A 140767-nucleotide genomic window follows, 5' to 3' on the forward strand; every position below is an offset into this window, starting at 1 on the left:
CAGAGAGAGAGAGATAGATAGAGAGAGAGAATTACATTAAAAGATAGTGAGATGCAGAAAACATTTGACCTTCAAAGACTTTTCAGTTGGAAGAGAAAACAAGATGAGGCACCCTGTTCTGATTCCATACATGGGTTATACATGTTATCCATGTGAAGGAATTCATCCAGTCCATTTACAATGCACCCTATTCTCTCATACTAATTGTCTCATTCCTGTTTTTATCCACGAGGAGAATGATAATGGGATGAATACTGGCACAGTACTGACACAGTACAGGTTAAGGGTAAATATGGACAGTCATGACCCATTACTAAATGGAACAAAAATGTGTCATTGACATTTATGTATCTGGACTGCTTTGTTTTATAAGGTCCATTGATGGTTTTGTTCTGTCTTGCTCTTGGGTGAGAAACTGGGTATGTTCTCACCCGAATGTTGGTAGATCATATTACTGAAGTTGTACTGACCAAGGGAATAGTTGTTGGTTATTGACAAACCAGAAGGATTTATGTAAGCCAAAGAACATATCCACAAATAGACTCCTTATAAATCAACTCTATCAAAATAAATATTGTGTTTAGATTTCTGGTTTAAGATTATTATGTCATAATTTTTGGATTGCTTGGTGATAATTGCTATGTTACAATGTGACTTTGTCTTGTCGCGAGATTAAATACTATCTGTTTGCACAGAAAAAGACTGCACCTTCAAACTACTCATTTACCATGCTAGCAATATGGAAAAACATGCTTGTGCAATAGACTAAAAAATATATATATTTAATTAATCAAGACTTTGATGACATTCTGAGTACATTTATAGAGCAACTTTATGTAAATTCATACAGTCATGTGTTTATGCACAATGTGACATGCCGTAATTGATATAATTAACTACAATTTAAGATGATTATTAAAAATGTGTGCTATACAAAACCTGGGAACTAAAGCTATCCTTCAGATTAATGACAGCCATCTGAAGCAAGTTCAGAGTGTAACGTTTTATTCATTTAGGCCTGGCTATGGCTCCCACTGTGTAACCAGCCAGGCAGACACACTTCACAACAAGACAGTCGTTCTTTCAGATAGCAACTACGGGGGAGATGCCTTTTACAAGTGCTCCCTCGTTTGAAGAGTTTTAGGCCTTACACCGTTCTCAAAGTTATATAAAGCCTTCTTAAAATTAATAACATTTTACGAAATCTCTATAATATTTGTGTAATGTAGGATTCAGTGATTGACTGCATGTGCTATTTTATATAGGTTGGAGTGCAGGTAGCCTATATGCACACATGTGTAGGTTATAATATTGCATTAACTCAAGTGCCAGGCACTCAAATTTCCCTTAAATTGTATAACACCATAAAAAAAATAAAAAAATAAAGAGCTTTAGAAAGACTACCACTTGAAAACTGGCATTGACAATCTATCTAGGCCACTCTAGAGGAAAAGCAGAACAGGCCAGTCAGAGTGGTAGGCAGCAGCATATTCCTCGCCTGTAGAGTTTTAATTTTTTTTTCAATTATATTTAAATGACGACCTCAGAAATGGATAGTCTTGAATGTTCTCTTGCATCCCACAACGTTTTGGAAGAGCGGGTTAAAATACTCCTCAAGTCATGACTGCATTACTATTTCACTATTCCTGTAGTAAATGTTGCTGTCATGTCCTCAATTGTATATAAAATTACAAAAATTAACGTTTCGTAGTGCATTAGCCTATCTTTACTCAAGCACGAGAAACGACCCGCGGTTAAAAAGTGTGAGAAGTTTGGACTAAGTGATGATCCTACCTGAACGAACTCTCGGGTTTCATTCAAGACACACCATGCGTCAGCAACAGCTGTCCTGCAGCGTGGACGGTCTCTGAGAAGGAGGAAAGGTTATCAGCGAAGGCTTGAAAGAAGACGTACCACCGGGTTACTTGGCTTTTGTGGGAATACATTTTTTGTTGTTGTTGTTGACAGGACAAGGTAAACCAGGTTGGGTAAACAAAAACACCGAGTTGTCCGTAATCTTTTAGCGCCGCTGTGGGGCACTTGAGCGGTTCGTTTGCGTTGGACTTTTTGAAGTCAGTCTGTCAGTTGGGGCTTTGAACTTCACATAATCTTCTTGCTATGTTTACAGTGTGGTGCGATCATGACAACATGGCCGGTGGCTTTACAAGATTGAATTTATTCCTGCCAAGTAAATAATTGAATCACTGACATCTTGGAAGTTATTTTTATAGCCTATCTATAGAAACAAGTGTAGTGCCTTGGCTATTGCCGGTTTCCTGCATAGCCAAGCCTACACCTGTCTCACCCAAGAAAGGCTACAGTCGATTAGTTTACTCGTCTTGTGATCCAGTTCTATGATATCATGATTTAAATTACTGACACATTGGTCATTTATATTCAACATGTATATTATTAAGCTTCCTAAAGACGTTAGGAGTCATCCACGGGTCATTACTTCCCCAGTGCTTCATAGCCTAACCATGTTGCTGCAGTTGCTGGTTAATTATGGGATATCGTGAACACAAGTTTATAAGCATGGGGTGAAACCATATTGGACTTTACGGAGTATAAGTTTGCTCTGTGATGTAATTTCATAGCCTTCTGATGTGTTTCATGGTATTTCAGCTGTCATCAGGAGGTCCTCCCAACACTGTTTTGTACACTGGATATATGGACATTTTTGGTCTGACCCCACTTGCGTGGATATCAACAAAGATTAAGACTATGATATATCCTTGATCGTGTTTTTTTTCTCTCAACATGCGTCATAGTTGACTGTGTTATCGAAAATACAACACAAGGTTCTCTCTTATAAGCCAAATGGCACAACGTTCAGAGGTTTTTGGATTTAGCCAAGCATTTCCAGCAATAGCCTACAATTGCTGGTAATTGCATGAACGAACCATCTTTCTCTGTCCGTTCCGTTAAGTCATCCGTCATTTGAGATTCTGTTGCAGTTTCTCTCATTTACCAGGAAGACAAATCTCCCTTTGGATGTAAACATACAGCAACACACACACACACACACACACACACACACACACACACACACACACACACACACATGGGGGACGTCTTAACTTGGATCAAAGTATCGATACCATAACACAAGTACTGTACTGGCTGCTGTGAGATGTGATTTGTAGAAATGGCATGCTCAGCAGGTTAACATGCCATGGACATAGCACGGCGTTTACGCAATATCCACTGCTGTGACACAGGGGACAACTGTGTATGTCCCTTACAGAAAATGAATTAGGCGTTTACTACTGGTATGTGTGTGAAAAGCATCTAGATTGGCGTCAGTGAATAACCAGAACGTTCCCTTTAACGTGAGGTAGAGCAGGCAATGGTGGAAACGTTGTCTGGCCAGCTGTGCTCAATGTAGAGTGCATCTTAACTTGCATATGGTGAGCGCGTACCGTTTGTTAGGTTTTCACCTTTGTTTTACAGAGTATGTCATAGATGATGGATGAGTGCATGCCACATTGTGATTCGGAACTTCCAGTATAGTATAGATCCCTCAAACTCAACTCTGGACCTCGAAGCCAGTTCCAACAAATTTTTGTCATTGTTCCCCTCTAATCAGGGACAGATTTAGACTTGGGACGCCAGGTGGGTGCAATTAATTATCAGCAGAAAACTAGCAGGCTCCGGGCCTCATAGGGTATACCCCTGGTATAGATCATCAAAATGGATTTAAAATGTCTACTTCCTTTTCAATCTCCTCTACTTGAATTCAATGACACATACATTTACATTTACATTTAAGTCATTTAGCAGACGCTCTTATCCAGAACTTACAAATTGGTGCATACACCTTATGACAACCAGTGGAACAGCCACTTGCATCTAAATCTTGTTGGGGGGGAGAAGGATTACCACCCTTACTTACCCTATCCTAGGTATTCCTTGAAGAGGTGGGGTTTCAGGTGTCTCCGGAAGGTGGTGATTGACTCCGCTGTCCTGGCGTCGTGAGGGAGTTTGTTCCACCATTGGGGGGCCAGAGCAGCGAACAGTTTTGACTGGGCTGAGCGGGAACTGTACCAACGCAGTGCCCTTGTTTGGGTGTAGGGCCTGATCAGAGCCTGGAGGTACTGAGGTGCCGTTCCCCTCACAGCTCCGTAGGCGAGCACCATGGTCTTGTAGCGGATGCGAGCTTCAACTGGAAGCCAGTGGAGAGAGCGGAGGAGCGGGGTGACGTGAGAGAACTTGGGAAGGTTGAACACCAGACGGGCTGCGGCGTTCTGGATGAGTTGTAGGGGTTTAATGGCACAGGCAGGGAGCCCAGCCAACAGCGAGTTGCAGTAATCAAGACGGGAGATGACAAGTGCCTGGATTAGGACCTGCGCCGCTTCCTGTGTGAGGCAGGGTGTACTCTGCGGATGTTGTAGAGCATGAACCTACAGGAACGGGACACCGCCTTGATGTTAGTTGAGAACGTCAGGGTGTTGTCCAGGATCACGCCAAGGTTCTTAGCGCTCTGGGAGGAGGACACAATGGAGTTGTCAACCGTGATGGCGAGATCATGGAACGGGCAGTCCTTCCCCGGGAGGAAGAGGAGCTCCGTCTTGCTGAGTTCAGCTTGAGGTGGTGATCCGTCATCCACACTGATATGTCTGCCAGACATGCAGAGATGTTCGCCACCTGGTCATCAGAAGGGGGAAAGGAGAAGATTAATTGTGTGTCGTCTGCATAGCAATGATAGGAGAGACCATGTGAGGTTATGACAGAGCCAAGTGACTTGGTGTATAGCGAGAATAAGAGAGGGCCTAGAACAGAGCCCTGGGGGACACCAGTGGTGAGAGCGCGTGGTGAGGAGACAGATTCTCGCCACGCCACCTGGTAGGAGCGACCTGTCAGGTAGCCCAGCGTGGCCGCGCCGGAGATGCCCAACTCGGAGAGGGTGGAGAGGAGGATCTGATGGTTCACAGTATCGAAGGCAGCCGATAGGTCTAGAAGGATGAGAGCAGAGGAGAGAGAGTTAGCTTTAGCAGTGCGGAATCAGAGAAGAGCAGTCTCAGTTGAATGACTAGTCTTGAAACCTGACTGATTTGGATCACACATCCCAGGCTGGGAGCCTCTATCAAAACAATCAAGGCCTTATCAAATTCACAGGTCAGGAGTCAAAGGACACAGCATAATCCCAATTTGTCACATGCGCGTTTCTTTCTGCAATGTGAAAGATGGAAGCAGAAGCTGAACATTAGAACACAGTGTCCGTCTTTAACGCCTCATCGTATTGCAGTAGGCAGCTAGCTGGGCTTTATTTGCGTAGGCGCTCCATCAGATTTATTATTATTTATTTTTTTATCTCAGACTGGAGGAGAAGGAGACATGTCTGTCTGTCTGTCTGTCTGTCTGTCTGTCTGTCTGTCTGTCTGTCTGTCTGTCTGTCTGTCTGTGTTCTCAGATTAGAAGGGAGAGGAGCGCACTAAAAGCACAGGACACTATCTCATCTCGCTGGAGGATCTCACTGTGTGTGTGTGTGTGGTTGGAGGGGAATTCCCTTTGATAATGATACCATTATATCCTGACAACCCTGTATCCAATCTCTGTCCATATCAGTGGTGCTATTTGCATCAGGGGAAATGCCTCTCAGCTGGCTTTGTTTGCCGGGCATTCTGTGGTTTGGTTTTGTGTTGCGGCCCACCGTGCTGCCGTGCTGGTGCATCGCATCGGTGTCAGAGGGAGGCACATATTAGACTGTGTTTGTGTGTTAGTGCTGTGCAGTACTTCTGTTACAGGCGAAAGATATGTGTGGGGGTTTGAGTGATTTTGACAGCAATGGCTTAGAGTGATAACAGCAAGTGAAATTGAGAGTGATTCTTTGCCAGTGCTACAGGTTAAAAGAGTTAGATGTGAAAGTTAAGCGTATGGGGCTAGAGTCTCTCTGTCTGTCTGTGTGTGTGTGTGTGCGTGTGCGTGTGTGTGTGTGTGTGTGTGTGCACGAGCGTGTGTGCATGCACGAGCGCGTGTGCATGCACGAGCGCGTGTGTGTCTGTCTGACAGAGTTATTCAAAGATGAAAACGCACAAAATGTCTGCGTGCGGTATGAGTGAGTATGACAGTGTCAGAAGTTGGTATGGGTGAGTAAGATCTTCTCAGAAGTCTCTGGTGTTTGGCGGGATGCCCCCACAAACAGGTACATGTGATGGAGAGGAGGAGGTGTTGAGGGGGTTGGGGGGGCCTAGAGGACACCTGCACCTGTCTCCCCCAGCTTGGCTCCTGTCTCACCTGCCCCTCTAGGCCCAGTTGTCTTATTTATAGAGATGATGGCTTAATTTCCAGCCACAAGGGGAGGGGGGTGAAGAGATGCTGCATATGTGTGTCTAAGCTTTGACCGCTGCTCCTCCAGCCCTCTATGCCAAACCATGCAAATCGGAGCCTCTGGCGTCCAAGACAGACGGAGGAGGCACGTCTCCGGGGGCCTTGCGCCGCTCCTCGATTGCCCTCATTAGACATGTACAGTAGATCAGGTTGTAACTCTTTTTCTGTATTATTAACTGTCAGCACTGTCCCCTCCGTTGAAGTCACATTGCTGGTGGAGAGGCCTTGGGCCTTGTCCTACGGCCTTGCCTCTTGTGTTGCGCCATCCTCCTGTTCGCCTTCCCTCCAGGGGACGATGTTGGCAAAAACACGTTGTTTTGTCATTTGGTGGCTTTCCTGTTGGTGGTCACTGACGGAGGCAAGAGGATCCTGTGGGGATCCATGGAGTTTTTGGTCAGTTTGTAAGGGAAAACAATTTGGCACTTGTGGAGTCGAGGAGGGCCAAGGGGGACTTTTTGTTGTGTGACAGTTAAAGAAGGCCATCTGACTTGTGCTGGTATGGGGTACTTGGGTTTTGGGGATAACCTGATGTGTTTCTAAGGTTCCTATAGCTGTTGGTCTCTGTTGTGGGATAGAGTAGAAAAATTACTTACGCAATTCGTGCTTTCATGGCAATCCAAACCAATACTGTGCTGGCTTGATTATATTTTCTTTCACATTGTCCTTTCCAGCATGGTTCCAGCAACTATGGTAGATGCATAACCAGGGTTGTGCAGTACAGCTTGGTTTGGCTCAGCTCAGTAGTGGGAACAGGGTGTGTCCCCTGGGTGGAGGATGAGGGTCAGAGGGGGTAACGGGAGAGGCAGGCAGGCGCCATGGAGAGTGGCAGATGCCTCATGTACACTTGGACCCAGAGTGTGTGAGAGTTTGTTAGGGAATCAGTTTTCTCTTCTGGTCAGCTCCCCATAGAAAAAGGGGAATCTGAGAATTGGTTTACCAACTGAAGACGAGGTCTAAACCTCACACTTACTGTACCTATTTATGCATGGCTCCTCCTTCAGCATAATGTGCACTACACACACATCATGGCTCTACTTTGCAAACTCAACCATGTGCTATTCTCGTTATTCTTTTTGATGTGTGTATGTTCTGTTTATGACTGTGATACCTGTTTGGGGGTTATGTTATTACACATTTTTACATGCGTCAGATTGGCTGGAAACAGGCTGGAAAGGCAAATGTGAAAAGATCATGTCTGAACCAGCACAGAACAGTTCAGGTATTACTATACAGTACAGTACAGAATTATTAAAGAGGCCAGAAGGGACTTAAAATCCCTGGTGGGCAAGGGCTTGGAGAACAGCACGCAGCTGCCTCAGTGTCCTCTGGCCTGAGTGTGCTGTAGCTGGTCGTTCAGCTACATCTAGTCTAGATGAACACATTCTGCTGGGTGAGGAGGCTGAGTGGGGTTGACTAGTGGGTGACAGGGCGTTGAAGAGAGGGACGAGAGGTATGAGATATGGCTCCCCATGAGAGCAGGAGAAAAGAAAGAGAAACTCACAGGCGGGGGGGGGATCAGGAAACGCCACCCCTGTGCTGTGTACCCTCTGGGGGGAGTACTGCCAGCCAGCCATGGGGACAGAGAGAAGGAACATAGTTCCCAGTGTTTGTGTCCTTTACAGCCTGGGCCGACACGACACGCTCCCCGGCATGGTGTGTGGCGTCCCTTATCGCAGCGATAAGTGTATTTCTGACATGTCGGTGACGAGTGGCCCCCTGTGAGATGACGGTCCTGCTGTATTTCATATCACGCGGTGGAACAACGGGGACGACATGATCTCATGGAGTTCACATGCGTTATCTGGCGTGGCGAGGGCTCGTGGGTCTGGAGTGGGTGCCATGAGATGACTTGGTGCTTGACAGTTAGGAAGGACAGACAAAAGCTAGGAGAGTGTCTTCTGCATTTGGTCCAATCAAACGTTAACAAAAGGTTTTCTTGGTATTAAAGGGGTAAAGGGGTCAGTTGCTGCTCCTGAGGAAAACATCAAACTTTTTCGGCTGGTGGATGATATTTCTGGACGTGGTTGAAGTTGACCCTGATTCCCGTGCCTCAGAAACATGGATATGTACCCAGTCCTTCCAAAGCGCCTCCCCCACTCTCCCCCACCCATGTCGCTCTTGCGTGTCAGCGCCGGCAGCCTTTAATGTCTACCAAATTATCTTTGCGCAGGAGCCAGAAGCCTAAAGCTGTGTAACTTAGTTTCCGGATAGGAATACCATCACTCTGCATTCCCTGGCTGGCTAGTGTAACACACATCGGGTCTCTGTATCCTCTCTTCCACCCGCTTCTATCCCTCTGGTATGTCTCTTGTCAGAATAGTCCTGTAGACCGCGGCATGTTGACATGCACAACGTATAGTGCACTTCCGTGCTTACTGCTTACCCCCATGCTTGAGATAAAGTTTATATAATAGCTTAGGCAAACTTCCGTGCTTAGCCCATGCTTGAGATGACGTTTAGGGTGTAGAATATCTTAAAGGGGTGATATTCAAATGACACATTTACGTACATTTTCTTAGGTTGAAAGTAGTATATAGGCCACATTGTATGCAGCTAGGGTTGCAAAGGGAGGGTATATTACTGGAAACCGTTGACGTTTACCAGTAAACTACCAACACTATTGCGTTATACAGCAAACGTGCCCACTTTGGTCTTGCCACATGTGCTCTAGCCAACAGCTCGCAGATACAGTGCGAGTAGGCTATGTACATTATGAGATTATTATGGATAAAAGCAATATTATTTTTATTTGTCAAATGGCAGCCAAGCGTCCATCGTCATGTCAGCAGAATAAGACCCTCGATATTTATTGGAAAGGAGCATTAAGCTCATCACTTTGCACATTCACCACCCTATGAAGCGCATCATTTCATCTGTATCCTAATAAACTGCATGGTTTCCCGAGCCGTAGTGGGAGGACCACACAACATATCATCGCGTGACTCTGATGGTTATTATATCAATATTTGCGTATAAAGGTGTTTCCACGCCATTTCTCGCGTAATACATTTTACCGACACAAAAAGATCCCACCATGTCGAACAAATTGTCAATCAGCATTTATAAAATTGTTTCTTCGGCACCGTCATGACTTTTTTCATGCGTCAGGTAATTCAATCGCATGAAATAGTTGGATGGAAAATTGGTTTCTGTAATCTTGAGTCTATTTGAGGGACTATATGGAGAGCATGCAAGTGTTTGGCTAACGGTGTAAACATCTCCCTTAATTTATTGTATTTTATTTAGTTAACCTTTATTTAACTAGGCAAGTCAGTTAAGAACAAATTCTTATTTACAATGACGACCAACCAAAAGGCAAAAGGCCTCCAGCGGGGACGGGGCCTGGCATTTAAAAAAAAAAAATATATATTTAAAAAAAATATATATATATATATATAGGACAAAACACTCCTCACAACAAGAGAGACACAACACTTCATACAAGCGCATCTCTAGACTACTGGGCTGACTCAAGCATAAATACCACCCTGTAGAACACAAAGTCTAAGCTCTCTGCAAGGTGCCTGTTCTTCCTGTTATAGCATATGCTGACGGCCCCAGATAACTGATGCTGAGTGGCAGAGACGTTTTTGCACTGTTTGTCTTATTGCCTGTTGCTCGGCTGTTACATACAGTATCAAATGTTGTGGTATCAAATAGTTCCCAGTTTGGATGACTTCAGTTTTGTCTACGGCCCCCCACCCCTCCCCCTTGCAGCCGCAAGTCACACATTGGGGCCCAGGGCTTTACAACTAAAGGGTAGTTACACATGTTAACAACTCCGTGAAGGAGGCCTCCTGACACAGAAAGGGCTCATAGGGCTCTGGTCAAAAGTAATACTATGTAGTAGGGGTTGGAACCAAAATTATATATATTTTTTGTTTCAATGTTCCGACCAGTAAAAATAAGTTCTGAACTGGTTCAAACTAAAAAAAAAGTTATGGTTTATATCGTTCCTCTCTGTTCCTTTTAAAACGTTTTCTTTGTTTTACATTTAGCTTGACATTGAATTACTTCGAGCAGCTTGCTATGGAGCTTGCGAGCTATAGATGTTTACATGCTGTGGAAAGACAAGTGCAGGGCGCAGATGCGGCTGAACTTTGGTGGGTGGGAAGAGAGCGAGAGAGGTTGGGAGGTGCAGGTAGCCTACACAATCACACATGCTGGAAAGGATTTTTCAGCTGGCAGGCAGACACTGGAATACATATCTGAGTGACAAGAGTGAGGGCTTTGCATAGGTGCATCGTTGCGGTTTTCGTGGGACTGGGAAAAAATTCACACGATTTACATCAGTACTGCTCGTTCTCAGATGAACAGACGGACAGACAGACAGACAGGCAGGTGGACAGACAGACCTCTGTATGAAAACGGAATTTGAATTATTTAAAGTTCTGGTTGGGTGCAGAGTGTGTGTTGTAGGCTCCATAGAATGACAGACAGAAAGGAAGAAGGACAGACAGCGGTAGACAGACAGACAGACAGACAGACAGACAGACAGACAGACAGACAGACAGACAGACAGACAGGCAGACAGACAGACAGACAGACAGAAAGAAAGAAAGACAGAATCAAACAGAGACAGACAGGGTGGCAAGCAGACAGACAGAACCACAGACCGATAGGACTCTTTTAGAAAGCATGTTTGATTTGATTATGTTAAATGTCTTGTTGCTGTGCTGGGTGCGTGCTGCAGACTTCACAGGAGTGAATGATCTGGAAGTGGCCTGTTTCATAGCAGTAGACCAGGACCAGAATGGAGCCTAATATTTGTGGGAAACCAGAGGCAGCCATCCATCTCTGCCAGGATAAACGCAAGACAAATTGGGAGCGACATGTTGGAAGGAGGAGGGGAGAGGAGGATAGAGGGGTTGTCACAGGCCAGGCACATGCATTAAGGAGGGAGGGGTTGGCATGTGTGTGTGTTGAAGGAAGCAGTCAAGTGCTAGGAGAGGGGCAGGGGTAAATGGGGGGTGGAGGGGGCTAGAACGTGTAAACAGAGTGGATAGGATTTTAACCCCATGCGAAATAGAATGTGGCAGAGTTCTGAGCTGTCAGAAAGCTCTGAGCCGGAATGCCAACGGCCTGTTTATCGGCACGATGTAAGGCAGGGAGGGAGCGGAGGGCTAGCGGGTGAGGAGCTAGGAATGAGCAGAGTCATCGCCGGTACTGTAACCCGACGCCTTACCATGATTGTCTGTAGCAGCTGGGCAGCCACCATGTAGAGAGGGGTACTGGTAGAAGAACCACGCTCCCCTGGAACCATTTACTTTCCTAGGCCAGCCATGATATGATCCAGGCAGGCCCACTCCATCCTCTAACGTGAGGTCCCTACATTGACCTCAGGGGTAAAAAATCATGCAAATCTGGATAGTCACTCACCCTCATCATGACAACATCCCAACCATTGGTGGTCGGTGCTGTTTCTATTACAGCATATTGGATGACTGTCATTCATATTCCATTCACCCAGCTCAATGCAACAACCTAGCCCACAAATGAAAGTTTACAACATACACTACCGGTCAAACATTTTAGAATGCCTACTCATTCAATGTTTTTTCTTTATTTTTACTATTTTAACATTGTAGAATAATAGTGAAGACATCAAAACTATGAAATAACACATGGAATCATGTAGTAGCCAAAAAAGTGTTAAACAAAACAAAATATGTTTTATATTTGAGATACTTCAAAAACAACCCTTTGCCTTGATGACAGCTTTGCACACTCTTGGCATTCTCTCAACCAGCTTCACCTGGAATGCTATTCCAACAGTCTTGAGGGATTGAGGAGGCCAGGTCATCTGATGCAGCACTCCATAACTATCATTCTTGGTCAAATAGCCCATACACAGCCTAGAGGTGTGTTTGGTTATTGTCCTGTTGAAAAACAAATGATGGTCCCACTAAGCCCAAACCAGATGGGATGGCGTATCACTGCAGAATGCTGTGGTAGCCATGCTGGTTAAGTTTAATTTGAATTCTAAAAAAATCACAGACTGTCACCAGCAAAGCACCCCCGCCCCATAACACCTCCTCCTCCATGCTTTACGGTGTGAAATAGACATGCTGAGATCATCCATTCACCCATACCGCGTCTCACAAAGACACAGCGGTTGGAACCAAAAATCTCCAATATGGACTCCAGACCAAATGACAAATTTACACAGGTCTAATGTCCATTGCTCATGTTTTTTATTCCAAGCAAGTCTCTTCTACTTATTGGTGTCCTTTAGTAGTGGTTTCTTTGCTGCAATTCGACCATGAAGGCATGATTTACACAGTCTCCTCTGAACAGTTGATGTTGAGATGTGTCTGTTACTTGAACTTTGTGAAGCATTTATTTGGGCTGCAATTTCTGTGGCTGGTAACTCTAATGAACTTATCCTCTGCAGCAGAGGTAATTCTGGGTCTTCCTTTCCTGTGGTGTTCCTCATGAGAACCAGTTTTATCATCTCGCTTGATGGTTCTTGCGACTACACTTGAAGAAACTTTCAAAGTTCTTGAAATGTTCCGTATTGACTGACCTTCATCTCTTAAAGTAATGATGGACTGTCGTTTCTCTTTGCTTAATTTAGCCTTTCTTGCCATAATATGGACTTGGTATTTTACCAAATAGGACTACCTTCTGTATCACCTCCACCTTGTCACAACACAACTAATTGGCTGAAACGCATTAAGAAGGAAAGAAAATCTACAAATGTACTTTTAAGAAGGCACACCTGTTAATTGAAATGCATTCCAGGTGAAGCTGGTTGAGAGAATGCCAAGTGTAAGCAAAGTTGTCATCAAGGCAAAGGCTAGCTATTTGAAGAACCTCAAATAAAAAATATATTTATATTTGTTTAGCACTTTTTTGGTTACTGCGTGATTCCATGTGTGTTATTTCATAGTTTTGAGGTCTTCACTATTATTCTACAATGTAGAAGAAAAACCTTTGAATGAGTAGGTGTTCTAAAACTTTTGACCGGTAGTGTATATATACTACGAAATATAGCTAGCTCTCTATCTCTCTCTCTCTTGCTTCACCTTAATTTTGGAAGAAATTAATTTGTTCAAAACTATTGTCCTTCTCTCTGTTTGAGTCAACTACTCACCACATGTTATGCATTGCAGTGCTAGCTAGCTTTATCTTATGCTGTCAGTACTAGACATTCTCTGATCCTTTGATTGGGTGGATAACGCGTCAGTTCATCCTGTAAAAGCTCTGATAGGTTGCTGGACGTCCTCCGGGAATGTTTTAATAATTACTGTGTAAGTCGATGGAAGGGGGGGGAGAACCACGAGCCTCTCTGTTGCAGAGGGACAGAATCTTATTATTGAGGTTTTCTGCAAAGACTTGGGGCTTTGGATTTAACCTCACACAATTGTTATCTTCCTAACATGCTTACTGGTAAATAGATTTGGGGAGATAATCAAATGATCAGTCTGTAGTCTAAAGATTATACATAAAACAACTATTAGAATAATGATGTAGAACAAGCTCATCATCCGTCATTATAGCTATGCAAACTGCATAAAATAATTAGTTGACTGATTTAACTCATCGAGGCAATCCCTCATGTCCAATAGTGTTGCAATTCTGATCTCTGATCCTCCTGTGATCCAAATCTGAGCTTGGCGCAGAGCAGGCTTTTACACTGAGCACAGCCCTTGTGTGGATAGAATCACGTACTTGTGAAGTCGATAGGAAGTATTAGGGACAGTCCAAGTAAGGACAAAATCACTGTCCTCGAGTTGTGGACAATATGGGACAGTCTGACAGCTCTGTAATTACTTCTCATACAGTCACCTCGAAGTGCTGCGATCGTGAACATGTAGTTTCCCTTGAACTAGATAATATTGAGATTTTATACACATTTTGTTGCCATGTCCAATAAGTCTTGCAGCTGCAATTAACATAAATAGTAATTGCAGTAATAAACATCAAAGACAACTTAACTAGCCATAATATAGGAAGTTTTCTGCAACAATTCACTCTTTACATTCCAGACTGTGTCTGTTCAGTGACTTGACTGTAACCCAGTGATCCACTGGCCTTGATTTCTCTAAGAACTACCCATCATGAAGTGGCTCCATTCAGTAGAACAATGTCCCTGTGCCCCCTGCTACGACACATCCACACGGCTAGAGAAGTCAGAATATGGGGGCGGGTGTGCAACTAGAATGTGAACTTTTTTTCCGACCTGTATGGGGCTGGAGGTGGAACTTTTGTCTTAATCCAGCAAAATGTCCAGCAGTCTAAAAAGGGGTTCCTTCAGAACCGGTCTATGTGTAAAGAAAGGCACAACCATAGAGTGAATGTATAGCGGAGGGCTCTGCAGTCATGCTGACCCGAAAGGTATCACTACTGGAAGCCTGGGAGAGGCACAAGACCTTTCTGAGGAAGAAAGCTAAAGACCTGAAAAGATGCCCTTGTGGATATTCACATTTAAGGAGGAGGGTGGTGATTGGGGTTCCACAGTCTCAATGTTAGGTTGCGAGTTAGAAGTTCTCTGTTTGTCCTTAAAGATGTGATGGTAGTCAGTGCTCGATTATCGCCATGGTTGGTACACTCAGAAAATAACTTTAATAAAATAAAACAATTCAATTGCCAATAATGTCCTAAATTGAATGGACCACATTGGTGGTTGTATGCAAGAGGAAATGGGTTTGATTGTCTCAGCCAAAGTCGACAGGTTTTGTTGTGCTAAGTAACATTTTATCTACATATATTCTATTGTGATGATTTTATCCTGGATTTTGTCAATATTTTGTGATGAGTACAGCAAAGCAGATATTCAACACATTATTTTACAATCTTTAACACATTATTTTACAATCTTTAACACATTATTTTACAATCTTTAACACATTATTTTACCATCTTTAACACATTATTTTACAATCTTTAACACATTATTTTACCATCTTTAACATTATTTTACAATCTTTAACACATTAGTTTACAATCTTTAACACATTATTTTACAATTATTGCAACTGGAAGTTTTGAGAAATGATATGATACACATTTGTATTTCCTTGATTAATCAACTGGAACATAACTTACATTTTTTGTTGTTGTTGTTCAGTAACCTAGCGTGACGTCTGTGTGTGTGCGTGCATCAGTGGAGATTTTAGCACGTACAGTTGAAGTCGGAAGTTTGGAGTCATTAAAACTAGTTTTTAAACCACTCCACAAATGTATTGTTTAACAAACTATAGTTTTGACAAGTCGGTTAGGACATCTACTTTCTGCATGACACAAGTCATTTTTTCCAACAATTGTTTACAGACAGATTATTTCACTTATAATTCAATGTATCACAATTCCAGTGGGTCAGAAATTCACATACACTAAGTTGACTGTGCCTTTAAACAGCTTGGAAAATTGCAGAAAATTATGTCATGGCTTTAGAAGCTTCTGATAGAATAATTGACATCCTTTGAGTCAATTGGAGCTGTAGCTGTGGATGTATTTCAAGGCCTACCTTCACAGTCAGTGCATCTTTGATTAACATCAACACTGCTCAGGAAGGAGACGCGTTCTTTCTTCTAGAGGTGAGTGTACTTTGGTGCGAAAAGTCAATCCCAGAACAACAACAACTGAGAAACTTATCCTTATTTTAGATTTGTGTTTTATCTTTAAAAACTAAACATAGTATGGCATATGTTTTTGGTTTTCTTAGACCTGGTAAAAAATGATTTTATGACTACTGCGAGTTGCAACAGAATACCATCCAGGATACCATGTTTGTCTTGTGAAGATGCTGGAGGAAACAGGTACAAACGTATCTATATTCACAGTAAAAACTAGTCCTATATTGACATAACCTGAAAGGCCTCTCGGCCAAGAAGAAGCCACTGATCCAAAAAAAGAGTAGACTGCGGTTTGCAACCGCACGTGGGGACAAAGATCGTACTTTTTTGAGAAATGTCCTCTGGTCTGATGAAACAAAAATATAACTGTTTGGCCATAATGAACATCTTTGTGTTTGGAGGAAAAAGGGGGAGGCTTGCAATCCGAAGAACACCATCTCAACTCTGAAGCATGATGGGGGTGGCAGCATCATGTTGTGGGGTTGCTTTGCTGCAGGAGGGACTAGTGCACAAAATAGGAAAAGTATGTGGATATATTGAAGCAACATCTCAAGACATCAGTCAAGAAGTTAAAGCTTGGTCACAAATGGGTCTTCCAAAGGGACAATGACTCCAAGCATACTTCCAAAGTTGTGGCAAAATGGTTTAAGGACAACAAAGTCAAGGTATTGGAGTGGCCATCACAAAGCCCTGACCTCAAACCCATTGAAACTGAAAAAGTGTGTGCGAGCAAGGAGGCCTACAAACCTGACTCAGTTACACCAGCTCTGTCAGGAGGAACTTACCTCCAACTTATTGTGGGAAGCTTGTGGAAGGCTACCCGAAACGTTTGACCCAAGTCAAACAATTTAAAAGCAATGCTACCAAATAGTAATTGAGTGTATTTAAACTTCTGACCCACTGGGAATGTGATGAAATAATTAATAGCTGAAATAAATAATTCTCTCTACTATTATTCTGACATTTCACATTCTTAAAATAAAGTGGTGATCCTAACTGAACCAAAGACTGAATTTTTACTAGGATTAAATGTCAGGAATTGTGACAAACTGAGTTTAAATGTATTTGGCTAAGGTGTATGTAAACTTCCGACTTCAACTGTAAATCTTGGTGGAGCAAATAATACAAATAAAAGTGGGATGCATGCCAGCAAAGCCACAACACAAGACTAATCAATACATTAATTGCACTATAACAGTGACAAACAATATCCACAAACTGCTAGGGCCTACATAAAGTCCCAACATCTCACTACTGCTACACCTGGCTATCAGCGTAGCCTTGTCTGGCAGCGAAACACTTCATTCAGCCACATTTACTGCCTTTAAAAAAAACATTGCAGATATGGCTGACTTGTTTAAACGAATGTGGTTTCTAATGACAATTGAGATGTACAAACTATGGCATAACGTGACGACAAGCGAATAAGAGGAAATCCGTCATTTCGATTAAGACATTCATTTGCGAACTAGGATGGACAATATATAACTATTTGTTTAGCACTTTTGAAATGTACAGCGACAGAATTCAGAACATGGGCTGTTCTTACAGTGTTCTCCCTGTACAAGTCAGAACCGTAGGATAAATAAAGGGGGCATATAAACAGACTATGAAAGCTCTTACAATATTCAATGATTACATTTCTCTAAAACAGGTTATAGGCTACATGTGCACCACCAAGTCAAAACAGTAGGCAAAATTAAAAGGTGAAAATAGACCAAATTATTAGGGTGAGGCACATGGGCTGCTAACAGCGTACTACACATACACCTAGCATTACTTTCTTGGCTACAGTATACATATCTCCCTTGTATATTACATCATTTATTCAGCAGCATACAATACATTTTTGGAGTCACCTTCTTGTGCTGTGCTCACTTGATCAGGAAGGTGACGCAGCGGTCCTTCGTGGGCAAATTTTGTCATCGAAGTCTATCATTCTCTGGATTTACGGTGGTTTCAAAACAACTGGGAACTCTGAAAAAACAAGGTCCAATCATGATGACGTCATTGATCTTCAGGTCGTAGCTCTAGAAAGATGCTAGATTTACAATTTCGAGTTGGATGACCGTTCAAAACGTATTTTCCCAGTCGGAGCTTCTTTATTCCTACAATGTGATTTTCTGGATTGTTTTCCCTCATTTTGTCTGTCATAGTTGAAGTGTATCTATGATGAAAATTACAGGCCTCTCTCATCTTTTTAAGTGGGAGAACTTGCACAATTGGTGGCTGACTAAATACTTTTATGCCCCACTGTATATATCTTCTACATTGTTTGCAAATTGATATTTGACACGGATGAATGCTAAAATAACATGCAAAACAGGCAAGCCCCCCCCCCCCCCATCCCAAAAGAATGTCTATATTTTTTGGGGGGGGAAACATTTGGCAAAAAATGTGGGACTCAAAGCCCGGCCTGCCCTGAATGACTGGTTACCGCTGGCATGCATGCCTGTGGAGCCACCAGCCACACTGCCTTGGTACGGTCAAAATAATATTATTTCGAAGTTGTCTTGTCATTGTAAAGGAGTTTCCGTTGACGAAAGGGAAGAGGATTCTGTAAAGTGGTTTCAAGGCTACGGATTGTTGTAAAAAGTGCAGATGAAGGCTTGGCTGCTCAAAAACACAGAAAAGGACCCACATGTCTGAGTTCATATTTCAGCTGAAGCTGCCACACAGTGTCCTCACCCAGTCTTTTCTCTTTGTACCTGTCCCTCTCCATGAAATACCCTAATGAAACAATATGCCAAAACATGTTTTAAATAATGCATTTTAAAGATATATTGTATATGTATTTTTTCAACTTCCATTTTCATGCCTAATATCTTTTCATCTTCCTGATCCATCCCTCCAACTCACAGCACACTAGTTAAATAAAGGTTACAATTAATAAAAAAAACACCTGCTGAGAGACCCCGGTGTGGTTGCATTTCTCGCCCAGCAGAATGCCAAGATGGTCGCCCTGCTCCCTCCCACAGGCACCGAAGTGTTTCGCCGCTTCACCCTTGAGTCGCTGGCGGAGATCGAGAGGCGGATGGCCGAGGAAGCAGAGGAGCAGGAGAGAAAAAAGGCCCTGAACATTGAGGTACATTTAACATTTCAGTCATTTTGCAGACACTTATCCAGATTCCAGAGTGACTTCACAATCAGTGGATTTAAGTGAGGTAATTCAAATGTCCATATATCACAGTCAAGCCATTGCAAGTTAAACTTGCCTTCAAAATAGCAGCTATCTGCAAAATCAGTGCTCGTAAGAAATGGTAAAGTGTTTGTAATCATGTTTTTTTCAAACCTTTCCGGAGGTGGCAGAGGAGGACCTGCCAAAGCCAGCCGTCGACCTGGAGGCCGGAAAGGCCCTGCCATTCATCTACGGAGACCCGCCACCTGAGCTGTTCAACACGCCTCTGGAGGAACTGGATCCTTTCTACAAATCACACAAAGTGAGCACTGCAGCCCATGTCCCTTAGTGGCCTGAGGGCTGAGTGTCCACATAACCAGACATCATCACAAAGTCATTTCCTTTACACTGAGCTCAAATCAGAGGTGGATTTACACATTCCAAATAATATTATTATATTGTTATTATTCGGAGGATAAATGCCCTCTGATTTACAACAATTACTACACACTCTATGTTGCTTATATCCTTGAGACAAACATCAATACATTCAATTAAAGTACAGATAACATTGGACTTCAAATATTTCTTCACTGATCTTTACTTCTTGTTTTTCAGACCTTTATTGTCATCACCAAAGGGAATACAATCTTCAGGTTCAATGCTGAGCCTGCCTGCTATATTCTAACACCCTTCAGTATTCTCAGGAGAGGATCCATCAAAATTCTCATACATTCATATCCTTTCCATATGAATATCTCACTGATCTACATTATACATAAATATAACTTAGAGTCTTGCTGAATGTTCAGAGTCCAAGAAATGTGCTACGGTGTGCGTGTGTGTGTGTGTGTGTGTGTGTGTGTGTGTGTGTGTGTGTGTGTGTGTGTGTGTGTGTGTGTGTGTGTGTGTGTGTGTGTGTGTGTGTGTGTGTGTGTGTGTGTGTGTGTGTGTGTGTGTGTGTGTGTGTGTGTGCAAAGGTGTGGAGAGTCAGAGCAGGTGGTTAGTCCAGTTCAGCAGTGTTCAGCAGTCTGATGTCCTGTAGATAGAAACTGTCTCTGAGCCTGTTGTTATCAGACCTCATGATCCGAAACCATTTGCCCGACAGTAAGGGAGTGAACAGCTCGAGGCTGGGGTGTGTGGGGTCCTTGATGATGCTGCTGACCTCTTCACCATTTTGAGTAGATGTCCTGGATGGGTGGGGGCACTGAGCCATCTTCACTACACACTGGAGGGCCTTGCAGTCATGGATGGAGCAATTCCTGTATCAGGCCTTGATGCAACTAGTCAGGATGCTCTCGATGGTGTAGCAGTAGTATATGAAGAGGACCCGGGTGGCATTGTGAATTTCTTCAGACACCTTAGGAAGTAGAGAGACTGTTGCGCCCTCTTGACAAGAGTGGTGGGGTTGTTGGTCCATGTCATGTCTTTGGTGATATGAACACTGAGGAACTGAAAACTGCTGAGTCTCTCTACTGCATTCCTGTTGATGTGGATCGGACATGTTCACTCCTCTGCTTCCTGAAGTCAATAATCAACTCTTTTGTTTTGCTGACTTTGAGGGAGCGGTTGTTGTCCTGGCACCGCAATGCCAGTTCACTTACCTCCTCCCTATATGCTGACTTGTCGTTGTTGGTTCAGGCTTACAACCTTGATGATGGAGTTGGTGTCGTACACAGGGAGCAGAACAGGGAGTACAGCAGAGGGCTGAGGACACACCCCTGGGGGGCCCCTGTGTTAAGAGTCAGTGTGGAGGAGGTGTTGTCGCCAATCCTCACAGTCTGTGGTCTGCTCGTCAGGAAGTCCAGAATCCAGTGCAGAGAGTGGTATCCAGACGCAGAGTTTTGAGCTTGGTGTTAAGTTTGGAGGGAACAACAGTGTTGAATGCTGAACTGTAGTCAATGAACAGCATCCTCGCATAGGTGTTCCTTTTGTTCAGATGTGTTAAGGCCGTGTGAATAGCAATGGAAATGGCATCTTCTGTCGATCTGTTGGAACGGTAGGCAAATTGGAGTGGGCCCACTGTGCCTAGCATGCTGGCCTTGATACGTCAGATAAGACACCCGTCAACTGGTCAGCACACACTCCCAGGAATGCCATCTGGGCCAGAATATACACTCTTTTGAGAGTTTTCCTCACGTCAGCCTCGGAGAGCAAAAGCACCTGGTCGTTCGGAGCAGCTAGATTCTTCCTGGATGGATCGGTATTGTCTGTCTCAAAGCAAGCATAGAATGTGTCAATCTCATCCGTGCTTCTACACCTGCATTGCTTGCTGTTTGGGGTTTTAGGCTGGGTTTCTGTACAGCACTTTGAGATATCAGCTGATGTACGAAGGGCTATATAAATAAATACATTTGATTTGATTTGGAGGAAGGCTTCGGGGGGCACCACACTGCTGGATTTGCCTTTGTAGTCCGTGATAGTCTAGTCCTTGTCACATGTGAGTTGTCAAGCATCAATTCCATTTTGATTCTGCATTGTCTATTTGTCTATTTCCCTAATGGATTTGCGGAGCTCTTATCTTCTTGCCTTGTACGTGTCGCAAGCCACCAAGTTATCTGCGTTTGTTCTGCTGACATTGAATTCTGCAGTATGGACACTCAGCATGGTACAGATATCTCTGTTCATCCAGGGTTTTTGGTTTGGGTATGTCCGGATTGTTACTGTGGGTACAACATCATCAACACATTTCCAAATGAAGCCTGTGACTGACGATGTACACTACCGGTCAAAAGTTTTAGAACACCTACTCATTCAATGGTTTTTCTTTATTTGTACTATTTTCTACATTGTAGAATAATACTGACGACATCAAAACTATTTGAGATTCTTCAAATAGCCACCCTTTGCCTTGATGACAGCTTTGCACAATCTTGGCATTCTCTCAACCAGCTTCACCTGGAATGCTTTTCCAACAGTCTTGAAGGAGTTCCCACATATGCTGAGCACTTTTTGGCTGCTTTTCCTTCAATCTGAGGGCGGGGGATTGAGGAGGCTAGGTCATCTGATGCAGCACTCCATCACTCTCCTTCTTGATAAAATAGCCCTTTAGAAGGAAAGAAATTCCTCAAATTAACTTTTAAGAAGGCACACCTGTTAATTGAAATGCATTCCAGGTGACTATCTCATAAAGCTGGTTGAGAGAATTTCAAGAGTGTGCAAAGTTGTCATCAAGGCAAAGGGTGGCTATTTGAAGAATCTCAAATATAAAATATATTTTGATTTGTTTAACACTTTTTTGGTTACTACATGATTCCATATGTGTTATTTAATAGTTTTGATATCTTCACTATTATTCTACAATGTAGAAAATAGTAAAAATAAAGAAAAACCCTTGAATGAGTAGGCAGTGTATATTCCTCAATGTCAGTGGATGAGTCCTGAGTGGATGAATCTTTGAATATATTCTAATCAGAATTCTCAAAACAGTCCTGCAGCATTGAGTCTGCCTCCGCTGCCCAGCGCCCCACTATTCTCTGTGTTGGTATCTCCCTCTTGAGTTTCTGCTTGTAGGTCAGGGAGTAGGAACAGAGAGACGTGATCTAATTGGCTGAAGTGGGGAAGGGGGATGGCTTTGTACTTATTATAGATATTTCTTATTTACATCCCAGTTTACAATACTAGGGAGAAAGACCGTATTTTAAATGTTACCCTTAATGTTCCCATAGTGTTTGAGTTTCCAGTTTTCTGAGGGTTGGGAGAATTTTCCATCAATGTCCCACAAAACATATTCCACGGAGTTACATTATTTTCTAGACAATGCATTAAGCCACGAGTTGATTATCCCTTTTATACCCTGGCTATATTTGAACAGATTTGCCACTAGAAATGTGTTCAACATTCACTGAAGTAGCTAGCAAGTCAACTAGATAGCTGCAATTGTTGCGTGGTAACCGAACAGACTTGCTAGTTTAGCTAACCAAACAATCAGTCCTAGCTTATTATTATGAAGATCTAATTCAACAATACCAATACAGTTTCCAGTTCGACTTTTGCTTTCAAAAGCAGCTCAAACATACAACATGTAAGAATGAACTATAGCCATTGAATTCTACCGTGCAAATATACAGTGCGTTATAGGGAAATAATAAATGTTCTAGAATGTCCTTCAAGCCAACCAGAAAGGAGTATTGAACAATGCCATGGTATATACAATATTCATGTTTTAGACACGTTTCATGGGAATGCCCCTTTGCCCTCAGAACAGCCTCAATTCATCAGGGCATGGGCTCTACAGGGTGTCCAAAGCATTCAACATCGATGCTGGCCCATGTTGACTCCAATGCTTCCCACAGTTGTCCCAGTGTCAAGTTGGCTGGATGTATGTTGGGTGCTGGACCATTCTTGATACACACAGGAAACTGTTGAGTGTGAAAAACCCAGCAGTGTTGCAGTTCTTGACACAAGCTGGTGTGCCTGGCACCTACTACCATATCCTGTTCAGAGTCACTTAAATATTTTGTCTTGCCCATTCACTGTCTGAATGGCACACATACACAATCCATGTCGCAATTGTCAAGGCATAAAACTCCTTTAACCTGTCTCCTCCACTTAATCTACACTGATTGAAGGGGATTTAACTAGTGACATCAATAAGTGATCATAGCTTTCACCTGGACAGACTATGTCATGGAAAGAGCAGGTGTCCATAATGTTTTGTGCACTCAGTGTATACTGTAATTATTATTCAACACCTGGAATTTGAACTCACAACCTCATGGTTCACGGCATTCAGATATTCCTGCTACACCATCATGTCTGTGTCAGTTATCAGTTAATTTGACTATTCTCTTATTATTGATTTGATTGACTCATTCAAAATGTAAGGGTTTTCTGCATAGCTGTCTGATGTTGGTGGGGCATATTGACCTGTTTTAAGGATACTCTGGAATTACTAGGATCAATGAAAGTTTGTCTTGGGTGTACTTTTAAAAGAGATGAGATTTACTTCAAAGTGCATTCACCTTATTATTTATGCATATTAATTGATTTCAGATCTACGTAGGGAGGAGGAGTTATGGTTTGTTCTGGACAGGGCCTAACTATGCTGGCCCAATAAGCACATGCCTTAGAGATATCCCTTCTTGGGACAGTGGTTAGGGTGTTCGTCATTGGCGCTGGTGGCTCAGGTTTGAGACCTAGGCGAGTCACCCTACTCACACGTCCTTAGCAATATATGTCAATGTCATTATTTGGCAACAGTTGCAACAAACCTAATTGATCTAATTAGAGTGAGTTTTAGCATCAGAAACTACCGGTCCGGTGAACAGGAGCTCGAGATGCTTTCAATTTCGGGAACACCGTGAATTGTTGATGAGGAAACATACCTCTCCTCCTACTCGTATCAGAAGCTGCCATTCGATGGGAAATGGTAGTGATTTTATAATGTGATTTTAGTAATATTAAAGATTTTTACAATCCAGTATGTCACCCATGAGCGACTACCGATTACTATATTCATATGAATCAAAGATGTAAATAAAATAAAAATTGTTATTAAAAAATGAACTAAATAAATTGGTCCAAAGAATTAGATTTGAATACTATGTTATTTCCTTAATATGGGTACATTATTTAGCATGTTCATCATGTTAACAATCATGTCCAACTGTGTGTTCATGACGATGAGTGACCCTCCGGCATGGAGTAAAACTGTTGAGTAAGTTTCAAACCTACGTAGGAGATTATTAATGTTTTGGGGTGGGGGCACATAAAAAAACATGTAAATGTTCATATAAATATCAGTGATTTTTTGTATTTATTTAAAAGGTTGGTCATAATATTATTGAGAATCATTTTGACCACTACAAAGTTTCACCAAAAGCTATTTTATAAAGCTTCTCTCTCTTCACCTTTTTTTTGCATTACAGATATGTTTTCACTGGTATCTATACCTTTGAGGCAACAATTAAAGTGTTGTCCAGAGGCTTCTGTGTTGGAGATTTCACATTCCTTCGAGATCCATGGAACTGGCTGGATTTTATGGTGATCAGCATGGCGTGAGTATTTGGAGAGTGATTGCCGTCAGTCGTCAGCGCAGTACCATTAGACACGGGGACAGGTGTTAGAGTGTGTGTGTATTTGTGTTTCTTTGTGTGCCTGTGTGCATGAGTGAAGGAGTAAGGTCAAAGGTCAGGAAGGTCAAAGGACATCTCCAATGGCTTAATGAGTTTGACCCTGGCCTTGTCTGCTTCCTTATCTCTCCTCCCCCCAGGCCCCAGCACCCCATGTACTCTTTCTCTCTCCCCATTCACTCCCTCTCTAAACCCTCTGTCTACCACATCAAATACGACAATGATGACTTCCACGTCCACGACCTGGTCAAAACCACCTAGAATACAACTTTATTCGCTCAAAACCACCTAGAAAGTGCTAGTCCCCCCTGCCTCCGATCCTCACACCTGTGCACTCACCTTAGGTCGAGTCCTATTTCAACTCAGTCAATTCAGAATGTGAGGTGAAATTCATTATTCACCAAAGTTGAAATATTGGGAAACGTTTAATTCATGACGGGAATGTCAATCCATTTCCTGAATTGACTGGACTGAAATGGAACTCTCTGCCACCATGACACTGCCCTGTCATTATTGTGGACATGTTCCCTGCCCCGTGTCTCGTCCAGGGTCAGAAGTTTGCTAACAGTGTGAACTCTGTGACTCAGATCGACTAGTCTTTTGTAAACAGTAAAAAGCTTGCATGTATTTCCTTTTCTTTAAAGCAGCTAAGTTTTAATTTTTGTTTGGCTATAAGGAGTTCTTATTGTAAATCGCTCTGGATAAGACCGTCTGCAAAATGACTCAAATATAAATATAAAATATATCTCTCCATCCCTTTCTCTCTCCATAATGCCCTTCTACACCACTTGCCTCGCTTTATCATGGAGCCCCAAATGAATGAAAATATTTGTCCACTTGCAAAGGACGGTCACACACCACACTCTGGGTCTATTTATAGGTGCTCACCTCCTTCCCGGGCTTTGTTTGTCCCAGTACCAAATGGCTGAAGTTCTGTGGCGGTCCAAAATGCTGCACTGTGACTGTACTATATATGGCCTTGGAGCCCCGATGAAAAGTAACACCATACAGTTCATCCAGCTAGTTTCAATCATGTAAATAAAATATTACAAATATTTGAGTTACCGTACATAGAAGTGGGTTAAGGATCCTGCTATCAAAATCTGAAACAGACCTTGTTTCTGTGGAGCCCAATGTGATCTAGTTTCTTTCAAATGTATTTTTGTAAGTGTCATCCTCCTTCAAACATTGAAACTTTTGCTGGTGAGTCCCAGCCACATCATGACGTATACCACTTCATAAATACATCTCCATATGGTGTCTTACTGGTCTAGTCGCACGCCTGCCTTCTGCAGTCAGTTTACAGATAACACTGCCATTTGGCTCTAGAGAGCTAAACATATCCTCCGCTAAACCATATCTTTTACCATAGCAACCCTCTGATCCTCTATGTTAGAATAACAACTGAGCCAATGGTATTGAATTAAATGTACATTTAAAGTCCATGAATCTGAACAGATTTTTTTGTTCAACTGACACATCAACTGTCAACTCCTCTATTCTAATGTGCTGGTTGTGTTGTCATGTTTTGTGCTCGGCAGGTACCTCACAGAGTTCGTTGACCTGGGCAACGTGTCTGCCCTCAGGACGTTCCGTGTGCTCCGAGCTCTTAAAACAATCACTGTAATTCCCGGTACGTGTCACATAAGAAGGTCCAAAATCCCACTGGGGTGTGTTTGTTTACTGCACCACCTGCTTTTGAACACCTGCTTTGGGTCCTGTGTAGCTCAGTTGGTAAGTGTGTGGTGCTAGCAACCCTAGGGTTGTTTTGGGTTGTATTCCCACACTGTTTTGTACTGTAAGTCACCTTGAAAAAAGGCATGTGCTAAATTGCATCTGTTATTATTATATTATAAGCACAATGCTCCGCAAGCTACACAATAAAAAATGGGTTATTAATGACACCATACAGAGAACAAGGATATCAAGCACAATCAAATATTCTCAACGATATGTTATTCATTGTTCGACAAATAGTTTTCAGATCACAGATTATTTTAATGCTTTTTTGGGGTTATTTTAAGGTCTGAAAACCATTGTGGGCGCTTTGATCCAGTCAGTGAAGAAGCTGGCTGATGTGATGATCCTAACAGTGTTCTGCCTGGCTGTGTTCGCTCTGGTCGGCCTTCAACTGTTCATGGGAAACCTGAAGCAGAAGTGTGTTTACTGGCCCCCTGTGGAATGGCGTTTAAACTCTACCAACATGGACAACATCACTATGGCCTTCAACGACACCAGTGGTTTTAATGACGTTATGGACTACAATGGCACAAACAGCAGCAACAGTACGTGGGACTTCAAGGCATACATCGACGATAAAGGTATTGACAGGTTTTTGATGGCACATTGATGTGTGGAAGGGGAGTTGATAGTGGCCTAATGAACCATTACATTATATTAATTGGGAATTTATCATGGCACTTACTGTATGATAGTTTTAAATAAGTATGTAAATCTGTATAAGTATATATATTTCTATAAGTAGTATACACATTTGAATAAGAAATACAGTATGGGGATGAGGTAATTGGATGGGCTATTTACAGATGGGCTATGTACAGGTCCAGTGATCTGTGAGCTGCTCTGATGATTTGATTACATGATTACATGATTTGGAAAGTCACACACCTGTCTATATAAGGTCCCACAGTTGACAGTGCATGTCAGAGCAAAAACCAAGCCATGAGGTCGAAGGAATTGTGTGTAGAGCTCCGAGACAGGATTGTGCCGAGGCACAGATCTGGGGAAGGGTACCAAAACCTTTATGCTGTATTCAAGGTCCCCAAGAACACAGTGGCCTCCATCATTCTTAAATGGAAGAAGTTTGTAATCACCAAGACTCTTGCTTTAGCTGGCCGCCCGGCCAAACTGAGCAATTGGGGGAGAAGAGCTATGGTCAGGGAGGTGATCAAGAACCCGATGATCACTCTGACAGAGCTCCAGAGTTCCTATGTGGAGATGGGAGAAACTTTAAGAAGGACAACCATCTCTGCAGCACTCCACCAATCAGGCCTTTATGCTAGAGTAGCCAGACGGAAGCCACTCCTCAGTAGAAGACACATGACAGCCCGCTTGGAGTTTGCCAAAGGGCACCTAAAGACTGTCAGACCATGAGAAACAAGATTCTCTGGTCTGATGAAACCAAGATTAAACTCTTTGGCCTGAATGCCAAGCATCATGTCTGGAGTAAACTTGGCACCATCCCTACGGTGAAACATGGTGGTGGCAGCATCATACTTTGGGGGTGTTTTTCAACGGCAGGGACTGGGAGATTAGTCAGAATCGAGGCAGAGATGAACTGAGCAAAGTACAGAGAGATCCTTGATGAAAACCTGCTCCAGAGTGCTCAGAACCTCAGACTGGAGCGAAGGTTCACCTTCCAACAGAACAACGACCCTAAGCACACAGCCAAGACAACGCAGGAGTGGCTTCGGGACTAGTCTCTGAATGTCCTTGAGTGGCCCAGCCAGAGCCCGGACTTGAACCCGATCGAACATCTCTGGAGAGACCTGAAAATAGCTCTGCATTAATGCTGCCCATCCAACCTGACAGAGCTTGAGAGGATCTGCAGAGAAGAATGGGAGAAACTCCCCAAATACTGGTGTGCCAAGCTTGTAGCATCATACCCAAGTAGACTCAGGGCTGTGATTACTGCTAAAGGGCCTTCAACAAAGTAAAGGGTCTGAATACTTATGTAAATGTGATATATATATATTTTTTTATAAATTAGCAAAAAAATATAAAAACCTGTTTTTGCTTCATCTTTATGGGATATTGTGTGTAGATTGATGAGGGAAAAAAACAATTTAATCAATTTTAAAATAAGGCTGTAAGTTAATTAACAAAATGTGGAAAAAGTCAAAGAGGCTGAATACTTTCCGAATGCGCTGTATATCAACTTGGTGCACTTTCTAATGGAGGTCCCTTCTCTGTTTTACCCCAGTGAACCATTACTTCCTTCCTGGAATGTTAGACCCTCTTCTTTGTGGGAACGCTTCTGACGCTGGGTAGGTTTTTTGGGATATCAGAGTTGAGCATATGGGTAGCTTTATAGTCTTGCCTTGTCTCTGTTGATAATGCAATATATGGTGCAAATTATTTCAACATAGTTCAAATATAACATATCTTTGAATGCTGAAGATCACAAGTCCCATTCAATTTGTTGTGCCACTTCATTGGCATTTTGACAGAAATTGCCCTGAAGGATACACGTGTATGAAGGCCGGAGGGAATCCCAACTATGGATACACAAGCTACGACAGTTTTGGATGGGCCTACCTTGCCCTATTTCGGCTCATGACACAGGACTTCTGGGAAAATCTATTCCAGCTGGTGTGTATACGTCATGTGCTTCGATGACAACGACATATTTGCTCCTGACATTTCCTGAAATTTACATCTGTAACATCAGCCGGTAGACCAGGATTGAATTTGAGAGATTGCAATCTTATGTGTCATCAGGGATATTGATACAGAAAGAGTACTCACTCGTTTTCCTGGTGAGTTAACTGGCCTTTCCCCCTCTCCTTACCCATAGACTCTTCGCTCAGCAGGGAAAACCTATATGATTTTCTTTGTGGTGGTGATCTTCCTGGGCTCGTTCTACCTGATCAACCTGATCCTGGCTGTGGTGGCCATGGCGTATGCCGAGCAGAACGAGGCCACCATGGCCGAGGCCAAGGAGAAGGAGGAGGAGTATGCCATGATCATGGTGCAGCTGAAGGAAAGGAGAGAAGCAGAGGTCAAAGAGGTGTGATCAACTTACTATGTATGTAAAGTGCTTTGAGCATCTGGGAAAAAAAGGCCCTATATATAAATCCAATCAACAAACAATAAATTGCACTCTTTGATCAGATGATGGTTGATAGAGAAAGATTTCGTTAGTCAATTCAAATGTCTGACGAACTTGATGAATTCAGAAAATACCTAGTAATCATACTAAGTGTTAATTTGCAGATTATTGCTCATGTTGGTCATTCTCGTCCTTGGTTTGTTTGATTCTGGTTATTTGACTGACAGAGACATGACAGGCATCATGAACACCATGAACACTCTGAAATTGCTGGCAGTCAGACGTCACTGTCCGGTAGAACATCTAAGAAAGAGAAAGGTGAAAAGACAGATGAAGAGGTTGCTGATGATGAGGCGTGTACGTCCTCCAGCCTTTATAGCAAGGCTATAAAGGACTCCAATGGAGGCCTCATGATCAGTGCCAACGCCAACAAGGTCCTGACAGGCCAGGAGGTGAGCTGCATGGCTCAGATGGGTTGCTGTGCTCTTGATGTTATGACCTTTTTCACACTAATGTGCCGACCTGAACCAAACTGCGCTGGCTCGGATATTGTTTATTCACATTTTCCTTTTCAGGGCGGTTTCAGGAACAATGATGAATGCATAATCAATGAATGCGTAACCAACTCAGTACAGTTTGGTTTGGTGAGGTTCGGTTTGGCTCTGAAAAAATGGGTTGCTGGCCTCCCGAGTGGCGCAGCAGTGTCTAAGGCACTGTATCGTGTTCGATCCCGGGCTGTATCACAACCGGCCGTGATCGGGAGTCCCATAGGGCGGCGCACAATTGGCCCAGCGTCATCCGGGTTAGGGGAGGGTTTGGCCGGGGGGGCTTTCTTGGCTCATTGCGCTCTAACGACTCCTTGGGGCAGGCCGGGTGCCTGCAAGCTGACCTCGGTCGTCAGGTCCTCCGACACATTTGTGCGGCCGGCTTCCGGGTTAAGCGGGCGAGTGTTAAGAAGCGTGGTTTGGCGTGTCATGTTTCGGAGGACGCATGACGCGACCTTCGCCTCCCAAGCCCGTTGAGGAGTTGCAGCGATGAGACAAGGTCGAAATTGGGGAGAAGAAAAAGGGGGTAAAACACAGATTTTTTTTTTAAGTGTGTTGCTATGCACCTGATGGATAAGTGTGTCTTGTTTCTCTTTGTTCTACAGTCTGCTGTTGTGTTGAAGAGGGCCAGTGGACCCAAGGGGAGTAAGGACCAGCTGGAAGTAGTAGGCCTGCAAAAGAAGACACCCAGTTCATCCAGTGTCTACAGCCAAGATGACATGGATGGTAACTGTCACAAATCGCAGTGGATCTGTATACGAGAAATGAAATGTCCTAAGGAATCCTTCCACCAATACCCGTGTTCCAATTGGCCACTGTGTTAGAGCAAGGGCTTCTTTTATATTATTTTATGAGTTATGCAGAGTTTCAGCATCAAAGTTTCCCATCTAATGCACTGATGGCGTATTGTGTCAGCTTCTTCAGCTATAAGACCTACAACCCAAGGCCTTACACGTTACAAGACCTACATAGACTTTAATAATATTTTTGAACTTTAGGTGCTGCAAACAATAAATAAAGGTTGAAAACAAATCATGAACCCATTTTAAAAATCCTTATCGTGAAGGGTTGTGTACAAAATAACTAACACCCTCATCCTTTACCCTCATTCCAACAGATTTGGAGGAGGAACTGAGACCTTGTCCGCCTTGCTGGTACAAGTGTTCAGACATCTTCCTGAAATGGAACTGCTGTGTGCCCTGGGTGACTTTCAAGAAGTGGATGTACTTCATAGTGATGGACCCATTCGTGGACTTGGGTATCACCATCTGCATTGTACTCAACACCATGTTCATGGCCATGGAGCACTACCCCATGACGCCAGAGTTTGAAGAAGTGCTGAGTGTGGGGAACTTGGTGAGTTACCTTCCTTAATGATGCTCTTCCACGTCACCTCTTCTGAAGCCATGACAGGGATACCTTAGAAATCTCTCGCTCAAAATGATCATGTTAAAAATGCAGGTTCACAGTGCAGAATCTGCATATCTACACATGGCACAGTTTTCAATATAAGTCACGAGGCTCCCCTCTCTCATCTCTTGTACAGGTCTTCACAGGAATCTTCACAGCAGAGATGGTGCTGAAGCTCATCGCCATGGATCCGTACTACTACTTCCAGGTCGGGTGGAACATCTTTGACAGCATCATTGTGACAATGAGTCTGGTGGAGCTGGGGCTGGCCAACGTCGAAGGTCTATCCGTGCTACGTTCCTTCCGTCTGGTGAGAGTAACTCCACCTAAAGTTTAGAACATACTCTCTCAGTGTAACTGTGCAGTGAGAATGGATCCCGATAGATCAAACCATTTTCATAAAATAGTTGCAAGAGTAGGGTTGCAAACTGCTGGGTAATTTACCAAAGTTACGGGAATCTTCTGTAATTTGGGTAATTAGCAGGTCATCTATGGCAATCTGTGGTAACTTTGGTCATTTATACTTGAATAGCATGTATATTATGTATTCATATGACTCATTTTGTATATCTGTGTCCATACTGTCCATTAATGTATAGTGGATAGACTATATGGTTGAATAGAAAAGAGCCTAATTAATGATAGAAGCATCTAATAAACAACGGCATTATTTTTAGTCAACTCTGCAACACTTCCAACTATTGACCTTTTTTTCACAACTGCCATGAGTTTGACGCTACAACATTTACAATAAAGACATAGTAAAACACTATGTATTGACATAGTCAAATAGGTGTGAAAATCTTTTGTAAACATATTGACACCCTCATATCAAACACCAATTGCATTCACTAAATTGATGGTTTATATTTAGGATAATGTCTTGCAGCTTTGTGGTTACATTTTTTTATTTTAAAAAGCATCTTATTTATTATTTTATATATACTAAAAAATATATAAACGGGCTGGTGACCTTGGCGGTTGGGAGCTTGGGCTGGTTGCTGATGGATCGCTGGTTCGGGTGCCCGTTTTTGACCTTTTGGGAGATCTGTCAACGTGCACTTGAGCAGGGAGTTGAGCCTGGTTGCTTCTGTGTGTCGCTCTGGATGTGACTCTGTTAGATTACTAATGTGATGTAGTTGTTGAGAGGCTTCATTGCAGGTATATTGCATGTTTTAAATCTTCTGTAAAAAAAAATATATATATATATATAAATGCAACATGCAACAATTTCAATGATTTTACTGAATTACAGTTCATATAAGGAAATCAATGAGGCCCTAATCTATGGATTTCACATTGACTGGGCAGGGGCGCAGCCATGGGTGGGCCTGGAAGGCCATAGGCCTACCCACTGGGGAGCCAGGCCAGCCAATCAGAATGAGGTTTTACCCACAAAAGGGCTTTATTACATACAGACAGAAATACTTCTCAGTTTAATCAGCTCTCCAGGTAGTTGGTCTCAGACCATCTCACAGAGGAAGAATGAAGGATGTTGAGCTCCTGGGCTGGCATGGTTACACGTGGTCTGCGGTTGTGAGGCTGGTTGGACGTACTGACAAATTCTCTAAAACGACATCGGAGGTGGTTTATGGTAGAGAAATTCTTTGGCAACAGCTCTGGTGGACTTTCCTGCAGTCAGCATGCCAATTGCATGCTCCGTCAAAACTTGAGACATCTGTGACGTTGTGTTGTGTAACAAAACTGCACATTTTAGAGTGGCTTTTTATTGTCCTCAGCACAAGGTGCACCTGTGTAATGATCATGCTGTTTTATCAGCTTCTTGATATGCCACACCTGCCAGGTGGATGGATTATCTTGGCAAAGGAGTAACGCTCTCTAAAAGGAATGTAAACAAGTTTGTGCACAAAATCTGTGCTTATGGAACATTTCTGGGACCTTTTATATCATCTTATGAAACATGGGACCAGCACTACATGTTGCGTTTATATTTTTGTTCAGTAAATAGTTTACATGTGATAAAGCCACACAGAGGGCCATAGATAATTCCAGACATCTGTGATAATCTGAAGTACCCAAAAAGATCACTAGATGTCATGTGATTTTTTAAAAACTTTTTAAAAACTAGAAAGTTACAAAAAACGTTGGTCGTTTACTGGTAAACTTTAAAAGTGACCCGTAATATGCCCTCCCTTTGCAACCCTATGCAAGATTAACATCACATTAGGCAGTGATACTAACTCTACAAACCTAATTATTGGCCAGTTTTCTGGACACAGCTCAATGGAAAATCAAGTTTCTGGGAAACCAGCCCGATGTAACCTAATAATGTCTCTGATTGTTTTGGGGGCAGATGCGTGTTTTCAAGCTGGCCAAATCCTGGCCCACACTCAACATGCTAATCAAGATCATCGGTAATTCAGTGGGCGCACTAGGTAACCTCACCCTGGTTCTGGCCATCATCGTCTTCATCTTCGCCGTGGTGGGCATGCAGCTCTTCGGCAAGAGCTACAAAGAGTGTGTCTGCAAGATCTCCTTGGACTGCGAGCTGCCCCGCTGGCACATGCATGACTTCTTTCACGCTTTTCTCATCATCTTCCGGGTGCTGTGCGGAGAGTGGATCGAGACCATGTGGGAGTGCATGGAGGTGGCCGGACAGGGCATGTGTCTCGTTGTCTTCATGATGGTCATGGTCATCGGTAACCTAGTGGTGAGTGATGCATTGAACCATTGGATGTGGGCACTGGAGGTTGGGCTTTGAACTATTTTGGTGTTTAGTTAATTAATGGATTTCTCAAAAGGTGTCATATACACACAATGAGAGTGTACAGTGCACATACCACAGATGCAGCGCTTATGTTGCTGTGAGATGTTGAGTCGATTATGCCAGCTCCATTCTTTTGATGGATACCAGGCGGTACTTCACTGTAAACGAAACTGGTTGTGTTTCCTCTTTGGTTATTCATAGGACGAAGAGAGGAAATAGCTATGTCAGTTGAGGTAGCGAAAGCCTGACAACAAACGATGTGCCAAAGACAAACAGGGCTTTCTGTCTGAACTCCCGGGAGAATCCCATAGACTAACAGGGGCATCGAATAGGATACACACCATTCACTCAATGGAGGGGCTATTATTAGCTCCATGATATTCGCCAGCAGTTCTGACCTTGGGGTGTTTGGGGATCCACTGGGGCAGGTGGCATAGAGAAAATAGCAGAGGGCTTACAGGAATCATGGAGGGGGCAGCCTTAAGTCTACTGATGATGTAACAGGCGTTTGAGGTCAGTCCAATACCACTGTTAGATACTATTGAGAGGTAAAGTTACACAGTCATTGTCTGACTGACCTCTGGAAAACATTTTAGAAAACCTTTAACAATATTGACCAGAAAATTATTTGGTAAATTATCATTTCACTACCCTGGTTCAAGAGCATGGGGGACAATAATAAGAAATACTGTGTGCTAACAAATCCAGTTGTTCTAACTATCCATCCAGGTGTTGAACCTCTTCTTGGCCTTGCTGCTGAGCTCGTTCAGCGGTGACAACCTGGCGGCTCCAGAGGAGGACGGGGAGATGAACAACCTGCAGATCGCCACCGGCAGGATCACCAGAGGCATCGACTGGGCCAAGGCCTACGTCATCCAGCAGTTCTGCATTATCATAGGGAAGCAGCCTAAGGAGGATGGAGATGGGGCTGACGGTAATGGGGGTAGTAATGGGGATGTGGACGGCCTCCCAAAGGGCAGCTTGGCTTTGAAAAATATAATCTCCAGTGACAACCCAAAGGCTGATTTGGAGCTCACAATGCTTGACGTTTGGATAGATGATGTTAACCCAAGTGGATTTCTTACAAATGACAATTTGACCCTGGATGTACCTATTGCCAAAATGGAGTCGGATGATGATGAGGATGACATCTCTGAAGAGGAAGAAGGAGAAGGTGCAAATGGAGATGCTAAAGAGGATACTGAGGTAAGACCTTTTGCATTATTGATGAGTAAAACATGACACAGACATCCGTTCCCACTGGACACACACTGGTTGAATCGACATTGTTTCCATGTCCGTTCAATGAAATTCCGTTGATCCAACGTGGAATAGATGTTGAATTGATGTCGGTGCCCAGTGGGTTATATTTTGAGCGTTTATTACAAGCAATATAGAGAGTTATCAAGACTAAGGCTTCATACTGACAAGAGAAATAACCAATATACAAGCACATGCACATCATATATTGTTATCAATTGCCAATTTTTTTAGTACTAGTATTATTCTATTCAGTATCAGTATTATTGTAATGTGGATAAGATAAAGAACATTTTCCTTTTGGTACATTTTATGGGGTCTTTGGTTTCTTATAGCCAAATCACTGAAGCAAACTACAGTATTTTTGTTCTGCTGTGACAATCAAAATAATTCTGTCTGCTGCTGACATGCAGTGTAGACTACCCACATAAAAAATCCTACAGTTTACTATATAATACTACAGTACTTACTATAGAATTATGTAGTAATATGTATTATACTGTTGAATACTGTACTGCTGTAACTGCGTTCTTCGTTTGTCGAAAGAGAGTCGGACCGAAATGCAGCATGGTAGTTACTCATGACTTTATTGGAAAAAGCGACACATGAAATAACTATTACAAAATACAAAACAACAAACGGAACGTGAAACCTATTACAGCCTATCTGGTGAAACTACACAGAGACAGGAACAATCACCCACGAAATACAAAGCTAAACTCAGGCTACCTAAATACGGTTCCCAATCAGAGACAACGAGAATCACCTGACTCTGATTGAGAACCGCCTCAGGCAGCCAAGCCTATACAACACCCCTAATCAGCCGCGATCCCAAATACTACAAACCCCAATACGAAAATACAATAACATAAACCCATGTCACACCCTGGCCTGACCAAATATATAACGAAAACACAAAATACAATGACCAAGGCGTGACAGAACCCCCCCCCCCTAAGGTGCGGACTCCCGGACGCACCTCAAAACCATAGGGAGGGTCCGGGTGGGCGTCTGTCCATGGTGGCGGTTCCGGCTCGGGACGTGGACCCACTCCATTAAAGTCATAGTTCCTCCCCTTCGCGTCCTGGGATAATCCACCCTCGCCGCCGACCATGGCCTAATAGTCCTCACCCAGAACCCCACTGAACTGAGGAGCAGCTCGTGACTGAGGGGCAGCTCGGGACTGAGGGGCAGCTCGGGACTGAGGGACAGCTCGGGACTGAGGGACAGCTCGGGACTGAGGGGCAGCTCGGAACTGAGGCAGCTCGGGACTGAGGGGCAACTCGGGACTGAGGGGCAGCTCGGGACTGAGGGGCAGCCCGGAACTGAGGGGCAGCCCGGAACTGAGAGAAAGCCCAGTACTGAGAGGAAGCCCAGTACTGAGATGAAGCTCAGGTCGGTAGTAGGCTCCGGTAGATCCTGGCTGGCTGGCGGATCTGGAAGATTCAGGTTGACTGGCAGATCTAGAAGATCATGGCTGACTGGCAGATCTAGCTGCTCTATGCAGACTGGCAGATCTGGAAGAGACTGGTTGACTGGCAGATCTGGAAGAATCTGGTTGACTGGCAGATCTAGAAGATCATGGCTGACTGGCGGATCTAGAAGATCATGGCTGACTGGCGGATCTAGAAGATCATGGCTGACTGGCGGATCTAGCTGCTCTATGCAGGCTGACAGCTCCTTGCAGACTGACAGCTCTTTGCAGACTGGCAGCTCTGGCTGCTTTATGCAGACTGACAGCTCTGGCTGCTTCATGCAGACTGACAGCTCTGACTGCTCCATGCAGGCTGACAGCACCCTGCAGACTGACAGCTCCTTGCAGACTGACAGCTCCTTGCAGACTGGCAGCTCCCTGCAGACTGGCAGCTCAGGCTGCTCCGAACAGGCAGGAGGCTCCGGCAGCGCTGTAGAGGAGGAAGGCTCTGATAGCGCTGAACAGGCGGGAGACTCCGACAGCGCAGGAGGGAAGGAAGGCTCTGGCTGTGCTGAACAGGCGGGAGACTCCGACAGCGCAGGAGGGAAGGAAGGCTCTGGCTGTGCTGAACAGGCGAGGCGCACAGAAGGCCTGGTGCGTGGTGCTGGAACTGGTGCTACAGGATCGAGGACACGCACAGGAAGCCTGGTGCGGGGAGCTGCTACCGGAGGACTGGTGTGTGGAGGTGGCTCTGGATAGACCGGACCGTGCAGGCGCATTGGAGCTCTTGAGCACCGAGCCTGCCCAAGCTTACCTGGCTCGATGCCCACTCTAGCCCGGCCAATACGAAGGGCTGGTATGTGCTGCACCTGGCTATGCACCCGCACTGGAAACACCGTGCGCTCCATAGCATAACACGGTGTCTGCCCGGTCTCTCTAGCCCACCGGTAAGCACAGGGAGTTTGCGCAGGTCTCCTACCTGGCATAGCCATACTCCCATTAAGCCCCCCCCCAATAATTATTTGGGGCTGCTTTTCGGGCTTCCAACCGCGTCGCCGTGCTGCCTCCTCATGCCAGCGCCTCTCCGCTTTAGCCACCTCTATTTCTACCTTGGGACGGCGATATTCTCCAGGCTGAGCCCGGTCTCCTTTTCCGTCTAATATCATCTCCCAAGACCAGAAGTCCTTATGTCGCTGCTCCTCACAATTAACAGGGAGAGTAGGCTCAGGTCTGACTCCTGACTCAGCCACTCTCTCTCTGAGCCCTCCCCCAATAAATATTTGGGGGTGACTTTCGGTTTTCGCTCTGCGCCGCCGTGTCTTTCTTTTCGACTCCATTCGCCTATAGCCCTCTTCGCACTGCTCCAGCGAATCCCAGGCGGGCTCCTGCACTCTCTCTGGGTCGGCCACCCACCTGTCGATTTCTTCCCACGTCGTATACTCCATTCCTCTGCTATCCATAACGTCCTCCCTTCGCTGCTCCAGCTGCCTGTTACCACGCCACTCGGTCTGGGGTGATTCTATAACGGCGTTCTTCGTTTGTCGAAAGAGAGTCGGACCGAAATGCAGCGTGGTAGTTACTCATGACTTTATTGGAAAAAGCGACACATGAAATAACTATTACAAAATACAAAACAACAAACGGAACGTGAAACCTATTACAGCCTATCTGGTGAAACTACACAGAGACAGGAACAATCACCCACGAAATACAAAGCGAAACTCAGGCTACCTAAATACGGTTCCCAATCAGAGACAACGAGAATCACCTGACTCTGATTGAGAACCGCCTCAGGCAGCCAAGCCTATACAACACCCCTAACCAGCCGCGATCCCAAATACTACAAACCCCAATACGAAAATACAATAACATAAACCCATGTCACACCCTGGCCTGACCAAATATATAACGAAAACACAAAATACAATGACCAAGGCATGACAACTGCACACTGTAGTATCCCTCGATCATGTGTAGTACTTACTACAGAATGTTGTAGCACTGTATACTGTAGAATACTATAGTAAATACTACAATATTGCACCGATATGACATGTTTGTCCGATACCGAAATCCAATATTTTCCTTGCCAAAAAAAAAGAATTACGATTAAGATAACCGATATTTTACATTTTTGCGGCCTTTTAAGCATTCTAGTACAGTGAAATAGTTAACACACACATGGACGCAGCGGTATAAGGCTCTGCATCTCAGTGCAAGAGGCGTCACTACAGACCCTGGTTCGAATCCAGGCTGTTTCACATTCGGCTGTAAAGGTCACACACACATACACACACACACCACATGACCAAGAAGTTATTTTTGAGGCATTTGCGTGTTTCCCCATTAGCAGTAAAACATAATCAAAACCAATTTCTTTCACTTACTTGCTGTGCTGCATCGTTGTTCATTTGTTCAGTCTTTTCATTCTCAACCAGGATTTCTATGGAACGCGGTTTGGGTCTTTCCGTGTCAAAAAAGATACACGTCAAATAACAGTTTTTGACTTGTCAAATGACACGGCATCTGTTTCAGTAGCTATAGTTAGCTAGCTAACTATATAGCTAGGTGTCATCATCTAAAATAACCCTAATTTATAAGACAGTTCTTATTTGATTAATGGTGGTCGGACCCATCTATTAGCCTTCAAAATAAAAGTATGGCATAATTCTACTATTTGTATTTATTTGCATCACTGTCAATGACATTATTTTATTTTGAAGGCAAACCGCAAATTCCACTACTGTTCCTAATCATTATTGCGGCTAGCTTCACAACACATAACCCTGTCTGGTTGAGCCTCACTAGCCAGATGAAGCTAGCTGGCTGCTTATAATGTTAGCTCCGGGCAACAGGGTTAAGTAGCTGGCTGGCGATTTATTTTCATGAACTGAAGTTCAATTTCAATAGGCGAACAACAAGTGGCAACCTAGCTAATATGACTCACAAAGATTCCTAAATCATTGCTAAGAATAATCAAAATGACTGCAGTTTCTACTGGTCATTGTTTTCAGGCTGGTTGTATTAGTGCTAGCTAGGTACCAAGCTAAAGCTAGGTACCCCAGAAGTTGCGTTCGAACAAATGATGCTTTATTACCAAAGCGGTATTGTAAACACATCGTTCGTGGACGGTGTTTGCTTGTTTGCAGACTTTTTTGTACAGCTTTGACAGTGCTACTGTATTTTGTTTAACATGCAAAGACCCAAACGGCATTCCATAGTATGTATGTCGTGAAGCTAATAGCAGTGACACTATTATTGTGAAACTCCAATAGGGCATTTCTCCAGTAGGTTTCCTCAAGGAGAAGGCCTTCACTTCTATGTTAAAGATAAAAGTAAAACACTACAGTGAATATTACAGTATACTACAGTCATCAAAAACACTACGGTAAATACTACAGTATACTACAATCCGCAAAAACACTACATTAAATTACTATACTATATACTACAGTTTTCTTTAACTACATTAATTATACTATAGTTAACTGCATACACTACAGTATTCACTGTATAGTTTCAGCAGACTTTGCTCCACAAAAACACTTCAGTGAATACTGCTGTAAAGACTGCAAAACAATTTACTGGGATCAGTGTCATCAGACCCAGATAGAAGCTCATAAAGATCACATACTGCCTCTGCTACAGAGAGAACATCCATCTATCTCTGATCGTCTGGTTGCAAAGAGAGGAGAGGCCATGTGACTGTAAGACGGAGCGTGGGAAAGAAGACCAGCGCAGCATGTTTAGCAAACCTGACACACACACAGCTACCTGCATACTCACACACACACTCCTAAAGGAAACACTTCACCCCACTCATACTCTTACTCTGTCGGGGTACAAATAAAAATCTGTGAAAGCTAGATATTTTTATGCTGTATATACAGTACCAGTCAAAAGTTTGGACACACCTACTCATTCCAGGGTTTTTCTTTATTTTTTCTACATTGTAGAATAGTAGTGAAGATATCCAAACTATGAAATAACACATATGGTAGTAACCAAAAAAGTGTTGAACAAATCAAAATACACTGCTCAAAAAAATAAAAGGAACACTAAAATAACACATCCTAGATCTGTATGAATGAAATATTATTATAAAAAATTCAAAACTTTTTTCTTTACGTAGTTGAATGTGCTAACAACAAAATCACACAAAAATGATCAATGGAAATCAAATGTATCAACCCATGAAGGTCTGGATTTGGAGTCACACTCAAAATTAAAGTGGAAAACCACACTACAGGCTGATCCAACTTTGATGTAATGTCCTTAAAACAAGTCAAAATGAGGCTCAGTAGTGTGTGTGGCCTCCACGTGCCTGTATGTCCTCCCTACAACGCCTGGGCATGCTTCTGATGAGGTGGCGGATGGTCTCCTGAGGGATCTCCTCCCAGACCTGGACTAAAGCATCCACCAACTCCTGGACAGTCTGTGGTGCAACGTGGCGTTGGTGGATGGAGTGAGACATGATGTCCCAGATGTGCTCAATTGGATTCAGGTCTGGGGAACGGGCGGGCCAGTAAATAGCATCAATGCCTTCCTCTTGCAGGAACTGCTGACACACTCCAGCCACATGAGGTCTAGCATGGTCTTGCATTATAGGAGGAACCCAGGGCCAACCGCATATGGTCTCACAAGGGGTCTGAGGATCTCATCTTGGTACCTAATGGCAGTCAGGCTACCTCTGGCGAGCACATGGAGGGCTGTGCGGACCCCCAAAGAAATGCCACCCCACACCATGACTGACCCACCGCCAAACCGGTCATGCTGGAGGATGTTGCAGGCAGCAGAACGTTCTCCACGGCGTTTCCAGACTCTGTCACGTCTGTCACATGCTCAGTGTGAACCTGCTTTCATCTGTGAGGAAGCACAGGGCGCCAGTGGCGAATTTGCCAATCTTGGTGTTCTCTGGCAAATGCCAAACGTCATGCTAACACTAGAATGAAAGCACCGCCAGCATTCAAAAGTGACCAAAACATCAGTCAAGAAGCATAGGAACTGAGAAGTAGTCTGTGGTCACCACCTGCAGAACCACTCCTTTATTGGGGGTGTCTTGCTAATTGCCTATAATTTCCACCTGTTGTCTATTCCATTTGCACAACAGCATGTGAAATGTATTGTCAATCAGTGTTGCTTCCTAAGTGGACAGTTTGATTTCACAGAAGTGTGATTGACTTGGAGTTACATTGTGTTGTTTTAAGTGTTTTTTGAGCAGTGTATATTTGAGATTTGAGATTCTTCATAGTAGCTTTGATGACAGCTTTGCACACTTTTGGCATTCTCTCAACTAGCTTCATGAGGTAGTCACCTTGAATGCATTTCAATTAACAGGTGTGCCCTGTTAAAAGTTAATTTGTGGAATTTCATTCCTTCTTAATGTGTTTAAACCAATCAGTTGTGTTGTGACAAGATAGCGGTGGTATACAGAAGATAGCCCTATTTGGTAAAATACCAAGTCCATATTATGGCAAGAACAGCTCAAATCAAATCAAATGTTATTGGTCACATACACATGGTTAGCAAATGTTAATGCGAGTGTAGCTTAATGCACGTGCTTCTGGTACTGACAGTGCAGTAATATCTAACAAGTAATCTAACAATTCCCCAAGAACTACATAATACACACACATCTAAAAGGGGTGAATGAGAACATGTACCGTAATTTCCGGACTATAAGCCGCTACTTTATTCCCACACTTTGAACCTTGCGGTTTATACAATGACGCGGCTAATTTATGGATTTTTCCCGCTTTCACAAGATTCATGCCGCCAAAAAACTGAGCACCGTCACATAATGTGACGTAAATCGAGCGCGCTCAAACTTCCCATCATTCTGATTACGGTAGTAATTTTGTCACCCTCATCATGGCAAAGACACGGAGAAATGCATATGATGCAGCTTTCAAGTTGAAGGCGATCGATATGGCTGTTGGAAAAGAAATAGAGCTGCTGCATGGGAGCTTGGCCTTAATGAGTCGATTATAAACAGCATCGTGAGGAACTGACTCAGTGCAAAAAGACAACAAACCTTTCAGAGGGAAGAAAAGCAGATGGCCCAAAGTATTTGCAGCCACTCGACATCAGTGTAAATCGTGCATTTAAGGTGCCGCTCCGTGTTCAGTGGGAGGCTTGGATGACAAGTTGGGAGAAATCCTTCACTAAAACGGGCCGCATGCGAAGAGCAACTTATGGTCAAGTCTGCCACTATCATCAACGGGTTTCGAAAGGCTGGACTGCTGCGTGTTGAAGGGGCAGCATGAGCTCAGCGGGGTATTTGCCTCCGGATGAAAGTGACGAGAGCGACAATGAAAACGATCCAACATCGGATGAAGCAATTCTGAGGCTATTCAACTCCGACACCGAAGGATATGACTTCAGTGGTTTCAGTGCACAGGAGGAGGAAGATAGTGACCAATGACTTTACTGGTAGGCCACTGTTTAATTTTTGTTACAAGCCGTGTTTCGTTAAAGCCTATTTATTTTTGTTACAAGCCGTGTTTCGATAAAGCCTATTTATTTTCGTTACAAGCCGTGTTTCGTTTAAAGGCTGTGTAAAGTTCATTTGTTTCAATGTACCGGTAGGCACCTGCGGCTTATAGACATGTGCGGCTTATTTATGTACAAAATACATATTTTTTAATAATTCAGTGGGTGCGGTTTATATTCGGGTGCGCTTAATGGTCCAGCAATTACGGTACATAGTAATATATGGATGAGCGATAACTGAGCGGCATAGGCAAGGTGCAATAGATGGTAGAAAATACGGTATTGTAACGGTTGTCGTTGGTGGAAGAAGGTGAGGACCAAGGTGCAGCGTGGTACTTTTAATAGAATTTTAATAGAACACTGAAAAATACAAAAACAACAATGCGAACAAACAAAACTGAAACAGTTCTGTCTGGTACAGATACGAAACAGAAAACAACTACCCACAACTCAAGGGCGAAAACAGGCTGCCTAAGTATGGTTCTCAATCAGAGACAACGATAGACAGCTGCCTCTGATTGGGAACCATACCAGGCCAAACACATAGAAACACAAGATAAACACAAGAACAAAACATAGAATGCCCACCCCAACTCACGCCCTTACCAATCTAAAATAGAGACATAAAAAAAGGAACTAAGGTCAGGACGTGACAGGTATATACTGTACATATGATATGAGTAATATAAGATATGTAAACATTATTAAAGTGGCATTATTTAAAGTGATGTTATTTAAAGTGACTAGTGATCCATTTGTTAAAGTGGCCAGTGATTTGTTGTCCATATAGGCAGCAGCCTCTCTAGTTAGTGATGGCTGTTTAGCAGTCTGATGGCCTTGAGATAGAAGCTGTTCTTCTTCCCAGCTTTGATGCACCTGTACTGACCTCGCCTTCTGGATGGTAGCGGTGTGAACAATCAGGGGCTCGGGTGGTTGTTGTCTTTCATTACCCCTTTTTGCATGCCTCTGACATTGGGTGAGGTAGGTGTCATGGAGGGCAGGACGTTTGCCCCCGGTGATGCGTTGTGCAGACCGCACCACCCTCTGGAGAGCCTTGCGGTTGAGGGCGGAGGAGTTGCCATACCAGGCTGTGATACAGCCCGACATGATGCTCTCGATTGTGGATCTGTAAAAGTTAGTCAGGATTTTGAGTGACAAGCCACATTTCTTCAGCCTCCTGAGATTGAAGAGGCACTGTTGCGCCTTCTTCACCACACTGTCTGTATGGGTGGACCATTTCAGTTTGTTGTTGATGTTAACGCCGAGGAACTTAGAACTTTCCACTTTCTCCACTGCTGTCCCTTCAATGTAGATAGGGATGTGTTCTCTCTGCTGTTTCATGAAGTCCACGATCATTCTCCTTTGTTTTCTTGACGTTGAGTGAGAGGTTGTTTTGAGGACACAACACTCCGAGTGCCCTCACCTCCTCCCTGTAGGCTGTCTTGTCGTTGGTAATCAAGCCCACTACTGTTGTGTCGTCTGCAAACTTGATGATTGAGTTGGAGCGTGCATGGCCACTCAGTCGTGGGTGAACAGGGAGTACAGGAGGGGGCTGAACACGCACCCTTGTGGGGCCCCAGTGTTAAGGCTCAGCGAGGGGGAGATGTTGTTTCCTACCTGGGGGCGGACCATCAGGAAGTCTAGGAACTAATTGCACAGGGCGGGGTTGATGCCCAGGGCCTCCAGTTTGATGATGAGCTTGGAGGGTACTGTGGTGATATGCAACTTTTCAGGGAAGTTAGGAACAAATACACAGGCAGTTAGAAAAGCTAAGGCTAGCATTTTCAAACAGAAATTTGCATCGTGTAGTACTAACTCAAAAAAAGTTCTGGTAAAGTGTAAAGTCCATGGAGAATAAGAACACCTCCTCCCAGCTGCCCACTACTCTGAGGCTAGGAAACACTGTTAACACTGATAAATCCACTATAATTGAGAATTTTAATAAGCATTTCTCTACGGCTGTCCATGCTTTCCACCTGGCTACCCCTACTGCCCTGCACCCTCCACAGCAACCTGTCCAAGCCCCCACCATTTCTCCTTCACCCAAATCCAGATACCTGATGCTCTGAAAGAGCTAAATCTGGACCCATACAAATCAGCCTGGCGAGACAATCTGGACCCTCTCTTTCTAAAATGATCAACCAAAATTGTTTCAACCCCTATTACTAAATTCTCTTTTGCATCGTCTGAGATTCCCAAAGATTGGAAAGCTGCCGTGGCATCCCCCTCTTCAAAAGGGGTGACACTCTAGACCCAAACTGCTACATACCTATATATATCCTACTCTGTCTTTCTAAGGTCTTCGAAAGCCAAGTTAACAAACAGATTACTGACCATTTCGAATCCCACCGTACCTTCTCCGCTATACAATCTGCTTTCAGGGCTGGTCATGGGTGCACCTCAGCCACGCTCAAGGTCCTAAACGTCATCATAACCGCCATCGATAAGAGACATTACTGTGCAGCCATATTCATCGACCTGGCCAAGGCTTTCGACTCTGTCAATCACCACATTCTTATTGGCAGACTCGACAGCCTTGGTTTCTCAAATGATTGCCTCGTCTGGTTTACCAACTACTTCTCTGATAGAGTTCAGTGTGTCAAATCGGAGGGCCTGTTGTCCGGACCTCTGACAGTCTCTATGGGTGTGCCACAGGGTTCAATTCTCGGGCCGACTCTCTTCTCTGTATACATCAATGATGTCGCTCTTGCTGCTGGTGATTCGCTGATCCACCTCTATGCAGACGACACCATTCTGTATACTTCTGGCCCCTCTTTGGACACTGTTAACTAACCTCCAGACGAGCTTCAATGCCATACAACTCTCCTTCCGTGGCCTCCAACTGCTCTTAAATGCAAGTAAAACTAAATGCATGCTATTCAATCGATCACTGCCCGCACCTACTCGCCCGTCCAGCATCACTACTCTGGAAGGCTCTGACTTAGAATATGTGGACAACTACCTGGGTGTCTGGTTAGACTGTAAACTCTCCTTCCAGACTCACATTAAGCAGCTCCAATCCAAAATTAAATCTAGAATCGGCTTCTTATATATCGCAACAAAGCATCCTTCACTCATGCTGCCAAACATACCTTCGTAAAACTGATCATCCTACCGATCCTCGACTTTGGTGACGGCATCTATAAAATAGCCTCCAACACTCTACTCAACAAACTGGATGCAGTCTATCACAGTGCCATCTGTTTTGTCACCAAAGCCCCATACAGTACCCACCACTGCGACCTGTACGCTCTCGTTGGTTGGCCCTCGCTTCATACTCTTCACCAATCCCACTGGCTACAGGTTATCTACAAGTCTCTGCTAGGTAGAGCCCCGCCTTATCTCAGCTCACTGCTCACCATAGCAGCAGACACTTGTAGCACACACTCCAGCAGGTATATGTCACTGGTCACCCCCAAAGCCAATTCCTCCTTTGGTCATCTTTCCTTACAGTTCTCTGCTGCCAATACCTGGAACGAACTGCAAAAATCTCTGAAGCTGGAGACTCAAATCTCCCTCACTAGCTTTAAGCACCAGCTGTCAGAGCAGCTCACAGATCACTGCACCTGTACATAGCCCATCTGTAAACAGCCCATCTATCTACCTACCTCATCCCCATACTGTATTTATTTATTTATCTTGCTCCTTTGCACCCCAGTATCTCTACTTGCACATTCATCTTCTGCACATCTACAATTCCAGTGTTTAATTGCTATATTATAATGGCCTATGTTTTGCCTTAACTTACCTCATTTGCACTCACTGTATATAGACTTTTATAGACGTTTTCTTTTGTTTTATTGTATTATTGACTGTATGTTTTGTTTATTCCATGTGTAACTCTGTGTTGTTGTATGTGTCGAATTGCTACGCTTTATCTTGGCCAAGTCACAGTTGCAAATGAGAACTTGTTCTCAACTAGCCTACCTGGTTAAATAAAGGTGAAAAAATAAAAAATAAAATGCTGAGCTATAGTCAATGAACAGCATTATTACATAGGTATTCCTCTTGTACAGATAGGATAGGGCAGTGTGCAGTGTGATGGCGATTGCATCGTCTGTGGACCTGTTTGGGCAGCATGCAAATTGAAGTGGGTCTAGGGTGGCCGGTCAGGTGGAGGTGATATGATGTAAGGTGGAGGTGATATGACTTAAGCAAAGAGAAATGACAGTCCATCATTACTTTAAGACATTTCAAGAACTTTGAACGTTTCTTCAAGTGCAGTCGCAAAAACCATCAAGCGCTATGGTGAAACTGTTTCTCATGAAGACCGCCACAGGAATGGAAGACCCTGAGTTACCTCTGCTGCAGAGGATACGTTAATTGGAGTTTACTGTACCTAAGATTGCAGCCCAAATAAATGCTTCACAGAGTTCAAGTAACAGACACATCTCAATATCAACTGTTCAGAGGAGACTCAACTGTTCAGAATCAGGCCTTCATGGTCTAATTGCTGCAAAGAAACCTAAAGGACACCAATAAGTAGAAGAGACTTCCTGGGGTCAAGAAACACGAGCAATGTACAGTAGCCCGGTGAAAATCTGTCCTTTAGTCGGATGAGTCCAAATCTGAGATTTTTTGTTCCAACCGTCGTGTCTTTGTGAGACACAGAGTAGGTGAACGGATGATCTCCGCATGTGTGGTTCCCACCGTATAGCATGGAGGAGGAGGTGTGAGGGTGCTTTGCTGGTGACACTGTCTGTGATTTATTTTGAATTCAAGGCACACTTAACCAGCATGGCTACCACAGCATTCTGCAGTGATACCTCATTCCATCTGGTTTGGGCTTAGTGGGATTATCATTTGTTTTTCAACAGGACAATAACCCAAATCACACCTCCAGCCTGTGTAAGGGCTATTTGACCAAGGAGAGTGATGGAGTGCTGGCCTCCACAATCACATGATCGCAATCCAATTGAGATGGTTTGGGATGAGTTGGACCGCAGAGTGAAGGAAAAGCAGCCAACAAGTGCTCAGCATATGTGGGAACTCCTTCAAGACTGTTGGAAAAGCATTCCTCATGAAGTTTGTTGAGAGAATGCCAAGAGTGTGCAAAGCTGTCATCAAGGCAAAGGGTGGCTAATTTGAAAAATCTCAAATGTATAATGTACTGTATTTGATTCCAAATGTGTTATTTCATAGTTTTGATTTCTTCACTATAATTCCTAGAATGTAGAAAATAGTAAAAATAAAGAAAAACCCTTGAATGAGTAGGTGTGTCCAAACTTTTGACTGGTACTGTATATAATTATAAGAGGTAAATATATATATATATATATATATATATATATATGTATATATATACATATATGTATATATATACCTCGTATATTTGTTTTAGTGTCTTGTAAATACAGAGCATGCCTTTGTCAGTTCCTAAGCAGGCCAAATCATATAACATTTGTTTCATTCAGGAGCTAAAGCCTGAACGATTGAGTAATGCATACCTTTGGCGTGCCTCTAAAATGGATCAAATGACATGTTTCACATGACAGCTCCGCTTACGGCTAAACCCATGGCATTTCAACTCTGACCTCTGCTTTAGCTACCCCAGCTGAGACCCATTTCTCAGAATATGGTGTAAATAAATGATAAAAGGGTAAATAAATAGTTTGATCACATAAACAAAACATGAAATAAGACACCACATCTTGTCAAATTATCAGACAGTGCATATTGACGCACGGTATAAATAAACAAAGCCAGTCTTTTTTCCGTTTTGAGTTACATTTTATGTTCTCAAGTGCAGGGGTTGAATAATTCTTTGGAGCTGACATGTTTACAAACTTTAAAGAGACTGTAGGGCGACAGTTGCTATGTCCTACTTCTTTCCCACAGTGTGTTTACTCATTAGTCTAATGTGACAAGCGGCACTGTATGTGAAAGAGAGATACCATATGAATCTGTGACTGGGCAAAGAGTTATAGACACATAGGTAACTTAAGTCATTCCTCCTCTTACTAAACCAAATCATTTTGTACTGTGTCTCAGCAAAAGTGTCTAGATCTTTATACAATCTGCTCAAAACAGTGAGTAAATAAAGGTCATAAAGGTCACTTACTAAGTTGATGATATAGAAATACATTTAATGTCCAACCCAGTGGGCATGATTAACCTTGGATTTCAAGATACAATTTATTTAAAGTGATTGTTCACATTTTATGTTTTTTATTTATTTTTTGCTATAAGATTAGCTACATATGGGATATCGCATATTATCTAATACAGATGTCTCTCCCACTACAGTTAAAGAAACCTATTGCACCAGACAATGCCTCTTCAATATGCAGCACAGTGGACAATCCCCCTGAAGTGGAAGAAGAGGAGGAAGAAGAGGCAGACACCACCAACCCTGAGAACTGCTGGACCGAGAGTAAGAGGATCTCCCTCTTACAGGCTTGATGCTGCCATGGGAGTCAATATCCACTGAACAAAAATATAAACGAAACATGTAAAGTGTTGTTCCCATATTCCATGAGCTGAAATAAAAGATCCCAGAAATGTTCCATATGCACAAAAAACACATTTCTCTAAAATGTGTTCCATGTTACGTTTATATTTTTGTTCAGTATACTGTAGTTCAGCTACATCAGCCTCCAATGATTTACTTAGTTATCCAGGGGGAAGGAGGGAGAGAGAGCAGGGCTCGCTTACTTAGAGTAGATTTGTTTGAGTCATGTTGCGTTTCCCTGGTTGATATGACAGTGGCTATACTGCCTATTTAAATGGAGGTTCCCTGTATGGTTCAAATGGTAGAAAACACTTTAAGTGAATATGAATTAATTAGCACCCCACTCATCTCCTTTAATTAAATGTGTTTTTTTCACCTGCACTGATTGTAGTTCTGAAATCCCTGATTTGACCAATGTGGATAGTACTGGTAGATGGGGTGCGAGGATTGTTTTGCCTATTCTTACTAATATGTTCTCCTTCCTCAAATCTCTGGTAGAATGCATTGGACGATGCCCGTGCCTTGATTTTGACATCACCGCGGGCAAAGGAAAGACTTGGTGGAACTTCAGGAAGACATGCTTCCTCATTGTGGAGCACAACTACTTTGAGACCTTCATCATCTTCATGATCCTGATGAGCAGCGGCGCTTTGGTGAGATCGAGTGATGCCTTCTTTCAGTGCAACGCAACTAACCGACATACGGTATTTTGAAACAGCTGTCCATAATATTTTGCTCCATTCTTCACAGGCCTTTGAAGACATATACATTGAGCAGCGCAGGACCATAAAAATCATCCTGGAATATGCTGATCAAGTCTTCACCTACGTGTTCATTATTGAGATGCTCCTGAAGTGGGTGGCTTACGGATTCCAGGCCTACTTCACAAACGCATGGTGCTGGCTGGACTTCCTCATTGTGGATGTAAGTCAAAGTATTAACCCCAGCCCATCTGTGTAGTGCATCCTCGTCATAATAAGCTATATTTTATTTTTATCAACATTTATATGTCATATTTAATCAATATAAATTAGCAATATTTCAGTTAATTTGAGAAAGCTTATCTTCACATGTTGTTGTCACGTCCCAAATCTCCTAGGTGTCTTTGATTAGCTTAACGGCTAACATCCTGGGCTATGCTGAACTTGGACCAATCAAATCTCTTCGAACTTTAAGGGCCTTGCGGCCCCTCCGCGCCCTGTCCAGATTTGAGGGAATGAGGGTGAGTGAGTAGTCTTTCATAAGTCGAGAAAACCGAAACAGGAGAGCTGGTGTATTTGAGTCCAAAACATGTAAATCTGTGGCCCTAGAAATGAAATGCATTTGCTGATACATTTTCGAGAATGGATCAACAATCCAAAGAGGATTTCACTCCAATGGGTCTCAGCTGTTCAACATGAATCCCTTTTCACATACTGTACAAGCTCTTCTTTTACTAGGGATTTGACTTGTAGGTTTCCTCAAATGTGTAGGTTTTCTAAAAATGAACCCTAAACCTTTCCACAGGTGGTGGTGAATGCTCTGGTAGGGGCTATTCCTTCCATCTTCAACGTGCTTCTAGTGTGCCTCATCTTCTGGCTCATCTTCAGCATCATGGGTGTAAACCTGTTTGCTGGGAAGTACTACTACTGCTTCAACACCACGTCTGAGGAGAGGTTCTCTGCTGACGTTGTGAATAACAAGACCGAATGCTATCAACTAATGGAGAGTAATGATGACGTGCGCTGGATGAATGCAAAGGTCAACTATGACAACGTGGGCATGGGCTACCTCTCCCTCCTGCAAATAGTGAGTTTCAAAACAGGTTGCTACCATTCTATAGTTGAAATTGTTTAAAGTGGTAATATGGGTGTTGGCCTGTGTTACATGTACAGTGAGGGAAAAAAGTATTTGATCCCCTGCTGATTTTGTACATTTGCCCACTGACAAAGAAATTATCAGTCTATAATTTTAATGGTAGGTTTATTTGAACAGTGAGAGACAGAATAACAACAACAAAAATCCAGAAAAACATGCATGTCAAAATGTGTATAAATGTATTTGTATTTTAATGAGGGAAATAAGTATTTGACCCTCTCTCAATCAGAAAGATTTCTGGCTCCCAGGTGTCTTTCATACAGGTAACGAGCTGAGATTAGGGACACACTCTTAAAGGGAATGCTCCTAATCTCAGTTTGTTACCTGTATAAAAGACACCTGTCCACAGAAGCAATCAGTCAATCAGATTCCAAACTCTCCACCATGGCCAAGACCAAAGAGCTCTCCAAGGATGTCAGGGACAAGATTGTAGACCTACACAAGGCTGGAATGGGCTACAAGACCATCGCCAAGCAGCTTGGTGAGAATGTGACAACAGTTGGTGCGATTATTCGCAAATGGAAGAAACACAAAATAACTGTCAATCTCCCTCGGCCTGGGGCTCCATGCAAGATCTCACCTTGTGGAGTTACAATGATCATGAGAACGGTGAGGAATAAGCCCAGAACTACACGGGAGGATCTTGCCAATGATCTCAAGGCAGCTGTCACGTCTTCTAGGAGAAGTGGGTTGGAGTTAGGCGCAGAGAGCAGAGGGTTCGGACAATCGTATTTTATTCTGGTACAAATGGTCACGCCAAAACACTAGGCACATAAAACTGACCGGCCCAAACAGTCAGGAGAAAATATATGACAAAATGCACATCCACAAACTAACAGAGGAACAATACCGCACAAACATAGGCAACCCTAACAGGTTTAAATAGACATAAATCCAGAAACAAAATAAGAGACAGGCACAACCAATAAGACCAAACGAACAGAAAAGGAAAAAGGGATGGGTGGCGGCTAGTAGACCAGCGACGACGAGCGCCGAGCAACACCCGAACAGGCAGGAGCCTTCCTGCAGGGGACCAGCCACCACCGGCCTGAGGAGAGACACATGAAACGAGGGGTTAATACGATAGTAAGGAGGAAGCTGTAACCTATAACACACCTTGTTTATTCTCCTCAGGACTTTAAATGGCCCCACACACTGAGGCCCCAGCATCCGGCAGGGCAGGCGGAGGGGCAGGTTTCGGGTCGAAAGCCAGACCCAGTCCCCCGGTGCGAACACGGGGGCCTCACTGCGGTGCTGGTCAACGCTCCTCTTCTGCCTTCCACTAGCTTGTTTTAATGATTCCTGGACGGCTCTCCAGGTGTCCTTCGAGCGCTGCACACATTCCTCCACCTCAGGAGCCTCGGTCTGGCTCTGATGCCACATGCACTGGAACGGTGACATGTTAGTAGAGGAGTGGCGGAGGGAATTCTGAGCCACCTCCGCCCATGGGATGTACCTCGCCTATTCACCAGGCCGGTCCCGGCAATAGGACCGCAGAAACCTACCAACATCCTGGTTCACTCTCTCCGCCTGCCCATTACTCTCGGGGTGGAAACCCGAGGTCAAGCTGACCGAGACCCCCAGCCATTCCATGAACGCCCTCCAAACTCTGGACGTGAACTGGGGACACCGATCAGAAACAATGTCCTCAGGCACTCCGTAGTGCTGGAAGACATGGGTAAACAGAGCCTCCGCAGTCTGTAGGGCCGTAGGGAGACCGGGCAATGGGATGAGACGGCAGAAAACCGATCCACAACAACCAGGATCGGTGGTGTTTCCCTGAGACGGGGGAAGATCGGTGAGAAAATCCACCGACAAATGCGACCACGGCTGTTGTGGAGCGGGGAAGGGCTGTAACTTCCCTCTAGGCAGGTGTCGAGGAGCCTTGCTCTGAGCGCACACCGAGCAGGAGGAGACATCAAACCTCACGTCCTTGACCAAAGTGGGCCACCAGTACCTCCCCCTAAGACTCCGCACTGTCCTCTCGATACCAGGATGACCCTAAGAGGGTAGTGTATGGGCCCATCGAATCAACCGATCACGGACACCAAACGGCACGTACTGAACACCTGGACACGTAACGCCCGCTCGATCTCCGCGTTTAACGATTTTCCTCCTCTTCTGACGAGGATCGGACCAATGCGCAGCGTGGTAAGTGCTCATGTTATTTATTAGTAACAGAAACAATAAAAAAACTAAACAGTCCTGTAAGGTGCAGCAACACAAAACAGAAAACAACTACCCACCAAACCCATGTGGGCAAGAGCTACCTAAGTATGGTTCTCAATCAGAGACAACGACAGACAGCTGTCCCTGATTGAGAACCATACCTGGCCAAAAACAAAGAAATACAAAAACATAGAAAAAAGAACATAGAACGCCCACCCTCGTCACACCTTGGCCTAACCAAAAAAAGAGAATAAAAAGCCTCTCTATGGCCAGGGTGTGACACCGCGTCCACCTCCCATACCACCGGTGCTACCAGACATGAAGCTGGGAGGATGGGAGTCGGATCGAAGGGCCGCTCCTCGGTGTCATATAGGCGGGACAGCGCGTCGGCCTTCGTATTGAGGAAGCCTGGTTGATAGGAAATCGTAAAACGCCAAAGAGGGGTCCGGATGAGCCAGCACGGGAGCGTCGGTGAACAGCTCCTTCAGGCGACTGAAAGCTCTGTCCGCCTCTGCAGACCAGCGCATGCTCGCCAGCCCCCCCTTCAGCAGTGAGGTAATGGGAGCAGCCACCTTACCAAAACCCTGGATAAACCTCCGGTAGTAATTGGCAAACCCTAAAAACCGCTGCACCTCCTTTACTGTGGTCGGAGTCGGCCAATTACACACGGCTGTAATGCACGGCTGATAACCCAGGAAGGAAACGGCTTGTTTGGAGAACATACATTTCTCAACCTTGACGTACAGTTCATGCTCCTGCAGTCGGCCCCAGTACCCTATGCACCAGAGACCCGTGCGCAGCGCGTGTGGCAGTTTAATCAGTATATACACTACCACACCCTGCCCGTGCAGGTCTCTGAGAATCTTGTCTAAGAAAGATTGGAAAATGGCTGGAACATTCTTCAACCCATATGGCATGACAAGGTACTCATAATGGCCAGATGTGGGACCAAACGCAGTCTTCCACTCATTTCCCTCCCGGATACGCACCAAATTATACACACTTCTAAGGTCCAGTTTTGCAAAGAAACGCGCCCCGTGAAATGATTCCACCGCCGTGGCGATGAGAGGTAGCGAGAAACTAAACCCCACTGTGATGGAATTTAGACCTCTATAATCAATGCACGGACGCAGACCTCCCTCCTTTTTCTTCACAAAAAAGAAGCTTGAAGAGACGGGTGACGTGGAGGGCCGAATGTACCCCTGTCCCAGAGATTCAGTGACGTATGTCTCCATAGCCACTGTCTCCTCATGGGACAACGGGTACACGTGACTCCTGGGAACTGCAGCGTTTACCAGGAGGTTTATCTCGCAATCCCCTCGTTGATGAGGTGGTAATTGGGTTGCCCTCTTCTTACAGAAGGTGATAGCCAAATCGGCATATTCAGAGGGAATGTGCACAGTGGAAACCTGGTCTGGACTCTCCACCGTCGTCGCACCGATGGAAACTCCTATGCACCTGCCTGAACACTCCTCTGACCACCCTCGGAGAGCCAATGAAATCTCAGGATTGGGATTAGCCAGCCAGGGAATCCAAAGCACCACTGGAAACGCAGGTGAATCAATAAGGAAGAGACTAATCCGCTCCTTATGACCCCCCTGCGTTACCATGTCCAGTGGAACTGTGGCCTCCCCGACCAGCCCTGACCCTAATGGTCAGCTATCTAAGGAGTGCACGGGGAAAGGTTGGTCTACCGACACCAGGGGAATCCCTAGCCTTAACGCGAGCCCACGATCCATAAAGTTCCCAGCTGCGCCTGAATCGACTAGCGCCTTATGCTGTAGAGAGGGAGAAAACTCAGAAAAATAAATTAGTAAGAACATATGACCAACAGGGAGCTCTGGGTGAGTCTGGTGCTGACTCACCTGGGGTGAACGAGGAGTGCTCTGCCTACCATCCCGATTCCCAGATGAGCTCCTCCAGCACCGATCGGCAGTGTCCTCTCTGACCACACCTGGTGCAGGAGGAGCCTCCTCCTCAGGTCCCCCTTGATGCGGCCCCCCCTAACTCCATGGGGATTGGAGCGGGAGGGCCTGGATGTGGAACCAACAGGGCCCGTTCTGGATGCCCGCGGGCAGCCAGCAGGTTGTCCAGTCGGATGGACATGTCAATACGTTCGTCGAAGGAGAGGGTGGTGTCCCAACAAGCTAGCTCCCTGCAGACATCCTCCCTGAGGCTACAGCGATAGTGGTCCATCAGGGCCCTGTCGTTCCAACCCGCCCCAGCGGCCAAGGTCCGGAACTCCAGCGCAAAGTCCTGTGCGCTCCTCGTCTCCTGTCGCAGGTGAAACAGCCGTTCACCCGCCGCTCGGCCCTCCGGTGGGTGGTCGAACGCGGCCTGGAACCGGCGGGTAAACTCTGGGCCATTCCACACTGCGTTGGCCCACTCCAGGGCTCGACCCGTCAGACAGGAGACGAGGACGCTCACGCTCTCCTCCCCCGAGGGAGTCGGACAACCGGTAGCCAGGTACAGCTCCAGCTGTAGTAGGAACCCCTGGCACCCAGCCGTCGTTCCATCGTATTGTATTCCGATACAAACAGTCACGCCAATACACCAGGCGCATAAAACTGACCGGCCCAAACACAGAACCCAAACAGTCCGGAGAAAATAAATTACAAAATGCACATCCACAAACTAACAGAGGAACAATCCCCCACAAACATAGGTGGGCCTAACAGGCTTAACTAGACATAAATCAAGAAATAAGAGACAGGTGCAACCAACAAGACCAAAACAAACAGAAAAGGAAAAAGGGGATCGGTGGGTCGGCTAGTAGACCGGTGACGACGACCGCTGAGCGCCACCCGAACAGGCAGGGAAGGCACATTCGGTGGGAGTCGTGACAGCAGCTGGGACCATAGTCACCAAGAAAACAATTGGTAACACACTACGCCGTGAAGGACTGAAATCCTGCAGCGCCCGCAAGGTTCCCCTGCTCAAGAAAGCACATATTACATGCCCGTCTGAAGTTTGCCAATGAACATCTGAATGATTCAGAGGACAACTGGGTGAAAGTGTTGTGGTCAGATGAGACCAAAATGGAGCTCTTTGGCATCAACTCAACTCGCCGTGTTTGGAGGAGGAGGAATGCTGCCTATGACCCCAAGAACACCATCCCCACCGTCATACATGGAGGTGGAAACATTATGCTTTTGGGGGTGTTTTTCTGCTAAGGGGACAGGACAACTTCACCGCATCAAAGGGACGATGGACGGGACCATGTGCCGTCAGATCTTGGGTGAGAACCTCCTTCCCTCAGCCAGGGCATTGAAAATGGGTTGTGGATGGGTATTTCAGCATGACAATGACCCAAAAAACACGGCAACAAAGGAGAGGCTCGAGAAGAAGCACATTAAGGTCCTGGAGTGGCCTAGCCAGTCTCCAGACCATAATCCCATAGAAAATCTGTGGAGGGAGCTGAAGGTTCGAGTTGCCAAACATCAGCCTCGAAACCCTAATGACTTGGAGAAGATCTGCAAAGAGGAGTGGGACAAAATCCCTCCTGAGATGTGTGCAAACCTGGTGGCCAACTACAAGAAACGTCTGACCTCTGTGATTGCCAACAAGGGTTTTGCCACCAAGACTAAGTCATGTTTTGCAGAGGGGTCAAATACTTATTTCCTTCATTAAAATGCAAATGGATTTATAACATTTTTGACGTGCGTTTTTTTTTTGTTGTTGTTGGTATTCTGTCTCTCACTGTTCAAATAAACCTACCATTAAAATTATAGACGGATAATTTCTTTGTCAGTGGGCAAACGTACAAAATCAGCAGGGGATCAAATACTTTTTTTCCCTCACTGTACATAACCTACTGTTTCTCAGTGGTGGAAAAGGTACCCAATTCTCATACTTGAGTAAAAGTATAGATGCCTTACAGTTTTTCTCATTCGCTTTGGTGCATTTTTCACATCATCCCTAACATGTGCAAAATAACAAGTGCATTTCTCAGAACAATTTGTACAAACTGCAATATACAATAGATATGTTTCTAAAGCTAGTCAGCCACTAAAAATCCTTAGTACATCTCTCAAAAGTAAATATTCATGCCAATGATCATGTCAGTGTCATCAGAATGATAAGTGATTGAGTCATTGTTCACGAACAAGGTCGTCAAAATGTTTAGGCATGTTGTCAATGTAACTGTGTACTTTGACAGTATTACCTGATGTAAACTTAGGTTACAGTTTGGATGACAGTTACTGTATTGAAAATGCACAAGGCTGCACTTCTATGGCATATATCAATTTCAACAGTAATATTTACATATTACTGTATGTGGGTTATTGATTGAAAGAGACTGGGGCACAACCCAAGGGGCACAAAGGAAAAACAACTAAATTAGAAAGAAACACAGAAAACCACCCCAAAGGCACAACTTTTCCCTGAGTCTCATGGCATTGTTTAATCGGACCATGGTGCAAATAGCCTCCTCCTGTTGAGGTGTGAAAAGGCCTCTGCCACCGGTTTGAGGTAATCTTGCAGTCAGTCCTATGTGGGGAAATGCAGTGATGCATCGCATACTTTCACATAGACAAAAACTATGTGAACACACATTTTACTGTAAAACATACAGGTGGGTGCATGTAAGGTGCAGTATGTATCTGTATAGAGTATATTTCTGTATGCTGTGAAATTCAAGTGGACTACTGTAATATGAAGCATTGTAGGAAGTATACAGTATACAGTATACAGTATAGTAACAGTGCACTGTACATTGGTGGACATACCTGTTCTCTCTTCGAAACGTTTGAACTATTGAGGACACGGTTGATCTCCCAATATTCGGCTGCACCCTTCGACCCGTCTCAGCCATTGTAAGGCCATGATTGACAACATGGTCTACAATAGTGGCCCCTATGTCCTCTTCTGCCTCTTCCTCTGTTTTGCCTTCCACCACGCATCCTTGCTCCTCTTCTTCCTCCTCTTGGCTGTTGACCCTGTTCGTTTCCTGGTCCATCCATTATTGGAAAATTGCAACTCTGTGTTGTGGTCTGTCTATATATGCTTGCCAATTGATTCTTCATGAGATGCAACTTTGAGCAATTTAGACAACTGGTTGAACTAACATTTTACATTCCTTCATGAGTGAGGGTCAATTTCACCTGCACGATTCATCAATTCACGTTTTTGTACAAAAGGTCTAATAGAAATGTGTAAAACTATGCTTGACAGTTTATGACAAATAGTTCAACAATTTTGCATGTAATGGCTTATGCAAGGAACTAATGCCTAGATGTTTTGAGGGGTAAGACTATTGAACAGAGAACCATCTACGATATTTTGATCAACATGACATGAGCAATTGATAATGTGGAAAAAAGCTGACACTTGTACATTATCAATTGCAATTTGTTCAAAAGGAATAAGAAATTGCTTTAATGATGTGCACAAGTGACTAGATGATTTGGAATTTGTACAAGTAGTATCAAGAATTGCACTTTTGATCTAAGAAATGCACCAAAGCGACTGAGAAAAACTGTAATAGAATGTTACCCAAGTAAAAGCTGCTGTCACCCAGTAAAATACTACTTGAGTAAAAGTCTAAAAGTATTTGGTTCTAAATATACTGAAGTATCAAAAGTCAAAGTATAAATCATTTCAAATTCCTTATATTAAGCAAAGAAGTCTGCACCATTTTCTTGTTTTTTAAAAGTACAGATAGCCAGGGGCACACTCTAACACTCAGACATCATTTATAAAAGATGCATTTGTGTTTAGTGAGTCCGCCAGATCAGAGGCGGTAGGGATGACCAGGGATGTTCTCTGTTTAGTGAGTCCGCCAGATCAGAGGCGGTAGGGATGACCAGGGATGTTCTCTGTTTAGTGAGTCCTCCAGATCAGAGGCGGTAGGGATGACCAGGGATGTGCTCTTGATAAGTGCACAAATTGAACCGTTGTCCTGTCCTGCTAAGTATTCAAAATGTAACGAGTACTTTTGGGTGTCATGGAAAATGTATGGAGTAAAAAGTACATACTTTTCTTTAGGAATGTAGTGAAGTAGAAGTAAAAGTTTGCAAAAATATAAATAGTAAAGTAAAGTACAGATACCCCAAAAAATGACTTAAGTAGTACTTTCAAGTATTTTTACTAAAGTACTTTACACCACTGCGGTTTCTTACGGCATACATTTTTTTCCCATGTCCAGGCAACGTTTAAAGGATGGATGGATATAATGTATGGCGCTGTGGATTCACGTTTTGTAAGACACTTCCTTCTTAATCCTGTAATAATAATTATACACTTTGAAAGGAGTATGAAAACCAACTAATTTATTATGATTGTATACTCTCTGTTCCAACAAGGTGGAAGACCAGCCCATATATGAGGATAATGTTTACATGTACATCTACTTTGTCATATTCATCATCTTTGGGTCCTTCTTCACCCTGAATCTCTTCATTGGTGTCATTATCGACAACTTCAACCAACAAAAAAAAAAGATAAGTAGCTGTCCTACAGCCTAATATCACTAAATACCAAACGCAGCATGAAATACATTTCTAAAACACATTACCACAACAATATGATGCACGTATAAATCACTAATATTTTAGGTCAATAACATGCACATGAAAATAACTGTATGTCTCTATACTTTGGAGGGAAAGACATTTTCATGACAGAGGAACAGAAGAAATACTACAATGCCATGAAAAAGCTTGGTTCCAAGAAGCCACAGAAACCCATTCCTAGACCCCAGGTAAGCATCGTGGTCCTTCTGTAGCTCAGTTGGTAGAGCATGGCGCTTGTAACGCCAGGGTAGTGGGTTCGATCCCAGGGACCACCCATACGTAGAATGTATGCACACATGACTGTAAGTCGCTTTGGATAAAAGCGTCTGCTAAATGGCATATATTATTATTATTATTATTATCTTCTTGGGCTACTGGCTAATTGCCTTAAGAACAAAATCATGTATATTCCATAGCATCTACAGTACTACTGTACGTGACCCACCCCTACACGTCATTTCATTGACAGTATTCTTAGTCCAAATACAAGTGTATCATCACCAATGTTGAAGAGGACAACATTCAGCTAAATACCACTCAATGAGAAGGTATTGCCCAGACTTTATCACTATCTGCTCTAGTCCGCTTCTGTTCCTCCCCCATGACAATATCTTTCCTTCCAAAGTATAGAGACATACTGTTATTTTCATGTGCATGTCATTGACCTAACATACCTCTAATTCAGTATGTTTTACCCTCTCCTTCTCTTGGTCTCTATTGATTGGTGGTTGAAGAACAAATTTGCAGGCCTTATTTTCGACCTAATCACCCAACAATTCTTCGACATCTTCATCATGGTGCTGATCTGCCTCAACATGGTAACGATGATGGTGGAGACGGACGGCCAGAGCAAGGAGAAGGAGGATATACTCTTCCTCATCAACCTGGTGTTTATCATCGTCTTCACCACAGAGTGTATCCTCAAGTTGATCGGACTGCGGCAATATTTTTTTTCCGTCGGATGGAATATTTTTGATTTTGTCGTCGTCATTCTCTCCATCGTTGGTAAATATGAAGAAATTATTGTATTCATTAGTCATGTAGCTACAGAATTCTTTATTTTTTTCTGAAACGAAACATGATTGAAGAACATAGTAATTACAGTGAAAACTAAAACGTTGTTATTTCCTTTCCATTCCAGGTTTACTGCTGGCGGACCTCATAGAGAAGTATTTTGTCTCACCTACCCTTTTCCGTGTCATAAGACTGGCCAGGATTGGTCGAGTTCTGAGACTCATCCGAGGAGCTAAAGGCATCCGGACACTGTTGTTTGCCCTGATGATGTCACTTCCTGCTCTCTTCAACATTGGGCTCCTGCTCTTCCTTATCATGTTTATCTTCTCCATTTTCGGAATGTCCAACTTTGCGTATGTCAAGAAGGAGTCCGGGATAGACGATATGTTCAATTTTGAAACTTTTGGCAACAGTATAATTTGTCTGTTCATGATCACAACCTCAGCCGGTTGGGATGGTCTCCTCTCACCCATTCTAAATAGTAGAGCTCCGGACTGTGACCCGGACGTGGAAAATCCCGGCACAGATGTAAGAGGCAACTGCGGCAGCCCTGGTTTGGGAATTTGTTTTTTCTGCAGCTACATCATCATGTGTTTCCTTGTTGTGGTCAACATGTACATTGCCATTATCCTCGAGAACTTCAATGTGGCCACAGAGGAGAGTGGCGACCCTCTGTGTGAGGAAGACTTCGAGATGTTCTACGAGACCTGGGAGAAGTTTGACCCTGACGCGTCACAATTCATCGCCTATGACATTTTGTCGGAGTTCTGTGACACTCTTAAAGACCCGCTCAGGATCCCCAAACCCAACGCAATCAAGCTGATCACCATGGATCTTCCCATTGTCCCTGGGGATAAGATCCACTGTCTGGACATCCTGCTGGCGCTGACCACAGAGGTGCTGGGAGAGTCAGCGGAGATGGATGCCATGAAAGAAAGCATGGAGGAGAAATTCATGGCCAACAACCCCTCTAAAGTGTCATACGAGCCAATCACCACCACCCTGAGGCGAAAGCAGGAGGAGGTAGCAGCTGTTGTTATTCAGAGAGCCTATCGTAAGCATCTGCTGAGACGTTCATTGAAACTCGCTTCCTACAAGTACCGCGAGAAGAAAGCGTTAACCAAGGAGGACGAAGCGCCGCCAGAGACGGAGGGAATGATTGCCATCAGGATGAACAAACTGTATGGAAGCCAACAATCACTCGGAGTGGATGAAACAGTTGTAGATATGGATTCTCATGAAAAACGGGAGAGCAAAGAACTGACAGAGACACAACCTCCTGTGGAGACTACTGAAGAGCCGCTGCCTGTGGAGCTTCAGAACGAGATCATCTTGCACTCTGCCCCCTTTGTCATCCCGGCCTCAATCCGTATCTCACAGCTGAAAGAGTCCGATGTTTGAAAAGCTAGTGCAACCAATGGATAAACACTGCATCATCATGGTCTTCTGTCTTTGACGATGAGACTGCTTGTTCATCTCCAAAGTCCAACTTTGGTATGTTTGGTTTGGGTCAGAGACAGGGTTCTCGCTAACTAAGACTCTGAGGGACACATTGAGCCCAGCCCACTTAATCAAAGAGATGATGATAGAACGAATATAGCAGTCAATTTAATTGATGTTGATGATGATAACCTGGAATGTATTGACTGAGAAATCATAGCTATTGTTGGCAAGACAATCACCAAAGCCTGAGCTGAAAGTTTTGGGCCCATTTATGGATGTAAGCCCAGTTGTGGAAGCAGACCCCTTGTAATATATAGTTGAGATCAATCGAGAATGAAATAGCCTAAGAGATAGGTAGCAATGTGTAAGATAACAATAAGTCTAGAAAACTCCGTCTCGCAAAAATATACCTTTCAGTCCCCTGAAAGTAATTTAATAAATATGTTCCTTTTCGTATTTTTATGCCTTTTTTTATTCAAGATGTATTCTTCCAATCAAATCTGCACTTTGCAGTGTTCAATTGCAACAAAAAAGGCGAACAATGTTCTCAGCTGTATCTTCAAAGTTGAAATATGACTCCAAAAACAGGATTCTCAAAATGTATTGTAGTTTTTTCATATGAAATTATGACTTTTGGTACCTCTGTCATTTTAACCAAAACTTTTATTTCTGCCCTATCATTTCCCAAATACCTGTATAAGAATGTCAAATGTTCAATATATTTTTCAGTGAATACAATTGTATTTTGAAAAGTTATTATTTGTTTGGTTTGACGTATTTGGCCAACACTTTTGTCTGTTAATTTTAAGGTATTAAAGCAAATACTCACAGTGGGATGTACAGTATATACAAAGGATTTTACGAATTTCTTAATTTTCTGTATATTTCCTTTGATTTGATTTTTAAGGTAATTTACGTTATTTTTTCTCATTGTAGTAACACAAGTAACCTAACACAAGTACTACTAACAGTGTTCGGTTTTTAATCTGCAATTATTTATGGTATTAAGCAGTATGATGATAGAAATGAATAATTACATATATTCACAATAGGTGCACATGCTGAAAATGTACTGGTCTGTTTATTGGAACATGGGGCTTTGTAACACCAGAGTTGTTGTTTTGATTTTCACAAGGGGCACATACTATATGTGTTAACTGTGTCGCTCCGGATAAAAGCTTCAGCTAAAATGACCATACAAGTCTTAACACAGAAATGTCTTAATCATGGGAATGCAGTAGGACAGCACCTTGCAACATCATTTGTACTATAGAATGAAGCCTTGTTAGGAATGCAGTTTATTCATTAAAAAGTGTCATGTTAACTACTTTTTAATGATACTTTAACATCAATCTCACCTAAATGTGTGTACAATATCTTACACAATCTCTGTTTGGAGAGGCACATTTGACTATTGATACTAATACACTCCGATTAGCGCAATCAAGCACACTGCGATTTCTTTGGAGACTTGTATGAGAAACACATGGATTAATTACACATGCATGGAACCAGCTTGAGTTAGTACTACAATTCCTAACTGCACCATCAAATGTGTGTCCGTTTGCGTTTTGAAAACAGCGTGTGGAGGACAATTTAGATCACATATATACATGTTCTATTTATTTCAGTGATCCAATCATTCTAACCAATTAGCACTTCATTACAAGGGGATCTTGAGTTTGAATTAAGGACACATACTAAGTTAGCAACTGCTTAACATTTTGTACAAGCTCTTCCATGTTTGTTAAACCAAGTGTGCCTATATGTCAGTGCTACCTACAACAGCAGTTCATCCACAGGTGAGAGGGGTTTGCCTCTAAATCAGGATCTATGCACAGTGTGAACATTCAAGCAGAGGACCTTGGAATTGTGAAATGTAAATGACATATATATCATGCACCATTGTTTACAAAAACTAATACTGTGTGAAAGAAATAGAGAAGGATGTCATATTGTATTTTTTTCTTCCTGAGGCTGAATGCAATATGCTGTCAGCGTTGCCTGTAAATATTGTATGTTCAATGCTCAATTGTGGAGTTTTTTTGTAGATTGTATTATCGACATAAAGAGCATTTCATTCATGTAATGATAAACTATAAATGCAAATACACAGCGGTACATATTGTGCTTTAAAGCTTTACTTTCTAACAATTCTAATACATTTCAAATAAAAAAAGAAATATGGGTTTGGGTGCTCTGCCAGTTGCATTGTATTTCTAAAATATTTTGGGAGGGATCTTTATGATGTCTTTGTTCACAGGCACACGGTATATGCCATCTGCTGGAGAGCTGTGCATGTCACAACTTGACTGCCTGACACGAGTAGCTTTCAGTTATCTCACTTTTACGAGTCACGACGTCTTTGTTCCCGGTTACGATCAGTAGCAATTTCCAGATGTGACGTTTTTCCTCTGGAGTACAAGAATATATGTAATCCCTTAGGCATTTGTGATTTTGTAGATTTAGTTCATTTCTCTATTTCCTGTGGGCAGTGCTTAACCAGCAGTCAGATATCTATTTAAACCTATAGTGTTAGGACTTAGTTTACAGTCCATAAATACTCTCACCTTATTATCGTGCCTCAAAGACATTGATTAGATAGTTCTCACAGCCATACCATAGCTTTATCTGTCATTGTAAATGACTTATACGGGATGCACTAAATGTTGTAAAAATCACTTATGCATATGAGAGAAACATCATTTATAATTAAACAGTGGTAGAACATTTAGTTGGTTTCCTGCCAACACTATCAATGCAGCATTACGTTTCAAAAACCAAATAGAACGCTGTGTTCCAAGTGCTAATCTCTGGTTGTGTTCACTTCACATGAAAAACATTAAGCTGTGCCTTCAGGACGTCTCACCCAGCAGGCATATGACTGCAGCAGCAGCAGTACTGTAATCAGAACCCGTTGGGTTTGGAGCAGTTGCCCTCCCCTCTTCCCCAGACACATGTACAAGCGCACAAACACACACACTCTCTCTTTTGGTCTCTCTCTCTCTCTAACCAGGCCCTTCCTTTAGGAGACTGGCGGGGGCAATGGGGCCTCTGGCTGGAAGTGTCTGCCGGACTATTCCTCTCCGAGTTCCAAGCATACAGCACAAGTCAGGGGTCATCGGTGCGTAACGACCTTAAGACAGCGAGGGTCTGTGTGTTCCGCATGTCTCTCTTTAAGTTTGCAAGACCAGGAGTGGGACCACGACTATAATGTTACACCCATTCACTCCTCACACTGACTGACCAATCCCTGGTACACATGCCGAGCTTGGCCCTATGACCAGGAGGTCAAGGAGATTAGCTACAGATGTTATCTACATGCTTGTGATGACTGGAGGGAAGGGGCTTGGGTGTGGTGACCATAATGAGCAAAATAGAGGCTCACTCAAATTCTATCACATCACACCTGCCAGCTAACATAACTTACTAGTCTAACTATCTGATAGTGTCATAAATGTGTTTCAAAATACAAACAAATGGTGCCATTATCATGTTATCATTTAATTCAAAGAATCAATTGCAAGATGTGTCATGTATAAGTGCTCTATAAAGGGTTAGAGAAAGCAATTTCAGTGTAACTTTTGTTTGTGTAGTCTATATGTTTTCACTTCAGTCGCTGAGCTGTGAGACTTTTCCTTACACTCACTTAGGACAAGGTTTCGTTTCAAGTTTTATTAGTGGGTTGTGCAGAATAAACATGGCATACACCATCCAACGAAATGCTTATGGCCAGGTTCCTTCTCGACAATGTAACAAGAATAAGAAATAACAAAAGACAAAGAATACGAACATAAAGTAAATGGCTCAGTAGAATATAATAACTATTTTAGCATAAGTATAATACAGGAATGCACAATTTACAGTACAACATTTACACATGTATGAGAGAAGGAAGGGATTTGGGGGGAATGTTTAAATTGTGCAGTATTAAATCTGAGTCTGTGCGATAGAAGAGGTTGGTAACCACAATTGTGATGCGTGTGCGAGTGATTGCATTGTGTGCTAAGGGTGTGGAGAGTGAGTACAGATGGTCAGTTCAAGTGTTCAACAGTCTGATGGCTTGTGGATAAAACTGTCTCTGAGCCTGTCGGTATCAGACCTCATGCTCTGATACCATCTCCCCGAGGATAAGGGAGGGAACAGCTTGTGGTTGGGGTGTGTGGGGTCCTTGATGATGCTGACATCCTATGGCACTGTTTTAGTAGATCTCCTGGATGGGTGGGAGCACGGCCCCACCGATGTACTTTACGTTTTTATAGCGTTACGCTGGCGTGTAAGTGTGTGTGTGTGTAAGTGTGTAAGTGTGTATACATGCTTGTGTGTGTGTGATTCGGGGGGAATAGCATAGCCAGAGAGTGCCGTGGATTTCGCCCAATGTAGTGAGACTAGTGAAGCACTGGCAGGGCTTGTCCTGTCAACACGTGGAATCTTCTCCAAACCAGAGTCCCAGCAGCTTCCTGGGAGTCGCAACATGAGAGGAGACAGGTGTTCTGATGTAAGACTGAGGGGGAGGGAACGAGGAAGGAGGGCAGACCAGTGGGAGGAAGGTTAGCGTGTGGAGAGGGAAAGCGAAAGGGATCAAGCGTTCTAATGTGAGTTATAGTCAGGAGGGGTAGAGAGAGAGGGTGGGGGGAGGGGGGTGTTAGTGAGGAGGGGTGAGAGGATCAGAGGAGAGGGTACAAGGGTATGTCCCCTCTGGAACCAGCTGGTGCCCAGTCCTAGATCTCCGATGGCAATTAGGGTCAGAAGTCAACCAGCTAGTGCATGGTACACACTGTAGGTACCATTCCGCCGCTCTGATGAGACGTAAAAATGGCAGCCATAAAACATGACACCATTTAAAACCCAACCACATGTCTACTACGAATTAAGGGCAAATATAAAAAAATATATAGAAAGTATAAAATACTTACAGTGCAGTAACAATTGACTTTGTGGAGTGAAGCTATGAAATACCTTACACTCACTCGTAGAAGTAAAAGTGCCTGGAAGAAACCTTTGGGTTTAGTGAAGGGAGGAGTAAAAATGTTTTCCTTTTTAATCATTTATTGTAGAGGTGGCCTCTTATCAGATTGGAGGCGGGCTTTCAGATAATTATTTATCATCGCCCACGTAAATGTCATTCCTGTTCATCATATTAAGTTTGTACACTGCAAATGTAAATGTTCCTTGAATATATATCCATGTTACATAGTGATATAACATGAATAATATTAACATTGATGATTGCATACAGTAATAAAGTAGTAACTATTACAACTTTGGGATTTGCATAGGCTCTTGAGGAACTTATTGAAGCTACAAAGTTGTCAGTGTTCAACCTTTAACATGTGATGACAATACAACTGAACAGGAATGACATTTACTCAAACGGGTGCTCCCCCCCAAAAATCCACACCCTTACTAAGCCACTCCCCCACTCCAGGGTTCCTCCAGAAACCCATTGTTACATTGAACCATTAAAGCTTCCTCCCAAGAACCCCTCAACTAAACAAAGGCGCAAATATGAACCATTTACTAACAATGGTTCCTTTATGAACTCCAGAGGTTCCTTGAGGATCTCCAGGGTTTCTCGAGTCACAACTTGTTCTAGTGTAGGGGACAGATGTTGCAAATGTAGCAAAAATGTAAGCTACTTCAAAATGTTTTAGCTTAAAACCTCTACGGGTCTGTGTCCCTCTACCGGTCCGGTTGAGCTAATGTGCACTAATGTGATTAGCATGACGTTGTAAGTATCAGCAAACTTTCCAGGACATAGACATGTCTTATATTGGCAAAAAACTCAAATTCTTGTTAATCTAACTGCACTGTCCAATTTACAGTAGCTATTACAGTGAAAAAATGCCAGGCTATTGTTTGAGGAGACAACAACAAAACACGTTTATCATGGCAACTGGTTTGATACATTCACCTCTGAGATAATGTACTTACATTCAGTAATCTTGCTCTGACTTGTCATCCTGAGGGTCCCAGAGATAAAATGTAGCATAGTTTTGTTTGAGAAAATCTATTTTTATTTACAAATGTAGGAACTGGGATCTACAGTTTGAACCCCTGCTGTCTCTGGCTCCACACCCACCCTGCCCGGCCATCTAGATGTGTGAAAGTTAGTGTATAAGCTAATGATCCATCATATATGACATTCCTGGGAGTGTGTAAACTTAAATGTTGTATTACCATATAAAAGGAGTGCAATTAACAGTCTCAAATGTTAATAGGAGAGATACTTGATAGTTGTCTAAAATAGTTATTGGAGTCACTTCTAAAAGGGACAAGACATGGCACTATACATTAACTTTGCACTTTCAGGAGAAGGTGGGCAGATGGGTGGGTGATGGTGCATGTAATAGAGACAACTGGAATCGGGATCATTCAACTCTACCCCTCCCCACGCCCCCCTTTCCTATTCATAGAATGAGTTAGAAAAACGCACACCTGTGGCGTGGTAAGGGAAACATAACCACTCATTAACATGGATTGACACTGAACTCTTCCCGCTGCTTTGCAATCCCCATTAGTTGTTAAGGAAATGCCTGGGTGATTATCTCGCTAGCTTCCTACTCTACCACGTGACTGACTCACTCCCAGCTCCACCAACAGTGGCGTCAGAGTTTCATAACATTCGGGGCTCAGTCCTTGCATTGCATATCATTGTATTTGCAGGTTCGAGAAAAATGGCATTTTGTAAAATAATTTCATGCAATTCTACATAATTTTACATGACATGGAGACATTACAAGTGTGTTTTTAAATAGGCCACTCAGACATACAGAGATCAATAAATAAAAAAAGTATAAAACGAACAGCCCTGTCTTAAATGCAACCAATAGCATATAGGCTAAGGGAAAATAGAGGCACAGATTGTACAATATGAGGAAATTATAGTCCACCAACTTTCCAGTGGCACTCACTCATAGACCGTTTTTTGCATTTTGAAATATTGTGAAAGACCTTTTAACTGCTGCCCTCTGTTCATTGACAGTCACATTGACAGCCACAAATCAACAATCAGGTGTTTGATATTTCCCGCAGGCTGCCCAATTGCCGGATTCCCAACTGTAGGCTTTTATGAGCTTATGATGAAACAAAACACAATCAACAGCATTTGAAAAAATAAGTTATTGATCATCTGTGGCTAAATTATGCTCTTTGGTGTAGTGTTTTCAATGATTTCATTTATTTCTGTACAGACAGGAGTAATTATATAATTAGGAACATTTATAATGTATCTGCAGCACTTCTAGAACCCCTTACCACAGTTATGTTTTCTTCCATGCGTTGTTCTCTACCTGTTACGAAGTGCGAAGCAGGTGAACCCAAGAGCAGACTCAGACAAGGAGACTGGGATAAGGTAACCACGGTATTTGTTGAAAAACAGGGGGAAGATGGGGTGCAGGCCAGGGAAAGCTTGGGCGGGTTACAGGGAGCCAGGTGCTGAGGCTGAAGTGAGGGGAGTTGGGGCTGGGAAAGCAGGTCTGGAGAGGAATCCAAGGAAGCAGTAGAGTGGTGGGTCCAGGACAGGGTAGCAGGACTGACGAGACGTGGGACTGGAGATAGGGACCAGTGTCAGAGCAGACATAACTGTAACGGAGAGGAAAACAGCGTCAGGCAAGGGAAAACAGGCACACCAAGAAAACCGAATCTATGCAGGAGCAAATGGCTAAAACCGGAGACTGACTGAGCAGAGGTTACGATCTGGCTGTGTGGAATTGGCAGGGCTGAGTATTTGTAGAGGTCTTGATTATAGAACAGGTTGCAGCTGGTGGGGATCTGCTCTGCCTCCAGCACTCCTGTCTCCACCCACACAATCACACACACACACACACAAAATGGGGGAGTGGCAGCAGGTTAGGGAGACACAGGATGAGCAGTAGAGGGCGTGGCAGGCGCAGATGTAACACTACCCAATGCAAAATACTCAGCACTTGGTATTAATTCAATGGATTGTGGTCAGTAACGAAATATGAGGTTATTGCATTCTAAATGTAATGAGTACTTTTGTGTCTCAGGGAAAATGCAAGGAGTAAAAAGTACATTACTATATTTAGGAATATAGTGGAGTAAAAGTAAAAGTTGCCAAAAATATAAATAGTAATGTAAAGTACAGATACCCCCCCAAAATACCTAAGTAGTACTGAAAAGTATGTTTTACTTAAGTACTTTACACCACTGGTTGCTATGTTCATAAGGCCAATAAGAAAATATGACAAATGACTTGAATAGCCAATGGGAAAAGTGTACAAATGTGTTTTCGAAACCGGCTGTGACTGAAATGCATCAGAAAAATATTGGAATGTTCAGGAAAACATTAGGGAAGCTCATCAAGTAGGCTATATAGAACTAATTGTGTGTGTAGAGAAGATCTGCATTACTTTCTATTTGCTAGACGAATTATCATGAGTACTCAACTTAGCTAACATTTCCCGGCCTAACTGTAACCAAATATCCAAACGGAGATTCAGTGATTTTTTGTTGTTGCCATTGATTGATTTATAAAGGCGAACTCCCATGCTTGTCTCAATCAAACCATCTACTTACCATCTAGTTGACCACACACGGCAATTGCTTTACATTTATTCTAACGATTGGATGACTTTGGGAGTTTCACCTAACCACGGTTCTATGAACTAAGCAACACATTCAGTAAATATATATATATTATTTATTTTTTCAGCAGCAGCGCAAAAAGATTTGGGACGGACTAAAAATCATTCAGGGCTAAAAGCCCCAAAAGCCCAATCCTGGTGACGTTCCTGAGCAGCAACCAAACAACATGTTTATTGATTGGATAACAGAGCATGGGGACAGGAGACCTCGCAGGGTATCACAGCACATTTACTGGAACCTGCAGAACACTCTGGAAGACATTGGACATGTGCCAGCAAATACCGAAGCCTGGTAGTCTTCCCAAACTTAAATACGCCCTTGAATGGTATCCTCGCTTAGGATGCCGAGGGTGACAGTGAGCACTGAGCAGCGGAAGCATATTCTCTGACAGGCGTCTCTATATAGATCTTGTAATTTTAATGACCTACTGCTTGCCTTGCTGCTCCTCAGCTCTCTGTCTAGATTTCGATAGGGGATTCTATAGTATCACATCCTCATATTCTATTCTGCTGAAAGATCTTAATCAAAGTTCAAGACGTAAGGTGGTGATAGAAGTCACGGTGGTTGTGAAGCAGTGGCAACCCGTCAGGTCAAGTGGTACAGAGCCTCACCTGTTTTGAGCCCCATATTTTTAGCAATTTTGGGGGGACTTGCCTCTTTTGCATTTTATGTTTGGCATTAATACGTGTCACATATCAGTTTGCAAACAATTTTTTTTTTTTTAAATATCATTGAGTTAATAAAACCGCATACAAACATGGTCTCTTGTTTTCTTGAGTAAGGCAGCTCCAAAATGTATGTGTTTCAGCCTAGCTCAGTGCTTTCTGTGGTGGTAGGGCAAGTCACCAGAAAATACAGAGCGTTGCGCCGTGATTGGCTTAGTGTTCTGTCACTCATGAGGACACTACGTCACCGCCAAGTCTAAGGGTAGAGCTAGAAAATTCAAGCCCCTTGGGTGCTGCATAGAGTTACATTAGAAGTGCCCATCCAAGAAGGCTCAAGGTCATTGGCCACAGATAAAAATACATAAAATTATGTCAGCAATAGCTTTGATTGGACATCATCATGAATCAAGTTGACAATCTACGAATCATTGTCATATGAAGAGAAATAATGAAGAAAAAAATACTTAGAAAACATATCAGTGCTCATTGGCCATTGTACATTAACATTACACAAGAAGTTGGAAATCGCAAATTCAACAATGAGTGGTTTGGAAGGTGTAACAGCTGTTGGAAGGAGAGGACCAAGGTGCAGCGGGGTATGTGTCCATATTTATTTGATGAACACAACAACAATAATAATAATAATAATAATAATAATAATAACAACAAAGAGGAATGCCCGAAACAGTTCTTGCTGGTCCAGACACACAACAGAAAACAACTACCCACAAATCATAGTGGGTAAACAGGCTGCCTAAATATGGTTCTCAATCAGAGACAACGATCGACAGCTGCCTCTGATTGGGAACCAGGCCAAACACAGAAATACATAACCTAGAACAAAAACATAGAATGCCCACCCCAACTCACGCCCTGACCAAACTAAAACAGAGGCATAAAAAAGGAACTAAGGTCAGAACGTGACAGAAGGAATCAGTGGCTAACTGCAAGCATTGTAAAGCAATCATTAGCCTGCTATTCAGTGGAGTGGCTGTGTGGTCCCAGGTCTAAGATTAAGGGTCTCCTTCCTTATTAAAATTCTAAACAATCAACATTGTCCATGCTGTCAATGAAGCATGATTTGTACCGCTCTCAGAATAACTGTTAACTTGGAACTGCAAAATCTGACTTGAGTGAGTTCAAGACAACTGGGAACTCGGGAAAAACGAGCTACAACTGGTAAAATACGTTTTGAACTTTCCTCCAACTCAGAATTGTAAATTCAGAATATAGTGCAATTAATGTATTGTTTAGTGTTGTGTTGTGTAATGGCTTTGTCCCCCCCCTCCTCCCAAAAAAGGTGTTTGCCCCACCAAGATTTACATGCTAAAATCACCACTGTTGTGAAGAATCAAAATTCAGGTTGGACATTATCTTTGACATTCACTCTTTGGATTAGAATGTTTAATAGGCTACATTTGATCAGGATGAAAACAAATCTTATGATTTAGGCTAATAGATGGTCGAAAGTATGTGGACACCCCTTCAAGTTAGTGGATTAGGCTAGTTCAGCCACACCCGTTGCATGCGTATAAAGTCGAGCGCACAGCAATGCAATCTCCATAGACAAACATTGGCATTAGAATGGCCTGTTTTGTATTTTATACTAGGCAAGTCAGTTAAGAACAAATTCTTATTTTCAATGACGGCCTAGGAACAGTGGGTTAACTGCCTGTTCAGGGGCAGAACGACAGATTTGTACCTTGTCAGTTCGGGGATTCGAACTTGCAACCTTTCGGTTACTAGTCCAACGCTCTAACCACTAGGCTACCCTGCACTGTACTGAAGAGCTCAGTGACTTTCAACGTGGCACTGTCATAGGATGCCACCTTTCCAACAAGTCAGTTTGTCAAATTTCCGCCCTGCTAGAGCTGCCCCAGTTAACTGTAAATGCTGTTATTGTGAAGTGGAAACCTCTAGGAGCAACAACGGATCAGCCGCGAAGTGGTAGGCTTCCATGGCCGAGCAGCCACACACAAGCCTAAAATCACCAAGCACAATGCTAAGTATTAGCTGAAGTAGTGTAAAGCAAGCCGCCATTGGATCAATGGAAACATGTTCTGTTGAGTCATCACTCAATCATGCTTCCCTAATCTGCTTCCCTAATCGGACGAATCTGGGTTTGGAGAACGCTACATGCCCCAAAGCATAGTTCCATCTGTAAAGTTTGGTGGAGGAGGAATAATGGTATGGGGCTGTGTTTCATGGTTCCGGCTCGGCCCCTTAGTTCCAATGAAGGGAAATCTTAACGCTACAGTATACAATGACATTCTAGACGATTCTGTGCTTCCAACTTTGTTGCAACAGTTTGTGGAAGGCCCTTTCCTGTTGCAGCATGGCAATGCCCCTGTGCACAAAGCGAGGTCCATACAGACATTTTTTGTCGAGATCGATCAGGAAGAACTTGACTGGCCTACACAGAGACCTGACCTCAACCCCAATTAACACCTTCGGGATTAATTGGAACGCCGACTGTGAGCCAGACCTAATCGGCCAACATCAGTGACCGATTAATGCTCTTATGGCTGAATGGAAGCAAGTCCCTGCAGCAATGTTCCAACATCTAATGGAAAGCCTTCCCAGAAGAGTGGAGGCTGTTATAGCAGCAAAGAAGGGACCAACTCCATATGATTCTGTAGTGAGATGCTCGACGAGCAGGTGTTCACATACTTTAGGCCATGTAGTGTATACAAATACTGAACAACTCAATATGTCAAGAACAGAAACTACAAATCAATATCAGAAGCTGACATTTGATTTACATAAGAGTACTCACAAGGCAAAACCCTGCCTGCTGACCATGCACTTATCCTCTCTCTCTCTCCTTCATGTAGCTCCTGCTACAGTCTCTGGCACAGCGGACTGAATAGCATAGAAGGCATGAAGACATCTTGGCCTGGGACCAAACACTGAGAGACTCTAGGGGCCAGGGAGGACCGCTCTTTGCCAGGGGATGCGAGGGTGGGGGAGTATTGGTGTTTGCTAAGGGGGCCATGGGCTTTTCCGCTCCAAGTCATTGTCAGGGTTTGAGGTTCAAGTTTCGGATGTGCATATCACCTTTGATTGCTTCAGGGTCTCAGGCTTGTTTGACACAGAGTGACGGTGGGTCGTGTACCTCGCTCATTGGTGTTGAGCAGCTGAGACTGAACTGAGTGATATAAATCACCCACTGGCACCTGGCTGCAGTTTCATTCCTTAGAACAGTGTAGAGGTAGCTCACCTCTATCCCCTTGATGTAAATACAAGCGCTATATCTCGGTAAGTGTAACAAGACAACCCAGTGGGCACAGACGTCAGTTCAACTTCTAGTTCAGGTTGGTTCAGCGTAATTTCATTTCACAGAGAGGTATTAAAGTGTGCCATTACACTTCCTACTTATAAGGTCAGTGTGATGTGGCATAGAGGCCCAGGCAGACTTGGAGTGAGTTATAACCACATCACACCTGTGATTTGTGATAACCCCATAAGCACATGCTGCTGTACATAGACATACTGCACTTAGTGTAGCTGTTCTTAGTAATAAGAGGGGAATCCAGTGTGAGGAATATGTGAATCCTGGGCTCGTTTATTTACATTCTGTCCTATAGTCTTACATTGTATGTTCCATTTCTTGCTCTCTGGTTCTCTCTCCCGTAGCCTATAAATATTGTGCACTCTTAAAGGAGCACACACTCATTTAACATGAACCTCATACACTCAGTCATGACACACGTGTTCAAAGAATTTGGTAGGTTTAAGCCAAGTGAACCTTGATGGGTAGAACACTTCCCTACATGTTGTGTTATAGACGTAAATCAATAATATACAGTTGAAGTCGGAAGTTTACATACACCTTAGCCAAATACATTTAAACTCAGTTTTTCCACAATTCCTAACATTTTAATCATAGTAAAAGTTCACTGTCTCAGGTCAGTTAGGACCACTTTATTTTAAGAATGTGAAATGTCAGGATAATAGTAGAGAGAATTATTTATTTCAGCTTTTATTTCTTTCATCACATTCCCAGTGGGTCAGAGGTTTACATGCACTCAATTAGTATTTGGTAGCATTGCCTTTAAATTGTTTAACTTGTGCCAACTTTTCGGGTAGCCTTCCACAAGCTTCACACAATAAGTTAGGTGAATTTTTGCCCATTCCTCCTGACAGAGCTGGTGTAACCGAGTTAGGTTTGTAGGCCTCCTTGCTCACACACGCTTTTTCAGTTCTGCCCACAAATGTTCTATAGGATTGAGATCAGGGCTTTGTGATGGCCACTTCAATACCTTGACTTTGTTGTCCTTAAGCCATTTTGCCACAAATTTGGAAGTATGTTTGGGGTCATTGTCCATTTGGAAGACCCATTTGCGACCAAGCTTTAACTTCCTGACTGATGTCTTGAGACGTTGCTTCAATATATCCACATAATTTCCCCTCCCCATGATGTCATCTATTTGTGAAGTGCCCCAGACCCTCCTGCAGCAAAGCACCCCCACAACATGATGCTGCCACTCCCGTGCATCACAGTTGGGATGGTGTTCTTCGGCTTGCAAGTCTCCCCCTTTTTCCTCCAAACATGATAATGGTCGTTATGGCCAAACGGTTTTGGAGCATTGGCTTCTTCCTTGCTGAGTGGTCTTCAGTTTATGTCGATATAGGACTCATTTTTACTGTGGATATAGATACGTTTGTACCTGTTTCCTCCAGCATCTTCACAAAGTCCTTTGCTGTTGTTCTGGGATTGATTTGTACTTTTCGTACCAAAGTACGTTCATCTCTAGGAGACAGAACGCGTCTCCTTCCTGAGCGGTATGACGGCTGCCTGGTCCCATGGTGTGTATAGTTGCGTACTATGGCATGTACAGATGAACATGGTACCTACCTTCAGGCGTTTAGAAATTCCTCCTAAGGATGAACCAGACTTGTGGAGGTCTACAATTTTGTTTGATTTTCCCATGATGTCAAGCAAATATGCACTGAGTTTGAAGGTAGACCTTGAAATACATTCACAGATACACCTGCAATTGACTCAAATGGTGTCAATTAGCCTATCAGAAGCTTCTAAAGCCATGAAATCATTTTCTGGAACTTTTCAAGCTGTTTAAAAGCACAGTCAACTTAGTGTGCGTAAACTTCTGACCCACTGGAATTATGAGTGGAATAATCTGTCTGTTAACAATTGTTGGAAAAATGACTTGTGTCATGCACAAAGTAGATGTCCAAACTGACTTGCCAAAACTATAGTTTGTTTACAAGAAATTGGTGGAGTGGTTGAAAAAGAAAGAGCTTTAATGACTCCAACGTAAGTGTATGTAAACTTCTGACTTCAACTGTATGTATTGCTCAAAACAGTATCACACATTACCCATGCAGGACATTTTCTGGAATATAGAATATCTTTCTTCTATAATAACGTTCAAGAATCATTTCCACTTCATTTGGAAATGGGCTAATCCAGATAATTTGAAACATGTTAAAACATAAATGGGTATGAGGCCATACAGCCGACTGAGTAAAATAACATAACGGAGAGAGTTGGTGAGGCTCCCCTTAGAGAAAGAACACGTGATTTCACACGTGGAAAATAAATCATATATGTTTTTGGAACACTTCACACATATTACTTTACATGCTGTCGCGTGTTATCACATTAACTTCCCATAAGATCACGTGATCATGTGTTTTTGGAACACTTCACAAGGGATTACATTTTTTATTTTACCTTTATTTAAGCAGGCAAGTCAGTTAAGACCAAATTCTTATTTTCAATGACGGCCTAGGAAAGGTGGGTTAACTGCCTGTTCAGGGGCAGAACGACAGATTTGTACCTTGTCAGCTCGTGGGTTTGAACTTGCAACTTCAGGTTACTAGGCTACCCTGCCGCCCCGTGTGGATGTTTCATAAGGGTCAATAAGATTATGAAGGAAAGAGAAGTTAAGGAACCACTGTGATGCAGTATGACTAAACCTAAACAACAACTGAACATTTTGAGTGATTTCTGACATTTTGCTACAGGCAATACATATCCCACAATGGGGCCAGATGATGAGATGTTGGTTGATGGAATAAAATCTTTATTGATACATGCAGTACATACAGTATTTTTGATTTGCTGGACTATCAAAAACAAGTCATCACTACATCCAGTCAAATAGCATGGCCAAAACTACCCATTGTATAATGCTCTTTTGAAAGCCAGCTATCACATATTCAACAAGGTAATGTGGACAGTAATTACACTCGCAGCCGCCCGTCCAAAAAAGTGACGCAGGTTAACAGATCGATTTCTGTTTTCGCCAGGAAGGGATTAGGACAGTGCTGGGCCTAGCCTACGTCTCCGTGTCCTGAACACTGAATATGGACCTCGTTCACAACGTATCAGTCTTCTCCCCGTATGCCACAACGACACGCATCAACCATGATCTCATTACAGTCATGACTATTGACCAGGTAACCTTTGTCGGTGTCAAGACACAGTACACCTACACCTACCTGTGTCGCATCAAATCACCACAGTAAGGTTGTGCGGCACAAACAGAGCGAAGGCTTTGGGCTAGTAGGATTGTGTACTCAAGTGCACTTGCTACTAGGCTGCAATGTGTACTTTTTTTTAAAATTAAAGGCACATCGATTTTTTTTACCCCAAAATCAATCAATCAATCAATCAATGTGTGAAAGTGGTAGTGGGTCAAATACATGGTATATAATTTGACACATTTTGACCCAGCTCGGGAGCCTGTGTCCCAATATCAAACTGGGATGAATGGAGGTGTTTTTCCCCCAGGGTAAATTCATTAACATGAACATAACTTGAAACAGTCCCCGTTTGAGTAAATTCGGGGCCTACACACTTGCTCCAACGGATCGCTTTTATTGGGCTTCGTCGGGTATAACAAAGGCTCTCACACAAAAAGACAAAACGGGTATTGATCAAGTGGCTGTTTATGTTATGTAAACGAACAAAAGACATACTTTGTAAGATGTGCGTCTCAAGTCCTTGAGAGGTCCTTCTCTGTGCGTCTACCTTGAGGTCTGTGCCCATACCATAGGACATTCAATTGACGTTAAACAATCAAATATTGTTGCTAATAAAGAAGCAATATAATACATTGGTCAAATAATGCCTGTCATCTACAGTACCACAGCGGGACGGCAGAATTAACCGGCGTTGTTGTCAAGTTACAGGGGTTGTGTCTGTCTGTGTGACTGAGTGGAACTTTTGTTCATTCATTATGTCCTAGACAACAGAGGTTTGTGTCGTATGTGTTTTGCCCCTCATTTGTCAAGTCATCGAGTACGTTGTTTTTTGTAGGAGTCACCTCTTCCCCCGGAACTCATGGAAAAATTCATGATTGATTTGACGCATTATACTGATAGTTCCATAGTCACATACAAAAACAGGTCCCATCGGCGAGAGGTGGTACATGGAGAACATCTCATGCGTCCTCCTGTTGATACATTAAAACATGTGTTCCCCATCTATAAAAACAGTGGCCCCGAACAAGCGGCAACATACTGAACCGACCACCACACTTTCAAGTGAAGAAATCATCCTTGGCAATTAAGAGAGAAGATGGGACAAGGTAAACCAGCTTTTATTTTATTTTTTTTCAATTGGGAAGTCAGTGTACCATTTAATATCATTTAACTTTAACATTTAATCACTGAGGCAGGGGCCAATAAGGCAGAGAAAGAGTGAACAAGTAATGTACTGAGGGTTTAATCTAATTACACAGAACCACTTCCTTTAACAACGTGATCTATTAGATTTACATTTGAGTTAGGTCGCAGACGCTCTTATCCAGAGCGACTTACAGGAGCAATTAGGGTTAAGTGCCTTGCTCAAGGGCACATCAACAGATTTCTCACCTAGTCAGCTCAGGGATTCAAACCAGTAACCTTTCAGTTACTGGCTCAATGCTCTTAATCACTAGGCTATTGATGTACAAAGGCTGAGAATGTCTTACTAACATGTCGCAACATAATTTGACTTACTCGTTTTTATACATTTCTTATTTTCTTTCATCTCTCTTTTAGTGTTTCTGCTGATGCCAGTCTTACTGGTCAGTTGTTTCCTGAGTCAAGGGGCGGCGATGGAAAACCAACGGCTCTTCAACATCGTGGTCAACCGGGTGCAACACCTCCACCTATTGGCTCAGAAAATGTTCAACGACTTTGTAAGACAGCTTTTGAATCTTTTTTTGACACAGCAGATAATGTTTCAGAGGTGGTTCCTCTTCTTTGTAGACAAGTGTCCTCTTCACGCAAACCGAGCGGCAAAACATTCTCTCTCCCGTCTTTGTGATTTTGTGCAGGAAGGCACCCTGTTGTCTGATGAACGCAGACAGCTGAACAAGATATTCCTGCTGGACTTCTGTAACTCTGACTCCATCGTGAGCCCCATCGACAAGCAGGAGACTCAGAAGAGTTCAGTAAGTTACCTGGCTGAGACAATCCTCCATGATGCACAATTCCAACATGAATAATAGGGCATCTCAATTTGAACAATCGATACAACTTAGTCATTAGTTATTGGGCAAGCAGATCCCCGATTGTCTAAACTCCATCGGTAAATATATACTGTAGATAAGAAGAACCAGCATCATGCATGGTGGAAATTAAATCTAGCCATGACAGGGAGTTTTAAATTGTACACTTAAAAAAATCAAATCAAATAAAAAAATTTAATAAAAAAAAATAACAAAATAAAATAAATGTAAAAAAATTGGCAGGAAAATGTTGCTATACCTCAGTGCCTTCAAAAACAACCACATTTCATAGTCCTTGTAAGTAAAACCCATCACTCTCTAATCGGCGGTTTCTCTACGTCTACATTCTCCAGCAATGTATCATGTAAATGATATGGAATCTCAAGCTGTACAATTACAACTCAACTTCATTTTCTAATAATCTGTGGTTTCTCTACATCTACACACACAGGTCCTGAAGCTGCTCCATATCTCTTTCCGCCTGATTGAATCCTGGGAGTACCCTAGCCAGACCCTGACCATCTCCAACAGCCTAATGGTCAGAAACTCCAACCAGATCTCTGAGAAGCTCAGCGACCTCAAAGTGGGCATCAACCTGCTCATCGAGGTAATGGTCAATTACCATTTGTGGTGCCGCACTTTGTGCATTTTTAACTCAAATACTTCTAGTAAGTTGAAGTCAGTCAATGAAAAGTCATTATTACTTCAAATGTCTATGTGGTACTGGCTCAAATCTAAATGAGTCACATCAATGCAATTTTTTGAAGTTATAACAAATTAACTTTTTACCCAGCATGCTCTGCTACAGGTAGATTTTTGGAATTGTTTTTAATATCTGTGTTTTTGCATGTACAGTACATTGAGTGATTGATTGATTGATTGATTCATCTTATGCTACACACAGATATATAACGTACATTGTTCTACATTTTCACAAAGATAAATAACCTACAAGGTACTGGAATTTTGCAAACCTACTTGCAGGCCTGATGTGGCCTGTAAACCATGAGTTTCAGGCCACTGTATTTGGGTAAAGCTACACCTCAAAATAAGGCCTTTATAAGATATGTAATATATTGTTATAAAGTGTTTAACTATAATGATAATATTTGCCTAGAAAATCACTTGAAGTTCACAGGACTGAAAATTACTGACAACAGACATGATAACTCTACAATTCACTCAAAAGGCAAGGCACACTTGGAAATTATATTGGAGACATGGCTTAGTGGGGGCATTACTAAAAAATGTCAAGCTGATACCACTCAAATCTCAACCCTCTACAGGGCGACTCTATAGGTTTGAGTAATGACTATAAAAATCACTTTAAGTGACTGTAGTCAGATTCTGTATATTAAGTGCAACGGTTTCCTCAAAAGTTTTGAATAATGACAGCATATTGGGGTTTACAATGTGGTTATTATCTTCCACTGACCACCACACCATGCATCTCTCTCTGTCTCCCACAGGGGAGCCAGGAAGGGGTACTGAGCCTGGATGACAATGACTCTCAGCATCTGCCCCCCTACGGGAACTACTACCAGAACCTGGGGGGCGACGGCAACGTCAGGAGGAACTACGAACTGTTGGCCTGCTTCAAGAAGGACATGCATAAGGTGGAAGATTATGTTGCCTTCAATTGCATGTGCCTTCCTATATTTTCTACAGTGCATTGTTTTTTTGTGATCTCCATTATGAAGTATCTTTGGGTCTTCAACCCATATGTTATTACTATTATTGTTCATTGATCAAGACTGGTCTCGAGAAAGTCCTGGTGACTTAGAACATGCACATTAAAATGTGTCAACTAATAACCTATTCTTCTTGTCCCAAGGTTGAGACCTACCTGACCGTCGCTAAGTGCAGGAAGTCACTGGAGGCCAACTGCACTCTGTAAACGTGGCCCGGAGCGGCAGCCAGCAAGAGCCTGTCTCCAGGGTTCGGTTCCCCAGATACAGATGAGACCTTGCACTGAAGAGCATGTTCAACTGGGATTCTCCATTAGGCATGCTTTTTTAGTCTAGAGTAGATTTCATTTGGATCTGGTAGAGCCTGGCTCCAGGGGTTTTCAAGCATTTTGCATTTTGTTCTCTGAAATCAACTTTCTATGATTTTCACTCCATTACTCGGAGCTACAACTGATCCATGGACATTTTAGATTAGTACATTTATAGAAACGGTTTATAAATATGTCTTATTTAGATATATGATTCAAGGTGGTGGTGCCATTTATGTATACATTAATATTTAGGGGTGAAATGGGAACATGTAGAGCTCCAATCTTTAGGTATGTCCACAGATGGATAATATAAAAATATTTTCATTCCTTTATCTTACTGTTTGAAACGAATAGTGATTTGTTTTCAATAAACTTCTCTGCGGTACATGATCTCTTGGCTACTATTTGCTATCTTTCAAATCAACATTTTCTTTTACAAGTTTCTAGCCCCAACATTCCTATTGTGTCCCTTGGACAACTTAAGGCTGGATTCAATTTCGTATCGCAGACGCTCCATTGAAATGTCAAGGCAATGTTCCCTGCGTTCGTGGAGACGGCATTCACCGCAAACGCTGCATATGTCAGGCTCGTTCGGGAAATGACCTTAAAGATGTTACGCGGTTCTTCGGCAATACAGATTGAAAACAGCCCATAGTCACGTACATTCGTATTGTACATAAATATCCCCTGTCTGTTGCGAATGTTGAATAAAGCTCCATTTGAACTTTGTCTGCTGATTGTCCATAGAGTTGGTTGTTATATAGCTCGGAATTTGAGAAAAGATAGCCAAAGGAACATACATAAAAAGGCTGGTCTCCTGCAGGTGCCTAATATGTCAAAACACCTCATGTCAAAACAAAAGTCATGCAAGTGCAAGCAAGCGATAACTTGTGCCAGACTTATTTTGACAGAGAGGAAGATGGGTATATGCAGCAGACCTGTTTATTGACATGTTCCTTCAGATATTTTGTCTCAAATTTCACGCTATTACAAAAACCAAACCCATGGACAATTGTCAGAGTAAGTTCAAATGGAATTTTATTCAACATTCATGACACACAGTGGATGTGAAGCTAGCTTTCAGGTTTTGGCAATGGAGTTTTGCGTGCTGAGGATGTCAGAGGGATAGCGTCGGTGCATGATGAACAACAAGTTCCATGCATTAAACATAATGAACATTTCAGTGTTATATGAAGTGAGTTGAGTCTTAGTAGTACCAGAATCTTATATTTACAAAAGCACCACACCACCTCACATCAACTCCCACCATAACTAAATCTAATGGACTTATCTTCAGTACTAGTAGCTGTGTTATAATTTAACATTCATCGTTAACATCAATGCCATTAACAGTGGCGTACAGTGGATTCACGAGGCTCCCCTGCAAGACCAATTGCAAAGCCAGGGGGCGGGAAATAGAATGCGATGCTAATGTTAACATTTTTACCACAGGAACATTTGACCTTGTTGCCAACAGACAATTAGCCTACCAACCTCTGAATATATTGAGTCAATTATGGTTCTACAGGTATTTAAGGGATTTCAATTGTGAGCTAAAACGATTAGATTATTTTACTTTTCTGTAGGGGTAAAATCAGAGCTTTCTCAAATTCTTCAATTAATAAACTGTTGTTTAACATTTACAGCTATATCAACTGTTCGGTGGTCGAACTATTTTGTTGGTTGCGCCAAGTGAGGACAATATTGGATGGAATGGAGATGCTAGATAGATACAACGAGAGGACGAGAAGGATGAGGGTTTCTGGAGTAGAGGAATATGGAAGGTGTGGACAAACTTGAATCTGGCCCCGTGGTGACAGGTCGTGCAAGGGCAGAAGCTGATGAAATGTTTGATTCTGTTGGCGCGAGTAAGGTTGGTAAGAATGACTGGACCACGGTAATAAAGAAGAAATGAGCTAAAAGAGCTAAAGCTGAAAACGAACAGCAGTTTCTGGTTGGAGTACCATTCATGAATAATAATGTTTATTTTTGGGAGACCTGTTTGCGATTACGAAGATGGTGAAGGACAAATTGAGAAAGGCGGAGTCAGTCAGAGTGACCAGGAGTGAGTGGTATGATGGTGATTTAATGTGTATCAAAACAGCAAAAGGAGACAGCTCTGTGGCTCTATAAACTGTCAGCATACGAAGTGGAGAGTTGTGATTTTCAAGAGAAGGGCACAGAAGAAAGGTGTCATCTCGCTGGATATCGAGGCTTCACATCACTTAACCCTTATTGTGAAAGGAAAGAAGGAGGAGAAGTCTGTTTGATGAAGAGTCTCTCCTGTCCCATGTAAAGCTGTGATACATGAGATGTGCAGCGCCAATGTATGTACACAAGTAACAGCAATGTCATGCATGTAACATCTTTGGCCACGTGTCAAGTATTTGCAGATAGAATATAAGTGTTGAAGAGTCTGGGGATACACAATGCTGCAAATGTGATGGAAAGCATTTTCCAGAGTTCCCCGAGTGCCCTGTTAGGGTGAAGGAGGTCAAAGTAGCGAGGCTCAAGGCTGTCAATCAGGTCTCCTATGTGGAGACAGTGAACATTGTTGAAGGAGAGAGTAGAGATGATGAAGCTTTGGCAGTGGATGACAAGCAAGCGGCCTGTTGATATCATTCATCAGATAAAAGATCCTGAAATACTAATGGTGAAGAAGGTGGATTTTTGTTCCATTCATTGTGCAGGTGATTAATTGTACAGGACAAACTAATAAAACAAATAGAAGAAACTGGATATCATTGTGAAAGCGGCAAAAAGGTTATTGGATCTTCAGGACTTCACGGCGGAAATATTGTTTTTTTCAACCTTTCTTTTGCTGCATAAAAGTTCCCCAGTTTTCACCCCATACAGTAGGTGGCGGCATGCACCTCTACTGTATGTTTGCGGACCGCCATAATAGCATAGAAGAAGAAGAAGAAGAAGAAGAAGAAGAAGATCTACTGCGTAACAAATGACGTTTTCAGCGCGGGGAAATCAGAGGCTCTTTTTTTTTTATCAGAGGCTCTTGTGCTGAAGTCATCGTAAACATGAACGTCATATCAAAGCGTCTACAATAGATTGATTCATAATATCCTCCCGAAAAGACTTGACTAGGGGGGCATTAACACCAACCTGCAACATTTCGTGCAACACCGTTGGCAGAGAATAGCAGTAGCCTACAGTAATGTTGCTCTAGCCAGAATTCACTACTGCAATGGAGGTCGAGATGGACGTAAGAGTTCAGGGTACCTATTGAAAATATCAAAACACTTTTTGTCTGGAATATTCTATCCACATTTTCAGAAGATTTGATTTACGTAAGTGTCATTAATGAATTGCTAGTGATTAATACAGTAGTTATCTAGCATAGTTAATAACTTTTGAGCATCGCCACACTTAATTCAGAAAAAAACGAGTGAGACTGTTTTATTTGTCATCATTACATACAGTGATTAAAGCAATCTAAGACTTTGTTTTGGACACATCTCCATTTTACAATTAAATTAACTTGCAGAACACTAATACTGATACACTGATACAAAATATTTGATAGGAGAGCAAGGTAGAATACCTTGCTTGCGGTCCAAACACTTAAAAGACACACCCTATCCCCTCAGCCCTCAAATTAAGTGGACACTTCTGTTGACGTTTCATGACGTCTGACGAGTATACACTTGCAGGGCAAGGGGCGAGGGAGGGGAGCCAAGATGGCGTTGCTGTGAGGGAGTGTTTTCTCACTCGTCAAAGCAACATTGAGGGTTAGGTGGTTAACAATCTAATATTGGCTATCAATGTTGAAAGAAACTAACTACTTGTGTTAGCGACATAGAACAAGTTTAGAGTTTGTTTTTGTCAAGTTGAATGGGAAGAACACGACAGAAAAGACAACAGTAGGAATATCCAAGCCTCACAAAAGACGGCAATACAGTGACTGTTGGGCCTTTATTTGCCCACTGATCTGGGCTAATGTATGTTGTGTGTAGTTACTAAAAAAAACTATTGTTAACAATTGTATTAGCTATGATCACGGAATCACCCGGACCACGGAGCAGAATTCTTATTTACCATTATGAACATTACCCATGTTTTTGACATGAAGGATATAATATGTTACTTTTGCAATGATAACAAGACCATGAAAATGATTGTGATTTTATTCTTGTTGCCAAATACTTTATACACAAACAAAAATTCCAGAATTCTATACCAAAATTATAAATTTTTGATCGAATTTAAGGATCTTGTTAAGACACTATCCCTAATGAACAACAACAAGAATAACATCTTCCTGAATCATTATGAGATTTTTTTTTAGAGTGAATACAACTAGAATTTTAAATTTTATAGAAATTATTTTATTGATATTTGTTGTATGTTTTAGTACTTGTTAATACCTGTGTTTTGTTTTGTTAGACATGTTTGTTGTAGCAATGTAAGTTGTTGATTTATGTATTATGAATAAAATAAAAAATAAAAAACAAAGGCGGAGGGAGGAAGGAATGTTTTTTAAACGGACCACCCTTGGCCGGAAATTTGTCACTCGTTCTATGGTTGTGTTTTCAGCCACCTGTAGCTTGTGGGTGCGTTATATGCATCTTCCGTAACTTTGGACCACTGTATCTGGTAAAGGTGTGTCCCAATGCTGCCTTGGTCGAGCCAGGGTTTTATGCTCCAGTCAAGTACTTTTCCGCAGCCCAGGCATCTAAAGCACAGAGAGTCACACACGGAAGAGGTTTTTTTTACAGAGCTCTCCTTTGAAGGTAAAGGAACCGAGAGAAACTTACTCACATGCTGTAGACTATAGAGCCCCAGAGTGGAGGTGTCATAATACCCATAAAACCTAGTGGTCAAACGGGAAAATGGTTTCTCCACTGTTCGTTTTTCCCATAGTGGATTTTAGAAACCCTTAAAATAAGTCAGTCTTGTCCAGATCATTTGTAGTTCTTTATGATAGCCACATTAGCAGCTAATTAGCATTTCATTTTGGGGGGTTAAATACAGGCAAATATATTGATAAAAGTCACCTTGTCCTAGAGAGATTGACACCGTTATCAAATTGTCTTGCCAGGGTAAGCTTACACGAAACACAGGTCTTATTTTAAGTGTTTCTAAAATCCCATATTTCTCCCATATGGGAGAAATTGGTGGGAAAACGATTCCTTGTTCACCACTTTATGTTATGAGTATTGACTCATACTGCGGTACTCTATTGTACAATTTAGTGCTTGTAGTTCTCATCAAATCAAATGTATTTATATAGCCCTTCTTACATCAGCTGATATCTCAAAGTGCTGTACAGAAACCCAGCCTAAAACCCCAAACAGCAAGCAATGCAGGTGTAGAAGCACGGATTATCAAACTCCAAAGAGATATCAAAATACTCTGCAAATTGATTTGATTAAATTGTGTTATTTCATAAGACCATTGCTTATGTGACATATGTGTATATTTTCAACCAAGCACTTTTTTCCCCATTTTAAAACAACTTCGAGGCCCCTGAGTAGTCTTTTTCTCATAAACTGCTGTGAACCATCACATTAACACTTGACCAATAACTAATACCAGACCTTGACCTGTAGATGGCAATGTCTTACCACTCCACGATGATTTGTAGACCGGCCTCTTGCTGGTTGACTCTGCTCTGCTTGCACTTTCTGCCCTAAACACTGTTCACGGTGAAGTTATAACCATTGTAATGATTGACATTTACAACTGATTGTACATTCTCTGTCTGTTCTCCAGGTAAAGCTGAGCACAAAGCAGTATCCAAACTTCCTTCACAACTCCAAGCCATAGCAAGTGTCAGGACTTTGCCAATCACTACATGGGATTTAATGGATGGCGCACCCACATTGTTACAGTAAGGAGCAGCAATGCCCCCAGATTGATCTCTTTTATGTTCCAATACAATGTTATATTATGATACAACAGATATTTGTTTGGTTATGTGGGTGTAGCCAATGTGAAATCGCTAGCTAGTTAGCTTTGTGTGAGCAAGACATTTAAAGTATTTCTGTTTAAAAAAAATGTGAGTAAAGCTTCATTTAAAATTGGGGAGAACGCGAAAACGATAGTCCAAACTCCCGCCACCACTTGAGTATTTTCCCATACGGCTGATTGGGCACATCGTGTCATTCGTGACACATTGAGGCAAAAATGTGATCGTATTCTAGTGGCAAAATAACACTCAATATGATTTCAATATATAGGTTCAGGAATAGGGATGACACCGAAACCAGGTATTAAACGGGCCCCGGGGCTAAATTATGAAAGGCCGTAGTATCGATAAGATTCGACGTTATCGGTTCTGCTTTCGGTACTGGATACATTAAGAAAATACATTTCCTATTTATTATTGCTACAATAAACGTGATCTTGCACATTTTATCTCACCCACCGTTTCTAATTTGCAATAAAATTAAGACATTCGTCTGATGCATTTTCGCTTTTCCCAAGATCTCTCTCGCGCGTCTCACGTTTTTATTTTGTAACAACAAATCAATACATAAAGCACATGAGGGAACACAAGCATACATAGATTACAAACAATGGACAATCGAGCTAGGGGGTACAATATCACATTACAATTACACAAGGACCTTAAGGGACATGCATATACTTACAATTCTAACTTCTCTCACACGTTACAGCACGCTGCTCTTAATCAGTGACGATGGTGGAGAGAGCTACACGTTAAAGTGTGGTTACACTTCACCAGAGTCGATGCTAACAATGCTCGTTGCCACAAGTGCAACAATACTTTTGCTCGTGTTTCCGCCCTCATAATCAATCTGTCCACGTACAGACAGAGAAATGCACCATTTTCGACTGCCTAGCTCGTTGTTCATCTCTCGTTGCCGGATCTACGTTATGTAGAGCCCACACACGGAGTTACAACATTTATGCGAACATGGGTTCATGTTCAAAAGTAACCATTAGCCAGCTGATTGTTTAGCTATGGGTGCGTTCAGAAATGTAATCACCCATGTAAAGATTTTGCAACTTTTTTGTTAAAGTTGCAGTTGCAATGATCCATCCCACTCCTCCCTCTAATGCCACTGGTCCAAGGCAAAGACAAGCCCAAAGTCCCTTCACGCTGTCAGCTAGTGGGAGGATGACTGAGGAGAGGGTGAATGAGTGCCACCTAGCCGTGACCAAGTTCACAGTGAAAGGCCTACACCCCTTTGCGCAACATTGGAGTCCAAGGGCTTTAGGTAACAAGTCTGTCAGTATTTATTGAGTTGTATTACTTTTTAGGATATAGTAGTATAAAAGGGTTGCATGTTATTCCCATCACTCCACAATACAATACACAACAACAACAATTCAATAATGATAATTCAACGCATGAAAACAACATTTTCTTTACTGTAGGGAGATGAGCAAGGCACTCAACCCTCCTCCCTCTAGGAGTTCGCTCAGTGACACATTAATTCCTACCTAGTATGGTGTTGAAAAGGCCAATGTGATCACTGAGCTGAAGGACGTGCCAAAGCTGGCAATCACATGAGACGGGTGTACCAGCCTCTGTCAGGACCACTATCTCACTGTTACAGTGCACTACACAAGCCAGGGCAGTGTAAAACAGAAGGTCCTCCACACCAGGGCAGTGTAAAACAGAAGGTCCGCTACACCAGGGCAGTGTAAAACAGAAGGTCCTCCACACCAGGGCAGTGTAAAACAGAAGGTCCGCTACACCAAGGCAGTGTAAAACAGAAGGTCCTCTACACCAAGGCAGTGTAAAACAGAAGGTCCTCTACACCAGGGCAGTGTAAAACAGAAGGTCCTCCACACCAGGGCAGTGTAAAACAGAAGGTCCTCCACACCAGGGCAGTGTAAAACAGAAGGTCCTCCACACCAGGGCAGTGTAAAACAGAAGGTCCTCCACACCAGGGCAGTGTAAAACAGAAGGTCCTCCACACCAGGGCAGTGTAAAACAGAAGGTCCACTACACCAAGGCAGTGTAAAACAGAAGGTCATCTACACAAGGGCAGTGTACAAATCGCAAACTGGCGGAGTAGAGGCAGAGGAGATATAGCCGACCAAGATTGTAGCTGTGACTGTTGATAATGCTGGCAATCTGGATGTTGCCATCAAGAGGCTACACATCCTAAAAATAATAATTGAATAATTGAATCTGGCAGCACAGAAAATCTACAAAATGACTTCCATTGATAAATGGGAAGCCCGAATCAGAGCAGTGGGCGTGTTGTTCAAGACATCCTTGATGTCCAAAACAGTCTAGAAGGAAAAGCAGCAGCTCCTTGGTAAGAAGCCAGTTCAATCTATTAAAGTATTATTTAGAAATTCCCACGTTTAACTATTTAATTCAATATTCATGTGTGCGGTAATTAAATATATGTTGATTCAGGCCTTCTGCAACATTCACTCATCCTTGATGTCAAGACCAGATGGAACTCTATCTAATGAGCGACTCATGGAGCAGTATTCAGAGAACCAAGCAGCAGGCCCGATGTCAAGACCAAATGGAACTCACTATCTAATGAGAGATTGATGGAGCAGTATCCAGAGAACCAAGCAGCAGCCTTGGACCCACGACTGCGAACAGCAATGACCAAGGACAACCTGGACCATCTGAAGGACGAGGACTTCCATAAGGTTGAGTAGTTTGTCCAGCTCATGAGAATCCTCTATACGTCTACACTGTGTCATGTGAAACGAATGCCACCTGTGGACAGATCAAACCCATCCTCTAAAAACTGGAAGAGCACTTCAATGTGAAGCATGAAGATACAACATTTGTGGCAACCATCAAACAAAAGGTATGGGAGAACCTCTCCGAGCGCTATCAGGATGAGGACATTCAAGCCTTCCTGCATGAGGCCACAGCAATGGACCCCAGATTTAAAGGGAGGCCGGTGAGTGACGCCACCTGGGACAGGCTGAGGAAGGCAACTGTTGAGGCCAATGTGACAGGAGCAACACCAGGGCTGTCAGAGGAGCCGGAGCAGATAAAAACAGAGCACCGGCAACAGGAGGAGGAGTCAGAAGGAGAGGAAATGGAGGAGACAGTCCCTCCATTGTACAAAACAACCAGTGTCTTGGAGGAGATGTTCTCAGAGTTGAGAGGGAGTTGAGGTTGACAATCTAACAGGACACCTCGTGAGCGTGTTGGGCTAGAGGTCAAGCTCTACAAAGGCCTGCCTCCCATCCCCATGGCTGAAGATCCTGTGATGTGGTGGTGGGAGAATAGAGCTACTCTGCCCCTCCTCACAAACATTGCAACAAGCTACCTCTGTGCTCAAGTCTCCTCCACCCCTAGCGAGAGGGTATTTTCGATTGCAGGGAACACGATAAGCCAGGAGAGGTCCTGACTTCTGCCAGAGAAGGCAAATATGTTGAACTTTCTCCAGAAGAACTGCTAAGAACTGTTAGTCCTTCTGCAGCCCACCTGCATGCCCCACCCGTGTTGCTCTATACCACTGTATTGTCTTCTGCAGCCCACCTGCATGCCCCACCTGTGTTGCTCTATACCACTGTATTGTCTTCTGCAGCCCACCTGCATGCCCCACCTGTGTTGCTCTATACCACTGTATTGTCTTCTGCAGCCCACCTGCATGCCCCACCTGTGTTGCTCTATACCACTGTATTGTCTTCTGCAGCCCACCTGCATGCCCCCCAAATTGTCCGGTGGCGATTTAATTAATTGTTCAGCAGTCTTATGGCTTGGGGGTGGAAGCTGTTGAGGAGCCTTTTGGGTCCTAGACCTGGTGCTCCTGTACCGCTTGCCGTGCGGTAGCAGAGAAAACAGTCTAACTTGGGTGACTGGAGTCTCTGACAATTTTATGAGCTTTCCTCTGACACTGCCTATGATATAGGTCCTGCATGGCAAGAAGCTTGGCCCCAGTGATGTACTGGACCATTCACACCAACCTCTGTAGCGCCTTAGTGTCAGATGCCGGAGCAGTTGCCATACCAGGCGGTGATGCAACCAGTCAGGATACTCTCAATGGTTCAGCTGTAGAACCTTTGAGGATCTCGGAACCCATGCCAAATCTTTTCAGTCTCCTGAGGGGATAAAGGTTTTGTCGTGCCCTCTTCACGACTGTCTTGATATGTTTGGACCATGATAGTTCGTTGGTGATGTGGACACCAAGGAATTTTAAACTCCCGACCCGCTCCACTATACAGCCCTGTCGACGGTTTTATCTTTCAATTGGAAATACTTTGGCAACTTTGTATTTGTAGTTAACTTCATTCTGAAGTGATTGGTGGTCAATGTCAGACAGATGACTAGCCTCAACATCTTGATTCTATGTTTAGCAGAGATCTTCTGTGAATAAAGTGACGCGGAAGGGCAAAAAACATCTAACGATGCACTTTGGCTACTCTACGAGTGGTCTGGATCACTAACGAAGGCTCTGGGGAAACAGATTGGCTACTAAAGATGGTTCTAAAAAGGATTTTAACGCTACAAAGGCTCTGGGAAACAAGGGCCTGAACTCTAAGTGAACTAATCATTGGAATCATTTTGAAGATATCAGCTCAGCATATTTTAATGTCTTCTAGGTGCACAGTAGAGGCATAGGCAGGGATATTCTCTGCCATAAGGGAATACAAATGTAATCACACAAAAAAAGTCTGTCTTCCAGGCAATGGGAAAGTTGTAGTTGGATGCAGGCTGGAGCGAGATTATGTCTTACAGGATGATGATCTGGAAGAACTCGTACCACACTGTTCTCTTACAGCAATTATTCCACACATTCGATTGCCATTGTATTCTTTTAATTGTTTTCTACCCACGTGGGTTGCTTAGTCTATGTATTTTGGCCATTGTAGTATTTACAAAAAGTGCAGTTTACATTATTGACAACTTCACTGGACAGTCACTGGTGTAAAATGTATGTAATATTAACTTTAGTATTATACTTTATGACTTTATGTGACTGCTTATGTCATTGTGTATTCTGCATAATGCAGTCTTGTTGAACTCAAGCTTTCTAAATCAAATCTGATCTCAGGAATGAACATCTTTTTATTTCTTTGTTAGGTGAATGACATACCCTGGAGTCAATTTGACCCTGACGGCCAGGAGGAAAATGAGGATATACCGTGGGAACTCAGTGTCAACATGTGACATGTACCTGGAGACAATTCACCTGTGTTCACCTGCACTTACTGTGTTCAAGCTGGTGCCAAACAACAACTTCACATTTACTTTTACTTTTTAAAGAATGTACCTGGAAAATTTTCATGGAATGTTTTGTAAAACGGTATATCTTGACGTACTACTACTACTGCATATAACATGCTTTTGAAATTCTGTAAATGTTTATGAACTTTTGACAATTCAATGCCTTATTGAAAGCACAAGTGGTTCTTTCCTTTTATTATGTTCAAGTGTTTGTGTCTCTTAGAGAGAGAGAGAGAACTAGAGCAGCCAGTCAGTATGTTTATGTTTTGTGGTAAAATGTGCTTAATCATCTAAGTGGATGATTTATGACAATGAGGCAGTAAAGGAGTCACAATCCGCCAGCAGGCACTGAGCATTGGCTTGTGTGTGTATGTGTGTGTGTGTGTGCCCCGCCCCGCCCCAGGGAAGCTAGCTTCCTCAAGCCGCTGCCAATCTCACCAGCGCTATTTACTGTATGTCATGCCACGAGATCATATCACAATGTATCAAAGGGAGTTTTCTTCTTTCATTTAGTTTTTTTCATTTCATTGGTATTCGTTTTCTAATCTAAACATCTGCAGCCATGGATACCAAACCCCTCCCGATTCTAATCTGCCTCTGCGTCATCAGAAGTGTATGAGTGCACGGCAGACTGTTTGACTGGAAGTCACTGTGGCGGATCCGTCATTTTACGATACTCTGTTACTGTCGGATGAAAGTGTAAACATTTTTTATTTGAAGTTGTCATGGTTTTGGTCTTGAATTACAACGAAGTGCAGTCAGTGACACATCTAGTAGTAGTACGTTTTCCCTCTTGATTAGCAGGTTTTAGTGATTGACAGCCAAACACCAGGTATAGAACGTTTCAATTTGTTGGCATGAAGTGTACAGTAATGTGTATTAGTCAGCATTAGACTTGTATCATAGCTTTTCCACACTCCGGTATGATGAGCAGTAGCCCTAGTATTGGAATCCAATGAGGAGATGTAACCAGGCATTTTGGCAGCCCAATATGGGAGGGATGTGTCAAAAGTTGGAGTTTCAATCTGTTGTCTGTAAAGTTTACAGTAATCTATATTAGTCAGCATTAGACTTCAGACTTAACCACACTGGTATGATGAAGAATAACCAGACAACCATGGATGGTTTGGGAGAAGACTTACAGTCAGGTTCATAGTTATTGATACCCTTGATAAACATGAGCAAAAATACTGAATAAAAATACTGAGCTATGTTGTGTGCTCAGAAATAAAATGGGAAATTATCTAATTTTATACTAATACAATTGCTCAGAGAAACAGATGTTGTTTGACAAGTAGTGTTTGTTGTTGTTGAAGATGGGGGGTCAACATTATTGGCACTGTTTTCAATACTCTAGGATAACAACAGTGAGCCTTTTTGGTTACATGTTTTATGAGATTGGATGTTGGGAGGGAGCTTAGACTATTCCTCCACACAGAATCTTTCCAGATCTTTCCTTCTTCTGCTCAGAATGGACTGCCCTCTTCAATTCAAACCACAAGTTTTCAATGGGGTTCAAGTACAGAGACTGAGATGGACATTGCAAAATGTTGATTTTGTGGTCAATTAACAAGGGCTCCAGGACCAGTGGAATCCAAATTACATCAAAGATCCACCACCATATTTTACTGTAGGTATAAGGTCATTTTCAAGGTCAAAGAGCTCAAATGTTATTGTCATCTGACCATGGCACCGGTTCCAATCAAAGTGTCAATGCCGTTTATAGAACTCCAGATAGTCAGATGACATAAAAATAGAGCTCTTTGGCACCGAAAAATGGAAGCATATGCAGAAAAGTACCTCATACCTACATTATACCTCAAACCTGAGGGGGCAGTCCATCAGAGCAGACAAAGGAGATCAAGGGTCTGGAATGATCTAAGATCCCTCGCAATGTATTCTCAGATCTCTTTCTCTGAGCAATTGTATGAGTATAAAACAATATAATTTCCACATTTTTCTTTTCGCATACAGCATACTGTATGTAGCTCAGTATTTATATTATTTACTGTATTTTATATGCAGTCTTTTTTGCTCATCTTTATCAAGGGTGACAATAATTATGGACTTGGCTGTATTGGCCAACAGCTTTTTGATTTGAGGATTAGAAAAGAAGTGGTTTATTGTCGGCTGCCTAAAGCCACAGGTCTGTGGTATCTTCCAGGGTTACCTTGTTGGTGTCACAGGTGTGGGCTGAAGCCGTGAGTCACTTCACAGCTCACACCTACCTTCGTAGCACTAGTTCTGCTAAATAGCGACTAATAACACACGTTCTGTGGATGTGGCAGACTGGCGGGATTTTAAAGACAATTATTGGGCCAAGGATGATGAGTAATACTTGACCTCAGAAGAAGATGAATAAATGCCCTATAAGAGACTGAGGTTTACAAAACCAGACGCTGTTTCCTGACCTTGTGAACGGTTTTCCACCTCAATCATATATTTTAGCATTTGAATGATTGAGTCAAATGAGCTGTGCTAAGGTTAATCCATAACTTTGACTTTAAAAAAAAATTAAAACGTTACTACTGCAATAGCGCAAGACTATTAATTTAAATGTAATCTTTAATTGTCAATCAAAATGTAGTGGTAAGTGATGATGAGAAAAAGCCATATGAAAAACTAACATTTAATCACTTTTGTTTAGTGATTAGCAATATTCTGTCAAATGTTGACATTTGGCCCTAATTCAGTGTCAGACCCATCCAACTTGTCATATTCTAGGGTGTAGTTCTCATACAGATGTACCACAGCATGTATAGCCCCTTCATGAACTTCTACAATAATAATCCCCTTTGAATCAGATGAGATATTTCTGTTTTAGCCAGCAGTGCTTAAAAATCAGACCTGTGATAATGTGGTGAATCATAACACTTCAACACCTTGACACCTGTTGATTAACCGTGGTGTTTTGATATAGGTCGGTTTCAATCTCAAGTCAGTGAATCATATACTATAAAATATGATTCACCTCCATGTTTCTATTTCAGGTTTACATAACGAGCGGTGCAGGGTGTGTCATTCTGTTTACCCGTCTGGTTCCACTAGACATAAATCCTTTGATTCTCAATAAGCTCAACGGGCCCTCAGTCAAACCTCACCATTTGATCAGACTACACCTGGCTGTAACCTGACATGAACACTACAGCAATAGGTTACATGCATGTACAGTGCCTTCAGGAAGTATTCACACCCCTTGACTTATTCCACATTTTGTTGTGTTACAGCCTGAATTGTATTACATTTAAATGTTTTGTTTGTCACTGGCCTACACACAATACCCCATAATGTCAAAATAGATGATGTTTTTCACATTTTTTACAAATTAATAAAAAATGAAAAGCTAAAAATGTCTCGAGTCAATAAGTACACTCTAAAAATGAAGGGTTCGACAAAGGTTCTTCTAAGAACCTTAGGGTTCTTGGCACTGAAATTTGGCTCCAAAAGGTTCTTCCAAGAACCCCATAGGAGGTGGGGTTCATCGAGGAACCTCCTTAGTTGGTGGGGGTTCTTGTAGGAACCTAACTGCCCAACTGGAACATTTGGATTTGAATTTGAAAGGACAGCAGGTGCAGGCACTTAACTGAAAAATTTAGCAATCTCCTCAATTTAACCTCCTGCTGTGTGTGTTCTGGTCGAATTGGACTGATTTACAGGTTTTCTCTCTGGAAAATGTAGTTCATTTAATCTGTTTGTAATAAGGTTCCATGACTTTGTACAGGGCATCTATACACACAAAATACATTTTGATGATTTTCATTTCATTTAATGAACTTTTGTACAACTGTGGTGTTCCTGGTCAAAAATGACTGGTCATTAGAAATGAATGGGTGAGACTACAATTAGTGTATAAAATTGAGTTCAGGCACATGCCCATTCATTAGATGGACACGCTTCCTCTCCCAGACCCCCACATACATGTGTGTTTGGACACACACACACACACACACACACACACACACACACACACACACACACACACACACACACACACACACACACACACATACACACACACACACACACATCCCCTAATAGGACAATAGCACAATTTGTCTCATCTGAGTATTGGTCAAAATAATCTATACATTATGCTTTTTTGACTCAAAAACTAGTTGTATGAGTTCAGGTAAACAGCAAATAGAAGTTCCAAACTTGAATGTTCACAAGAACTTACGTTGTTAAAAACACCACATTAGGTGATAATATATGTATTATTATGGATTTACAATCAGCTATAACGGGGCGGTCATTTTGGACCGGGAACACAGAATTCATTAACAGGAAACAAACACAACAGGAGGGTTAAGGTAAGGTTTGTCCCCTTGTGTGATCTAAAGTGATGTTGTTTTATGATGATACCATCTATCATTTCGTTTTTGTGCAAATCTTTCTAAAAAACAGAAAATGGACACAATTCAATAGATCCCAATCATCAAAGTGGTAAGACTATGTAGACTATAAGAATTATGTTGAAGGCTAGATGTATTGTGTGCAGAACACTGAACTGCTCTCTTTTGTGTCTGTGTCTGCTGGTATACAGACGAGGAGGCATACAAAGGTATGTCAGTTGGTATGAATTCTGTCATGTGCACGTTTTGTTAATCATCTGTATAACTACTATGTTTGGGATTCACAGACTTCACCCTCCCCACACCTCTGATGAATATAACAAGAAACCTGTTCGTCACCACAAACTGCAAAATCATTCTGGCTATGGGTATGGGTATGAAGAATATCAACATTTTAACATCAACACGCCAGAGTATATATCCATTGGACTTGGGGCTCTGCTGGGAGGTTACCTCATATATATATTTTTTATTCTGCTTTGCCACTAAAATCATGATAAACACTGAGAACTAAAATATTTTGTTTTTGTTATGCATATTATTATTATTATTGAGTAAAAATCTAAAAACATGTTTTCACTTTGTCATTATGGGGTATTTTGTGTAGATAGGTGAGGGAAACAATTATAGTACTTAATCAATTTTGAATTCAGGCTGTAACACAACAAAATGTGGAATAAGTCAAGGGGTGTGAATACTTCCTGAAGACACTGAGGAAATGGAAATGGAAACTGAAAGTGGAAAAGGAAACCGTAGGGAAAACTGTTATTCCTCACTGCTTGTGAATTCACTATGCGTCTGTTATTTCTATTCAACGAATATTGTTTTGATTACGTTATTGTGGAATACAATTTCATGGAGGGGGTTGAAACGGAATTCGTAAGAGCTCAAAGTACTGTGTCTAAAACAGGCGAGCCATGCTGAAACCCATTTACTTATCCTCATTGAAGGCAGGCTTGTAATATAGCCTAACTAGAGTCTGAGTTCTTACATCTGACTTGTTTATTAGGCTATAGGCCAAATTCTACTGCCAGCCTTGAATGTAAGAATGATGTTCATTGACTACAGCTCAGCATTCAACACCATAGTACCCTCCAAGCTCATCATTAAGCTTGTGGCACTGGGTTTCAACCCCGCCCTGAGCAACTGGGTCCTGGGCCCTCATTTATCAATGTTGAGTAGGAACAGAAGTGTTCGGAAACCATGCATGCGATCATTTCTAAGCAAAGTGTGTGATTTATCCATTTGTACTTATACTTGAGAATGTGCGTAGATTGAAGCACGCCTCGGACCATGCGTACCCACAGCACCTTGTGGTAGGAAAGTCAAACTGCGAATGAAATACCACCACCCAAATGGAGAAAGGATTGACATACTGGACCAAATCATAAACTATGAAGAGAAAAAGATAATACATGAATAGTTTATTCGTGTATTTATTTTATAGACACTTAAGCTACTAATAGTTTTCTCAGGGTGCTATTGAATTCATGAACATGAAACCATTTAAGCCTAATTGAATAATAAAGTCAATTAGAAAGAGAGTTGATTGTAAGTTGGAGGCAATTTAGTTAAACCAGTTAAATGATATATAAGGCAACACTGAGGCATTGTGATTTGTCCAAAATACAAATGTTGCATTGCTGGAGGATCTGGCACAAGCTGCATGAAGCAGGGAGCGTGTTTTCAATGAGCATGCAGATTTTTTTTACTGAGAGCGACGCTTGGCTTATAAGTAGATTTCCTTTTCCAGGGCATATTTTATTGTGTCCCTGCATCCAACTCTCCAGTATTAGAAAGGGAGACGAAACGGACCCATGACATCCCAGTGTAAACCCAAACCCTCCACGCACAAACACTCTCCATCCACAAACCCTCTCCATCCACAAACCCTCTCCATCCACAAACCCTCTCCATCCACAAACCCTCTCCATCCACAAACCCTCTCCATCCACAAACACTCTCCATCCACAAACCCTCTCCATCCACAAACCCTCTCCATCCACAAACCCTCTCCATCCACAAACACTCTCCATCCAAAAACCCTGTCCATCCACAAACCCTCTCCATCCACAAACCCTCTCCATCCACAAACCCTCTCCATCCACAAACCCTCTCCATCCACAAACCCTCTCCACCCACAAACCCTCTCCATCCACAAACCCTCTCCATCCACAAACCCTCTCCATCCACAAACCCTCTCCACCCACAAACCCTCTCCATCCACAAACCCTCTCCATCCACAAACCCTCTCCATCCACAAACCCTCTCCATCCACAAACCCTCTCCATCCACAAACCTTCTCCACCCTGGGATTTTTGGCCACTGGATCATTCCAACGGGAGATTGCGGATCGGTCTGGCATTTCACAACCAACCAGGAGCCGAATATTGCCTGCAGTCCTTCGTGGCATTATTTCATTGACCCCCACAATGCATCCAGTGTCCGTACACTGCTGTGCAACAGGCCAGAGTGAAAAGGGATTTCCATACCGTAGCTGGATGTCATTGTCATTGGAGCAGTTGACTGCACCCACATCGCAGTGAAAGCACCATCAGTGAACGAATCAGTCAACTTTGTCAAAATAAAAGGTTTCCATTCGGTCAATGTGCAGGTCATCTGTGATTCACGTTTGGCTTCGTTGAATGTAGTGGCCAAATGGCCAGGTGGGACACATGATTCATTCATTGTGCAGAACAGTTCAGTCGGCCTTAACCTCCAGGAAGGAGCTGTTGAGGATGGATGGCTTATTGGTAAGTGACTTATGTTTTATTTGCAAGGTTTTATTTGCCATGCTTGACCTCTACTAGGAAACAATATCTAAACGTTGTGTTCATAACTGCAGGAGACCGGGGCGACCCATTAAAAACATGGCTGAGGGCTCCCCTCACAAACCACTCAAGGTACAACCAAGCCCACTCACGCACGCACAAGAAGCCCAGTGGAGCGCACCATAGGCCTGCTGAAAAGGGCGTTGGCTGTGCTTGTCTAGGACACGAAGCACACTGAAATCAATACCAGCCTAGCAAGGTTTGCCTCTGAAATGACATTCCTTCAACATGAATGTAATACAATGTGAAAATTCCTTTTTAGGTTTGCTACAGTGTGAAGGCTTGCAGTGTGCACCACAACGTTGCAATCAAAAATGACATTCCACTGAATGATCCACCCAGACCCGATGAGCCCATGCCTGACAGGGAGTGTTTCCCACCACCCGTAGCCCTGGCACTGAGGACCAGTCAATATCAATAAATGGTTTTAAGTATCTGTTCTTCCAAATATTGTAATCAAATCGACAAGGAAAACACATTTACATTGCACCAGATTTTATTGTCTCACAAGTTTGACACAATCAACAAGTTCTTTCAATGATTGATTTATCTCTCTCAAGCCGTTGCATACATCCTCCAGATGCTTTTTCGGTCCAGGAATTGATGTGTTGATCTCTTCTTGCTGTTTCATGACTGCGTCAGTCAAAATATGCAGAGCAGCTGAAGCGCTCGACCAACGAGGACACCCTTCTGGTAGGCCTGTCACACCCTGATCTGTTTCACCTGTCTTTGTGCTTGTCTCCACCCTCCTCCAGGTGTCGCCCATCTTCCCCATTTATCCCCTGTGTATTTATACCTGTGTTTTCTGTCTATCTGTGCCAGATCGTCTTCTTTGTTGAAGCCTACCAGCGGTTTGTCTCAGCGCCTGCTTTTCCCTCCCAGTCAATCTTTTCTCGCCCTCCTGGTTTTCACATGTCCTATCTCTGAGCCCGCCTGCCTGACCACGCTGCCTGAGCCTGCCTGCCGTCCTGTACCTTTGCCATACTTACTGACCTCTGCCTGAGCCGTCTTGTGCCTTTCCCCCACTTCTCTGGACTATTGACCCCTGCCTACCTTGACCTGTCTATTTGCCTGCCCCTCTGGGATTATTAAACTATTGGTTATCCGCCGTGGTCTGCATCTGGGTCTTACCTTCATCTCTGATAAGGCCTGGGGATGGCTGAGGGGCCAGGCAAATCACCCAAGTCTGTGACGACTTCATGTTTTCATTTTTATTAATTTTGTTACATTTATTTTGTCATATATTTGTTATTTATTGTCAAGATGTTTTTTTTTTTTGTGGTCCATGTCTGAATATGGTTGCGAAAATAAAGATTGCCTCACCATCAGTTGGTGTGTCTGGTATTCAGGGTCTGGGAGAGGGTCCTTAGTGTCACCATAAAAAATGCTGCCAGACACTGAGGTCTCTCCAATTATGCTGTAAATGCGCTGGTCCATAGCAAACAGTGAAGACTCATTTCTTTTTCATTTCATTAACTGTTCTGCACTCAGATGAGGCAGAATTTACCACAGCTCTAACCTGCTCCCAATTGATATTTTTTTGGCAGCTTTAAGAGGAAGGTTTGTGACCATAAATTGTCATTTAGGGTGGTTCTTTATGTAATTGAGACTTAATTTGCACTAGCACAGTATTTTAGAATGTGTCTGATTTATCAAGGCAAAATACTTACAAGTGCGTGTAAATCAAGCGTATGAGCAATTGATAAATACCAACTTTTTTGTATTTGCGAAAATTGTAATTATTTTAGAAGCTTTTCTACGCAACGTTGATAAATGAGAACCCCTGGACTTTCTGACGGACCATCCCCAGGTGGTGAAGGTAGGAAACAACATCCCGACTTCGCTGATCCTCAACACTGGTGCCCCACAAATGCACCTGCTCAGCCCCCTCCTCTACTCCCTGTTCACCCGTGACCTTGCACGCCTCCAACTCAATCAAGTTTGCAGACGACACAACAGTAGTGGGCTTGATTACCAACAACGACGAGACAGCCTACAGAGAGGAGGTGAGGGCACTCGGAGTGTGGTGTCAGGAAAACATCCTCTCACATTTTACACCATCTATTGCATCTTACCTATGCCGCTCAGCCATTGCTCATCCAAATCAAATCAAATTAAATTTGATTAGTCACATGCACCGAATACAACAGGTGTAGTAGACCTTACAGTGAAATGCTTACTTACGAGCCCTTAACAGACAGTGCAGTTAAAATAAATATGGATAAGAATAAGAGATAAAAGTAACAAGTAATTAAAGAGGAGCAGTAAAACATAATAATATATACAGGGGGGTGCCGGTACAGAGTCAATGTGCGGGGGCACCGGTTAGTTGAGGTAGTATGTACATGTAGCTAGAGTTAATTAAAGTGACTATGCATAGATGACAACAGAGAGTGGCAGTGGTGTGGAGAGGGGAGGGGGGGGGGGGGCAATGTGAATAGTCTGGGTAGCCATTTGACTAGATGTTCAGGAGTCTTATGGCTTGGGGGTAGAAGCTGTTTAGAAGCCTCTTGCAAAATATTGTCAGTGTCCTGAGGGGGAATAGGTTTTGTCTTGCCCGCTTCACAACTGTCATGGTGTGCTTGGTCCATGTTAGTTCGTTGGTGATGTGGACACCAACGAACTTGAAGCTCTCAACCTGCTCCACTGCAGCTCCGTTGATGAGAATGGGGGCATGCTCAGTCCTCTTTTTCCTGTAGCCCACAATCATCTCCTTTGTCTTGATCATGTTGAGGGAGAGGTTGTTGTCCTGGCACCACACAGCCAGGTCTCTGACCTCCTCCCTATAGACTGTCTCGTTGTTGTTGGTGATCAAGCCGACCACTGTTGTGTCATCGGCAAATGTAATGATGGTGTTGGAGCCGTGCCTGGTCGTGCAGCCATAAGTGAACAGGGAGTACAGGAGTGGGCTGAGCACGCAACCCTGAGGGGCCCCTGTGTTGAGGATCAGTGTGGCGGATGTGTTATTACCTACCCTTACCACCTGGGTGCGGCCCGTCAGGAAGTCCAGGATACAGTTGCAGAGGGAGGTGTTTAGTCCCAGGGTTCTTAGCTTATTGATGAGCTTTGAGGGCACAACAGTGTTGAACGCTGAGCTGTATTCAATGAATAGCATTCTCACATAGGTGTTCCTTTTGTCCATGTGGGAAAGGGCAGTGTGGAGTGCAATAGAGACTGCCTCATCTGTGGATCTGTTGGGGCGGTATGAAAATTGGAGTGGGTTCTGGGATAATGGTGTTGATGTGAGCCATGACCAGCCTTTCAGCAACAATAGGCACAATTGTCAAATAAATAAATATGTAAATAAATATATAACCTTGAAAGACAAATAAATACATGTCTTATATTGCAGTTTGACATGGCACATTACAAAATTGTAGAATGGTAGACTATCAGAATCAAGTACAGTATATAAATCAGTTCTGCAAGTTCAAATTCATGTTCTGTTGGACCACAGAAGGCTGTCAGAGTGGTGTATCAGAATGAATTCTAGGGTGTACAGGAGTTCTTTTCGAACCACTTCCCAGGTGCAGTAAGTGAAATTCTGTGAAAATAAAAATGTACTGTTAAGGAAATATAGTTTTTTTTGGACATAGAGATAGTATCTAAACATTGTGTCTATTTGTTTTCAACCTATATCCTACATTTTCTTTTAAAAATGCTTCAATGTTCACAAAGTATGTCTTCAGGCCCTCTGCCCTGATGGGATAATCACTTGTATCCACACTGCTCATCTGCCAGAAAGGAAGAAAGAGGCAGGCGATGAATAATAATTAAAATGCATCCATTATAGTGTAATTGCTTGTACCCTACTTTTTCTTTTAGGACAGCCGCGATGTTCCTAAAGTAGGTATTCAGCACCTTTGCCCTGATTAGATAATCACGTGTATCCACACTCCCCATCATCTGACACAAGAAGAAAATAATTCAAACATCACTCTACCACTCTTAAACAGTTAAGCTATCTGTATTGGCATAGGTAGGTACTCACACACTCGCTCTCTTCAATCTGACGGTAGATAATGTTCTGAAAATACTCCAACTTCTGTTGGTCCCACATTGTCGGCAGTTCGTCAGTTCCAAACAATGTGTCGATGTTCTTCAATGTCTCGTAAATAGCCTTAGCACCACTGCTGCTCAACTGAAACGGACAACAATAATTTCAAATAACATAAATGGCATCGTAAAGTTGCCTGTCTACTTTCTAATCCTAACGGTTGCAAATACTCTTTCATGCTGTAAAGGACACTTGGATATGCGCCCATGCGCTTACATGTGGCTCGCGGGAGGATGCGAAAGCAGTGGTTGGGAATGCCATGAAGACATTCTCCTGCAGGCACTCCAATGGAAAATGACCCCCCTGAAAGAAGGAGAAAACACATTTTTCACGTTGAGCTATTCAGTTGAACATAGTTGGATAATACATCTCAAGTCAAAAGTAATTTATAAAATCTACCATGTCTCTCAGTAGGTTGTAGGTTGTTCCCACAAGATGTCGTTGTAGCTGGCAAGGCATGGGCATCGAGACAACTTGCGCGAGGTAGAGGAAGGCGCTCACCCAAGTGATAGTCTGATGTGCCATTCTTAGGGTAGTTAGACGATCTGCAGCACATGGTCCTTGTTAGTTGAATATAATCCTGAAAATGATTCATTCGTTGAAACCTGAAGCAATGATCAAATTATATACTGACTCACCTGTTGCCAGTATAGTACACATTTCAGAATGTCGTTTGTCTTCTGATAGAGTCAGAATGTTGTTTTTTGTGTTCTGAGCCCATATCTGCGGCTTCATTTAAATTAAAAGAATTTAAAGGATGTACAAATAGTGAAAGAGGTTTTCACGAAGTTTAAGTTAAAAAATGAATGAATTTGGGAACGTTTGGCCTAGTCAAAACCGCAATAGGCCTACCGGATTTCCCTTTCGCATCCTCCACTTTATTTATTTTATTTTATTTCACATTTATTTAACCAGGTAGGCCAGTTGAGAGCAAGTTCTCATTCACAACTACGACCGGGCCAAGATAAAGCAAAGCAGTGCGACAAAAACAACAACACAGAGTTAGACGTGGGATGAACAAACGTACAGTCAATAACACAATAGAACAATCTATATACAGTGTGTGCAAATGTAGTAAGATCAAGGGCGGTAAAGGCAATAAATAGGCCATAGAGGCGAAATAATTATAATTTAGCGTTAAGACTTCTCTCTCATCATGTGCCTAATATGTACTCAGTAGGCTATGTCTAAACAATGTCACTCATCAGCCTTGCGAAGGCTCAAACATTGCTAAAACAGAGAGAGGGGGAGAGGGAGGGAGGGAGAGAGAGAGAGAAAGAGAGCGAATATCCACACTTAAATGAATGCAGTAGACCTCTATATGTCTTTAATCATCGGAATAATATCGGCAACCGAGAATCAAATCTCTGCGGTCAACAGGTTAACATGAACATGTTTTTATATATGTTTTGTCGTTACTTATCTAAATAGACCAGTTGGCCAGTGTGGAGTACCTTGGCCAGTGTGGAGTGGTTAAAAAATGAATTGTAATGACTCCAACTTAAGTGTATGTAAACTTCCGACTTCAACCGTATATGGTGTGGGGGGGGTGTTGGCCAAGGTATGTCACTCCTAATGCAAAAATATTTATTGAACTCAAACTTTACATATACTATGTCAAACATTCACATAAAAGCAAATTGCAACATGCTAATGTAAAAACATTCAGTTCTAAGATTTTGGTCAAGTGTTTCTTATCATCTGCCTGTTTCTTGACTGCAGGCTGCAGTCGGTGGATTTAAGTGCCTGTATGTGTACGTGCCCAAGGCTATTCCCTCCATTCATATTCTGCATTGTTTGAGATCAGAGAAATAACTTTTGGATTGATTGCATGCTAATTTCTTGAACTCTTCTCCACTTTGGACCCCTTATTGATTGATCTTGAATAGGCACCTGCGGTGGATGAAATCACAAAAATAATGTCATTCTATACTTGTGTGGCCGCCATTCTTAATCACTAGCAGCGGTCCTCTACCCCTTCAGATACAATCATTTGATTTGTTGACTAACAAAAATTAACCTGTAAAAATCAATTTATTGAATATAAAGGGGCTACATGTAGGATGTTTGCAATGTGATATTAGAACATGTCTATGATACAGTTAAAGTAACAGAGGAACGATAATGTTTCACAATGTATTTTCACCAGAAAGTATATTGGGTGCATAGAAAGTGTATCCTGAAATATTACATTTCTATTTGCCAAAAAGGGACTGGTGTGGTTCTGTTTTGAAATTGAAAGGTGTAGTTAACAGTAAGGCATCATAGAGGACAACACCAGACTAAAGTTAGTTATAATGTGTGCAAAGAAAATAATGTCTATTGCAATAGGTGCGCAATGTAATGTTACTTGCCACTTTCCCAAGTGCTACAAAACAAATCCTGGAAGAACTATAAAGTCAGTCACTTCAAATGAAATTGTAGTGGGTAATAAGGGATGAATTCATACCTCTGTAGGAACTCCAATGTTGCTGCCAGGCCAGAGGCGTAATTTATGTTAAAGCATTAATACAAACATCATTACCAGGGCATCGTTGCATGTAGGAATGCCATTTAGGACGATCTGGTCCACAGAAACAGTGGAGTTTTCAGCAGTCAGAGGAGAACTCCTTATGGTAATAACAGGCAAGGGGTGAAAGGTTTTACCACTGTATGTCTTCCATTCATACTCTTCCTCTCTTTTACCCATCTCTCTCATTACCTCCTGCAACCTCACCTTCCTCCTCCTCCTTTATTCCTGCTCTATCCTTCTCCCTCAAACTCCCGTTCTATCTCCCTCTCACACACCCACACAGATCTGACACATTGTTACCCAAGCGGAAAAAAAGCTGTGTACATGTATTATTTTGGAACCACTTATGTTGTACATTAGAACACTATATAGGACTAAAATCATATTTAAATGATATTTAAATAATAATTTGATTTATTTAATTTTATTTATCCGTTATTTTACCAGGTAAGTTGACTGAGAACACGTTCTCATTTGCAGCAACGTCCTGGGGAATAGTTACAGGGGAGAGGAGGGGGATTAATGAGCCAATTGTAAAATGGGGATTATTAGGTGACCATGATGGTTTGAGGGCCAGATTGGGAATTTAGCCAGGACACCGGGGTTAACACCCCTACTCTTACGATAAGTGCCATGGGATCTTTAATGACCTCAGAGAGTCAGGACACCCGTTTTAACGTCCCATCCGAAAGACGGCACCCTACACAGGGCAGTGTCCCCAATCACTGCCCTGGGGCATTGGGATATATTTTTAGACCAGAGGAAAGAGTGCCTCCAACTGGCCCTCCAACACCACTTCCAGCAGCATCTGGTCTCCCATCCAGGAACTGACCAGGACCAACCCTGCTTAGCTTCAGAAGCAAGTAATAAGTGGTGATGGGGAAAAATATTTAAAAAACAAGCTCTGATGCAGTTCAGTTTTCAAAGAGCTACCAATTAAATCCAGTAAACCAGAAGCTTGTTGTCAAAGTTACAACACCACGTGCCTACTGACGTTCAAAGCTTCTGACCTCACGCAACAACCTGACAGGAGTCGGACTCCTCTCTTCCTATTCGTCAGTATAGCTTCTGTTAAGTCTCCTTTTTGTTCCTTAGAGTGCATATTGGTTTACTGTTTATTTCAGTTCCCTTAATGGTCAGAAAGACAAGTTGACTTGTTTGTTTGGAAATTAAAACGCCTTGTTTATTTCATTTATAACACTTTGCCCTTAGTTCTTTTTGTCTCGTTCCTGTCTCACTTGTCCGGCTTTATTGTTATGCAGGACCGGTCACAATACTTTAAATACAGGATTTACAAACAGCATTTCGGGACACTTAAAATAAGCTATTAGTTTAAATTAGGAATATATTTTGTGCATATTAAAATGTATTTCCAAATCCTGAATTCTATGTATACGAAAGTATCAAAAATGAGTAGTTTTATTTTTAACACACTTACATATAACGATTACTTTTAATACTATTCAGTGGACTAAAATAAAACTTATGTGGTTCCAAAATAATACACTTTAGGAAAACCACTGATTTCGTTTGGGTAGGTAAAGTGAAAATGCAGAAAATGTCTTACCACAAACAACGATGCATGGTGTGCTTGGCAGCTTTGCACATTCACTTTCCATTGGAAGGCAAGTTTCATCAACGTTGAGGAACATCTTGTTCTCTTCTTCATTGAAGAAGTCAAGTAACAACAAAACAGACCCAGGTAGGTTGGCTTCTGGCTTCTCTTTGACAGTTTCTATATCTGACAGTGTCTTGGCAATCTTGCTCCTCCACTCACGAGGGAGAGATTTGAAGGAGCACACAATTCTCAAACATTTGTTCGCCATGCCTTTTTTTATGCTCTTCATTGAGATCAACACCAGTAAGTTCTCTTAAGTGAGTCTTGATGCCGGTGGTCTTGGACATTCTCTGGCAATGTCACAGGTCTCCATACCACAAATTATGTCTTTCCTCTGGGAGTAGAAGGTAGCTGCCATTTTCTTTTCAATACTCTTGTTGTCTTTGCTTCTGTTTTTGTACATCTTCTTCAGTTCTTCTTGTGTATGTTTCCGTGTTTCTCTAGTTTCATTGGCTGGTAGCCGTCCTGGTCGCCAGTTGATACGGACGTAAGAATCCAGGCATATCCTCTTGGATTGTGGATCCTCAGACTCACTTGACTGTCTTCTTAGGGAAAGGGGGGTGTACCCTCGCTTCAAGTTATCAACTCGGCTCTGCAGCTGCTTAGTGAGGGAGACGTGTCCACTACCAACAATTTCACCTCCGATAACATCTTGGAATGCCTTAGGATAAGTCAGCACCATCTTTCTGGCTACTTCACTCAAATGCTTCTTTCCTGGCATTGGACAAACAGTTAGGATTTCATCTACAATCAGGCGAACAACTTCACATCTCTCCATTCCAGTTGGGCGCTCCTTGTTCTCCAGCTTTATTGTAACCTCAGATGGCATTAGATTCCACGGAATTACAAAACTGAAGTGCCAGTTATTGTCCAGTGCTGCCCATCTACTGGGGCATGCGCTTGAACTTGAGCCCGTGCTTTCAGTGTTGTATCTACCACCCGTGAAAGTGCACAAGAAACACATTTGGGGTTCTCTTGACTCCACATTTTACGCCCTGACACCACACACATCATCATCATTGATCATTGAGTTTCTAATCCAAACTTACCTCCCATTGTAACATATACATCCTGCTCTCAATTATGTGCTTGTTAAATAATATGATTATTATGACATAAAACATTCGATAGAGCCATAAAACTACATTTGACACGATGAATAGGAGAGCTACACTAGGCTTAATCAGAGTCTGAGAAACTGAGCATAGATGAGACCGTTCTAATGTCTGTGTAGATTGAAATCATTGGTAGTATAACTCGAAAAGCTTTCCAAAAGTCATGATTCTAACAATTTGAATTAGACAAATATTACCTGACTTGACACCCCACCTTGAAAATATTTTATTGTAAATCATATTGTCATACATAGAGCCCATTTAAGTTTTGGATGTATATGCACTTTTTAAACAGTAAATGTATAGCCCGTTTAGCAGTTTGTTATGTACATATGGATAGCAAAGGAACAATCCTCACTGCGGGGTGTTTGGGGGCTACCGGACACACTTCTGGGTGTTGGATCATTCCTTTCAGTACTATCCTTTTCACCTTGGATAGAAATAAGAGGTTGGGAATCAGGCTGTGTATCATTTTCTCATTTTCTCACCATGCTTAACATGGTCAGCTTCCTTGTTTCTACCGGCTTCAGGACATGAAGACTTGCCTCCTGAACATACTTCATGTCTTCCAGCTCTTCCACACCCGAATGTCTTAAGAGAATCAAGCACTGACTGATGTCCACTTGAGTTTGGCAGCACAGATCATGTAAATTATGCAAGAGCACTGTCTTGATCATCCATGTCTACTAAAGAAAAAAAGCCAAGACTACCGTTCAATACAAATGGTTCACATTGTCTCTATTCACATGGTCTCTATTGTATTTTTGTCCAAACTCGTATTATTTGAACTGTCACTTCTACCACTTGATTTCCTATTCAGCATCTGCTATGCTATGTTTCAGTGAAATGACTAGTTCTGTAGAAAGCATACGCAGGTAATGGGTAGTAATCCAAACATAGTTCTGCATTAAGACACATCATACCCTCAATAGCACTTTGAACTTCACACGGTCCAAATTCTGGTGAATAAGATGAGCTATGACGTGTAGCAAGAAAGTATACACGCTTGTTCTCCTTTATTAACAGAAGCTCTATCTGCCCGAATTCTGATGACACACCATAGTACAAAGACATAGAAAGAGGCCCTATCTGTAAAAGTTACCCTCCAAATGTATCTCAGTGGACATCACAATATTCGGTCCCCTAAGCAAGCTTGCCTCAACTGTATTGCGTACAGGAAGGAACATTTTACTTGCAAAGCAGGAGCAAAGAAGGAACTTGAGTTCAGATAGGTTTGCAGAAATTAGTGATTCTTGGCAAGCGTTTGACAAACATTTTTGAAATGTTGTACTCTTCGAACAAATCTTTTGAAATATGAGTGTTTAGTTTCAAAACAAATTGTCCACAGCCTTATAAGTGGGACAAACTTTAGTATCAAACCAGGATAGTGGATCAGATCGTGGTGCTTTGGTTTCAGTTTGAGAGAAGGAAACAGCTCTTTTCTTGTCCGTAGATACTTGAGCAAAGTAACTTGAGCCACAGAAATGGAGGGGGCACAGATTAATTCCACAAGTTCTTTAAGTAGAATTGTTCGTTGTCATACACAATCTTCTGTATCAGTAATCTTTTTGCCTATTATCACAGGGAGGAGCCTCAATAAAGACTCATGTTACTCTAACCTGGCCACCTAGTTTATTTCCCTTTTCACCAACTTCTGAGGGTGTGGAATTCGCATCAGATCCTTGGTAGCTCAACTGCCTGATCCTGCGGTTAAGCTCTAAGTATGTAAAGAATTGATTTATTTGAACAAAGTACATGATTTAAATGGCTAGGTCATATGCCACTATCCCCTCAAACAAAACATGGCCAATCCATGGTGGGAGGCCTGACTGTAAGACATGAAACTGCTTGAGGGAATGAAAGGCAGAGTCAAATTTTAACTCTCTGGATTCTGTCTTATTACCATCTTGTATTGCTTTCACTGCATCGTTGTAATTTTTAACTATTCTGGCAGCAGCAGGGTCATCAAAATCAAACAGTTTACCTCGAGTTGCAAGGCAGTACTGACAGCAGTAGTTGGAAGTACTAACATTTCCTGTGAATCCTCCTATGTTGTGAGAGCCCAAATGATCCCCAGTAATGCAAAAGACTGCTGCCTTTAGTGCATGTCCAGATATCTCCAACCCAATTTGTTTCGAAATCTCTGACATCTGACAGCATTGTTGAAAAAAAGCTTGTCATGGCCAAAGTATTTTAAAGTCTCTGTCATTAAACAATAACATGAGCTGTGAAGTATCAATGCTGGAGCAATAAAATGGATCAAAATTTGCAAGCATAAAGTAGACCCCCAGAATCTTATGTTTCTTCTTTGATGATCCAAGATTGTTAACAACAGCAGAAGCATCTTGATACAATACAAGCTTTAGGGTTACACCCGAGTCAATAAATACTACATTAAACAAGAACACAGATCCATCACAAACATCTTGTATCACATGTGCAGAAGTACATGTAGTGTCCGTTACTGGCTTTGTACATTCATGCCAAACAACTGGATCCTTGAGCATAGCTTTCAATGTAGGGACATACTGAGCATATCGTTCTTTTCGGTTTTCATCTGTACCCACATTAAACTTATAGCTTGAGGATGCACATAGGAAAAGTTCCTCTGGAAATACGGCCTTCTCATGTACAGTGGGGGGGAAAAGTATTTCGTCAGCCACCAATTGTGCAAGTTCTCCCACTTAAAAAGATGAGAGAGGCCTGTAATATTCATCATAGGTACACTTCAACTATGACAGACAAAATGAGAAAAAAAAATCCAGAAAATCACATTGTAGGATTTTTAATGAATTTATTTGCAAATGATGGTGTAAAATAAGTATTTGGTCACCTACAAACAAGCAAGATTTCTGACTCTCATAGACCTGTATCTTCTTCTATAAGAGGCTCCTCTGTCCTCCACTCGTTACCTGTATTAATGGCACCTGTTTGAACTTGTTATCAGTATAAAAGACACCTGTCCACAACCTCAAACAGTCACACTACAAACTCCACTATGGCCAAGACCAAAGAGCTGTCAAAGGACACCAGAAACAAAATTGTAGACCTGCACCAGGCTGGGAAGACTGAATCTGCAATAGGTAAGCAGCTTGGTTTGAATAAATCAACTGTGGGAGTAATTATTAGGAAATGGAAGACATACAAGATGCACTATTGTAAAGTGGCTGTTCCACTGGATGTCATAAGGTGTATGCACCAATTTGTAAGTCGCTCTGGATAAGAGCGTCTGCTAAATGACTTAAATGTAAATGTAAATGTAATACAAGACCACTGATAATCTCCCTCGATCTGGGGCTCCACGCAAGATCTCACTCCGTGGGGTCAAAATGATCACAAGAACGGTGAGCAAAAATCCCAGAACTACACGGGGGGACCTAGTGAATGACCTGCAGAGAGCTGGGACCAAAGTAACAAAGCCTACCATCAGTAACACACTACGCCGCCAGGGACTCAAATCCTGCAGTGCCAGACGTGTCCCTCTGCTTAAGCCAGTACATGTCCAGGCCCGTCTGAAGTTTGCTAGAGAGCATTTGGATGATCCAGAAGAAGATTGGGAGAATGTCATATGGTCAGATGAAACCAAAATATAACTTTTTGGTAAAAACTCAACTCGTCGTGTTTGGAGGACAAAGAATGCTGAGTTGCATCCAAAGAACACCATACCTACTGTGAAGCATGGGGGTGGAAACATCATGCTTTGGGGCTGTTTTTCTGCAAAGGGACCAGGACGACTGATCCGTGTAAAGGAAATAATGAATGGGGCCATGTATCGTGAGATTTTGAGTGAAAACCTCCTTCCATCCTTCCATCAGCAATGGCATTGAAGATGAAACGTGGCTGGGTCTTTCAGCATGACAATGATACCAAACACACCGCCCGGGCAACGAAGGAGTGGCTTCGTAAGAAGCATTTCAAGGTCCTGGAGTGGCCTAGCCAGTCTCCAGATCTCAACCCCATAGAAAATCTTTGGAGGAAGTTGAAAGTCCATGTTGCCCAGCAACAGCCCCAAAACATCACTGTTCTAGAGGAGATCTGCATGGTTTGAGGATTGCAGGGAATTTCCTCAATTTCAATTCAAGTAACTGTTGAAGGAGAAAGAGAGAGAAAAACATATATTATCAGGTGGGATTGGCTTACAGCAAACTACCTGCCTAGCAAGCTTGCAAGATTAGCGTGCGCTAGTTAGCAAGTTAGCACACCAGCTAGGTTATGAAATGCAGCCAGCAATCTAGCTAAATAGCTGAATGTCAATACTTCAAAATTCAGAATTAATAAAACTTTAAATGTCAACATGTGTTATGTTAGGTTTGCGTCAATTCGAATCTGGTATCAGGATAAATATGACATTGAGTCACCGATTTGTATACTATGTATTTTTTATTAGCTAAGCAATAAGTGGTAAATGCAATTTTTGTATATACGGGCTCTCTGTCCCACCTCGCAGGGCAAAACAGAGAACTGACTTGTTATTGACAAAAATATTATAAATATACTCTGACAGAAATAGTTCCTGCTTCCGAACCGGCCTGTCAGAGTAGAGACTGGGCGTGGTTTAGACTCACCCAGCCTATCATTGATTGTTGGCGTAGAGCTGGTCCCGGCCCCGGGAGCTTCAGATGTAACTGATAGATGTAACTGTTGCTGTGAAGAATATCTATGCGCTCATGCTCGAATACCGTTATCTCGCACCTGGCTCCTGTTATCAAACAAAAGACTGTTTGTTCTCGCAACACTACGTTCTGAATTTTCCTCTGAATGTGCCCTGTCTTCGTGTTATTCTGTATTTTTCCATCATGAGAAAGGCCCATGGCCCTGAAACTGTTAACAATGTTTCAAGTCAGCTATGTTGCATAACACACACATACATCCCCACACAAGCCAACAGCAGATAATATTCAATCACATCAACAACAGTCACCCACTCAATTATTATTACTATTATTTATTTTTTACATTGTTAATAAACTGATATGTGAAACGAATTGATGCCAAAATAACAAGTAAAACAGGCATCAACAAAATAAAGTGAATCAAATGTTTACTTTTTTGTTGTTGTGGTTAAACAGGTGGGGTATGCTCGGAAAACCGGTCTCCACTGGGTGGTTCCAATAGCAAAAGCTCTCGAATAGAGGATAAATTAATCTGAGCAAATTCTACATCACCACAAATAGGATGCATTTCGCTGCCTCAAATCACATATGAAACTGGGAACTTCCAAGCGCCGTTGTGGTGTCATAGGACGCGTTGGCACAGCACCAGCTGTGGTTGAGTTGAGTGAACAAAAATATATATATATCGTGTGCTCTCCATGAACACAGCGCATGCGCGTGGGGGATCACGCGAGTGGAGGTTCGCGACAACCTGGTGCAGTTCAATAAATTAGATTAAATATATGGGCAAGTTTTAACTACATTTGGAAGCTATACAGTGTTTTTTTTACATTTACATGGTTTCAAACAATGGCATAAACTTTTCTTATTTTGGGTTCTGATGAGTTAAGACAGTAGTTGAACTAAACTCATGAGGATTTTAAAATTGATTCAACTACGATAATGTTATCACAACACATTGGTTTATTCTTGCAGGCCTGCTAGTCTCTCCGAACGACGAAATATTCATGCTAGCCTTGAAATGGTTGAGTATCTACCTGACTCTGTTCTGTTCTGCTTATACACAGCAGCATCCGATCTGAGCAGGTGGACGCAATTCATGCGGTAGTGCGCTATTTTTTGCACCTGTCGGCTATTTGGTGTGTACAATTTGATGCTCAATATTTCTCATTATTAAACCTCCATTTATTTAATTTTATGATAGGACGTTTTATGTAAACAAAGGTGGTGTACCCTCGTTCTGCCCCTGAACATGCAGTTAGCCCACTGTTCCTAGGCCGTCATTGAACATAAGAATTTGTTCTTAACTGACTTGCCTAGTTAAATAAAGGTTATAAAAAAAAAGAGAGGCTTTTGGAATATATGGCCCAATTTATTTAACAGCCTAACTCCTGTCACATGGAATAAAGAAACACGTATCCTGTTCAAAAACAGACCTAGTTAAGTTAAAAGAAATTGGAGGGATGCGTAAGTATGATCCCTCATGTTGTAGCCTAAATTACATTTGGGGGGCAGAAAATAATCTCTGACAGTGGTTACTTTTCTCGAATCCCATCCCTCATCTATTTACCAGAATAGTGGTTGAGTGGTCTTTAATTTGTGATTTAATCGAAGCAATATTTTTTTAAAGTATTTTCAGTACTTCCTTTAAGACGGAACAAACTCCCTCACCACCATTTAATATAGTCTTCAGGTCGGGTGTGGTATTGGGGCATCCTCTGGAGATGGAGGGTCAGTGACTTCATGCAAAAGGTCTCTGAAAACGTATTTCAACAAGCTGAACACTACCTTGAAACAGAAGGTGGATATAAAATGCACTCGAAAATAGGCTAAATTAATCCGAGGAAAAGTTCTAGATCACCACAAATTGGAAGAATTTCGCTGAAACTTGGAACTTCCAAGCGGGGTTTCTGTGTGTCGTCGGATGTTTTGGCGCAGCACCTGTTGTGGTTGAGTTGACTGAAAAAATGCATGTCTTATATGCGCTCCAGGAACACAGCGCATGAGCATGTGAGACACCGTGGCCAAGCTGTGACGAAGTCGACTGCAGAGTCAAGCCGTGAGGAAGAAGCGATCTGATAGACAACCTCATAACCATCATTGGAGACATGTGACATGTCATTGAGGCTGGCTAATAGATAGATGTATGCTATTTTTACTGACTGATTATGTGAAGGCTTTGTAATAATTTATTATAACACTATTAAATGACATAATACATGCATCTATTATCATATTGTTTTTATTCATTCATGTATATATTCAATCATCCATTTGTTCATCAATTCAGTATTTCATGCATTCATTTGTTTATAGGCAACCGACAGTTAAATTAAACACCATAGTGGTCACTCAACCACAATTCTGGTAAATAGATGAGGGATGGGGTTCGAGAAAAGTAACCGCTGTCAGAGAGCTATTGATTCAAGTAATGACCATTCAAAAGATCAACATTATAGTTTCAACTACATTTTCAAGTTACACGGTGTTTGTTTAGATGTATATTGTTTCAAACGATGTCATAAAAAAGTACATTTTGGGGTTCTGTTGAGGTAAGACAGGTGAATTGAGCTCATGAGGCCTTTCCAAGTTATATATTCTTCAAGAGTCAATAGGTAGCCTGTCTATCATTCATTTAAAAGCCCAAAATTGGATGTAGAAATCGCAGAAATTGCCCCTTTAACTAAGCATATCCAAGACGGTGAAATGTAGTATTTTTTAGGAATTATGATTCAGGTATTGTTCTACTAAGCCTACTATAATGTAATCACAACACATTAGCACATTTGTTTATTTAGTCTCTCGTAAGTAATAAATAGTCAAATGATAATGTTAGCCTGCTTTATTCAGAGACGTTATGAAATGTTGGTTGATTTCAATTTAATCATCAGTTATTATCAATAGTTGAATTCAACTGTATGAACATGATTGGGATTAAGACAGAATATGCTAACAGTACGAGATCAATATTAAATCATCATCTCTCACACACGCACGCACAGAGAGAGATACAAACAAGCAAATAGCAGTTTTGTGAAGTACAATCATTGTAGTAGGCCTTCCCTTAGTCTTCCCCTTATTAGTTAACTATTGGTGTTTACAAAGACATAGAGGTCTATTGCATTCATTATAAAGTTAAGGGGACGATACTCTTTCTCTCTCTCTCTCTCCCCTTCTCTGTCTTTCTTAGCAACAGTTGAGCCTATGACTTAATTTTTTTAACCTACTTTGGACAATGTTCCTCCTATGAAGGAAAACTCGAAACATGATGAGAGGGAAGTGGAGCACACGAAAAGAGAATTCCGGTCTTGCGGTTCGGTTCACGAGGCAAAACTTTCCCAAATTCATTCATTTCAACTCTTAATTTAGCGAGACACCCTTTCACTTTGTATACATCCTTTAAATCCTCACTATTTAAGTTAACCCGCAGATATGGGATCAGAACACAAACCACATTCTGACTGGAGGAAATTTGCAATATACTGGCAACAGGTAAGTCAAACCACATGCTATCACTGCTTCAGGCTTCAAATAATTAATTATTTTCAGGATTATATTCAACTAACAATGACCATCTGCTGCAGATCATCTCACTACCATAATAATGGCAATTCAGACTATCACTTGGATGAGCGCCTTCCTCTGCCTCGTGCAAGTTTTCTCGATGCCCATGCCTTGCCAGCTACAAGGACAGCTGGTGCGAACAACCCACAACCTACTGAGAGACATGGTACATTCTAAAAATGTATTTGACTTGAGATGTATTATCCAACTATGTTCAACTGAATAGCTCAACGTGAAAAATGTGTTTTCTCCTTCTTTCAGGGGGGTCATTTTCCTCTGGAGTGCCTGCAAGAGAATGTCTTCATGGCATTCCCAGCCACCTCATTTGCAACCTCCGGGGCGCCACAGGTAAGGGCAAGCGAGCATATTCAAGAGTTCTTTACAGCATGAAAGAGTATTTGCAACCGTTGGGATTAGAAAGTAGAACACGTTACACGGCCATTTATGTTAATTGAAGTTATTGTTGTTGTCCGTTTCAGTTGAGCAGCAGTGCTGCTAAGGCTATTTATGAGACATTGAAGAACATCGACACATTGTTCGGAACTGACGAACTGCCGACAATGTGGGACCAACAGAAGTTGGAGTATTTTCAGAACATTATCTACCGTCAGATTGAAGAGAGCGAGTGTGTGAGTACCTACCTAGGCCAATACAGATAGCTTAACTGTTTAAGTGTGGTATGGTGACATTTTAATTATTTTATTCTTGTGTCAGATCAAATCAAAATCAAATCAAATCAAATTTATTTATATAGCCCTTCGTACATCAGCTGATATCTCAAAGTGCTGTACAGAAACCCAGCCTAAAACCCCAAACAGCAAACAATGTAGGTGTAAAAGCACGGTGGCTAGGAAAAACTCCCTAGAAAGGCCAAAACCTAGGAAGAAACCTAGAGAGGAACCGGGCTATGTGGGGTGGCCAGTCCTCTTCTGGCTGTGCCGGGTAGAGATTATAACAGAACATGACCAAGATGTTCAAATGTTCATAAATGACCAGCATGGTCGAATAATAATAAGGCAGAACAGTTGAAACTGGAGCAGCAGCACAGTCAGGTGGACTGGGGACAGCAAGGAGCCATCATGTCAGGTAGTCCTGGGGCACGGTCCTAGGGCTCAGGTCCTCCGAGAGAGAGAAAGAAAGAGAGAATTAGAGAGAGCATATGTGGGGTGGCCAGTCCTCTTCTGGCTGTGCCGGGTGGAGATTATAACAGAACTTGGCCAAGATGTTCAAATGTTCATAAATGACCAGCATGGTTGAATAATAGTAAGGCAGAACAGTTGAAACTGGAGCAGGAGCATGGCCAGGTGGACTGGGGACAGCAAGGAGTCCTCATGTCAGGTAGTCCTGGGACATGGTCCTAGGGCCCAGGCCAGTTGAAACTGGAGCAGCAGCATGGCCAGGTGGACTGGGGACAGCAAGGAGTCATCATGTCAGGTAGTCCTGGGGCATGGTCCTAGGGCTCAGGTCCTCCGAGAGAGAGAAAGAAAGAGAGAAGGAGAGAATTAGAGAACGCACACTTAGATTCACACAGGACACCGAATAGGACAGGAGAAGTACTCCAGATATAACAAACTGACCCTAGCCCCCCGACACATAAACTACTGCAGCATAAATACTGGAGGCTGAGACAGGAGGGGTCAGGAGACACTGTCAGATGATGGGGAGTGTGGATAAACATGATTATATACCTGCTTTAGGAACATCGCGGCTGTCCTAAAATAAAAAGTAGGGTACAAGCAAATACACTATAATGGATGCATTTTAATTATTATTAATCGCCTGCCTCTTTCTTCCTTTCTGGCAGATGAGCAGTGTGGATACAAGTGATTATCCCATCAGGGCAGAGGGCCTGAAGACATACTTTGGGAACATTGCAGCAGTTTTAAAAGAAAAGGTAGGATATAGGTTGAAAACAAATAGACACATTGTTTTCATGATATCTCTACATAGAACAACATTACCCTACATTGCCCTAACAGTTTATTTTTATTTTCACAGAATTTCAGTAACTGCGCCTGGGAAGTGGTTCGAAAAGAACTCCTGTACACCCTTGAATTCATTCTGAAACACACCTCTGATAGCCTTCTGTGGTCCAACAGAACATGAATTTGAACTTGCAGGTCTTTTTTTTACTAATGTGTTGTACAATTGTGCTTGATTTTTAAATGTCAAACAGCAATATTATACATGTATTTATTTATTTATCAAGGTTATTTATTTATTTAGGCCTATTTATTAAATTATTTATCTATTTGAAAATTGTGCCTATTGTTGCTCTTCATCAAATGTTAAGTTAATAAAAAAATCTATACATTTAAATATTGTTAATCTGACTGCTCATTCTGCAGCCAAGTCTGTCGGTGTTAAGATATGTATTTAACATGTTCAGGACATATGCACTGATGGCAGTACGTTTAGTCTTATAGCCTACTAATCCACAAAGGAAAGGCATTAAAACAAGCTAAATGTATCTTTTCAAATAATTATATTCAAATGCCTTTTTTCAATCAAGAATGTTTTATCACTGGACAGTGCGGCCTGTTTTGAACGTTATACTTTGAGCACATGTACGAATTTCGTTCCTACCATCGATATACTATTACAGTATTTGAATTCCTAAATCTATGGTTCAAACCCGTTTATGAAACTGCGTTCCACAGTCAATAACGTAATTGGAACAATTTTCGCTGAATAGACTGAAAAGTTGCACAGTGAATTCACTAAACCAAGCCCAGCTCATTTAATCCCTACCATTCTGTTGCTGAGTTGTCATAATGTTTCAGAAAATGTGCATTTTCTCAGGGTCGTTGGAAGACATGTAAGTATGTCCCTCTTTACTGCCCTGAATGATCCTACAGCTATTGTATGCAGCAATCATATTCCTATGTACCAGAGTTCTACTGTTAGCACTGAGGTGGTGTACCCTAGCAGGAAGTCCGCCGTGTGCAGCTCACCCTCCACTAACATAAATTACCCAAGCATGTCTACCTCTGCCAAGCTTCCCAGTAAAAGCAAGAAAAACAATCAAGCATCCCAGACAAAGTGTTACAAATAGCCCACGTTAAACGTTGTAGCTTAAGAAAGATAATAAAAACAATAATTTGCTAGTAACAGACAACACTCATGTTCTGACAATCTCTGAAACTCACTTAGATAATACATTTGATGACACAGTGGTTGCAATGCACGGTTATAAGATCTACAGAGAAGACTGAAATGCCAAAGGTGGATGTGTAGCTGTTTATGTTCAGAACCACATTCCTGTAAAGCTTAGAGAGGATCTCACGTTAAATACTGTTGAAATAATATGACGACATGTTCATCTGCCTCCCATAAAGCCCATTCTGGTGGGATGCTGCAAAAGACCACCAAGTCGTAACAGTCTGGATAACATGTATGAAATGCTTGACAACGTATGTGATATCAATAGAGAGGTATATTTTCACTCAAGAGAACGTTTCAAACTGGTAACTAGTGCCTGCAACCTGGTTCAGGTTATCAATCAACCGACACGGGTAGTTACAAACAGAACAGGATTGAAATCATCAACATGTATTTATCACATCTTTACCAGTACTGCATACATTTGTTTTAAAGTAGTATCCAAATCCATCGGACGATGTGATCACAATATAGTAGCCATATTTAGGACAACCAAAAGATCCAAAGGCGGGGCCTAATACAGTGCTTAACAGGTCATACAATACGTTTTGTAGCGTTTCCTATGTTGTTGATTGAAATACTAACTGTTGGTTCGTGATGTGAAATGAGGAGCAACCAGACCTGCCTTAATTTTGCTAGACCCTAGAAAAAAAAGAGAGAATGAATGAAACCGAAACAGTTCTGTCTGGTGCAGACACAAAACAGAAAACAATCACCCACAAAACACAGGTGGGAAAAAAGGCTGCCTAAGTATGATTCTCAATCAGAGACAACGAACGACAACTGCATCTGAATGAGCACCATACTAAGGCCAAACACATCGTTTGTGTCGTGTCAAAAGACACAGGTGGGAAAAGCCTACCTACGTATGATTCTCAATCAGAGACAAGGAAAGACAACTGCATCTGATTGAACACCATACTAGGCCAAACACATAAACACTTTAAAATAAAAGAGAGCTGCACACTGTAGGAGCTCAGATGCAAAAATATAATTTCCAACGTTTCGACAGCCAAACTGTCTTCATCAGGGTATAATCCCAAACACTGCGGGATGACTCGTTTGTGTAGTGTCAAAGGACACAGGTGTCTGTAATCGTGGCCAAGAGTGGCCTAATATCATTGGTTAATTATCAAATATTATTAATGTCATACAAAGAACAGCATACAAACAACAAATAAACACATAAACACAACATAGAAAAAATAACATAGACTACCCACCCCAACTCACGCCCTGACCATACTAAAACAAAGACATAACAAAGGAACTAATTTCAGAACGTGACACCTGCCTTATCTCAGCTGACTGGTCACCTTTGCAACACCCATCCGTGTTCCTTCCAGTTCTCTGCTGCCAATGAGTGGAATTATTTGCTAAAATCACTGAAGCTGGAGTCTTATTTCTCCCTCTCTAACTTTAAGCATCAGCTGTCAGAGCAGCTTACCGATCACTGTAGCTGTACACAGCCAATCTGTAAATAGCAAACCAAACTACCTCATCCCCATATTATTACTTACCCTCTTGCTCTTTTGCACCCCAGTATCTCTACTTGCACATCATCATCTGCACGTCTATCACTCCATTGTTAATGCTAAATTGTAATTATTTCGCCTCTATGGCCTGTTTATTGCCTTATCTCCCATACTCTTCTACATTTGCACACACTGCACATAGATATTTATATTGTGTTATTGACTGTACGTTTGTTTATGTGTAACTCTGTGTTGTTGTTTTTGTCGCACTGCTTTGCTTTATCTTGGCAGTGTCGCAGTTGTAAATGATAACTTGTTCTCAACTGGCCTACCTGGTTAAATAAAGGTGAAATAGAAAAGAACTACATAAAATCACACCTTGGACTTGGATACAGAATGAGCACTCAGATTACCAATATTTAAAAGTATTTTTTATTTTAGTAACTTAACATTTGATGAAGAGCAACAAAAGGCACGATTTTCAAATAGATAAATAGATTCATAAATAGGCCTACATCAATAAATAACCTTGATAAATAAATAAATAAATATATAAGTAGGCCTACATCAATAAATAACGTTGATAAATAAATAAATATATAAATAGGCCTACTTCAATAAATAACGTTGATAAATAAATAAATACATTTATAATATTGCTGTTTGACATTGCACATTGCATGATTGTGGAATAGAAGGCTTTAAAAATCAGGCACAATTGTAAAACAAATTAGTAAAAAAAGATCTGCAAGTTCAAATTCATGTTCTGTTGGACCACAGAAGGCTGTCAGAGGTGTGTTTCAGAATGAATTCAAGGGTGTACAGGAGCTCTTTTCGAACCACTTCCCAGGCGCAGTAACTGAAATTCTGTGAAAATAAAAATAAATGGTTAGGGCAATGTAGGGTAATATTATCCTATGTAGAGATATTATCAAAACAATGTGTCTATTTGTTTTCAACCTATATCCTACCTTTTCTTTTAAAACTGCTGCAATGTTCCCAAAGTATGTCTTCAGGCCCTCTGCCCTGATGGGATAATCACTTGTATCCACACTGCTCATCTGCCAGAAAGGAAGAAAGAGGCAGGCGATGAATAATAATTAAAATGCATCCATTATAGTGTATCTGCTTGTACTCTACTTTTTATTTTAGGACATCCGCGATGTTCCTAAAGTAGGTATTCAGCACCTTTGCCCTGACTAGATAATCACGTTTATCCACACTCCCCATAATCTGACACAATAATAAAATAATTAAAATGTCACCATACCACACTTAAACAGTTAAGCTATCTGTATTGGCCTAGGTAGGTACTCACACACTCGCTCTCTTCAATCTGACGGTAGATAATGTTCTGAAAATACTCCAACTTCTGTTGGTCCCACATTGTCGGCAGTTCGTCAGTTCCGAACAATGTGTCGATGTTCTTCAATGTCTCGTAAATTGCCTTAGCAGCACTGCTGCTCAACTGAAACGGACAATAACAATAATTTCAATTAACATAAATGGCCGTGTAAAGTGTTCTACTTTCTAATCCCAACGGTTGCAAATACTCTTTCATGCTGTAAAGAACTCTTGAATATGCTCGCTCGCCCTTACCTGTGGCGCCCCGGAGGTTGCAAATGAGGTGGCTGGGAATGCCATGAAGACATTCTCTTGCAGGCACTCCAGAGGAAAATGACCCCCCTGAAAGAAAGAGACAACACATTTCTCACGTTGAGCTCTTCAGTTAAACATAGTTGGAGAATACATCTCAAAACAAAAGTAAATAAAAAAATGTACCATGTCTCTCAGTAGGTTGTGGGTTGTTCGCACCAGCTGTCCTTGTAGCTGGCAAGGCATGGGCATCGAGAACACTTGCACGAGGCAGAGGAAGGCGCTCATCCAAGTGATAGTCTGAATTGCCATTCTTATGGTAGTTAGATGATCTGCAACAGATGGTCATTGTTAGTTGAATATAATCCTGAAAATAATTAATTAATTGAAGCCTGAATCAATGATCAAATGATAGCATGTTGTTGACTTACCTGTTGGCAGTATATTGCAAAATTCCTCCAGTCAGAATTTGGTTTGTGTTCTGATCCCATATCTGCGGATTGTCTTAAATAGTGAGGATTGAATGGATGTACAAAAAGTGAAAGGGTGTCTCTCTAAATTAAGTGTTGAAATGAATGAATTTGGGAAAGTTTTGCCTCGTGAACCGCAAGACCGGATTTCTCTTTTCGTGTGCTCCACTTCCCTCTCATCATGTTTCGAGTTTTCCTTCATAGGAGGAACATTGTCCTAAGTATGTTCAAAAAATGAACTCATAGGCTTAAAGGAGAAGGAGAAGGAGAGAGAGAGGGAGAGGGGGAGAGAGAGAGAGAATCGACCCCTTAACTTTACAATGAATGCAGTAGACCTCTATATGTTTTTATAAACACGATTATTAAACTAATATCACTTTTATGGACTAAGGGAAGGCCTTCTACCATGTTTGTTTGTTAATCACAAAACTGCTATTTTATTGTTTGTTTCTCTCGGTGTGTGTGTGTGTGTGTGTGTGTGTGTGTGTGTGTGTGTGTGTGTGTGTGTGTGTGTGTGTGTGTGTGTGTGTGTGTGTGTGTGTGTGTGTGTGTGTGTGTGTGTGTGTGTGTGTGCGTGCGTGCGTGCGTGCGAGTGTATGTGACAGAGGGAGCGAGAGATGCTGATTTGATATTGATCTCGTTCTGTTTGCATCTTCTGTCTCTAATCCCATTCATGTCGATACATTTCAATTAAACTGTTGATAATAACTGATGATCAAATACAAATCAACCAGCATTTTATGACGTCTGTATCTGAAGAATCAGGCTAACATTACCATTTGACTATTTATTACCGACGAGAGACTATATAAACTAAAGTGCTCTGTTGTGGTAACATTATCGTAAGATTAGTAGAAAAATACCTAAATCCCAATTCCTAACAACACTTAGTTTCATCGTCTTGGATATGCTGAGATAAAGGGGCAATTTCTGTGATTTCTACATCCAATTTTGGACTTTTAAATGAATGATAGACAGGATACCTATTGACTCTTGGAGAATAAATAACTTTTAAAGGCCTAATGTGCTCAGTTTACCGCTCTTACCTCAAAATAACCCAAAATGTACTTTTTTTATGACATTGTTTGAAACAATATACATCTAAACAAACACTGTGTAACTTGAAAATGTATTTGAAACTATAATGTTGATCTCTTGGATGGTCATTACTTGAATCAATAGCTCTCTGACAGCGGTTACTTTTCTCGAACCAGAATACTGGTTGAGTGACCACTATGGTGTTTAATTTAACTGTAGATTGCCTATAAACAACTAAATGCATGAAAGCCTGAATGGATGAATAAATGGATGACTGAATATATAAATGAATGAAGAAAAAAACAATGTAATAATAGATGCATGTATTTTGTCAATTAATAGAATAAACAAATATTACAAAGCCTTCACAAATAAATAAAACAGTCAGTCAGTAAAAATATCATCCATCTATCTATTAGTCAGCCTAAAAGGACATCCAATCTCCAATGATGATTATGAGGTTGTCCATCAGATCGCTTCTTCCTCACCGCTTGACTCTGCAGTCGACTTCGTCACAGCTTGACCATGGTGTCAAGGAATTTTTTTAACTGCACCAGTTTGTAGCGAAGCTCCTCTCCCACGATCTCACGTGCTCATACGCTGTGTTCCTGGAGAGCATATCATATATATATATATATATATGTGTATTTTAGGTCTTCACTCAACTCAACCACAGCAGGTGCATTGCCAAGGCATCATATGACACAACGAAGGCGCTTGGAAGTTCCCAGTTTCATATGTGATTTGAGGCAGCGAAATGCATCCTATTTGTGGTGGTTTAGAATTTGCTCAGATTAATGTAGCCTCTATTCGAGAGCATTTGATATTGGACCCACCCAGTGGCGACCGGTTTTCCAACCGTAACCCACCTGTTTTGAGCCCCATATGTTTAACTACAACAACAAAATGATTAGCCGTAACAGCCGAAAATGTACATTTGTTTAACTTTTTTTGTTGTTGCCTGTTTTACTTGTTATTTTGGCATCAATACGTTTCACATATCAGTTTGTAAAGAATGTAGAAAAACAACAATATTGATTGAGTTAATAAAGCTGCATACAAACATGGTCTCTTTTTTGCTTTCTTGAGTAAGACAAGTTATCATCGAATATTTTCAGATCGTTCATTGTCTGCTTATATGCCCCGTTTTTAATCCTTCGGTTCTGACTTGGTGTACAGGGAAAACACTGTGAAGAAGGTTGAATGATTCCCTTGATAAGCCCCAATTTTCAACGGGTGATTCTTAACTATGCTATTGTGAAATGAATCATGAAAAACGTAAAGATAGTGAACAGTTTTTATACCTGTCTATGCAAAGAATTACATTGGAGCAATGCATTTCGTGATAACAGAATACACTGTGCACCTTTGCATTCTATTAGGCGAATATTACTTCTAATACGTTATTGATTGTGGAACACAATTTCATAGATCGGTTGGAACCGTAGAATTAGCAATTCTAATAATGTAATACTATCTCCATGGTTGGAACGGAATTTGTATAGGTGCTCAAAGTACACTGTTCAAAACAAGCCAGCCCTGTCCAGTGATAAAACACACTTAATTGAAAAAATGCATTTGAATATATCTACATTTTGAGAAGATACATTTGACTTGTTTTAATGGCTTTCCTTTATGGATTAGTAGGCTATTGTAATGGTTTTCTAATGGTGAAGGAGAGTCGGACCAAACTGCAGCATGGATATTGCGATCCATGTTTAATCAAATAAACGTAACACGAATCAATACAAAAAACACTACAAAACAATAAACGAAACGAAAACCGAAAACAGCCTATACTTGTGTCAACTAACACATCACAAGGACATCAAGACACTCAGGACAATCACCCACAACACAACCAAAGAATATGGCTGCCTCAATATGGTTCCCAATCAGAGACAAAGATAAACACCTGCCTCTGATTGAGAACCACTTTAGACAGCCATAGACTTACCTAGAACACCCCACTAAGCTACAATCCCACTACATACAAAAACCCATGTCACACCCTGGCCTGACCAAATAAATGAAGAGAAACACAAAATACTTCAACCAGGGCGTGCCAGCTATAGGACTACTTGTACTGCCATCCGTGCATATGTCCTGAGCGTGTTTAATACAAATCTTAATGTCCGCTATGGGGGTGCCACAAGGTTCAATTCTTAGGCTGACTCTTTTCTATGAATATATCAATGATGTAGCTCTTGCTGCTGATGATTCTCTGATCCACCTCTACACAGACGACACCATTCTGTAGACATCTAGCCCTTCTTTGGACACTGTGCTAACAAACCTCCAAACAAGCTTCAACGCAATACAACACTGCTTCCGTGGCCTCCAACTGCTTTTAATTGCTAGTAAAACTAAGTACATGCTCTTCCATCGATTGCTGCCGCACCCTCTTGCATTAATAGCAACACAACTCTGGACGGTTTTGACTTAGAATATGTGAAACAACTACAAATACCTAGGTGTCTGGTTAGCCTGTAAACTCTCCTTCCAGACTCACATTAAGCATCTCCAACCCAAAATTAAATCTAGAATCGGCGTCCTACTTCACAACAAAGCCTCCATCACCCATGCCACCAAACATACCCTCGTAAAACTGACTATCCTACCTATCCTTGACTTCGGCGATGTCATTTACTAAATATCCTCCTACACTCTACTTAGCAAACTGGATGTAGTCTATCACAGCGCCATCCGTTTTGTCACCAAAACCCCATATACTACCCACCACTGCGACCTGTATGCTCTCGTTGGCTGGCCCTCACTACATATTCGTTGCCAAACCCACTGGCTCCAGGTTATCTATACGTTTTTGCTTGGTAAAGTCCCGCCTTATCCCAGATCACTGGTCACCACAGCAACACCCACCCTGAGCACGGCCTCCAGCAGGTATATGCAGGTATATTTCACTCGTCATCCCCAAAGCCAACATTTGCTTGAGCCGCCATTCCTTCCAGTTCTGTGCTGCCAATGACTGGAATTAATTGCAAAAATCACTGAAGCTGGAGACACATGTCTCCCTCTCTAACTTTAAGCATCAGCTGTCAGAGCAGCTTACCGATCACTTTAGCTGTGTACACAGCCAATCTGTAAATAGCAAACCAAACTACCTCATCCCCATATTATTACTTACCCTCTTGCTCTTTTGCACCCCAGTATCTCTACTTGCACATCATCATCTGCACGTCTATCACTCCATTGTTAATGCTAAATTGTAATTGTTTCGCCTCTATGGCCTGTTTATTGCCTTATCTCCCATACTCTTCTACATTTGCACACACTGCACATAGATTTTTCTATTGTGTTATTGACTGTACGTTTGTTTATGTGTAACTCTGTGTTGTTGTTTTTGTCGCACTGCTTTGCTTTATTTTGCCAGTGTCGCAGTTGTAAATGATAACTTGTTCTCAACTGGCCTACCTGGTTAAATAAAGGTGAAATAGAAAAGAACTACATAAAATCACACCTTGGACTTGGATACAGAATGAGCACTCAGATTACCAATATTTAAAAGTATTTTTTATTTTATTAACTTAACATTTGACGAAGAGCAACAAAAGGCACGATTTTCAAATAGAAAAATAGATTCATAAATAGGCCTACATCAATAAATAACCTTGATAAATAAATAAATAAATATATAAGTAGGCCTACATCAATAAATAACGTTGATAAATAAATGAATAAATATATAAGTAGGCCTACATCAATAAATAACCTTGATAAATAAATAAATACATTTATAATATTGCTGTTTGACATTGCACATTGCATGATTGTAGAATAGAAGGCTTTAAAAATCAGGCACAATTGTAAAACAAATTAGTAAAAAAAGATCTGCAAGTTCAAATTCATGTTCTGTTGGACCACAGAAGGCTGTCAGAGGTGTGTTTCAGAATGAATTCAAGGGTGTACAGGAGCTCTTTTCGAACCACTTCCCAGGCGCAGTAACTGAAATTCTGTGAAAATAAAAATAAATGGTTAGGGCAATGTAGAGTAATATTATCCTATGTAGAGATATTATCAAAACAATGTGTCTATTTGTTTTCAACCTATATCCTACCTTTTCTTTTAAAACTGCTGCAATGTTCCCAAAGTATGTCTTCAGGCCCTCTGCCCTGATGGGATAATCACTTGTATCCACACTGCTCATCTGCCAGAAAGGAAGAAAGAGGCAGGCGATGAATAATAATTTAAATGCATCCATTATAGTGTATCTGCTTGTACCCTACTTTTTATTTTAGGACATCCGCGATGTTCCTAAAGTAGGTATTCAGCACCTTTGCCCCGACTAGATAATCACGTTTATCCACACTCCCCATCATCTGACACAATAATAAAATAATTCAAATGTCACCATACCACACTTAAACAGTTAAGCTATCTGTATTGGCCTAGGTAGGTACTCACACACTCGCTCTCTTCAATCTGACGGTAGATAATGTTCTGAAAATACTCCAACTTCTGTTGGTCCCACATTGTCGGCAGTTCGTCAGTTCCGAACAATGTGTCGATGTTCTTCAATGTCTCGTAAATTGCCTTAGCAGCACTGCTGCTCAACTGAAACGGACAATAACAATAATTTCAATTAACATAAATGGCCGTGTAAAGTGTTCTACTTTCTAATCCCAACGGTTGCAAATACTCTTTCATGCTGTAAAGAACTCTTGAATATGCTCGCTCGCCCTTACCTGTGGCGCCCCGGAGGTTGCAAATGAGGTGGCTGGGAATGCCATGAAGACATTCTCTTGCAGGCACTCCAGAGGAAAATGACCCCCCTGAAAGAAAGAGACAACACATTTCTCACGTTGAGCTCTTCAGTTAAACATAGTTGGAGAATACATCTCAAAACAAAAGTAAATAAAAAAATGTACCATGTCTCTCAGTAGGTTGTGGGTTGTTCGCACCAGCTGTCCTTGTAGCTGGCAAGGCATGGGCATCGAGAACACTTGCACGAGGCAGAGGAAGGCGCTCATCCAAGTGATAGTCTGAATTGCCATTCTTATGGTAGTTAGATGATCTGCAACAGATGGTCATTGTTAGTTGAATATAATCCTGAAAATAATTAATTAATTGAAGCCTGAATCAATGATCAAATGATAGCATGTTGTTGACTTACCTGTTGCCAGTATATTGCAAAATTCCTCCAGTCAGAATTTGGTTTGTGTTCTGATCCCATATCTGCGGATTGTCTTAAATAGTGAGGATTGAATGGATGTACAAAAAGTGAAAGGGTGTCTCTCTAAATTAAGTGTTGAAATGAATGAATTTGGGAAAGTTTTGCCTCGTGAACCGCAAGACCGGATTTCTCTTTTCGTGTGCTCCACTTCCCTCTCATCATGTTTCGAGTTTTCCTTCATAGGAGGAACATTGTCCTAAGTATGTTTAAAAAATGAAGTCATAGGCTCAAAGGAGAAGGAGAAGGAGAGAGAGAGGGAGAGAGAGAGAGAATCGACCCCTTAACTTTACAATGAATGCAGTAGACCTCTATATGTTTTTATAAACACGATTATTAAACTAATAGCCTTTTATGGACTAAGGGAAGGCCTTCTACCATGTTTGTTTGTTAATCATAAAACTGCTATTTTATTGTTTGTTTGTTTCTCTCGGTGTGTGTGTGTGTGTGTGTGTGTGTGTGTGTGTGTGTGTGTGTGTGTGTGTGTGTGTGTGTGTGTCTGCGTGCGTGCGTGCGTGCGTGCGTGCGAGTGTATGTGACAGAGGGAGCGAGAGATAGTGATTTAATATTGATCTCGTTCTGTTTGCATCTTCTATCTCTAATCCCATTCATGTCGATACATTTCAATTAAACTGTTGACAATAACTGATGATCAAATACAAATCAACCAGCATTTTATGACATCTGTATCTGAAGAATCAGACTAACATTACCATTTGACTATTTATTACCGACGAGAGACTATATAAACTAATGTGCTCTGTTGTGGTAACATTATCGTAAGATTAGTAGAAAAATACCTAAATCCTAATTCCTAACAACACTTAGTTTCATCGTCTTGGATATGCTGAGATAAAGGGGCAATTTCTGCGATTTCTACATCCAATTTTGGACTTTTAAATGAATGATAGACAGGATACCTATTGACTCTTGGAGAATAAATAACTTTTAAAGGCCTAATGTGCTCAGTTTACCGCTCTTACCTCAAAATAACCCAACATGTACTTTTTTATGACATTGTTTGAAACAATATACATCTAAACAAACACCGTGTAACTTGAAAATGTATTTGAAACTATAATGTTGATCTCTTGGATGGTCATTACTTGAATCAATAGCTCTCTGACAGCGGTTACTTTTCTCGAACCAGAATAGTGGTTGAGTGACCACTATGGTGTTTAATTTAACTGTAGATTGCCTATAAACAACTAAATGCATGAAAGCCTGAATGGATGAATAAATGGATGACTGAATATATAAATGAATGAAGAAAAAAACAATGTAATAATAGATGCATGTCTTTTGTCAATTAATAGAATAAAAAAATATTACAAAGCCTTCACAAATAAATAAAACAGTCAGTCAGTAAAAATATCATCCATCTATCTATTAGTCAGCCTCAAGGACATCCAATCTCCAATGATGATTATGAGGTTGTCCATCAGATCGCTTCTTCCTCACCGCTTGACTCTGCAGTCGACTTCGTCACAGCTTGACCATGGTGTCAAGGATTTTTTTTAACTGCACCAGTTTGTAGCGAAGCTCCTCTCCCACGATCTCACGTGCTCATACGCTGTGTTCCTGGAGCGCATACAAGACATGCATTTTTTTCAGTCAACTCAACCACAACAGGTGCTGCGCCAACGCATCCGACGACACACAAAAACGGCGCTTGGAAGTTCCAAGTTTCAGCGAAATTCCTCCGATTTGTGGTGATCTAGAACTTTTCCTCCGATTAATTTAGCCTATTTTCGAGTGCATTTGATATTGAAAACCTTCTGTTTCAAGATTGTGTTCAGCTTGATGAAGTTTTCAGAGACCCTTTGCCTGAAGTCACTGACCCTCCATCTCCAGAGGATGCACCAACACCACACCCGACCTGAAGACAATATAAAATGGTTGTGAGTGAATTAGTTCCGTCTTAAGAAAAGTACAGAAAAAAAATATATCGCTTAGAATAAATCACAAAATAAAGACCTATGCCAATTATTGTCTGCCCCCCAAATATAACTTAGGCTACAACTTACGCATCCCTCAAATTTCTTAACTTAACTAGGTCATCTGTTTTTGAACGGGTTCAGTGTTTCTTTGTTCCATGTGAAAGGAGTCAGGCTGTTAAATAAGTGGGACATATATTCCAAAGACTCTAATGCAACCACAGAGACGTCCTCGCTCTGTATAATAGAAAACATCGTTTTAGACATGAGGATGTCTCATAAATTCCATGGTTAAACTTCCAATTGATCATTTTGGAATGGAAAAAAATCAAACTCTGTAGTTTATTCTATCCAAATCTTGCTACATGATACACTTCAGTATCTTACCTGTGTGTTCTTGTAAACATGCTCTGGAAACATGCTCTCGACTTTTCTTTACGGAAACAGAACTGGAAATTGTCAACCCTGAAATAAAGTCATATCAATATCAAAAAGTGAACTGTATTGGAATAGTATCCACAAATGAAACATTGTGGTACAGAGAGTGAAGGCATTGGTTATATAAAAACGTCCCATAATAAAATACAATAAATTGAGGTCTAATAATGAGATATATTGAGCATCAAATTGTACACATCAAATAGTGGACAGGTGCAAAAATGTGTGTGCTAGTGCATGAATTGCGTCCACCTGCACAGATCGGATGCTGCGGTGTATAAGCAGAACAGAACAGAGTCAGGTAGATACTCAACCATTTAAAGGCGAGCATGAATATTTGAATTTTCCGTCGTTCGTAGAGACGAGCAGGCCTGCAAGAATAAACCAATTTACCAATGTGTTGTGATAACATTATCGTAGGTAAAACACGTCGGTAAAACACGGTACAGCTTCCAAATGTAGTTAAAACTAGCCCATAACTTTAATCTCGTAGATGGACATTCCTTTCATCCTTAGTTATTTGACAATGATTACTTTTCTCCAACCCCAATCCTCAGCTATTGAGAAAAATAGCGGTTCATTGACCGTTTTGGTGTTGTTTGAACAGCAGACTGCTCCTTTAAAAAAGTCAGTCTATAAACAAATGAATGCATGAAAGAATGAAAGGATGAATGACTGAATATATAAACGAATTAATAAAAATGATGAGAGAATAATTATTTGATTTGATTATAAAGGAATAACTTCATCGCCTTCACATGTCAGTCAACCATGTTTATAAATAAATCATTCAGTCAGTAAATATATCAGCTGTCAATCTATTAGCCGGGATCAGAAACATGTCACATGTCTCCAATGATGATTATGTGGTTTTCCAACAGACCTCTTCTTCCTCATGGCTTGACTCTGATGTCGAGGAATTTCTTGAACTGCACCAGGTTGTCGCGAACCTCCACTCGCGTGATCTCCCATGCGCATGCGCTGTGTTCCTGGAGAGCATATTATATATAGATATATATGTATTTTATGTCTTCACTCCACTCAACCACAGCAGGTGCGCTGCCAAGGCGTCCTATGACACCACAAAGGCGCTTGGAAGTTCCCAGTTTCATATGTGATTTGAGGCAGCGAAATGCATCCTATTTGTGGTGATTTAGAATTTGCTCAGATGAATGTAGCCTCTATTCGAGACCGGTTTTCCAACCGTACCCCACCTGTTTTGAGCCCCATATGTTTAACTACAACAACAAAAAGATTAGCCGTAACAGCAGAAAATGTACATTTGTTTACCTTTTTTTTGTTGTTGCCTGTTTTACTTGTTATTTTGGCATCAATAAGTTTCACATATCAGTTTGTAAAGAATGTAGAAAAACAACAATAATGATTGAGTTAATAAAGCTGCATACAAACATGGCCTCTTTTTTGCTTTCTTGAGTAAGACAAGTTATCATCGAATATTTTCAGATCGTTCATTGTCTGCTTATATTCCCCTTTTTGTAATCCTTCGGTTCTGACTTGGTGTACAGGGAAAACACTGTGAAGAAGGTTGAATGATTCCCTTGATAAGCCCCAATTTTCAACGGGTGATTCTTAATTATGCTATTGTGAAATGAATCATGAAAAACGTAAAGACAGTGAACAGTTTTCATACATGTCTATACAAAGAATTACATTGGAGCAATGCATTTCGTGATAACAGAATACACTGTGCACCTTTGCATTCTATTAGGCGAATATTAATTCTTATACGTTATTGAATGTGGAACACAATTTCATAGATGGGTTGAAACCGTAGAATTAGCAATTCTAATAATGTAATACTATCTCCATGGTTGGAACGGAAGTTGTATAGGTGCTCAAAGTACACTGTTCAAAACAGGCCAGCTCTGTCCAAAACAGGCCAGCCCTGTCCAGTGATAAAACACACTTAATTGAAAAAAGGCATTTGAATATATCTACATTTTGAGAAGATACATTTGACTTGTTTTAATGTCTTTCCTTTATGGATTAGTAGGCTATAGGACTAATTGTACTGCCATCCGTGCATATGTCCTGAGCGTGTTTAATACAAATCTTAATGTCCGCTATGGGGGTGCCATAAGGTTAAATTCTAAGGCTGACTCTTTTCTATGAATATATCAATGATGTAGCTCTTGCTGCTGATGATTCTCTGATCCACCTCTACACAGACGACACCATTCTGTAGACATCTAGCCCTTCTTTGGACACTGTGCTAACAAACCTCCAAACGAGCTTCAACGCCATACAACACTCCTTCCGTGGCCTCCCAACTGCTTTTAATTGCTAGTAAAACTAAGTGCATGCTCTTCCATCGATTGTTGCCGCTGCCTCTTGCATTAATAGCAACACGATTCTGGACGGTTTTGACTTAGAATATGTGAAACAACTACAAATACCTAGGTGTCTGGTTAGCCTGTAAACTCTCCTTCCAGACTCACATTAAGCATCTCCAACCCAAAATTAAATCTAGATTCGGCGTCCTACTTCACAACAAAGCCTCCATCACCCATGCCACCAAACATACCCTCATAAAACTGACTATCCTACCAATCCTTGACTTCGGCGATGTCATTTACTAAATATCCTCCTACATTCTACTTAGCAAACTGGATGTAGTCTATCACAGCGCCATCCGTTTTGTCACCAAAGCCCCATATACTACCCATCACTGCGACCTGTATGCTCTCGTTGGCTGGCCCTCACTACATATTCGTTGCCAGACCCACTGGCTCCAGGTTATCTATACGTTTTTGCTCGGTAAAGTCCCGCCTTATCCCAGATCACTGGTCACCATAGTAACACCCACCCTGAGCACGGCCTCCAGCAGGTATATGCAGGTATATTTCACTGGTCATCCCCAAAGCCAACATTTGCTTGAGCCGCCATTCCTTCCAGTTCTCTGCTGCCAATGACTGGAATTAATTGCAAAAATCACTGAAGCTGAAGACACATGTCTCCCTCTCTAACTTTAAGCATCAGCTGTCAGAGCAGCTTACCGATCACTGAAGCTGTACACAGCCAATATGTAAATAGCAAACCAAACTAACTCATCCCCATATTATTACTTACCTTCTTGCTCTTTTGCACCCCAGTATCTCTACTTGCACATCATCATCTGCACGTCTATCACTCCATTGTTAATGCTAATTTGTAATTATTTCGCCTCCATGGCCTGTTTATTGCCTTATCTCCCATACTCTTCTACATTTGCACACACTGCACATAGATTTTTCTATTGTGTTATTGACTGTACGTTTGTTTATGTGTAACTCTGTGTTGTTGTTTTTGTCGCACTGCTTTGCTTTATTTTGCCAGTGTCGCAGTTGTAAATGATAACTTGTTCTCAACTGGCCTACCTGGTTAAATAAAGGTGAAATATAAAATAACTACATAAATAACTACCTTGGACTTGGATACAGAATGAGCACTCAGATTACCAATATTTAAAAGTATTTTTTATTTTAGTAACTTAACATTTGATGAAGAGCAACAAAAGGCACGATTTTCAAATAGATAAATAGATTCATAAATAGGCCTACATCAATAAATAACCTTGATAAATAAATAAATAAATATATAAGTAGGCCTACATCAATAAATAGCGTTGATAAATAAATAAATATATAAGTAGGCCTACATCAATAAATAACGTTGATAAATAAATAAATACATTTATAATATTGCTGTTTGACATTGCACATTGCATGATTGTAGAATAGAAGGCTTTAAAAATCAGGCACAATTGTTAAACAAATTAGTAAAAAAAGATCTGCAAGTTCAAATTCATGTTCTGTTGGACCACAGAAGGCTGTCAGAGGTGTGTTTCAGAATGAATTCAAGGGTGTACAGGAGCTCTTTTCGAACCACTTCCCAGGCGCAGTAACTGAAATTCTGTGAAAATAAAAATAAATGGTTAGGGCAATGTAGAGTAATATTATCCTATGTAGGGATATTATCAAAACAATGTGTCTATTTGTTTTCAACCTATATCCTACCTTTTCTTTTAAAACTGCTGCAATGTTCACAAAGTATGTCTTCAGGCCCTCTGCCCTGATGGGATAATCACTTGTATCCACACTGCTCATCTGCCAGAAAGGAAGAAAGAGGCAGGCGATGAATAATAATTAAAATGCATCCATTATAGTGCATTTGCTTGTACCCTACTTTTTATTTTAGGACAGCCGCGATGTTCCTAAAGTAGGTATTCAGCACCTTTGCCCTGACCAGATAATCACGTTTATCCACACTCCCCATCATCTGACACAATAATAAAATAATTAAAATGTCACCATACCACACTTAAACAGTTAAGCTATCTGTATTGGCCTAGGTAGGTACTCACACACTCGCTCTCTTCAATCTGACGGTAGATAATGTTCTGAAAATACTCCAACTTCTGTTGGTCCCACATTGTCGGCAGTTCGTCAGTTCCGAACAATGTGTCGATGTTCTTCAATGTCTCGTAAATAGCCTTAGCAGCACTGCTGCTCAACTGAAACGGACAATAACAATAATTGCAATTAACATAAATGGCCGTGTAAAGTGTTCTACTTTCTAATCCCAACGGTTGCAAATACTCTTTCATGCTGTAAAGAACTCTTGAATATGCTCGCTCGCCCTTACCTGTGGCGCCCCGGAGGTTGCAAATGAGGTGGCTGGGAATGCCATGAAGACATTCTCTTGCAGGCACTCCAGAGGAAAATGACCCCCCTGAAAGAAAGAGACAACACATTTCTCATGTTGAGCTCTTCAGTTAAACATAGTTGGAGAATACATCTCAAAACAAAAGTAAATAAAAAAATGTACCATGTCTCTCAGTAGGTTGTGGGTTGTTCGCACCAGCTGTCCTTGTAGCTGTGGGCAAGGCATGGGCATCGAGAACACTTGCACGAGGCAGAGGAAGGCGCTCATCCAAGTGATAGTCTGAATTGCCATTCTTATGGTAGTTAGATGATCTGCAACAGATGGTCATTGTTAGTTGAATATAATCCTGAAAATAATTAATTAATTGAAGCCTGAATCAATGATCAAATGATAGCATGTTGTTGACTTACCTGTTGCCAGTATATTGCAAAATTCCTCCAGTCAGAATTTGGTTTGTGTTCTGATCCCATATCTGCGGATTGTCTTAAATAGTGAGGATTGAATGGATGTACAAAAAGTGAAAGGGTGTCTCTCTAAATTAAGTGTTGAAATGAATGAATTTGGGAAAGTTTTGCCTCGTGAACCGCAAGACCGGATTTCTCCTTTCGTGTGCTCCACTTCCCTCTCATCATGTTTCGAGTTTTCCTTCATAGGAGGAACATTGTCCTAAGTATGTTAAAAAAATGAACTCATAGGCTTAAAGGAGAAGGAGAAGGAGAAGGAGAGAGAGGGAGAGGGGGAGAGAGAGAGAGAATCGACCCCTTAACTTTACAATGAATGCAGTAGACCTCTATATGTTTTTATAAACACGATTATTAAACTAATATCACTTTTATGGACTAAGGGAAGGCCTTCTACCATGTTTGTTTGTTAATCACAAAACTGCTATTTTATTGTTTGTTTGTTTCTCTCGGTGTGTGTGTGTGTGTGTGTGTGTGTGTGTGTGTGTGTGTGTGTCTGCGTGCGTGCGTGCGTGCGTGCGTGCGTGCGTGCGTGCGAGTGTATGTGACAGAGGGAGCGAGAGATAATATAATAATAATAATAATATATGCCATTTAGCTGACGCTTTTATGACTTACAGTCATGTGACGTAGACTACCCTGGCGTTACAAGCGCCATGCTCTACCAACTGAGCCACAGAAGGACCACAGATGCTGATTTAATATTGATCTCGTTCTGTTTGCATCTTCTATCTCTAATCCCATTCATGTCGATACATTTCAATTAAACTGTTGACAATAACTGATGATCAAATACAAATCAACCAGCATTTTATGACGTCTGTATCTGAAGAATCAGGCTAACATTACCATTTGACTATTTATTACCGACGAGAGACTATATAAACTAATGTGCTCTGTTGTGGTAACATTATCGTAAGATTAGTAGAAAAATACCTAAATCCTAATTCCTAACAACACTTAGTTTCATCGTCTTGGATATGCTGAGATAAAGGGGCAATTTCTGCGATTTCTACATCCAATTTTGGACTTTTAAATGAATGATAGACAGGATACCTATTGACTCTTGGAGAATAAATAACTTTTAAAGGCCTAATGTGCTCAGTTTACCTCTCTTACCTCAAAATAACCCAAAATGTACTTTTTTATGACATTGTTTGAAACAATATACATCTAAACAAACACTGTGTAACTTGAAAATGTATTTGAAACTATAATGTTGATCTCTTGGATGGTCATTACTTGAATCAATAGCTCTCTGACAGCGGTTACTTTTCTCGAACCAGAATAGTGGTTGAGTGACCACTATGGTGTTTAATTTAACTGTAGATTGCCTATAAACAACTAAATGCATGAAAGCCTGAATGGATGAATGAATTGATGACTGAATATATAAATGAATGAAGAAAAAAAACAATGTAATAATAGATGCATGTATTTTGTCAATTAATAGAATAAAAAAATATTACAAAGCCTTCACAAATAAATAAAACAGTCAGTCAGTAAAAATATCATCCATCTATCTATTAGCCAGCCTCAAGGACACCCAATCTCCAATGATGATTATGAGGTTGTCCATCAGATCGCTTCTTCCTCACCGCTT

General features: G+C 42.0%; 7 protein-coding genes and 1 long non-coding RNA gene across 9 annotated transcripts; 3 read left to right on the forward strand and 5 right to left on the reverse strand.

Moving 5' to 3' along the window:
* The first annotated feature begins 1164 nt into the window (after positions 1-1164).
* Positions 1165-65384, forward strand: LOC118365169 (sodium channel protein type 4 subunit alpha B-like). 2 transcript variants are annotated; one of them, XM_052490703.1, is made up of 27 exons: positions 1165-1974; positions 18773-18996; positions 19214-19351; positions 19648-19765; positions 24598-24688; positions 24900-25028; positions 26645-26736; positions 27128-27424; positions 29047-29110; positions 29294-29435; positions 29641-29853; positions 30123-30347; positions 31046-31166; positions 31558-31796; positions 31987-32160; positions 34165-34521; positions 35308-35784; positions 49991-50117; positions 50694-50848; positions 50946-51119; positions 51295-51417; positions 51702-51983; positions 60370-60423; positions 60527-60664; positions 60820-60924; positions 61471-61741; positions 61878-65384. In XM_052490703.1, exons 2-27 carry the CDS (start codon positions 18865-18867, stop codon positions 63149-63151), a joined length of 5712 nt encoding a protein of 1903 aa, XP_052346663.1. In that variant the 5' UTR covers positions 1165-1974; positions 18773-18864; the 3' UTR covers positions 63152-65384. The 2 variants fall into 2 exon arrangements, with proteins under 2 accessions (XP_052346663.1, XP_052346662.1); XM_052490702.1 differs by having other exon boundaries at positions 18856-18996.
* A 4591-nt stretch (positions 65385-69975) lies between these two features.
* On the reverse strand, positions 69976-89904 carry LOC118365174 (uncharacterized). Its single transcript, XR_004821744.2, has 2 exons — positions 89541-89904; positions 69976-70777 (listed from the first exon to the last, which is right to left on the reverse strand). It is a non-coding gene; the product is annotated as an uncharacterized LOC118365174 (long non-coding RNA).
* LOC118365171 (somatotropin-2) lies at positions 79859-83317 on the forward strand. The gene is made up of 6 exons (XM_035747151.2): positions 79859-80027; positions 80482-80621; positions 80760-80876; positions 81385-81540; positions 82403-82549; positions 82768-83317. The coding sequence occupies exons 1-6, from the start codon at positions 80018-80020 to the stop codon at positions 82828-82830; spliced, it is 633 nt and encodes a 210-aa protein (XP_035603044.1). The 5' UTR covers positions 79859-80017; the 3' UTR covers positions 82831-83317.
* Positions 89905-104657: 14753 nt separating the features above from the next.
* On the reverse strand, positions 104658-105837 carry LOC118364723 (interferon alpha-3-like). Its single transcript, XM_052490260.1, has 5 exons — positions 105712-105837; positions 105529-105615; positions 105247-105396; positions 105069-105161; positions 104658-104799 (listed from the first exon to the last, which is right to left on the reverse strand). Exons 1-5 carry the CDS (start codon positions 105835-105837, stop codon positions 104692-104694), a joined length of 564 nt encoding a protein of 187 aa, XP_052346220.1. The 3' UTR covers positions 104658-104691.
* A 12645-nt stretch (positions 105838-118482) lies between these two features.
* LOC118364724 (interferon beta-like) lies at positions 118483-120840 on the forward strand. Its single transcript, XM_052490173.1, has 7 exons — positions 118483-118662; positions 118755-118900; positions 118996-119082; positions 119159-119163; positions 119222-119363; positions 120539-120628; positions 120733-120840. The coding sequence occupies exons 2-7, from the start codon at positions 118775-118777 to the stop codon at positions 120838-120840; spliced, it is 558 nt and encodes a 185-aa protein (XP_052346133.1). The 5' UTR covers positions 118483-118662; positions 118755-118774.
* A 3157-nt stretch (positions 120841-123997) lies between these two features.
* LOC127914472 (interferon beta-like) lies at positions 123998-125290 on the reverse strand. Its single transcript, XM_052490709.1, has 5 exons — positions 125154-125290; positions 124971-125057; positions 124690-124839; positions 124343-124432; positions 123998-124238 (listed from the first exon to the last, which is right to left on the reverse strand). Exons 1-5 carry the CDS (start codon positions 125277-125279, stop codon positions 124131-124133), a joined length of 561 nt encoding a protein of 186 aa, XP_052346669.1. The 5' UTR covers positions 125280-125290; the 3' UTR covers positions 123998-124130.
* A 4899-nt stretch (positions 125291-130189) lies between these two features.
* LOC118380665 (interferon beta-like) lies at positions 130190-131498 on the reverse strand. Its single transcript, XM_052490710.1, has 5 exons — positions 131362-131498; positions 131179-131265; positions 130898-131047; positions 130551-130640; positions 130190-130446 (listed from the first exon to the last, which is right to left on the reverse strand). Exons 1-5 carry the CDS (start codon positions 131485-131487, stop codon positions 130339-130341), a joined length of 561 nt encoding a protein of 186 aa, XP_052346670.1. The 5' UTR covers positions 131488-131498; the 3' UTR covers positions 130190-130338.
* Positions 131499-137618: 6120 nt separating this feature from the next.
* Positions 137619-138994, reverse strand: LOC127914469 (interferon beta-like). The gene is made up of 5 exons (XM_052490704.1): positions 138866-138994; positions 138683-138769; positions 138402-138551; positions 138055-138144; positions 137619-137950 (listed from the first exon to the last, which is right to left on the reverse strand). The coding sequence occupies exons 1-5, from the start codon at positions 138992-138994 to the stop codon at positions 137843-137845; spliced, it is 564 nt and encodes a 187-aa protein (XP_052346664.1). The 3' UTR covers positions 137619-137842.
* Positions 138995-140767: the final 1773 nt, after the last annotated feature.

Source organism: Oncorhynchus keta, chromosome 32 (genome assembly GCF_023373465.1).
Source record: "Oncorhynchus keta strain PuntledgeMale-10-30-2019 chromosome 32, Oket_V2, whole genome shotgun sequence".
In the NCBI taxonomy this organism is placed as follows: domain Eukaryota; kingdom Metazoa; phylum Chordata; class Actinopteri; order Salmoniformes; family Salmonidae; genus Oncorhynchus; species Oncorhynchus keta.

Coding starts and splice junctions, on each gene's coding strand:
- LOC118365169 (XM_052490703.1), top strand. CDS start 18,865: ATGGTCGCCCTGCTCCCTCCCACAGGCACCGAAGTGTTTCGCCGCTTC. Junction 19,766..24,597: donor CATCAAAATTCTCATACATT/CATATCCTTTCC, acceptor TTAATATGGGTA/CATTATTTAGCATGTTCATC. Junction 50,118..50,693: donor TGAGAACTGCTGGACCGAGA/GTAAGAGGATCT, acceptor AATCTCTGGTAG/AATGCATTGGACGATGCCCG.
- LOC118365171 (XM_035747151.2), top strand. Junction 81,541..82,402: donor GCATCAACCTGCTCATCGAG/GTAATGGTCAAT, acceptor TGTCTCCCACAG/GGGAGCCAGGAAGGGGTACT. Junction 82,550..82,767: donor TCAAGAAGGACATGCATAAG/GTGGAAGATTAT, acceptor TCTTGTCCCAAG/GTTGAGACCTACCTGACCGT.
- LOC118364723 (XM_052490260.1), bottom strand. CDS start 105,837: ATGGCACATCAGACTATCACTTGGGTGAGCGCCTTCCTCTACCTCGCG. Junction 105,162..105,246: donor AGATTGAAGAGAGCGAGTGT/GTGAGTACCTAC, acceptor TTCTTGTGTCAG/ATGATGGGGAGTGTGGATAC. Junction 104,800..105,068: donor CGGCTGTCCTAAAAGAAAAA/GTAGGGTACAAG, acceptor TTATTTTCACAG/AATTTCACTTACTGCACCTG.
- LOC118364724 (XM_052490173.1), top strand. CDS start 118,775: ATGGCAATTCAGACTATCACTTGGATGAGCGCCTTCCTCTGCCTCGTG. Junction 118,901..118,995: donor ACAACCTACTGAGAGACATG/GTACATTCTAAA, acceptor TCCTTCTTTCAG/GGGGGTCATTTTCCTCTGGA. Junction 120,629..120,732: donor CAGCAGTTTTAAAAGAAAAG/GTAGGATATAGG, acceptor TTATTTTCACAG/AATTTCAGTAACTGCGCCTG.
- LOC127914472 (XM_052490709.1), bottom strand. CDS start 125,279: ATGGCAATTCAGACTATCACTTGGATGAGCGCCTTCCTCTGCCTCGTG. Junction 125,058..125,153: donor ACAACCTACTGAGAGACATG/GTACATTTTTTT, acceptor TCTTTCTTTCAG/GGGGGTCATTTTCCTCTGGA. Junction 124,433..124,689: donor AGATTGAAGAGAGCGAGTGT/GTGAGTACCTAC, acceptor CCTTTCTGGCAG/ATGAGCAGTGTGGATACAAG.
- LOC118380665 (XM_052490710.1), bottom strand. CDS start 131,487: ATGGCAATTCAGACTATCACTTGGATGAGCGCCTTCCTCTGCCTCGTG. Junction 131,266..131,361: donor ACAACCTACTGAGAGACATG/GTACATTTTTTT, acceptor TCTTTCTTTCAG/GGGGGTCATTTTCCTCTGGA. Junction 130,447..130,550: donor CAGCAGTTTTAAAAGAAAAG/GTAGGATATAGG, acceptor TTATTTTCACAG/AATTTCAGTTACTGCGCCTG.
- LOC127914469 (XM_052490704.1), bottom strand. CDS start 138,994: ATGGCAATTCAGACTATCACTTGGATGAGCGCCTTCCTCTGCCTCGTG. Junction 138,770..138,865: donor ACAACCTACTGAGAGACATG/GTACATTTTTTT, acceptor TCTTTCTTTCAG/GGGGGTCATTTTCCTCTGGA. Junction 138,145..138,401: donor AGATTGAAGAGAGCGAGTGT/GTGAGTACCTAC, acceptor CCTTTCTGGCAG/ATGAGCAGTGTGGATACAAG.